The 115,850-nt window shown below is 42.1% G+C and overlaps 2 protein-coding genes across 2 annotated transcripts in view; both read right to left on the bottom strand.

Annotated features, from left to right (window-relative positions):
• Window positions 1–1,574, bottom strand: part of CHRNA1 (cholinergic receptor nicotinic alpha 1 subunit) — a 12,737-nt gene extending 11,163 nt beyond the window's left edge. The window contains 1 exon segment of the mRNA XM_033167788.1: window positions 1,388–1,574. Coding sequence (XP_033023679.1) covers window positions 1,388–1,430 — 43 coding nt within the window. The 5' untranslated portion in view covers window positions 1,431–1,574.
• An 8,043-nt stretch (window positions 1,575–9,617) lies between these two features.
• Window positions 9,618–99,903, bottom strand: CHN1 (chimerin 1). The gene is given in 16 exon segments (XM_033167775.1): window positions 9,618–10,193; window positions 13,898–14,003; window positions 15,554–15,592; window positions 15,595–15,638; window positions 15,640–15,686; window positions 17,334–17,416; window positions 18,746–18,838; window positions 18,841–18,918; window positions 22,570–22,654; window positions 35,359–35,436; window positions 45,126–45,414; window positions 67,608–67,721; window positions 70,473–70,504; window positions 76,210–76,265; window positions 78,095–78,133; window positions 99,863–99,903. Coding segments are annotated over 16 exon segments (1,467 nt in total). The 5' UTR covers window positions 99,882–99,903; the 3' UTR covers window positions 9,618–9,928.
• Window positions 99,904–115,850: the final 15,947 nt, after the last annotated feature.

The raw sequence follows: 115,850 nt of genomic DNA, 5'->3' as shown, positions 1-115,850 counted from the left end.
GAGGGGTGAGCTGAATTTTGAGGCTTTCTATCTGGGGACGTAGAGATGCCACTCTTGGAGAAATAGATGTTCACTGTCAGAGTTTTTAAGCTGTCCTCCTCCACCTATGCCCAATTCACATCTTATCTGACTATATAATAAAATTGTAAGGTTAATACAACAGTTGTTGTCCTCTGGTGGCAGACCACAGGGAAAGAGAAGGAACTGGGGAGGGGCAAGTGAAGCAGGCTGGGGGTAAAGGGGACATTTGAAATCGGAGGAACAAGAGGGAAGGAGGCTTGTGTGACAGTTTTAGGCTGCTAGTGATGTTGGAGGGAGAAAGTTGGAGAGGAGGAGGACTTGAAGAGGGGACAGGTGGTATGGCTGGAGTTAAAGGGGCCATTTGCAGTGATGTGGAGGAACAAGATGAGACACTGGGAGGAAAGAAGGGGACTGTGGGTCAGAGGAAGGTTGTGTCTGTGGTAATTGGTTTAAGAAAGCTTAAAGAAGTAAATCCAACTTCTTAAACCACTGTTTTTCTGTTTTTCTGTTTTGCTTTACAAATGTTGTAGAAAGTCAATGATTAGAAGGAGATAGTGCTATGGTCGTATAAAGATACAGTCCAATCCTATGCATGTTTACCCCATGATAATTCCCATCAAATTTAGTGAGGATTACTCACAGTTAAGTGAGCATTGGGCAGAAGCTGCAGTTTACCGCAAGACCTTTGGTGGAACGTCTACAGATTTTTTTTTGAATGAACTACAGTAGAATCCCAAGGAGTTTCATCATTCATAAGTTGTTCATGCTATTTAAAATAGGGACATGGAGGATCCTATTTATGACTGCCAATGCTGCTCTTAAAGAATGCGGATGTGTGTGTATCTCAGGAAAACAAACCATCTCCTATTTCTTCTGCAGACCGGAAAGGTCTAACATTTCAGAGGGTACGTTTAAGACCCATTAACAGTCTTTTGGCAACACATGGAGCTGTCAATCAGTTCTGCTTCCATATCAAACTTCTGTACAAACAGAGGAAAAACATTCACCATATTATATTGTACTTTAAGCTTTGTTGTATTTATTTCATGTCCCCACATAATTTTAAAAAGCATCCTATTTATTATTATTCTTGTTGTTATTTATTATTTCGTGCCCCCCCCTGAAGCTTATTGTTAGTTTTACCTCTCATATTTCATTCTTTTCTGGTTGCAGTTTGGGGTTGGGGAAAAGATCTCCAATATATATAGAAATCTGTGTTCAGCTAAAGCTCATCATAAAGCTATAGGAAGAATCTTATCTTTGTAAACACATGCTCTTCCGTCTATAACACACACACACACACACACACCATTGCAACGAAGCAGAAGCCAAAACCGAAATTATACTGCTGGTTGAAATGATTTACCTGGTCCAAGGAGCAGGAAGATTGGTAGACCGCGGACGTCCATCCCTTTCCCTCTCGTATATAAACACTGGGACTTTCAGAGAGTCCAAGATCTGTTACCAAGTAAAGCTTCGCCGCTTCCAACTAGGGCGTTTAGGAAATGTGACCACCGAGTTATTGTTCCACAGCACCTGCTTATGGGGATGGCAGCTGAAAGCCGGCAGAACTGTTTGGAAATGGGAACAGGGTCTATTTTTGCAGAGCGCAAGTCCCCATGGCTCACGGTCAGGATTCTTTTTGTCTAAGTTACACATTCCATTGTCGTGTGTGTGTGTGTGTGTAGCAACTAGCAACCCAGGTTGAAGATCATTTGTTCCAGTCCATGGAAGAAAATGAGGCACATTTTCTAGAAACTAGACTTTGTGTCAGATTGAGACCCTGAGGCCAGCTTATACCTATTATATTTCCATAGCTTCGGAGCTAGTACATTTTCTCCCCCAGTCGATACAACATTCATCATCAGAAGCACAACAATCACCGGCCTTTTTGGCTAAGTTCAAGGGTAGAAGCAGAGCAATCAGTTTCTTTCTCTGCAATTTTCTCCAACCCTGCTGCTAAGGTGGAGTTGTTGCCCAAATGGGTTGCTTTTGAGAGCTTCTGTTACATAAGCTTTCTAGCAGTGATTAGTTTCCCCCCTAAAACAACAACAGGAAAGTTGTGATAGCACAAACGCTCAGTGCACTAAAGGCTTTTTCTTCTTACAGTTATATCTAGGGGTTTTGCTCTTTTGCTTTCAAAAATACATTCAGAGTGTTTTTCGCCGCCATGTGTCAGCTAGCTCAGGAATTAAGCTGTTTAGGCGATTCCTTTCTTCACTGTGTCCTTTCCAGCTTAATGAATCAAAAAAGCCTACCGTATTTTCCAGTGTATAAGACGACTGGGCGTATAAGACGACCCCCAACTTTTCTAGTTAAAATATAGAGTTTGAGATATACTTGACCGCAGATTCTCCACCTGGCATATAAGACGACCCCTGACTTTTGAGAAGATTTTCCTGGATTAAAAAGTAGTCTTATACGCCAGAATACAGTAATTTCTTTCCCTCCATTATAGACACAGACAGGTCCATATGGTTTAGCATCTTTGACTAGTGGCAACTCAAACAGGTGTCCTCTGGAAGTTCACAAACAAGTACACCCTGCGCTTTTATTCCCACTATCTACTAATGTGAGTTATGCCACCTTTAATTATGGAAGTTCTTAACTATCCTGGCTAACAGCAGCTAAGCATATTTTCGGGAAGGAAATTAAAGATAAGGCCCAATCTACTGAATGCCCTTTCGAATGAGCCGTTTCTATACTGTGGTCCGCACAGATATTGCTGGGCTACAACTCCCACCATCTCTCATGGCTCTCATGGCGGGTGTTGGAATCTGGCAGCATCTGGAGGGCTACAGGTACTACCCCCCCCCTTCTATGCTGGAAATTGATCATAGAGAACCAGCTCCAAGATTGGGCACTTCAGAGGGTGTAACTGGTGGTGACAGCGCTCACTTAAGGTTGCCTCTATTTTAATTTCCCATTCCTTTGACATGGTTGCCACTCTGGGTAACTGTGGGAAACTTAAAATGGCAGTACCCAGGGCTGGTGTCAGCAGAAAGTGGGTCTTGCGGACAGCAGCCTCAGGATATTATGTGTGGATGCTGGTCATGTGACCAGCATCCTAACTGCGGGCTGCAGTTGATTCATGGATTAGATTACTCTATTAAAAAGAACATTTTAGATCAACTGAAAAGGAGTCACATTAACTAGGGACCTTTAAAAAAAAGTTTGTTTTTTTAAAATATAAACCATGCCAATGTTAGGCCACATGTTCAAAGGGGCCTCCTCCCTGCACATGAATGATAATGGCCAAACACACCACCACCAACACTTATAGCAACATGCCACTCTGGGCAGCTCCCAAAAGAATATTAAAAACATGCTAAAACATCAAACATTAAAAACTTCCCTAAACAGGGCTGCCTTCAGATGTCTTCTAAAATCAGATAGTTGTTTATTTCCTTGACATCTAACGGGAGGGCGTTCCACAGGGCGGGCGCCACTACTGAGAAGGCCCTCTGCCTGGTTCCCTACAACCTCACATCTCGCAGTGAGGGAACCACCAGAAGGCCCTTGGAGCTGGATGTCAGTGTCGGGCTGAATGATGGGGGTGGAGATGCTCCTTCAGGTACCCTGGGCCGAGGCCGTTTAGTGCTTTAAAGGTCAGCACCAACACTTTGAATTGTGCTCGTAAACGTACTGGGGTAGAAACTAAGGTAGAAAACAAGTTCTCCATTTCTTTCATGATCTGGACCTCATGAGAATCTCAAGGTAGGGTTACCAGACGTCCCCGGTTCCTGGGGACTGTCCCCAGATTCACCGATCTGTCCCCGGACAAAATCTCCCAGGAATGTCCCCGGATTTTAATTAATGTCCCCTGATTTATTTCTGAGGACTTCCAGCGAGGCAACATGGCAGGTGCCATGGCAGCGAGCAGGACCAGAGGTCCCGGCCACGTCAAAGTTCCAGCCAGCCAATCCGCTGGCGGGGGGGGGGGGGAGACTATTTAAACTGAGGTGCGAGCCAGAAGGATCAACAATATAATTATGAGGGCCTTCCTTGGTCAACACTGACCCCGAACTCATGCAGAGCCGCCCGCAGCAGAAGCGCTCTTCTGCAGGCTCTGTGTGCCCGAGTTGGGGGGGGGCGGGTGAGCGAGGCACTGAGGCAGTGAAGAAGAGGAGGAGAAGCCTAGAAAAGAACTGTGCCGCGTTGTCAGACAGACAGACAGACAGAGAGAGAGAGACGGAGCCTTGTGTGGTGTTTAATGCGTGTTTTCCCAAGACCAGCGAGCGCCTTTACTCGATCTCTTTCTCTCTCCCCCCCCCTCTTTTTTGGGGGCATTTGTGTGTTTGTTGATGGGCTTCCCCGCCTGCCTTGTGTTGAGGTGCATGCCCGACAACTTTGGGGTTCCCCCCCTTAAAAAGGTCAAGAACCCTGGGCAACACTTTCCTAAAATAACAAAGCATGAAATAATAATTTAAAAAGTGTCCACGGATTCCTTGAAAAAAAATCTGGTAACTGTATCTCAAGGGCAGGGTCATTCCTCCTTCAGACAAACTACTGTATTCTCAGCCATTATGGCCAACTCATTTAAAGCACTCCTTATGCCACCTTAGCAGTTACGGATCCTTCCTTCCCCCAAAGAATCCTGGGAACTGAGCTACAATTCCCCTTTCATAGACTACAGTTCCCAGGATTCTTTGGGGGAACCCACAACTGTTTAAAGTGATATGACACTGCTTTAAATGTATAATGTGGATGGGGACCAGGTTTTGGGTGGTCTGTTGAGTTAGGAGCCTGGAGATGGGTGGGTTGTGTGCAGCTACTGACCTGCATGTCCCATGGGGTCATTGCACACAATTCCAGGCTCATGTCCCAGCAACACCCCCAGCCCCTAACAGCAATAACACGACTTTCTCCAAAATTGTTAGGGACCAAGCTCTAATTTAAAAAAAACACACTTCCCTGCCTAGACGAGCTCCTTTACTCCATCTCCGTTGTGAATAACCCCAAGACAAAATCTGAATATTTGAGTATCGGATGCTATTTCCAAATCGGCTTCAACCACTGACCGAAGTACTGTAAGCCAATGCAAAATGGATACATTTCAAAATGCTTTAAACGATAAACAGGGGGCGAAGCAGTCTTAGCAAACCTTTGTTTGAAAAAGGAAGGAGAGCATTCTGAATATGCAGACGGATCGCAAAAAGAAAACCCACCGTCCATTTCACCATGATTCGGAGAGCAAGCTTTTCTGAGCAACATTTGACCAATTCTGCATTGCGTGAGAAAATGCCACATAGCTCTCTAATTATTAGGAGTTTGCAGTGCATTAATCTACAATTACATCGCCCTAAACAGTAACTCAGAAGGATTTTATCATGCTTGACGTCCCTCATTTATACTCATGATTTGTTGTACCAGGTGGGGGTAAGGGGGGGGGGAGAGGAGGGCGGTGTTTAGCTGAGTGCTTTGCTTGTTATAGAAATGCATAGGGATTGTGGAGCTTGGCAGAGTGGACTCTTACCTACTCATTAGCTAATTGTAAAAGAGGGGAAGGTGTGCAAGGGCCCAGCGCACGGAAGTGAGAATAATGCAGCCCAGCTCCCACTCCTGCGTCTCCCCACACAACTGCTTGCCAGCGAGCTCAGCTTTCAATGCTGACGGGTTCGAAAGTTCCCCATGACTGTGGGTGGCTCTCTCTAAAGCTTGATTGACAAGGCACCCCATGGCTCCTGTGGGTGGTTCTGAGCTCAGTGTGGAAGAGGACTAAATATTGAACCATAAAAGTTTGTTCCTTTTATATACAGGACTCACCTCCTGCTATAAAACAAAAACAAAAGTCCCCGAGGGAGGGGAACTGCCACCTCCGAACCAAAAAGAAAGAGAGAAAAGTCTGGTTTGATTGCTAGTTGGAGTTATGGCTAGAACAAGATAGCACACACTTTGGATAAGGATCTCTGAACAGCTGCCAGCGTTGTTGAGGAAATCATTAATTCTGACAGCTGCTCTTAAAAGTGAACAAGACAGTCCCAACTGAAAGCAACAATCTGTTAAAACACGAGGTTCTTCCGCCGATAGTTTCTAATTTCTAATTGGGAGAGCATAGCTAGAAAGAAGGAATCCAATTATCCTAATTGGGCCTCATTTATAATGCACTATTTACCTTCTGGAATGCAGCCCAACAATTCAGAAGTAAAATCAGGGGGATGTGCTTGTCTGATCTAGTGCAGTTGTTGTATTTTCAAGTAAGATGTATATTCCATATTTAAGTTTTGCAGTAACCCAGGTTAAAGGTATTTGCAAGACTTAACAAGGTTCACCTTAGGTTTTCTTCAGCAAGGAATCTGTTTCTGTCTTCTAAAGACAGGTAGTGAAAAAATCACAAGGTCACTCCTTGGCAGGACCACAGATATTTCTTGGGCCGTTCCTGATGGTGATTGCATGATTTAGTGCTAAACAGAAGTGGGAGAACCACACAATAAAATGTCGATTTTCTTCCAGCAATCCTGCTATAGTTTATATTTTGGACTGAGCCAGCTGCGTCTCTGCTGCTAATTCCTTGGCCTGGAGTTGAGGGGATGGACAAGGGAATTGTGTGGCCTGTTAACAGTCTGTGACTTGAGTCAGTGCACTTGAGAAACTAACCTTCTAGAACTGCAATGACATACCAAAGCCATATTTGTATTTCTTTCTTAGTCCTGAAGGGAGGGTAACCCTCTCTTATAAAGAAAGGCCAAGCAGAAATTGAGGATTTCAGTTTTTGTCTCAATAATGCAGATAAATTTGAACAGTGTGGCATATCTGATTTTGCAAAAAAGAAGGCTTTACAACTTAAGTGTATGAAAGCTGTAGGATTCTAGTGTGGCTACAGAACAATGTGGCCGCATCAACTGTTATCCATTTTACCCAGCCAAACAAAGGCTCTTGTATCTAATAAGCCAGGGACTCTTTGTGTGCAGAGGAGTCCCTTTCTTCAACAGGGACAAATGTAAGGTTGTACACTTAGGCAGGAAGAACAACCTGCACAGGCATAAGATGAGGGGGACACCTGGATTTCCAGTAGTTCATGTGAAAAAGGGAGCTAGGCGTCTTAGAAGACTACAAGTGTAACATGTCAACAGTGTGATGCAGCAGCCAAAAAGCTAATGCTATTCTAGGCTGCATCAACAAAAGTAGTGTGTCCCAATCAAGGGAAGTCAGACCCACTCTACTCTGCCTTAGTCAGACCACATCTGGAATAGTGTGTCCTTTTTTGGTTGCCACAAGGGATATCGATAAGATGGAATGTGTGCAGAGGAGGGCAATCAAGATTATCAAGGGTCTGGAAACCAAGCCTTATGAGGAATGGTTGAAGGAGCTGGTTATGTTTAGCCTGGAAAGGAGACTTGAGAGGGAGCTATGATAGCCCCTTAAAATATATTTCAAAGGCTGTCACATGGAGGATGGAGCAAGTTTGTTTTCTCCTTCTCTGTAGGCAGGACCCAAACCAGTGGATCCAAGTTACAAGAAGGGAGATTCTGACTAAATATCAGGAAGAACTTTCTAACACTCGGAGCTATTTGATAGTGGAAATGACCTCCTGGGAGGTGGTGGACTCTCCTTCCTTGGAGGTTTTTAAGCAGAGGTTGGATGGCCACCAGTCATGTATGTTCTAGTTGAGATTCTTGCATAGCCGGGGGTGACTGCATTGAGATGACCCTTGGGGTCCCTTCCACCTCAACAATTCTGTGATCTACAATATTTAAGTCAAAGAGGAACCACTGGCACTTCTGTGTGGGCAATATGTTCCTCATTCACTTAGCTGGCAGGGACAGTTCTGCAAATAGCTATGCTGTAAACACAGAGCTGTCCTCAAGACTTGGTGAATAGAAATGAAGAATTCAACTTTTATTCTCCTCCTGCTCATTACTGTACTTGCTCCATGGAAAAATACCACCAGATCACACCTTGTTTGCTTCTTTTTCCTTGCCAAGGCCCAACACAATGGAAAGACGGCTCCAAACCAGCCTTGTTCAGTTCTTCTTCTTCATCATCTTCCTTGTGGTGGGAGAAGTCTGGGAGCCCCCCCCCCCAATCACGGACCTCTGACAGTAAGTAGGATTTTTTGTTCATATGGACCAGATGGCATATAAAGAACACAGACAAGGCCTGGAAGTCAGAGCATTGCATTGGTGTTTATTAAAGTTTTGACTAGCAAAATTCGCAATATTATGGCTCTATGTGTAAGGGTGGAGGGAAAGAATGGGACTCTCTAGTACCTTTCTTTGAAATAGGCCATCAAAAGATCTGCACAATTGCCTGCACAATTTGTAAAAGCTTACCAGTTTCTAGAGAATATTATATATGAAACTGTATGTAAGATAGGACGGCTATATTAAGGGACTTGCAGGAATACTGACAGCAACTTATTTGCATGATTTGCTAAACCACACATACCCAAATAAATAATTTGCAACTTTAGTTCATTTCTCCCTGGTTTGAAGGGTAGAGTGCGTGGGGAAGTCACTATCCAACAATTTAAGCTATGGTTTGGATTCATTAAGTTTGGATTGCTGGTTTGCATAAGTAGGCTGGCAGGCATATCATCAGCTGTACATTTAATTAGAAAAATGAACTAGGAATTGGCGGTTAAAAGCACTCCTGATAATTTATTACGTTTAGTCTTTATTCCGCAAGAAAACATGTTTAGCCCCAAGGCCACACTCCACACCGGCTGTGTGCTTCACACCCTCGAGTTTTTTTTTGCTTGCCTTGAATATGTCCTTTGAACTCTTGCTCACCTGGAGGGAGGATAGAGAGAGATATGTGTGCAGAAACCAGCCTACTATGGGGAGGTGAAATTTGCTTTCATTTCTCGGCTCACTTTCTCTTCTGGCTGCACCAGCCACTGGCAAAAGGAAGTGCAGCCTCACACTGAAAATGGTTCCCCAATCCACTAACAGACCAATCTTGTGTTGAGTAAGGCATGTTTAAGAGAAATAGGGTTGTAAAGTTCCAGTCTTGCGCATTTATTATTTCGGAACAGGCTAAACTGAGAAGTCAAGTAGGACTTTTCAAATAAGTGTGTTTTTGTTTGGGCTGGGGGGAATGGGCTGCATGTCTGTGATACTGGGTCAAAAATGCAGCCAGACTTGGTAAGGTTCCAACGCAAAAAACTTTAATAATTAATACGCATGCCCAATAAAAATACAAAATTACCATTTAAAACAACAACAAACCAGTCTTCATTCACTCAGTTTGCCACCTTTAACTGATCTGTACAAAACAAGGCATGACTTAAAAGTGGCAGCCACAACGTAAAAGAAAAATCCACTCATCATTAAAACAAATGTTATAGAACCCAGCTAGAAATTACCGTATTTACTCGAGTCTAATGCACCATTGAATCTAATGCACACCTCAATTTTTTCAGAACCTTGAAATAAAAGTATTTGCTGGCGAATGTAAATGTGCTATCGGATCTAATGTGCACCTTAAATTTCATAACATAATTTGGCAAAAAAGGGCACACATTAGATTCGAGTAAATAAGGTATCTTTCAAAGTAAGCTAAGAATGATGGGTGATGTCAACGAAGAGCTAGGGGTCTTGTTTCACTGCAATCTGCTCCCCCCTGCAACTGAAATATCAGAAACCAATTACGGTAAGAAATCCACAACAGATTTACACTGAGAAACATGCTAAAGTACAATCACAGACTATTCCAGAACACAGAAGCTGTCCTGTCCCTGTTGGTCCTTTGCAGCAGAACCCTCACAAGAGAGGGTAAAACAAGGAGGGGACCTACTTCAGTTTGAATTTCCTGTACTATGATGAAACCCCCAGACCTATTTAGTACTGGAAAGTACAATATATGTTCCCAACATTGTCTGAATGATGCCACACAAGCAACAATAAACAAGCACCTTTCATACATCAAAAAACCTCACAATCAGAATTCCGCTACAGGCTCCATTTCAAAATATTCCTTCATCATCCCCGGATTCTTTCTTTTTCTTTTTTCGCAGTTCGTTTAAAAACATACATGCACACGCACACCCACAAACAAGTTCAAAATAAAATATCTTCGTTTTTATAAGCATCTCCACCACAAGTCTCTGGTAACGGATATCATTCAGGGCAGCCATTGCATCAAGTTCTGGCGCTCGCATCAGCGTTGGTCCAAAAACAATGCCCAGGTTCTCTGCGTTCATCAGATTCTCCTTTTCGTGGAGCGTCACCCTGAAACAAGGAGGGCTACGGTTAAAACGCAAAGCACTGGGAAGACGTTATGGGTAGCTACCAGCTTGATCTCATGAACATGGAACCAGAAACACAAACCACATTGACACTACTAATTAAATGTTTTATTAGCAGTTGTATGTCACCATGGCAGATATTCTCCCCAGCAGCAGAGCAAGCCGATCGGGCGCCTGGGGCGGTGCGTGTGCCCTGTGCCCAGGGGCCAGACGCCCGGGGGGCGGGGCAAACTGGGGCAGGAAGCTCCGCGGGGCCTCCAAGGAGTCTGCCTGCCTCCTCCCACTCAGCTGAGGGGGAGGTGGCGGGCGGACTGTTTGGGGCAGCGGGAAGCCTGCGTGCGTACAAGCCACCGCGTCACTCCCAGGAGAGACATGTGGCTCGGGCACGCTGCAGGCCGTGTGGTGAGTGCCGCCCAGCATTTTGTCACCCCCTCAGTGGTGACACCCGGGGCGGACCACCCCCACCGCACCCCCTTCCTCCACCCCTGATTCTCCCCTCTCTACCCCATTCCCAGACAGTCTGCCTTATGGTCACTGCTTTACAGAAATCCAGTTGGCAAGACTAGGTGGGACACTGCCATGAGTCCCAGCTAAAGGAACCCTGAGAATAACAGTTTTGCAAAGGAGTTATCATTCTCCAACGAACTCTTCTCATGAAAACTAGTTTCTTTTGCTAGTGCAGCAGGGGGTCCAATCCACATATGGCACACAGGGCCCAGAAAACCCTGTAGGCACCCTGATTGTCTTGATAATTCTGTATTCCAAGATCTGACCTTACAACAAATACAATGTGAAATTCGATGTTAAAAGGGGGGGGGGTCCTTGTGACTGTAAACAGTGTTAGAAACTCAGATATCTAAGACAGGCACCAAATGGCTCCTTAAACCCAGGGTTACAGTTACCAAAACAGAATGCCTCTTTGCCATTTTGGGGCCATACGGGATGAAAGTTTTATTTTTTAATAGGACTTTTTGAAATTCATTTTTGGTTGTGCAGATAAAATATAATGGATAGAATATTACAGGATTGTTGCTAGTATGTGAAAACAGGCAAGATCCAAGGATTCCCAGGCATGCGCCTCTAGATGGTGGAGACGTCAGGCACCATCCTGGTATCTGGGCATCTTCACTTGGTCGCAAGTGGCCGATGGCCAGGTGCAAAATGCTCCTGGTGCTTGGCAAATTTTGAACATGTTGGAAATGTTGGAAACTACTGCCCTAAAGGACTACTGTGAGACGGATATCCCCTTATGGGCTCCTTGGAGAAAGGATAAAAGTCTAGAATTTAAAATAGGCCATGTGCTTCCATAGAACCACACACATCCCTTTTCATGTTACAAAGCACCCGAAACATACCATCTAAATGGATTGAATTAAGCATCTACGATACACAATCTATGTAGTAAATGACAGGAAAAGTGATTGCCTCCCTCTCTTAGGACTCCCGTTTGAATGGCGCAGAAAGCAAGTGGCTGCCTTGAGAGGCTACAATACGCTTTATGGTAGTTAATTGCCTCTGAGAACAAATTAATATTTGTAAATTAGCTGGTGAACAGATTCAATTCATATCATAGGATTATAACTCAAAATCCCCATCAAGGGCACACATATATACGGTAACTAAATACCCACTGTTGAGAAGCCTGTGAATGATAAATAAAATATTAGCAGCCCCCTCTCCACCGTGTTCATTCTATATTATAGAGTAAAATAAATTTCAGACACCTATCATGATAGGTAGGAGCTGATAACTGTTTGGCATATTGTTCTGAAGCTGGCCAACCTCTGCAGTTTCTATTTACAGCGACTCCAAATATAGCCAGCAGGCTGACCAACTGAATTTGATAACAAGACTTCATTAGCTGTTCCCTCATCGCAACACGTCTTTGTGAGCATGCCTATAAAAAGTTAGATGCTGCTTATGTACCTATATGAAATGGGTACGGCTGAGTTATTCTTGCATCTATGGTAGTCATAAGAAAATTCTGTGTGGAAGCTTCTTGGCTAGTGCTATAGAAAGAGCTGGTCGGCCTTCACACTAAATAACTACCCTCTTCCTCCTTTCTTGCCTCTTTTGCTGTTTGTATTTGCATTTTTGTACATTTGACTTTTAAAGAGAATTTTGATTGCGAATTATACTTTGCATGAGTGGAGTATATATTTAGAGAATACTTTTTAAAGAATAAACCACGACAAATCATATCTGAAGTGGCAAGTGCAAATTTGTCAACGGATCCCATTAATATCTCGCTGAGCTTCTAAAAGAAAATGGCTTTTAATAAAAGAGAATGAAAAATCGTTTTGGGTGTGATAGAGGGAAATGTACCACTTCATATAGGTACATAAGCAGCATCTAACTTTAGTTAGTCCGGGCACCCCAAACTCGGCCCTCCAGCTGTTTTGGGACTACAATTCCCATCATCCCTGACCACTGGTCCTGTTAGCTAGGGATTATGGGAGTTGTAGTCCCCAAAAATCTGGAAGGCCGAGTTTGGGGGTGCCTGGACTAACTAAAGCATAGAAGAAGAAGAGTTTGGATTTGATATCCTGCTTTATCACTACCCAAGAGTCTCAAAGCGGCTAACATTCTCTTTTCTTTCCTCTCCCACAACAAACACTCTGTGAGGTGAGTGGGGCTGAGAGACTTCAAAGAAGTGTGACTAGCCCAAGGTCATCCAGCAAATGCATGTGGCGGAGCGGAGACGCGAACCCGGTTCACCAGATTACGAGTCTACTGCTCTTAACCACTACACCACACTGGCTTTGGGATGTGCAGAATATTACTTTACATTGTCTTGATGGCCAGAATGCTATTCCCCCAAGGAAACTATATGATCAAAGAAAGTTCCTCAAAATAGGGGAAAATAAGATATATTTTTGGTGGGGGGGGGGAATGTTTTTGCAAAGGAAAACAAAAACCCAAACCAGAGAGGATTAGGATTACACTCTCAGGGAAGTTTAGATTTTTGAACAGTGGCATGCGGTCAGTGCAACTTGCAACCCTGGCGTTGTCAGCACCGCACTCTAACAACTGAGCTATCCAAAGGGACAAATCTCCCCGTTCTTCAGTGGGGGGAGCAAAACAAAGAGACATTTTATTGGGTCTCTATTTTCAGAGGAAATAAATGTGGACGAGGGACTGTGTTGTGTGACCTCACAAGGGCTAAGTAATTCCAAAACCACTCTATGATCATTCCTCTGAATTCCAAGCAGCCTCATTTGACATGGAAACACTCGCATTGTTTCATAGATGGTTACATGAAGGGGGAAATATGGAATTTACACTTCTTGTTGAGAATTTGCTTATCAGGGCTCAACACATGAATAGGGCACAGTAAGGTTGACATTCCAATGCTGTCTCCACTGCCAGAAGGCATTCACCAACAGAATTGGGAAGGAGACAATTTTACAGCAATTCTTCCTTCTGCTGCAGCTCCTTTCCTTCTCTAAATCAGCATTAGAAGTTTGGGGGACCCCCCAGTTCCTGCATTTTTTGGGGGGGGCAGAAGTGACTGTAGGGAGGAGGAGAACTACTGAAAATTGCCACCCCCTATTGATTAATGCCTTCCATCACTGGAGTCCTACCCTTAGGATTTAATGCCTGCAGCAGTTAGCTCAAGAACCAGAGGCAAGAAACACCCAAGAGGTACTAAGAAGAGGACAGGACCATTCATTTCCAATTCATTACCTTTTTAAATGTGCCATGAGATACCGTAGGGTTTCACAGTGAGCAGGGGGCAGCAGTTTCAGGGCTTCGTGAAGTATTTCCAGCTGTTCGTCAGGATCCATTGTTTCTGAAACAAGAAAATCTGATCAAATTGAAGCAAAAATATGTGGGGGTTTCAGGAGTTTGGGTAGTCTTCCCAGATAATTCTAGTTTATTGTAATTAAACAGATGAGGAGGAATGGTTTGTGAAGCGGAGAGTTGCTCCGCAGCTCTCGAGTTTTAAATTAGTTTTAACTCATCTAATCAATATTTTACCAAGTGGAGACCAGAGGACGGAGTCCCAATTTTATCTGCCCTGGGAGTCTGTTTTTAATGAATTTAGACTCATTCACGAAGGGAGTATTGCATGCACAGCGTTTTTCAGATATGGGCAGCTAGCCTGTATCATAAACCTTGAACAGCTGCATTTGTCTGTGTAGTAAAGTATTACTGCTGCTATTTACACTTTGTTCATTTCAGGTAAGAAAGCAGATGGGTGCTGTAACACCTTGCACAAATTTGCTTTGAATGGGGAAAAACCCCCTCAATGGAACCTGTCTTGCCTGAGGTTTAACAATAAAATAAACAGGGGTGATCGATACAATGACTACTGCAATCGACACAAGATAATATCACAAGGCAACCATCTGAAACAAACCAAGTCCACAAGAATGGGAAAAAGTAGTTTCTTTCCCAAATAGGTCTTATCTTAAAAGGTAAAGGGACCCCTGACCATTAGGTCCAGTCGTGTCCGACTCTGGGGTTGTGCGCTATCTTGCGTTACTGGCGAGGGAGCTGGTGTAAGCTTCCGGGTCATGTGCCCAGCATGACTAAGCCACTTCTGCCGAACCAGAGCAGCGCACGGAAACGTTGTTTACATTCCCGCCGGAGCTGGTACTATTTATCTACTTGTACTTTGATGTGCTTTCGAACTGCTAGGTTGGCAGGAGCTGGGACCGAGCAATGGGAGCTCACCCCGTCGCGGGGATTCGAACCACCGACCTTCTGATCAGCAAGCCTAGGCTCTGTGGTTAACCCACAGAGCCACCTGCGTCGGTCTTATCAAACAATAGCAAAAACGAACAAAAGCAGACAAACAATGGAAACTGTCTTGTCTGAAGTTTAGCATCTAGGACAGGACAGGAATGGCTGAAAGGAATTGAAGATGAAAGAATGTACCCTACAGTTAGGTTTTCTTATTTCATCTAATATTTTGAACTTATTGATAGGAGATATGGTGTCACAAGAATGCAAAAAGAAGATTGAAACAAGTTAAGCAAGTCATTAGATATTTGGTGCTTCTGCTGGGGGTGGGTGGGATTGTTGAATTTTACTCTTGCTCTTTGCATAAAGAAGTGAATACAATAAAATATTGGAGGGGTGTGGGGGGGGGGCTACCAAGATATTTCTGATTCTACCGTAACTTCTGAAAAGGTTGTTGACTTCAACTTGCTCTTAAAGGATGACTGTATAATAAAATGTTACTCTAGCTTAAACACACACAAACACAATCCCACAATTTGCTTGACTCTACAAAAACAAAACCTATGGAATCTAGAGATAATAAACAGTAAATAAAAATCACTAAAAGGGGGGTGGTTGTGAAACAAAGTTCACTTGAAAATAGTATAATAAAACTTACTGCAGAATCTATAAACTTTGGATAGGCATCGTATGGATTAGCGGAATTGGCAAATCCCTGAAGTACAGTTTAAGTGACCCTGATAATATTGATATCTTCATACGTATTCACAGAGATGTCTGCTTTTTCCCATCTGTAGGTAAAAACGAGGGAGAAAAGGGGGTGGGGGAGAGGAGAAGCAAACAATGTAGGAGGATTATTTCATACAAAATTGAACTTTTATGGTGTTCACCTTTTGGTGTCCCAGCAAGCCTTTTGTGAACAACTCCAGTACTATATTGGCATAGGTTCCAGCTCTAAGTCAAGTACACTCAAACCGCTTGTTCTTCTCTTCACAAGACGTTATAAATTAATGATTGCTTACACATTAACCAAGTCTTCTTCCTTACCAGCAAATTGGTACAGAGAGTGAGAATGTTAATTTACGTTTACCTCAATTTGCAAGAGCGATTCCTTTACTAAGTGAGATGACAATGGCTGGATAAATCAGCCACAAACTTTACTCTTTCCTCTGCTCAGTAATCAAGGCCAATTCACCAGACCTCATACTGCCAACGTATACAATGGTTGGTATACCAAAACCTACCTTAGGTACAGCAGATCTGCACCTACGTCAACCCATGGTGATTTGCAGTTGACTGGAAAGACTCTTGACACTTGAGTTGTTTAACAGCAGGAGCAATGAATGACTCTAGCCCTAAATTTTACTTCTGAAATGAAGGAAGCTTAGGGTACCTAGGAGTGATTGTTTGGTGTGTTGAATGGCATCAAGTTGTGGAACTTGAAACCAATTCCTGACTTAAGAATTATTTTCATGCTAAGATTTCAGAATGGATGGATCTTGTCATTGCTGCACTAAACCATAGAATCATAGAATTGTAGAGTTGTAAAGGAAGCACTAAGATCATGGCCATGGTCCCATCACCTCCTGGCAAATAGAAGGGGAAGAAATGGAGGCAGTGAGAGATTTCACTTTCTTGGTTCCACGATCACTGCAGATGGTGACAGCAGTCACGAAATTAGAAGACCTGCTTCTTGGGAGAAAAGCAATGACAAACCTAGACAGCATCTTAAAAAGCAAAGACATCACCTTGCCGACAAAGGTCCGTATAGTTAAGCTATGGTTTTCCCGTAGTAATGTACGGAAGTGAGAGCTGGACCATAAAGAAGGCTGATCGCCGAAGAATTGATGCTTTTGAATTATGGTGCTGGAGGAGACTTGAGAGTCCCATGGACTGCAAGAAGATCAAACCTATCCATTCTCAAAGAAATCAGCCCTGAGTGCTCACTAGAAGGACAGATCCTGAAGTTGAGGCTCCAGTACTTTGGCCACCTCATGAGAAGAGAAGACTCCCTAGAAAAGACCCTGATGCTGGGAAAGATGGAGGGCACAAGGAGAAGGGGACGCAGAGGATGAGATGGTTGGACAGTGTTCTCGAAGCTACTAACATGAGTTTGGCCAAACTGCGAGAGGCAGTGAAGGATAGGCGTGCCTGGCGTGCTTGGTCCATGGGGTCACGAGGAGTCGGACACGACTGAACGACTGAACAACAACAACAAAGGAAGCACGGGGGTCATCTAGTCCAACCCCTTGCAATGCAAGAATCTAATGCCCAACCTGGGGCTCGAACCCACAACCCTGAGATTAAGAGTCTCATATCACAAGCTTTGGAAGTCCACTCCATTTAAAAAATGGTCTGCTATCTGGTGTGGGTGCTGCGCTTTGGAGTCTTGGCCATTGTGTTGGATGTAAAAGCTAAAACATCCAGTAAGGAAATTACCTCGGTCAAAAGCCATTTTGACATCTTCAATTAGGTCACTGAATCCAGATACTCTGTAGAGTCCTTCAGAATTGAGACCTGTAAAAAATAATAATCACTCGATTAAACTTAGATATTTATCATTTCTACAGTCACATTTCTTTACTGCTCGCAACGCATAAATCTGAGCTGAGCTTTAAAAGCCTCATCTTCCTTTCTGAGCATAAATTTCACCGCCAGCTCTCAATCCTAAATATGTAACACTGTTGTGATCAGCACCAATATTTTACGCAAACATATTTATGATAATGGTCCCTGGAAGGAGGAAGATGTCATCAAATCACAAAGGAATCTGAAAACAAACCACTCACATTAGAATATCCAAGCTATTTACATAATTTAAATACCATAAGAGCAACATTCAAGCAAAGAATCATTAGCAGGGGTAGACGTTGAGGAGGAAATGTGTAATTATCAGAGTGCCTAGCTATAAATATGTAATTTACCTGTTGTATTCCACATAAATATATTGGGAAGAGAGCATCTGTGCAAGTGAACAAGAGATCACTCAACAGCAGGCATAAATATTAAAGCATGGAAAGAATATTTTTTGTAACTTGTACCATTAAAGAAACAATAACAGGGATTCGGCAGAGACATAACATTACAAAACAACAACCAATGCAAAGTTAAGCACGAATTGCTCAGGGAAATGGGTAGTTATTTGTAAGATGTGTCAAGCAAAACAGTTTCAAACTTAAAATTCAGCTAAACCTCAGCTGACCCAGATCAATCTAAAGCAGAGTTTTCCAAACTTTCATGTCAGTGACACACTTTTTAGACATGCATCATTTCGCGACACAGCAATTCAGTTTTACTAGCAAGGTAAAGGGACCCCTGACAGTTAAGTCCAGTCACAGATGAATCTGGGATTGCGGTGCTCATCTCGCTTTACAGGACGAGGGAGCCAGCATTTGTCCGCAGACAGTTTTCTGGGTCATGTGGCCTGCATGACTAAGCCGCTTCTGGCTCAATGGAACACCGAAACCAGAGCAGCGCACCGAAATGCCATTTACCTTCCTGCCGGAGCAGCACCTATTAATCTACTTGCACTTTTGGGCATGCTTTCAAACTGCTAGGTTGGCAGGAGCAGGGACAGAGAAACGGGAGCTCACCCGTCGCGGGGATTTGAACCGCCAACCTTTGATTGGCAAACCCAAGGCTCAGTGGTTTAGACCACAGCGCCACCCGCGTCCCCCCTTTTTTTTTACTAGCAAACCGGAGGTTCAACTAACCCTTTACCAGCCCCCGGGAGGAGCGTTTGCATGACACACCTACACACTGCTGCCGACATGCTAAATCAGTTTGGAAAGCTCTGATCTAAAGGAATTATAAGCAAGGCAACAATGCCATTTAAAGATGCCTTACCTCTTGATTCAATCTCTCTAATGCACATGTCTACAACCATTGGTCTCTTTGTGAAGTGCGCTTTTACTAGTGTAGTGAGATCACAGCTGTACACTTTTTGACATGTTTCAGGTCTGGCTTGCAGTCGTTTGGGACCATTTTGGAGCATTGCTTATGAACGTTTAAGCCACAATCTGGTGGAAAAAGCATACAAGCAACACAACAACAACAACACAACAACAACAACAACAACAACAAAACGGGTTAGTCCAACTTTTAGTGCTATTAAATTGTAATTGCAAAGCAGAACCCTTCCTAGAGAGTCTGATATTTTAAGATCTCTTAAGTGAGTGCATGCAGTACAGGACTTGTACACAGTTTGAAGAATATCATCACCTTGGTTCTACATGTTTATAACAGGTTATCAGCATATACTTCAATATGACTTCATTGCAAGTGATGCTGCAATGAAGTGATGCTACAGAATGAACCTATTCCACATGTTCTTTCATCAAGCTATGCCCATCTTGCATGTGCACAAAGTGGCCTTGAGTGTTTGAGTTTAGCAGCAACCCCTTTATAGAAACTAATCATCCAAATTCACTGTCCCTTCACAGCTTCTAAAACCACCAGTCTTTCTATCTTATTTTCAGATTATCCAAATGTTTTCTAGCTTCTCAGACCACCAAGGCAGAGATTACACTTATACAGTATGTAATTTCATAAACCGCTAGAAAGCCTAGAAACATGATGAAATAGATTCTCAGATATTGTAAGTTGAAATGTCTCAGATAAGCCGTTCTTCCCTTGCACTTTTCCAGGGCATCAATGGAAAGAATATTTAAGAACAGAAAATATCGATTCTCGGATTCTCCAGTGAAAGCTGTAATAATGTGCTTTCATTAATGCATGAGCAAACACAAGACCTGTAAGCACTGTATATTAAGATTGCCCCACGAGGACCCATTTCAAATATTTGCTGAGAGTACAATAAGCAAAGCTGTCATTTTCTCTTCCACTGCTGATTTGATTTTAGTCAGCTCTAACCTTCTTGCTTCTAATTCACTGGAATATATATAGTTGCTGAATGAGCTTTATAGAAACATCCTCATATGTTAATGCATGGCCATCATATTTTATCAAAGCTACACTGGGGAAGGGTAGGCATTCTGTCACTTTTGAGAACAAATAGAAACAGAAATAATACAGGAAAGGGCTACCTCCGGGTTTCGCCGCTCGTGCATGCGCAGTAGTGCTAAATCGCACAGCACAGATACGGTGCTTCAGGCTGCGCGCTTTTCATGTTGCAAATGGACCTCCGGAACGGATCCTGTTTGCAACCAGAGGTACCACTGTATAAGTTCAGCACAAACAGTTGGACCTGGTGAGCATTTAAGGTCCCCAACCCTAATCTGTGGGTTGCCATCTGATAGGATTTATTCTTATCTGATCTGATTTTAGGATGTATTTTAACTGATTGCCTGATTTTATGTTAATGTGTTATACATTTGATGTTAGCCGCTCTGAGCCCGGTTTTGGCCGGGGTATAATAATAATAATAATAATAATAATAATTCATGAGCACTCCACTTTGTACCATGTCTAGTCACCCTGAAACAAACAAAAAAGAAACCAGTTTACAAAAGGTGAGGGTCAAAATATCTGAGTCTTAACACCAAAGACTTGGGGCTCAGCCTCCCCTCTAAAAACACGCTGGCTGTGAACTGATTTGATGGCCCAAGGTGAGGATGCTTTAAGTTTGAATAGTACAAGCCCCCAAAGCAAATGCAAAGCTCAAGAAAATTTAAAGGCGATAAGGAAGGAAGTTTGTTCTGTGTTTTGTTCAGGGTGAAGCAGGAAGCCACTTTTAATTTTCTTCCTCCCACTCAAGGACTTGGGGGGGGGGGAATCTGGCCCTAAAACATTATTTTAATGTAGATGGCGATGCATGGTGTGTGAAAGAACATTATATAAACTGTAGCCATGCGGGAGGCAAGCCACCCACCTACACGCTGGCTTAGAGAGAAGGTGCAAGCTAGTTGCCATGGTATGTCATGCACTGCTGAAAAGATACTGATTATGAAATTTACTCTGAAGAAAATGGATTGACAAGCTCTCATGCTATAAATTAATCTACGTGCTTACTGGAAAAATCTCCGTGTAGCATTCCAACCCCACCGCCCCTGCCCCATTATTTCTCTCTTTCTGCTGACATGCAACAATGCAAAAGTAATCAGAGTATGCTCTGTTCATTGGACTTGCTCAAAAATACAAACTGCTGGACTCAATTTTCGTCTTCTTGCTTTATAGCTGACATTGCTTTTACATGACTAATAAGCACCCATTCCAATTTTGGTGATCTAAGGATTGGATCCTGACTACAGACTGCCAACAGGACCTTGAAGGAGCAAGTGTAGGCCTATGCTCTTTCGATGTTGCCTTCCAGCAAGCACCTGTTTCTGAGTCTTGATTACATTCTTTGCCCACCTTGATCTCAGACTAGGTAGCTTCACAGCAACTTCATGTACAATAAAAAATCTGCCTGCCTGCCAGTTTTCTTCTCCTTTGCTCTGTAATTTAATATTGGTCTATAAACAATTTTTTAAAAAAAAATTGTGGGCACAACCCAGCCCAAATGAGCACTCTAGGCAAGGCCTACAGATTTCAGTGATAAGAGAAGCGGCATTTAACTCTTTGGTTAAAATGAAAGAGATTTAAAAGTCTTGATTGTGCCCACAATAATTTAACATGATTTACTTTAGAATAACAACCTCAACTAAGAATCCGCCACATGTTTTGATTTCTACGGCTAGAATTTTTTTTAAATAAGAAATATAGACTATTTTTTGCAAGAATTAAAAGAAAGCTTTCTGGGCTTCATCTGGTTTAAGACAGCAGTATATCTAAAGAACAGTGAGTTTATTTCCACAGCAGGCTTCCCTCTGAAGCACTGCACGCCTGTGTATACAGTTAGCATTATTATGCTCCAAGGGAGAAGACACCATTTGGAAGTGGACAGAATGTTTATATACTTTTATTCACAAAAATTGTTTGTGTTTTAATGTTTTCACATTCCCCCACCAACATGGCTCTATGAAAACATATTCATGATGTAGAAACAATTCGGCATTCGTGTAACATTGTACACATGCTGTGTATGATCCTGTGGGACTGCAATGTTTGTTTGGCTTTTAATGCTATTTTAATTATTGCGAGCTGCTTTGAGCTCAACATTTGCTGTTGGAAAAGTGGAATACAAATCAAATCAAATGTGTACTGGACACCCATAAGCTGGCCCATTCATTCATACGGCACTAATTTGTGATAGACGGACAACCACCCTAAGAAGTAAATTCAACCGCATATTGAAAGCTTGGGATTTTCCTTGGAACTGTGTGGTTCACCTATATACATATTTTATTGAATCTGATTTCTTGGACTACATTTTTGTAGCTTAAAGCTTGTTCGCTTTTGCAGAATCTCACAGCCATTTCTCTCTTGGATGCTATCAACACATAATGATATCCAACTGGAGAAACTCTGACTTTCAGAATTTATAATTTATAGTTTTGTGGCAACTACTGCTGTTTTATGATGATTTTAGCATTGTTTCAGCCTCCACTTTATTGCTTTTTATGTTAAAAGGCAGAGTGCCAAATTACCAATATACTTTCTGATTAATATAAGAGGCTGATCCAGTTACTTCTCATGCCAATGGGAGTCATAATATTATTTACAACTGAAGTCAGTCAGTAAAGATTGAGGGAGTGCATTTCATTATGAAACACAAAACCTACTAAACATTCACAGCATCAGAAAAAACAAAAGACCCAAGCGGTTGTTACCTGCGCATTTCACTCCCTGAGCAATGAGGCCCCACATAAAGTTGGCACAATATTCACACCAGTGTGGACCCCTGAAAGTGTGAACCTGAAAAACAAAAGTCAGAAGTCAACAGATGAGCGCAGTGATTTGTAAGTACACCCCCCCCACCAAAGTACACCAACCACACTCCCTCTCTCTCCCGTCTCTCTAGCCAGGCTTCCATGTTGTGCCTACTACCACACAGTACGAGTACCAGAAACACAAACTTTTACAGAGACAGATTCAAACTGAAAAAGACTGATTCAGGCTCCACAGAGACGTTCTTTTCAGCCTCAGGGCAGTTCTGAACAAGGTTGCCCCAAAGGTTTTCCTCTCTGTGTGAAACTGTAGGCTTGAGGTATAAAGAATCTTTGTGGATGATTGTTAGGGATGCTAGACACACGTTTCAAAAATGAGATACTCTGCCAAGCTGCGATACTTGCTCTATGTAGTATACATATGATACATCCATTTTGTACTTCTGTGGAGCTATGAAGTTTTGGAGAAAGATACATTTTTTAATCCTGCCCAACCCTGAAGCTATGGAGGTGGACAAAGCATCCTTGCCCCTTCTTCCAGCTCCAGACTTGGTGAGAAGCCTGGGACTTGACCAAACAGCGCCAACTAGGCAAACCCTGTGCCCCCTTTTCCTGCTCCACCAAGCAACTTGTCAAAGCTAGAATACTCCCTTCCTCCCTTCCCTGAAGCAAAGGGTTGAAATATCAAGTTATCCCCATCCCCTCGCTTTTAAAGAAAAATAATAATAGCCCATCAGATCTGAAATGGGAGCAGGGGACAGAGAGCTTTCCAATCCCTACATGGTTGAAAGCCACCAAGATATTCAGGTAAATCAACAGAGTCACTCTCCCATTGCTTCCCTCCCGGCAAAGGCTGTCCACACGAAGATGAACAAGGTGTCCTCAGTTTCTAAATGGAAGATGAAACTAGACTGAGCACCAAGTCTATCACTATAAGTCATAGCATATAAATGCATACAGTACAATTGCCAGCCATTTTTCTCCATTTAGCACCACCAGCATTGCATGTGGGATCTGAACTGCACGCTCAATCCTTGTCCCATTCATTTTTAATTTTTCTATAGTCTCTTTCCGCAATGCCTATTACTCAAGACAGTGTACAGTGGCAAAAACAACACAACAACAACATAACAGCAGATAATAGCTAGAAATGCAACCTGAGCATTGGAAAGAAAATGGCTGGATCATGGCTTTAATGTTACTACGGTAGCTATTTCTCTGGAAACAGATTGATCGGTTTTTGGTTTGTTGGTTTTTTTAAAATTTAATTTAGCTATTCAGCTAGACACAGTAGAAACCAAACTCAGCTTTTACAGTTTACAGACTTAAAGTCCACACTGGTTAGCAAAACTAATTTATTTTCTATGCTAAGAACATTGTGGTCTAGCGCAAAGCCTATCATAACCAAGTCAGCATTAGCTCATGTGGTTGCAGGAAGAGATTTAAGGAGTTGTTTTTTTTAATCATTAGCCTTGAATCTCTTTGTGCATAGGTAGGCTTCTATTCATTTTTACTTGCTACAGTCCTGAAAAGTTTATAACATCATCCTCATTCTGAAGAAAAAACTACCTCTTTAACAATTGTACCAAAACATGAACTCTGCTGAAAGAAATCTTAAAATTCCCCCTCTCAACTTCTAGGGAAAGTTAGCCACTAAAGGTGAGAAAAGTAGTCACTTCCTTCTCTATGGTTGTGATCTTTTTCCTCTCCAGCCTCCTCCGACTGTCCTGTGGGAGCCTTCAGAAGAACTTTCTCCTTTGATAGGCCTGCTTCCAAACGGTGAATGCATTTATAGCCAAGTCCTTATATGGGGAACTGGAGACGGTTCCACACCTGGGAAATCAGGCCTTCAGAGATGTGATTAATAACTCTATGGTCTAAGCCAGGCTTCCTCAACTCGGCCCTCCAGATGTTTTGAGACTACATTTCCCATCATCCCCTGACCACTGGGTCCTGCTAGCTAGGGATCATGGGAGTTGTAGGCCAAAAACATCTGGAGGGCCGAGGTTGAGGAGCCTAGTCTAAGCTATGAAGTCTAGCTCCCATTGCCACTGGCGGATTTAGCAAGTCAAAGGAACACATACGGTAATTCTAGTCATTTCCATCTTTCATTGGAAACTGCCTTATGCCAGTTTAGACTGCTTTCTCCATCTCAACCAGATCTGTCTACTCTGCTTGGCATCAGCACTTCCATGTCACAGACAGAGGGTCTTCCCCTCATTTGTTTACCTAATAAATTTTAACTGGGGGATGCTGGGATTGATCCTGCTTGCAAAGTAAGCTTCTACCAGTACCTCTTCTGCTCCAGGGTAATATAAAACATGCTGCTTTCTACTTTAATATTGTGTTTTGCTCTTTGAATTTTCCGTGAGTTGCTCAGAGAACATGTTACTGGGCAGACATATATAGTAAAATAAATAAAAAGAAGCTACCGTTTCCAACTATTATCCAACTATTTAAATTTATTTATTTAGAAGACTGCTTTCCATCCGGACGTCGTTACAGGACTCTATACACAAAAACGTCTAGGCACAGGAATGGTTTTTTTCCTTGTGCATCAAACTGTTGAATTTGTAGTTGTGTGCAGAAGGGAGGTCAGTTGGTGGTATGGGGTTCCTTTGTTGTGCTGTTGTAGCGTGAGGGGAATAGTGTTTGTATGAGGCACTTTTTTTTTACATTGCAATGTAGTTGAAGCAAATTCCAAGTATGATTGATACTTGGCCAATAAAATTTCCCATTCCTATTATTTAGAACTGCTTTATAGCTCCAAGGCAGTGCACACCCACACCATAAGAAGAAAGAAGAAGAGTTTGGATTTGATATCCCGCTTTTCACTACCCGAAGGAGTCTCAAAGCGGCTAACATTCTCCTTTCCCTTCCTCCCCCACAACAAACACTCTGTGAGGTGAGTGGGGCTGAGAGACTTCAAAGAAGTGTGAGTAGCCCAAGGTCACCCAGCAGCTGCATGGAGGAGTGGAGACGCGAACCCGGTTCCCCAGATAAACGAGTCTACCGCTCTTAACCACACACCACACTGGCTCTGTGCATAAATTAATAATTAATGTGCATAAATTAATGCACATTTAAAGCACATTGTTCCCCCGAGGAATCCTGGGAACTGTAGTTTGCTAAGGCTGTTGGGTATTGGGGTAAACTACAGTTCACAGAATTCTTTGCGGGAAGTCATATGCCTTAAATGTGCTTACCAAAGATTCACACAATGAAAATTACATTCAGGTCTGGTACCAGGAATAGAAATAACGTTGGGTTGCATCCAACTACGCAATGAAAGAGAAGACATTGAAACCAGTGGGTCTCTCCGAGTATAACTCAATTTGGTCCAGACTGGGTTCCGATGGTGTCAGGATTATTCAGGTGGCATTTCCCACCTGCATCCTTAGTCTTCTCTTGCGTTGCTCTTGGAAATTGCCCACGTCTTGGGCAGAGGTTCTCTGAGCAACAGCCTCTGAGGCAAGGAGGTGGGGATGAGCAGCTGGAACCCACTCAAGGCGAAGCAAGTCTTCCCCTGCTGGCAGTTGCCAGGCAACACCACCACTGATCTCCTCTGATAAACCAAAGAAGGAAGAAGGCAGAGGCAGGGTGCTAGAATGGCTATTAGACTCCACAATTCTAGTTATCTAGAGGACCAAGTTAAGAGGAGATTAACACATGCAAATAAATAAATAAATAAAAAATCTGTATTTTCCGCTAGTGGAGCTTTAGGTGGCCCATCAAAAGCTGCAATCCTGCAAATAAAAGTCCGTAAGTGCAAAAGGATGGTCATAACAATATTATGGGGTGGTTCCCCCCCTCCCCCAGCTTATAAAGCCACCAAAAAACCTGGGCCGTTTTCAACAGCGTATTCTACTCAGTATGTGGCAGAGCAGCACTTGCATTCCTGTGGTACTGACTGACATCACAGGATTACTTTTCTTCTTAAAAAAACCAACACGTGGCAGACAAAAAATTCCATCCAAGATGTTCTAGGAAGATTCACTTCTCAAAACACAGAGGAAACAGCTTGTTTGTTTTGTTTAATGTACATAATGTAAAATGTATAATATATAATGATCAAAACCAGCTGCATATTGGCTAAACTGCTGCACTTTTAAAGTACAGAATGCAGTTTCAAAGCCCTTATTGAGGAGTCCCAGTGAATACAGACTTCTGATACTTTTCAATGTCCCAGTCATAAAGCCTGAGATAAAAGGCATCGAATCCTGCTTCCCATATAGCAAAGAGAGGGAAGTGTTCTTATTAACAGGTCTCAGTAGATCTAGCTCCTAGGAGACGCCTATATTTCTTTTTGCAACTTAAGTTTTCTATAGGTTTTAGAAATAATAGTGTGATTGCTAGAGAGGGCAGCCTCATTAACCCGGAGCTGTGCCCCTTTAACGAGGATTTCCTTTTGCTTCTCCTTGTATTACTTGGCTGTGATTACAGTGAGAGAAACCAACAAATCATACTCCTTCATTGGCTAAAACTGTGAGAATATAAGATGCTAGATTTACAGATAAGACTTGTAATGCCACATTTGGTGGGGAACCATCTAACGAACAGGAAGATCAGAAGGCAGATAAGGGAAATAAATAAATTAAGCCAATACCACACGCTTAATTTAAAAAGAGGAAGGAATAATGGAGTTCAAATGCCTCCCTGAACACATGGCCCTCTGCCATGGAAAGCCCTTTAACCGAAGCCAAAGTTTATGGTTATTCAATATTGAGGAGCGATGTGCAAATCTATCAATTTTCCATTTCTCTCAGTTTCTCATTTTTCCAATCTCAAGTTCAGTTCTGCACATTTCCACATCAGCTTGTGATCTTTTTTAAAAAAAAGTCCTCATGAAAATTCATCAGCATTTGAGTACAATTCCTCCCCAGACAACCTATTAATGTGTGGCACGCTCCAGAGCATGGCGATGAAAATGGGGGCCAGAGACTTCCTCTACATCCCCAATTAAGACTGGGTGAAATCGAAACAAAGAAACTACAAAGAAACTACAAAGAAAGCAGAAGAAACTACTGTACTAGTTCCTCATCCTCCCAAGTGTTTATGCAGACTTTCTAGCATTGTGCTTGCCCAATAATAATAATAATAATAATAATAATAATAACAATAAATCATTAATGCAGAATTTAACAGAGCTACCTCTTAACTCTGATGCAGTAGCTGAAAGAGCAATGTCACAGAGACACTGATTAAAAAAAACAAACCCACTCATACATGGATGGGACAAGTGGGCCCACACCATTTACCCCAATGAGCCGAACAACAGCGCACACTGAATGATAGCACCGAGAGATAAAACTCTAGCATCTGCCTTATGAATGCTGTCAAGAAGCTGCTTTCCCTTCAGCCATTCAGATAAGATTATCACTTTTGAAGGTTTAGTACCTTGTATATCGCAAAAATCAAGAGCAGCAAACCAGGACATGAGATGACAAATTACTTTCATATGTGCGGCAGTACACATAAAGATGATACCAGCCCTATATCTCCTTTGACTGCAGCACCGCCGGAATCCCTGGTTGGGTGGCATTAGGGCTGGGTCAGGTAGTATTACAAGAGGAGCTTTAAAGGGAAAGCTAAATAAAATTTTGTTTCAGCCATTCCGAAACCAATGCTGCCATTTTGGGATCTCCTGGGCTGCCTCAGGTGGGTTAGCTGTGGCATAAACTGCAATTCAGCACAGAGCAGAAGGTGGGTGGGCTGAGATTTCTGCCAGCCTGTTCAAAGCATATTAACATGCTGGGAAGGCTTCCAGAATATTCTGTTCCCTGCCAAGGGTCAGCTGTTTGGTGGGAAGCTCAAGTTCCTCCCAAACTCCACTCCTAACTTTCTTCTGTGCATTTTTAGCATAGAAGCAAATAAATGGAAGGTGGTTTTCTTTATCTTAATGACTCATACTTGTTTTTAAACATTTGCCAATACCTTTGCTCATATAAATATCCCGGAAGTACTGAAAGCATGATATGAACCCATCTAGTTAAAACATTTCACGAGGCAAATGCTGTTTTCGTTTCATGGATGAGAAAAGAGAGGAGGATAAAGATGTAAAGACCAAGGGCACTTGGCAAATTCTTGACAGAAATAGAATTAATGTAGTAATATTGCAGATGATGGCTGGTAAAGTATGAATCTCAATAGGGGAAAAAATATTTGAGTGGCCTGGTGAAGGCATCCAAACCAGTCAGATACATGCATATGAATGGGACCTCTTTGGCTTGTAGAGAAGGAACAAAAGGTATAAAAAGTTGGTCATTCAGGAGATTTAAGCAATCAAGGTTGAAAGCAATGGATGTTCTGCAGTAGCAGTTTCCTTCAACGTGACAAGGTCACTGAGAAGACTTCACGCTCTGCCTGCTGTCTTTCAGACAATGCTGAAGTTGCTCAAGTATTGAGCCTGCCCTGAATTTCAGCCAGCAACTTTGTCCAGGACTTCAGAGGACACTGGGGACATTTTCAACTGGGGCACTCCAGCATCCTTTGCTGCAGCGTATAAATAGCATTGTTTATCAGCAAGGGCAGCGCAGACTCGAATGTCGAGTAGCCAAACATTCTTTACAGCCCTCACTCATTTCCCAGCCAGAGGTTCGGTGGTGACTTGTTTCACTTCCCTGTGGGTATTAAATGTGTCAGCAGGAATGTGAACAAGTGGAAATTGTATTGCAGTGAGGCTACTGCTAAACCGGTACAGGAAGTGGAAGACAATGGAACGCACACTACTTTTCTTTTAGGGATAAAGTGGTGGTTTAAAAATTAGTATCTACTGCACACAGCACAGCCTATATAGATATAAATTCTGCTGTAGGGTACATATTGCTTTTAGCAGTAAAAAAAAAATAAAAAAAATGGCAAGCCCATCAAAAACGGCAGCAAGAGCAAAACTTATTGGCTAGATATAGAGTACAAAGCTGCAAATGAAAGGAACTAGCCTGGCCATGATGCTCTAGCTAATTTGGAGAAAAAGCTGCTGATGATAAGAGGCTGTGACACACCATATCAAGTCCTTGAGGCAAATGCCTAGGCTGCCTCATTAGAGTCCTTCTACACTTCATCACATAGGGGAGCTGCTCAGCTCCTCAGGCCATGCATGTGCCAAGGCGGAAGACTCGCAATACAGCAATGTGTCAAAGCTCGATTTGCCTAGGAAATATACACACACACAAGTTCCTATTAACTGGGCAGGGAGGGGGGCTAGGGAGCCTATTTTCATAGCCTTAAATGTTTTGAAATACAGAGAAAGCAGTGGGGTACGCTACTTCTGCATTATGCATCTAACACTAATGAAATGCTGAAGGTTGGAAACGGTAGGCATAGAGTTTAAGCCCAAATGCAACCAAGTTGCCTTATAGCCACTTCCTAAGATGTAGGTTTTAAAATGGGAACCCTTACCTTTTTATTTCATTTTTTTAAAAAAGAACTGGGACAGGAAGGTGACAGAGATCAGATGTTGCGCTGTAAACGTCTATATCAAAACAAACAACTTCAACTAACCCAGCATTCGTAGAAATGTAGGGAGAGCTGGGGTATAAGTCTTGCTCAGCATTAAAATTGCTTGAACATAAAGCTCACATTTAATGAGTGCATCAAGTTTGTTCCATCGAGAAATTTAAACTTTTGTACCAGCATGTCGTCAGCTAATGACATTATGAGCAGATGGGTCCATTTCATTCATCAATTTACTAGGCAAGCTTCACAGGCGGAAGTTAACAGAATATTGTATTCCAGCCCACCTTAAACACTGTTTTAAATGCAGGAGACAAAGAAAACTAAAACCAAACACCCCCCCCCCCCAAATTGCGTATCTTTTTATAGGAAGTGAACAACAAAATCTGGGCCGAGTCTAGAATGGTTATGTAGCTTTAACGGCACCACTCCTGATCTTAGCATTCAAATCTATTGCTCCAGCTGCTTGATGGTCTGCATTGTGTCTCCTCAGGAGTGGTGATCTAAAAGGACATGCAAACTGCAGAAGTAGCTGGACAGAATTAGATGTTTCCAATACTCAGTGGCTGCGGAGGCTGCAGGTCTGGCCCAGAGCCAACGAGAACTTGGAAAAGGATAACATTCTCTTCACAAAAGAGCGGAGCCCTGAATTACATATAGTTCCGTGATTCTTTTTACAGACATTAGCTTGGAAAAACCCAGCTGCTGAAGCTGCAATTTGAAGGCGAGAAAGGGTCTTCGTGACTGTTATCCCTCAACCTGTTTTCCCACCAAAAACGGGGCTCTCCAAGCAACTTCAAACACAGCAACGGAAGTGACAATGGGTACCTGTATCACTTTTGCTGTAGTAGTAAATGCAGCTCAGGAGCAACTTTTTGCTGGAAAGGGTGAAGAAGGCCCTCTCCTCTACACCAGCCTACCGTTTCAAACTGTGTTAATATTTTTTAAAAAACAGAAACTTAGTTCTGCTACGAAGGTGTTGATCAAGCCAGTATCTCGCTTTCAATCTGTCCCTTTGCAAACATGTCTAATTATTTCAAGTAAAGAAAACACTGTATGGTTTAATTTGTTAGGTAAAGGTAAAGGACCTCTGACAGTTAAGTCCAGATGTGAACGACTCTGGGGTTGCGGCACTCATCTTGCTTTACTGGCCGAGGGAGCCAACGTTTGTCCGCAGACAGTTTTTCTGGGTCATGTGGCCAGCATGACTAAACCGCTTCAGGCGAAACCAGAGCAGCGCATGGAAACACCGTTTACCTTCCCGCCGGAGCGGTACCTATTTATCTACTTGCACTTTGACATGCTTTCGAACTGTTAGGTTGGCAGGAGGTGGGACCGAGCAACGGGAGCTCACCCCGTCGCGGGGATTCGAACCGCCAACCTTCCGATTGGCAAGCCCTAGGCTCAGTGGATTAGATCACAGCGACATAACCTTGAGCCCTAATTTGTGCTTGCATCCAGCTTGTTTCTCTAGCTGGTGCAACCAGTGTTATGCTCTTGGCACGCAATTGGAAGAAATACTTAGCTTTTTGAAAATTCTTCAGGGCCTTTGAAGACTTAAGAAAACGAACAAACCTCAAACTGGAAAACAGATCTCCCCCTTCGCACAATGCCTGCTTCAGTTCCAGTATAACATCAGTGAAATATCTCGCCCCCCCTATTCCCAACCTAGCAAGTCCAGGAGTTGCAGTTCCACAGGTTAAGAACTTCTCTGCACTCTCACACAACTTTTTCTAGTTTGTCATGGAGAAGGGCCATTATAGTTAAACCAGATCGTATCTTTCCAGTGTCTGGTGTGCACACTAGCCACGCCCACTTGAGTCCCACAGCTATGTACTGAATCACGCCAGTCATAGATGATCATTAAATCCAGAGCTGAGGTTCAATGCTTCTAAATGGGAGAATCCAATCACTTTGTATAAACATTGTTGTTTTATCCACTTTGTCAAGGAATCTAATTTAATATAAATTAGGTTTATGTTTTCAGAATGGCATGGAAAATTTGCATTATTTAAGAGGGCATCTCCTGGTTTTATTTATTTATGTTCAAATCCCCCTTGCTATTTGCTTTTAATTCACTGCCTGCTCTTAAAAAAAAAATTATACTCTGGGGGCAAGTTGACTGCATTCTTAAGCTCCAAACCTTAGGGACTGCCTTTTCCTCTATGAGGAATCATAATCTCTGCAGTTAACCTACAGCAGTCTTTTGATAATGCCTCCTGTGTATCAAGTGTGATGGGGGAGGGCACAAAGGGAGGTATTCTGTACTCCTGTTCCCCATCATTCCCCTGAAGATCTGCCAAAGGCAGTATCCTTCAAACTCCTCTTTATTTTATTTTTCAAGTGCAGGCTGCTTGGTTGCCAAGGATACGCTTCTTTTTCTTCTTCTTTGCAATATGTTTCTCCTCTCCCATTTAAATACATTTCTAACCATTTAAAAAAAAAACCACAACTGTTTAAAATGTTATAAGCCAGACCAAGAAGTTAAAGGACAAGGCATAATATGCATTTTAAATATAATGTAAAACGATTGAAGGCTCAACAGAGGCAGCACTAGGAAGGTTTTCCAGTGCTCTGCCAGGACTTAGATTCAGGGTAAACCAGCAAACCGCTGTTTTAGCAAAATGGATTTGGGTTGCTCTTCCCACTTGCAATATAAATGTTTCCTGGAAACTGACAAATATATTAATAGAGATAAGGACATTCTTATAGCATTCATACTGCAATGTATTCCTCTGAAGCAAATGGGACAGTATCAGGGCTTGCTCTGAGGACTGAAGCATGAAATTTATAAAATCTGGCACCAATCTTAACTTATGTTGTGCATACTTTAAATTAATCCAGACTAGATGCAACGGGGCATAGGACTCAAATTACAGGTTTGGAGAGAACTGTATAGCACAAGGGGACATAAAAAGAAATGAAATGTCCTTAATAAAACTGGAGCAATAGGCAGGTAATTATTCCCAAATTAAATCCCGCCCCCGCCCCCGAAATGACATACAGTGATTGCATTTGCATGGCACTTTAAACCATGGTTAAGCAAAACTATGGTTTAAAGTTGAGCGCACAGCCTGCTCATACACCGGGCTAAAATTGGGAGAGTTTCTTTCCTCTTGGTTACAGCTCGCGGTTTGTTTGTTTGGAGAGAAACAAACCACAAACCTGGATTCAGATCCCAAAACAGGAATTAACTCCTGGGAGTGAGGAAGGAGCAAAGCACCCATGATTTTTTTAGGCCTGTGCAGCAGCACACTGTGTTTTCACCTTTAAACCATAGTTTAGCGTGATTATGGTTTACAGCAGCGATGGAGAACCTTGGCCTTCAAGCCAAATTAGTTCCAGCAGAAGGCCTAATTTCACCCAAGGTGAAATTCACGCAAGGCCTTTCACGCAAACCATGTCTACCTGCACTATACCTGACAGCATGTGACTGCAAAGGAACAACCAGGAGCCCTACTGCCTGCTCCCAATTGCTCCTTAGCAGCTGACTGGTGCTGACAGCAAGCCCTGCTTACACACTGCATACACAAATACGGCATGTATATAAAGCCAATTGAGAACTCCATACTTACAGTCAATCCCAAGTATTCAAAGCACATCATATATATGAAAGGCTTGGAATCCCATAAGGCAGGGCTAGGGCTAGCCTATATGGTGCCCTCTAGAAGTTGTTGGCCTGCCAACCTAGCAGTTCGAAAGCATGTCAAAGTGTAAGTAGATAAATAGGTACCGCTTCAGTGGGAAGGTAAATGGCATTTCCATGTGCTGCTCTGGTTTCGCCAGAAGCGGCTTAGTCATGCTGGCCACATGACCCAGAAAAACTGTCTGCGGACAAACGTCAGCTCCCTCGGCCAGTAAAGCGAGATGAGCACCACAACCCCAGAGTCTCCCGCAACTCGACTTAGCTGTCAGGGGACCTTTACCTTTTTAGAAGTTGCTGGACTACAACTCCCAGCATCCCTAACCACTGCTCATGCTGATTGGGGCTGATGGAGTCCAATAACATCCGGGGGCACCATTCTGACTCCACCTGCTGTGAGTCGGTTATTACTACCATCCATATTGCAAATAGGGAGAGTGGCTTGTCTGGAAGCCACTGAGTGAGTTCATGGCAGATGCGAGAACCAGGAACTTGCCAATCTGTAGCTGCTTCTCTGAAACCATTATACCCCACTAGCTCTCTAGATTTCAGCTCAGCTTTACTACAATAAAGCACCACAACAGCGGGGTTCATATGTGTCTCCAGTCCAGAGCTCTGTGTATTTTCAGGTGTGTGCACACAAGTATTCTGATTCATGATGAACACGTGTGCAACGCATTCCCAAAGAGTGAGCTTTGTATATGCAATGGAGCATTCATGCTTAAAACTGATCACTGGATCAGAGCACCTGAGCACTGACTGCTTTCAAAAACAAGGAATACAGATATTTTACTTGGGGAGGTGTGTGGGCCAAATTTTTATTCTGACCCCTAATGGCAACCTCTTTTCTAACATAAAACCTACTGCGGTCTACCAGTTTCTGTTCTTTTGAAATAAGACAACGAGTAAGTGCTCATTCTGTTTACAAGACCTTAATTAAAGCACCCATTTAATCAGAGGGATGTAATGAATCATCTACAACTATCATTAGCTCAGTGTACACATCTCAAGAAGATAATTTTAAGGGTTCCCAAGAAATAGTGAAGAAGACAATTGTATGGTGTTTTTTTAAAAAATTAATAATAATCAGAAGCTACATAAGAAAACTGTGTGGGTCTTTGAGAGTCACGAGCATTAAGAGCCCTATGGTAACAACATGCTCTTTTCATCACAGTCATTTCATTATTGAAGGAGGGGGGGCAGGGAGAGAAATGAGCTAGGAAGCAGGAAAATGCAGACCATCTGCTCTGTCCAGATGCAATAAAAGCATGCTTCTGGCATCTAACACTATTTAATAACAATGCACAGAGATAAGATCAATAAATCCTTTGATCAAAGATCAAGTCTCTCACACACGAAATCTTTATGTACCTCTGAAATAAAAGCCAGAATTTAGCTAAAACATTTCCCCAGACTTTTTTTTACTTGTACATACATGCCCAATTACTGCGTTAAGATTAGGAACCAATCAAATTAATTCTATACACAACATGTTACTTTACTGAAGGGATACTGCTAGGGTGATTTTTGCCTAGCTTCAGAATGGAACACACAGACATACAAACAAACAAACAGCCCCAAACAAATCTGGAATAGCTACCCAGGCATAGGTATAATAAAAGAGTTGAACTTCTTACCTTGAAACTGTGAACCTTTTCATATTTTGGAATGTGTTCGTTTTCTTTCAGAGTTGCTCTTCTGACAAGTGATGTCAGCTGCGAATAAGCAAAGAGTTTAAGAGGTTGCCAGATTGTCACAGACGACTTTTGAAAGCCCAGTCGCATTCCCAAGGCTGCCATCAATAAATCTCTTTGACGGCTCTCCTGTTTGGAGTTGTGAACGGCAGATCTATTAGCTTTTTGCCCTGACCAAGACTCTTTGGATGGCATTTTGGAAGAACTGGCAGGCGAAGACCCGAAACCAAAAAACCAAAAAGCCCAGACACCAAAAAAAATAAAATAAAAAACCAAGAACTTTGCACTGATCTCAATTTGAGTTAAAAGCAAAATGAAAGCAGCATTACTACCCTGAAGCCTAAACTGAGCTGAAGAAGGGCATCATGGATGCAGTTACTATTTTACTTTAAAAGAAAAATCTGGTTTGCCTGTGGTTTCTTCTCTCTCCAGGGCTTTTGTTTTTTAAAAAGCTTTCCAATTCAAGCCTGAAAACTTATGGGTCTGAATGTAAACAAAAGAAATCCCAGAATGTCTTCATCCATTTAGAAACCTATGCAGTGAATGCAGAAGAGGCAGTTTTCTAGACTCTTTTCTTCCCTATTCAACCATACTGATGACCATTTTGTATCAAAAGATGCTCACATACTGCATATAATCAGTTTCTAGTTAACAGACACTCTGCTAACCTCGGTCTAGCAAGGAGAGGGAGGAGGGGGGCGGGCTTTAGCCGGCAGCAATGAATCTGACTGGTTAGATTTAGACGGCATGCAACCAAGGAAGAGCCGGCAATAGAATTTAAGCAGCGTGGTGCTCAAGCTCACTCACCCCCCCTCCCACAGGAGACTTTTTTCTTGCTGGCTCAAGAGAAAAAAAAAATATCAGCAGGAAGATAATGAGCAATGAATGAGTCATGCATCATTGCAAAATGGCATCTCTGCCATTTAAAAACTAAGGAGATTGCTCTTCAGTTTTAATGCCTGGAAATGTAGTGCAAGCAGGAAAGGAAGGAAAGCTGCATATTACATGGATGATTGAGACAGATGAACACTAATCCTATTGCTCATGACTATTCTCACATGCACTTTACCTTTTTACAACAATTTCACAGTAACACAAAATGCCTTTTCTTTTGCACTTGTTGTGTACTTTGCGCAGTCCCTTCCTCTTCACCAACATCTTACATCTTGTGTAATGATTCCCCAAATGCGTTGGGACGATGGTACTGAAATGGGATTAGTGGTTGAGCTGCATGCCCCCAATGTCCTTTTCCAGCAACTGATGGAACTGTGGCAACTGATTGCAAGAATTATATGTACTAGAATGGTCAAACTAGCATGAGTGCTGGAGGTTGCTTTGACAGGCCTGGCAAACTGGACAAAGCAGCCACCCTTTGCTGTGGGGGCAGTTCTCTTTAGTTTTCATGTTCTGGAAGGATCCAACATTAAGGAAAGGGAGCTCACCTTCCGAGTCCTTTCCCCCAGGTGTGGAAATGTGGTATTTCTGTGTGTGAAAGTCAAGATGCCACAGGCTGAGAGTGGAATACACTGCTCACCAGAAACTTAGCAAGGATGGAGTAAGTAAGATGTAAGGGTCCAGTAGTGCTCCTCACGAGTAAAAGGCGATGACGCAGGATCTGTATATTTACATCAGTTTATTATACAGATATGTACAAGTCAGAGCTCAAATTCCATGACCGTCTCAGGTTCCGGAAGTGGCGCTTTGTGAGAGCGCCTCCAACAAAATAACCTGGGGACCCCACGTCTCCTCCTTTCCTCTCTCCGTTTGAGCCCCCTACGTAATTGGGGCGAAGGAACTACCGATTCCCCCTCCGTCCCTGAACTGCTGAGTTGGTGTTGGGACCCTGCAACATCTGACTGCCCTCCCGTCACAAAACTCCCTCCCTGCCTATCGCTCCCACAGGAAGTCTCAGGGCTTCTCTGGCGGTGCTGGGTTCTTTCAATATCAGGGGTGCCTCTCTCCACCTCAGCCTGCTCTCCGCTGCCTCCGGAGGATCCCCTGACATAAGAGAAAAGGTTCTCATATGAATCAGTAACTGGTTAAGAAACAGGAACTAGAGATCAGGAATAAGTGGACATTTCTCTCTCTACTGATGGATCAAGAATAAGAATGAGCAGTGAGGGCTTGAAGATACTAAAAATGTTCAGGGAGGTTGAAACAGAAAGGAATTGCCGGGAGCTCCTCATCACTGTCTCAAAACTGAGCAAATGGGCAGTAGAATGGCAATGTTTTTGTTCTTGTTTTTATTATGCATTTTGTGTGTGTTTTTTATCTTGTATGTTGTGGACTGCTGCAAGATTTACAGCTGAAGAGTGGCATACAAATTTAAAAAATGATAAATAATAATAAATGAAATTGACTGGGCCTGATTTTTATACCTCTGTGCTCACTGCAAGAGGCATAAAAGGCATGTTGTACCTGCCAAGTGCATCGTATGGCATGTAACATGGTATGGCATGTAACATGCTCTCGAATTTAATGCTACAGCTATATTTATAAAGGAAGGGGCGGCATGATTAACACGTGGGGAAGCAATCAGGTGAACAATAAACTGGCAACGTTTAATTTTTCCTTCCCCACTACTGGAATGCACTTTCAAGTTTGTGAAACTCATTATATGTTGTATCCAATTCTCAAGGCTACTTTGCATTTTGTACCTAGTAATTGATACCTGAATGCAAAACGCACACAGCCTGTATCAGCTGAGAAAGGCATTTTTACATCTCAACTGTTCATAGCAAAATACTTGGGAAGTAGGAGTCCAAGTCTTTCCCATTCATTACTTCCCCATTATTCTTTAAGAAAAGCAGTGACTTGAAGTATATATGAACCACTCTCATTTCATGCGCGGTGCACAGATTTTGTACTGTGGTTAATTTGGGTTTGAATAAATCTTAGGGCTGCCATTATTTCAAAAAGTGAAAATCCAGACACAAAAGTTGTTGAGCTTGTTTTAAAGCTCCCCCCCCCAAGGAAATTCACCAAAATATCAACACTTCCGATATAAGCTGCCATATGCCTGGGTTTTCCTGGTCATTTTTTACTGATTTTTGAAAATCCCACCCGGATGCGATTTTCAACAGACGAATCCTGGCTAAGTCTGGGAAATTCTGGACATATGGCACTTTATATTAGGTGTTAACTTTGAGACAATGCAGATGTGTTGTGGCAAGAATCATCTTAGAAAGGCATCTGCATTAGAGTTGGGGAATTTTTTTTAAAGAGAACGCTTGCTATCTGTGGCTTTGATAGTTACTTGTATTAAAACAGTAGTTTTCGCTTTTTAAATCTACTGTCTTGTTAATCAGTGCATGCTTTATTTCATTTTAAAAGAAGTTATTATATCTTGTAGCCCTAGTGAAGAGTTTTCATTTCACACCTGAGTGGGGAATATTTGGTCACAGGAAAAAACCATGGCTGACAGGACAAGCTATTTATGCCGAAATCGGTGGTGGTGGAATAGCTATGAAAGAAGCCTGTTTTCCTGGATCATCATGATCTCCACATAAAATAAATTTTAAAAATGCCACTTGTGCTACAAACTTCCATCAAGCAGCTGTCCCTATGGATCTATTTCTAAGGCAAGGGAATTGAAAAAGTCACTCATGGAGAATAAGGCATGGCTTTGTTTACAGTGGTAAAGCAATGGGTTGTTTCCAAGTAAGTTATACTCAAAAGTAGACCCACTGGAATTAATAGGCACAAGTACCGGTAACATAACTCCATTGATTTCACTTGTTCCCTGAAGCTGCATTGACTGTCTAGGAAAATAAAGTATTTTCCAGTTCAATTACCAGTAGAAATAAGCAAGCTACCAACTTTGCACTTATATAATTAAGACTGCACCTTCCAAGATCCTTGAAACATCATAAATAATTGTAAGTATTAACATAAATCATTTTGATATTTTTCTTCCCTCCCATGGCAAAGAGCATGTTTATATTCTGACATGCTTATTTCTTAGTTGTCAGTTTTCCTTTCCACTGTATTTCTTAAAACCTGATTTATTTTCAATTACACTTTAGGGTCGCATTAGCAGAAAATGATTTCTGGATCCCGGAAAATTAAATCTAGAGAATGCCAATAAAAAGCAGAACAAAAACTACCTGACAGGAAAAGGTCACCCTTTCACTGCTATGATTATGAAAAAGAGATTTTAATCAGAAAAGGTAGTTTTAAACTAATGAATTTCCATTCTCATGTGACTTTCTGCTACAGAAACCAATGGAACACTGTTACAAAGCTTACATAAATTAGTGCCACCTTGATCACTGGCGGGATTTAAAAACAAAACAAAACCCAAAAACAGTCATGCAGACTTAGAAATCACCCACACCTATATCATGCACATGGTTTATGCAGTTATATATTACCCAGGCAAATAACACATCCCAACCAATATGAGATTCAAGTTATTTTGTATGAGAATACTGAATACCTATTCAAATACTGTATATTCGGAACAAAATTTTCCGGGGGAAAGCACTGGGCTACAATTTATATTTGAATATATGGTCTAATCCTACACAGCTGAATTGCCTGTGGACAAGATATACCAGGACAAAGTGTTGCCTGAAAGCCACGAAACCTTATTACACTGTTGTTATGATGATTTTTTTATATTATGCTGTCTATTATGCTTTCTACTGTATTATGTTTTTATTATAGATGCTCCATAAAATGTTTTCTTAATGTTGTACACTGCCCGGGGATGTTTTGATAAAGGGTGTTATACAAACTGAATTGTTGTTGCTTTTAGTAAAATGTCTGTGGTCAATTGCTTCACGTGTACTTCTTTATTTCCTGATGAGACATATTGGGATTCAATTCCATTCTCAACTTATGTTTACAAACTCTCTTGAAGCTGGTCTAGAAAACAACTGGCCTGCCTGAGAGTTAGGTTACAAGGTGTGAACAGGGTTTGGGATGAATGTAAAGTAAGATGACTTTATAGCAGTTCAGAGCTATAATATACTGGGTTGTTTGTATTTCTATTGTGTATTTTGTGTTTTTATATTGTGATTTTCTGTTGTAGCCACCCTCAGACCTGTGGGTATAGGGCGGTATATAAATTTAATTAATAATAATAATAATACAGGACAGTGATATCATGTGGACTTAGGAACTCCAACAAAATAAAGAGCATAGGGAGAACACTGGTATATGTGTAAATGTGAAATAGGGTGTCCTTTTTGTGGAAACTATGGACCAGGGGTCAGCAAACTTTTTCAGCAGGGGGCCGGTCCACTGTCTCTCAGACCTTGTGGGGGGCCGGACTATCTATCTATCTATCTATCTATCTATCTATCTATCTATCTATCTATCTATCTAAATGAACGAATTCCTATGCCCCACAAATAACTCAGAGATGCATTTTAAATAAAAGCACACATTCTATTCAAAACCAGGCAGGCCCCACAAATAACCCAGAGATGCATTTTAAATAAAAGGACACATTCTACTCATGTAAAAATACACTGATTCCCGCACCGTCCGTGGGCCGAATTTAGAAGGCGATTGGGCTGGATCCGGCCCCCGGGCCTTGTTTGCCTACCCATGCTATAGACTCAAGATGCTGCTCCCTAGCTGCACTGGGAAAGCGAAATGGGAGATGCTTATGGGCCTACAAAATAGTAGTATCTAGTCAGATGCAGTAGTTAGTGGTTTATACAGGAATCTGCATAGCAATTCAACCTTGGCCGAATGCCATTCTGGAAAATCAATCTTTTAATTCAAAATGGATTTTTGAAATCCAGCTGCTGTTAAGTAAAACTGCAAATTTAAGACAATCTTCATGAATTTTCAGAAAGCCCAGAAATGCCACAGTGATATATCTCAACACTAATATATATTTACTCATACAATTCTTGATTCTCATACATATAATTTTGTGGATGTCCAGCAAGCAGTACATTAGCCCTTTCTGTGAAAACATCATACCTCCAGCCACAATATTTTGTCGTCTCCATAGGCAATGTGAATGAACTTTTGAGTTTCACTCGATCCTCATGGATGTGAAAGTTAAAAATCTTATCTGACGTATTAATTTTGCAGTTCTTCAGTTCATGTAGCTGATTCAGCTCTGAAGGAATTTGGTGTATTTTGCTACTACAAACATCATTTGTTGCAGATTTAATTGGATGCAAGTTATCCAAACTAGCTGTTCAGAAACTGTAAATGAAAACTGCAGACTGGCCAAAGCGTTTCAAAGTGGCCATTCACCTATCACTAACTAAAATCTCTGCCCAAATAATTTAACACTTTGTCTACTGGAAAATAATTGCAAACCACAATGATATAAATTTTGCTAAAGTCATTCAGTGAAAGATTACACTTGTACTTTGTTAAAATGATTTTGCTGTAGAGCCACTGCCGTTCTAGTGAGTTCACAAAGCTACTTAGCATTTTAAGCTAGAGATATCCTTTTTTTCTTCAGGTAAAAGCACTTTAGAAGCATACATTCTCAGTGTTGTGTGAAATTGAGTCGCTAAACTATCATCTTCCTCCTACAATGACATGACCTAGCCTTGCCAATAGCTATTCCTTTGAAACAATACCTCAAATTGGCAAGAAATCACACGGTGAAATGAAGGATTTTGCCCAATCGTTCTTTTTATAAATAGCAACAGGACAATGAGACACGAGTCAAAGTCCACAATTGCCTTCAAAAGTTAGATCAACGTCCCTCAGTAATGTCAGGGTCCTTCTTTACAAATTCACCTGCAGCAAGGAATTATTGCATGATCTATTATTAAGAGATAGTCATGTCCTAGACTCATGATCCATATGGGTGAAACTGCTTCTGCGGATGATAATTTCCGCCCTGCAATAATCCTGAGACAATGTGGGGGCCAATGTAATGTGTGGGCAGACTCTCACATATTCTCATTACTTACTCACTGCAAGGATGAAAATAACTGACTGATAAGGAGATTTGACAAGTTACCTATGGCTGATGTATCTCCATACTATTCAATGTATATCAGAGGCTAAACCACTGTGTTGCTCTTTTCTCCTGTGGCTTTGTGTTAAGTATTATTTTCCTTTGCTTTCTATTTGTTTTGTCCAATCATTACCTTACAACAATGGTATATGGCTAATTGAGCATACATTGTTCTGGGTCTGTGACTGTATAATAAATGATGCTATTTTATTTTATTTGACTATATATTGTCAAATACTACCTGCAATGAATGTACTACTACAAGAACAGGCTAGCAAATTGCCATTCATATAGGCCAGAATACACACACACACACACACACACACTTGTAACCCCCACAGTGCTTATACTGTACTTTATTTGGAAAAACCCAACTGCGTCATTGCTGGGGATTCTTCAGAAAGGCGTTACTAATGGAATTTATTATTTTGAATGATAACAACAAAAGAATTAGAAGGCACAATATGTCTTGTAGATTTGTAATGATCTTCTGTTTCATTTCAGAGCCTGGGCTGTATTTTTATTTATAATAACCTTTTTCATGTTTTTGGTTATCATAACCATTTTAATATGAGGGGCGGGGGGAGTTTGAAATATCCTTCTAGAGCACCAGGAACCACAGTGCTCTTCAGTAACATTTTAAGTATATATGCCCAGCAAATAGTCATGCTATTTCTGGAGAGTATAAAATTATAGTTTAGCAGGATTGTACTGAAGGCCACAATGCCAAAATATCAAAAGCCCAGGAACAAATTAAGAGTCCAGCTTTAGTAATAGTAATAATAATAATAATAATAACTACTACTCAAAATTCACAAAACTCACAACAGCCTCTTCTGTATTTAATATTTGGACTGTTGCATTAATATTCCTGTTACCATGAAGCTGGCTTCTGTGTTGTGAGCAACACACAGGGGTTTAACAGGATGTTAGTGGCTTTAGGAGTGTCTCCACTCCCATCGTCCAGCCCGGACACTGAGGTCCAGCACGGAAGGCCTTCTGACAGTTCCGTCACTGCGAGAAGTGAGCTTAAAGGGAACCAGGCAGAGGACTTTTCGGTAGTGGCGCCCGCCCTGTGGAATGCCCTCCCATCAGATGTCAAGGAAATACTGTAAAGAACTATCTGACTTTTAGAAGACATCTGAAAGCAGCCCTGATAAGGGATGTTTTTAATGTTGGATGTTTTATCGTGTTTTTAATATTCTGTTGGGAGCCACCCAGAGTGGCTGAGGAAACCCAGCCAGATGGGCGGGGTATAAATAATAAATTATTATTATTATTTAGATGAATAATGAATCAGAAGCCGAAGCAGTGCATTGGATGGATTCTGTTTGTTAGCCAAAGTGGGGGTAAGTACAAGGAGCCCCTATTCCTTGAAACAGATATAGCCCCAAAGATGCCTCTCTCAGTTCCTTGGGAGGCCAAAAATGCTACAGACAGTGTCTGCTAAACATGAAACTAATGTCTCAAGCTTACCATCTATGGGGAGAAGGAGAGCTCCATTGTGACTGACAGGCCAGGCTTGTAATCTGAGGGAATCATATCACCCAAACTCTTCCAATCCCAGAGATTGGGGAAGGAGAGTGAATCCCTTTTAGTTCTCTCTCCTGCTCCCACATAAACTTTAAAAGGTGCCAAGCACAAAACACAACTGGACCAGTCTGTCTGTAATCTGGCAGGCTCCTTACCTAAGAGGGAACTGCCTTTGTGTCTGATATATTTTCAGATCAATTGCCCATAAAACACCAGGAAGGATTAAATAATTCCTTGCTTACCCATCACAAAACTGTAAAGGCTGGTCTTGTGGAAACCACTCTAGTCAGCCTTCTGAAATTTGGCAAGATTAAAATCCTAAGAAGGGGCAGACATGTTTCTAAATTTCATCCAATACTGCCCCCAAACTTTAAAAGTTATCAACTATTTTTTAATTCAAAAACTTTTAAAATGTGCACAAAAATTCCTAAAACCATTTGCCAGTAGTTTGGCAGAGCCAATCCACTCTGGAGGTACTACCAATGCCTGTAAATTTCATCCGCTTCCTTCAAAAGGGGTGGGGTGGGGATTTGTTTTTTTAATTTCTCCGTTGTGAATGTCTTTCCCTGTGAAGTGAATTAGGTCTCTGAGCAAGAGTTGAAGTCTCCAAACTGGGTTGTTTTCCAAAACACCAATTCAGGGTCCAATTCTTCTGATTGTTGCATATCCCTATCCTGTACCCTCTCCTCATTCTCTTTGTTAAAATTTTGTTTAAAATTATAAAAAAAACAAATCAGTGGTTTTTTTTTCATTATAAACAATATTTTTTTTACTGTTAGCATTTACTATATTACAACAAATAGTATATCCTTTGCTCTTAAACTTTCATTACACCCTTGATATAATAATAATAATAATAATAATAATAATAACTATTATTATTAATACCCCATCCATCTGGACTTTCACAGCGAAAAAGTGGAGAAGAATCTTTTTTAAATAACTTATATTTACTGAGTAAGCATACCTTACTTAAGTTACTGAAAGATGGGGGGGGGGGAAGTAATTTGCATTTAAACCCTTGACCAGTAATTTCTCTATTCCTAATACACTGGATGATATACACTTCTCAAATGTTTTTATGCTCTAAAATGCTTATAATTTCTTTAAAAAGTACAGTGTTGTTTCTTTCTTTCATACCCACTATCCTGTACGACAATGTCTTATTTTTCCAAATTGGATTAAGAAATTTGGGAAAGTGTTGGAAGAATAAAATTGTGATTGAGTAACTTACCCTTTTTTCTACTATGTCATTGTCTCCTGAAGACTCTTTGCCATCAAGTGTATCTCTCACAGCCACTGTATGCTTCTTGTTTGTTGGCTCTCTGCTTAAAGTTGTATATCCTATGTGTTCATAAATTGGATTTATGGTCATCTTGGCAATGTATTCGGCTGCCTTGGTTTCAATATAAAGGGTGATCAATCCATCTGTCACCAGGTCGTGGATAGACTCAAAACGTTTCTCTCCAACGAAGTGTTTTCCATCATAGTAAAGTCTGAAGTTTCTGGTTTGATTTCCAAATCTGCCTCAACGGAAGAGAAGAGGTGTATTAGAAAAAACCCAACAACTTCAGCAAGAGAACTTTGCACATAATAAACATTCTCAAACAAACCGAGGCTAGTATATTCTGTGGGTGGTTTGAACGACGAATACAGAATGGTCAGTCTTTGGCTTCAATTTCCAGCTTCAAGGACGGTGTACAAATCAGAACCTCATGGGAGGGGGCAAACCAACCACTGTGGATAGAACACCAAAGATGTGCTTGGCCTTGAAAGACATGCTTTGTCCTCTAGTTACTTAATTATCTTGTGGACAAGCTGAAATTTAAAGCAGCTCAATGCTCAGTTGCTTGCCTATGAAGGAAGAAGTTCTCATCACACAGGATTATCTGTTGCAGAACATTAATACAAAGATCTGATGTCGCTCTGTATCTCTGCACCCTGTTGCCTTTCTGTAGGAAGAGGTCGTTCAGGGCAGTGTCGTGCTCAAGTGCCATCAATGATACCGGGTGGAACTATTGCCAGAAGTATAGCCATGCAGGACGGACTATGCACAAGGCCAAGCATTCTTCATTCGTGGCCAAAGACCAAGGACTAACTTTTCAAGCTTTGCATAAAAGCTGCCTTGTGCCGGGCTTATTAAGTCTGCAGTTCAAGGAAATCTTTGTGGCATAATGGCTCTGCAAGCTGGCGATTGATTCTGCAGCCTAAGTTGGAAATCATGTTCAGAGTAAGCTGAATTCTTGCACTTATGAAACATCCCAACGAAAGAGTGGAATGCAAGGATGCCTGCATTTGAGTCTTAGGTGGATGAAGTCCCTTGGGGACTGTTGTAGGTCTTTAGGCCACAGTCAACACTACTTTTCCTAGAGGATGAAGGCACCCCCACCCAAAACAACAACACATTTGCTGCTGTCAAGTGTCAAGTCACTGACCAGACAGCAGTACCAGCCAGCAGTTTTAGCGGTGTATGAACAAAGTACTTCTTTGGGGGATATAACCTTGAAATGTCCATCAGTCCATATACACTGGAGGTTTTAACCCACAACAGTCAACATCCACCGTAGTGACATGTAGTCCAATTTATGTATTCAGCAGAGGGTGTTCTGGAGAAGACACGCCTGCTTTGACAGATGATGCCTGCTGCTGTCCCAGCAATGAGGGTCAGAACTGGGGATAGCTTATTCATAACACCCCTTAGGTAACTAATGACAAACAAATCTCAAGATGATGATGGCAGCAGTGATGTGTATCTTGTGTAGGACTCCTGTGCCTGTAGCAGTTGGGCAAATAAGTCCTCCTGCAACTGGGCAACAGGAAGCCTTGCCCAAATGAGCGAAATATAGCAAAAGAACACAAAATCTGGCAAAACAAACGGAAGCTGATGAGGAAAGGCAAGAAAAGGAGGGATTCTGAGGAACGTGGTGCTGAAGTTATATTAAACAATACACATTTCTTTAAACCCATTTGAAGCAGAATGACTTTTCAACCCAAATTTCACCATGGTGTGTATCTCTGGCAATACATGGGGAGGGTTAATCCCCCCTTTCAAAAAATGCCATTGAAACCAGTTGAAGGTTTCTCACATATCCAATATTAGGCTTTTATAAAGCCTGGTGATTTTTTTGGAGGGGAGGTGAAGAAGAATGGGTGCTGCTGGCAATATTTGGCTAATATACCCTGTCCTTGCACACTTCCGTTGCATTATAGGAATGGCAATGCTAGCACACCTTACAGGGCTATTATAAGGCTTGAGATACTGCAACGATGTGCTTTGAACACTTGGAATGCATTTTATAAATGCTATAATCCTCCACGGGCAAACAGTCGTCGTTATTAAAATATTGCTTTTCTGTCCTGTGCTTAATGTAACTGTTTTCCACTAGGAAACCTAACCTTTACACATTTTTGCACATCTTGCTAAGTTACACAGAAACACAACGATAACACATACTTTTGTAACAGCTGCTTTTTGTTTATTAAACAGGAAATTGGGTGTATACAATCGCATACTCTCATGTCTTAACAGAGGCTCGCTGGAAATGTTATTCCACGGACGTACAAAATGGGCTTTGACAATGTCATTAGGACACTCTTAATGGAATCCATTGTGCACTTACTTGCAAATAGTAGGCCTAAAATAAATGACTTGGTTGTATTAAAAATGGTTTGGGGTAACTTGTTGGGTCTCTCTCGCTGACCAGCAGCATGCGATCATTTGCACAACCGGGGAGACTGAGCTAAACTGGAAGTACTGTACCGTTCTAGCTTTAAAACCACACAAACATGCACACTTTTGAGAAAGCAGGAGGAGGTCAGGACAATTTTCAAACACTTCTCCAGAGGTTCAGCCACCAGGCTGAGGACCTCTTCTGCCTTTCAGTGTAGTCTGGCAAGAGCATGGGGAAGGGGAAGATGACAGCATATCCTGCCTGCCAGAGCAGCTCCTATTGTCATGCAGCTTGAGTCCCCCCTCCCACCGGTTATTCAGTTTTCACATACCATAACATGAGGGAAGCCTGGGCATCAGAGTGGGGCACTTATTTCCTCAGATTTCCTTTAGAACACTTAGCAGGGACAAATGGTTTTAGTACACAGTGGGCTCTGCTGTGGTGCCACTGAAGGCGTAGTAGGCTGGAGAGGTACAAATCCATGAGTGTTACTTTATAGTACAGCAAGTCTGCAACTTACGTGCATTTAAACTTGTGTGATTCAGGTCCGTTTATACCCCCCACTGTTTAGCCCGGACACTGAGGTCCAGCTCCGAGGGCCTTCTGGCGGTTCCCTCACTGTGAGAAGTGAAGCTGCAGGGAACCAGGCAGAGAGCCTTTTCAGCAGTAGCGCCCTCCCTGTGGAACACCCTTCCATCAGATGTCAAGGAAATAAACAACTATCTGACTTTTAGAACAAAAAAAAAAAAATTCCTTCCAGTAGCACCTTAGAGACCAACTAAGTTTGTTCTTGGTGTGAGCTTTCGTGTGCATGCACACTTTAGAAGACATATGAAGGCAACCCTGCATCAGGAGGTTTTTTAATGTTTTTTTTATATGTGTTGGAAGCAGCCCAGAGTTGCAAAATTATTGTTACTGTTATTGTTATTATTAAGCTTTACACAGGCGGCAAATAGCTGTAGATATAAAACAATTAAAAATGCGGCACGGTTCTGGGATAAAAGAGAATCCCGCCTGCCATAGAACCCAATGTTTGTTTTTGTTTTTTTTTTTACTATATGTGATTTTGACTTTAGGTGTGATTCCCAGAGCGTAATCCCTCATGAATTGTGGGTTTACTGTATTAGATTAAAACAGGGACAAAACAGGTCTCTCTTACACCTGGAGCATTCCTGTCTCTAAAGTTGCATACAGTGGTGCCTTGCAAGACAAAATTAATTTGTTCTGCGAGTGCTGTCGTATAGCGGAAATTTCGTCTTGCGAAGCACAGTCAGAGGAAGCACGGTTTTACGGGATAAAAAACTGCAAAATGTTTTCGTTTTGCAAGTCGCGGCCATAGGGAAATTCGTCTTGCGAGTCACCCTTTCGTTGGCGAATGCCTTTCATCTAGCAAGTTTTTCATCTAGCGAGGCATTCGTCTAGCGAGGCACCACTGTACTTTACAGGAAGCTAGTAAAAAAAGGCACCTCTTTTCCAATGTCACAAGTGACGTTTTGTGGAATTTACAGTATATCATTTTAAAGCACACATTCGTATGATGAATGATAGGGAGCTCAAAATTCAAACAAAACCCTCTTGATGGGATACGGAGCTTCAAAAATTGTTAACCTACCCTGGTCCCAAGTATCTTGTTGAAAGAGCTTCTTGCTTTGCCCACGAGACGCAGCAGACTTTGAACTTATTCTAATTTCAGTGTTGCTTCCAGCAGGAGAGCTGGGAATTTTATTTATTAATCTGAGAGTGGAAAGATTTTGAAAACGTGTAAAACTCTTATTTGAGGTTTAAAGAAGAAAGGCAACTATATGCTAGAGGCTTAGTACCACATGCTCAACTAATGACCACCCGCTTTAGCCTGCTTCATTTTAAGGGGAGTCTTATTTGTGACACAGGTTATGTTCCTTGGGAACATTACAGCAGATGAGGAAAGACATTTAAGAGGGAAGAAAACTGAAGCAAACGTAGTGCCAAACTTGGATTAAGGTTGGACAGGACTCTCTCCATCCCAATGCTTTTCAAGCAGCTTCCTAGCCTAGGAAGGCGGTCACTCCAGTTCATTAAAAATGAGAGTGAATTAGAACATTTTTAAAAAAATGAAACCTCAGTATGATTACTAGTATCAACACTATCTCATTTTCTAATGCAACATTCCCATAGAATTAGGAAGCTGGAATAGGCCCATACCCACCCACATTTCCCCCAACCACAGCCAAGCACCCAAACTTCAGCTATTCAATCCATACCACAGTGTACCAAAAACAGTCTTTGCAGTTGTTTTAAGGCACAGAGATTTGGGGTTTCTACAATTTTGCAAAACAGTGATATGTCCAGTATCACTTCTGAGGACCTCAACTTTTGCAACCCAAATGTTCATAAGGTGAGGTGACTAAAAAAACCACAACAACAAGCAAAATGTAGCCAAGCAACAAATTCAATAGTTACTGGATATTTCTTCAATATGTTGTCCTGTTAGCCCCTTACATTTAAAGTGAAAACAGTGTCTTTATTGCAGAAACAGGTGATCTAAACTACTTTAACATTGTGTGTCAAAGACAGATGATGTTAAGTGTTTGAATGCTGTGAAATTATTTTTGCATGTTAAAGAACTCATAAACAATTACAGAAACACAGTTATCATTTGGGTTTCTGTTTTTGTTTTACTTGAGATGTCCTTGATTTTTTCTTTATCCTTTGTCACATTCGCATAATATACTTCTCCCCAAACACATTAGAAGACCTAATAATGAATAGTTGTAGGTCTGTGACAATTGCTCCCAATTACCAACATATTTCATTGGACTTGAACTCCTGCAGTGGTGGCAAATTATTGGTACTAGTTGTGAACCAATTGTTTTAAATTCCTTTGATAATACCACAAATCCATTGATGGTGCTGGAATTATACGTAGTATAATCTGGGAGACATCATGCAGTGGTACCTTACAAGATACATGCATCTTTTAGAATTGTACATATTGCACATATCAGCACAAGTATGATATAGCAAATTGTGTTAATCTATTTTTCCTTTTCATCATGATTATGGAAAGTCATTTTTTAACACACGCTTCCAGGCTGAGGTCTTGTATCACAAATGAGTCCCCCCCCCCCTTTGTATGCAATTAGTACATCAGCTTCCACTCATTCTGTTTTTTCAGTCAGAGACTCATTGGGATACCCAGCCAGATGGGCAGGGTATAAGTAATAAAATTATTATTATTATCATTATTACCATTTGCTATTCCACACCAATGGGTTAGGCTTGATGGAATATTACTGCGCTGGATTTTATTTATTTATTTGTTTGTTCCTTGATGTCTCTACTTACTCTGTCTAGAGCAGGCACATACGTATTTCTGTACTTACATACTTTTTAAAAAAATGACTCTGACAGCAAATGCTGCCAGCCTCTAATTGTCATGTTTCTAGAAAACATGTGGGGTTTTTTTTGTTAAGGGGGCGATATTCATTTCCAGTCGGTGCCTTAAAAAAAAAAAGAAATAGCAGAGATCTTGAACGAGAGTAATGTTTAGCTATATCAAGCTGCAAAAAATGGCAAAAATGTGATAAATTGGTCTTGCACAAGACCTCCATATTATTTATTTGTTGAGGCTGCAACTCCTGTCTCCAAGGTAATCTGCATTTACTGTGTGGAGATCTTGAGAAAACAACTCCTCCAGACTTGATCATTAAAATATGGCTGTGCTTTCAGCATGAGACAATTAGTTGAAGTAGGTATACTTGCACCATTTGGGATGTAGAAAAGAAAATGGCTAGATTGTGCTCAGGTGAGGAGAGACAGAAGTAGTGACCAAGGGGTGGTGTGTCCTGTTTTGCTGTTTGAGGCAAAACAGGAAGTTTTGCTGCTGCGGCCACCCTCTGTCACCAGCATTGGTGAGATTGCATGAGCTCCACAAAATCTTGCCCCAAATCTGTGTGGAGGCAGTAGGGCAAGCCCTGGAAGGGGGTATTGGTGACCAAGAGTACTAACCAAAATGTGACCACACATGTGACACACCACCCCAAAATATGGATTTTTTTGTGCTAACATGCTTCCATGTGGATATATAATAGGCTCTTTTTATTAACTGGATTTTCCAAGGATGGAAAAATCCAGATTAAACGTAACAAAAGTATGGGCTGCCATTTTGATGACATCAAATGGACCCTGCATAAAACTTGCAAATACCAAACTGCCAAGATTGCATAATAAACTCCCATCTGAAAGCGCCCAGTGTTTTTATTCACTGGCTGTGAGTGCTCAAGTGTCAAAACATTCAAGCGCTGTATACATTAGCTTATCCAAGGAGCCCAGTTGCTTAGGAAGCCGAGCAGTTTGCATATATACTGGCTGCAATTCTTTCTACAAGTTGTAGGAGCAGTACCTGAAAACTCCCGAATGTTCAAAACATGTCAGGGAGATTTCAGCTCCTAAACACTCTCAGATTTGCAAATGACTAAGGGCACAAACCATACAGAAAAGTTTAGTGTGCCACCCACTTCACACATGCAACTGGAAATTACCGGTAGTTAAGGGCAGATTTCCCTTAGTCTTACTTGGAATGGCTAACAACAACAACAACAATAAAATTTTATTATTTATAGCACCACCCATTTGGCTGGGTTTCCCAATTTTTAATTGTTTTATTTTTAGACTGATTGCTTTGATTAAAGGCTCTAATAAAAACTGAGAAGCAATTCTGCTCCTATTGGTGTCACAACAGGGCTTCCTAACCCAGCCGGTGCTGTGAGCCTTCGACATCACTACCTTCCAAACTAACCTAGTAGCAGCAGTGACAAGAGGACCCAGTGGGGCTTTTGGCAGGCCCAAAACACTGTTGGAAGCATGCATGGCAAAGTCCAGAGCCAATTAGGAACCACAAGAAATCAAATTCCCAGGGGGTTCTCGGTGGCAATTAATTTCCCATGGATCCTGGCAAAGGAGGAAGTCATATTTATAGACTATGGGTGGTATTCAACTAACTTTCGGCTCAGGTTATACTCATTGAAATTAATGAAAATGACTAAATTAGATTCATTAATTTCAGTGTTGTTGTTGTTCAGTCGTGTCCGACTCTTCGTGACCCCATGGACCAGAGCACGCCAGGCACGCCTATCCTTCACTGCCTCTCGCAGTTTGGCCAAACTCATGTTAGTAGCTTCGAGAACACTGTCCAACCATCTCATCCTCTGTCGTCCCCTTCTCCTTGTGCCCTCCATCTTTCCCAACATCAGGGTCTTTTCCAGGGAGTCTTAATTTCAGTAGCACTACCCTATATGTGGTATTCCCAAATCTACCCATAAGCCCCAAAAGGTTGAGGACCTCTGGTCTAGAAATATGTCATTAGGAAAAACTAGGACATTATAAGAAAGGAAGGCACAGTATGTAGGGCTCCTAGCAGGGCTGTATTTCATGCCATGTTGACACTGACTCGAGTGTTTCCACAGGGCCAGCCCAATTCAGAAAGGCTAAGAGAGGTCTAAATCCCATAAATTTGCACTTCAATCCCCAAAATGTTGGCATTTGTCACCCATCAGCAGTGAAGAAGTGTGGTAGATTTCCTTCTCCCCAACAGCAGGTTCTTGTGCATGAACTAATAGTTTGTTATCTATATGTGAACCACCACTTCTACATTTGAGTCATGTATGTTATGTTATGTTATGTTATGATCTGATTTGGATTGCTATGCTATTTCTAAAATTTGTCTTCGCTTGCTCATTTTCACATAAGTGATATAGGAAAGGAGCTTTCCATTAGTATTTTTTTTTTAAATACTGCTGAATATTTTAGACAGTAGATGCCTGGCTCTCCTACTGATTAAAACGGTTGACTACTGATTATTTGCATTAATATAGCTATTCCAAATATAATTTTTCTTCCCACACCATCCCCCTAAACTCACAGGGATAAGGGGAGAGAGGGAATGGAAAGTTAAATGAAAGTGAAATAGGATTATATGATCAGTTTTCCAATCAAAATGTTAACTGGAAAACAGAGTCAGTGAAATGTTGTTAGCTTAGAGCTAACAAGAAGTGTTAAACAAGTGTTATGCTGCTAATAAAAATAGGTAGCCTCACCAAATTTATTTACCCCATTAATTCTCTTGACCAGGGTTACATAAACAAAATATGAAGTAGGAGTTTTTAATTACTGCTTCGTGGTATTTGCTCGTAAAATTATTTCAGAGTGTGATGCCCCGTGTGCCATAAACTTTTGAATTTACAGAGAAAGGAAAATAATGTACCAATTAATATTGCTTGTCCGTTCTATATTTTTCTTTTAAACAATACTGAGCAAAACACTGTAAACAAGGGAGATTCCACTTAGTGAGCGTGCAAATAATGGTAATCATCCACATGCACGTATGCCTATAAAATGTTATGTGTGATGTAAAGAGGAAATCCTGTTTTGTTTCTTCAACTTTCAATGTGGTTGCTCCTATTTTGTGGATGTCCACTCTTTGCGCTTTCTGGGAACAACTGAATATGTTTTTGTTTGAACAAGTTTTTCGACTGAATGAAAAGGTCTCTGACTTAGGGGTTCATTCTGAGTTATTTGTAAACGTATCCAGTAGCTTTCTGGAAGTGCTTTTAATAGGATGTTTGCAAATTTGCCTGGGAGACTCATGCAAAGGGCAATAAATCAGCAAAACAGCAGCTACTATTCTCCCAAAGAGAACGGCACACACTTTTTTTTGGTAGCATTTCTGTTTTTTGATTGCCTTTCAAGCCACTGATATTCTATTCAGTTATGCAATCATTCAAAGCACAAATGAAGTACCCCCCCCCAAAAAAATCAAAGTTCAGTTATTTAGTTAAAAAAAAACAGACCTAGTTTTCATTTATGCTAGTATTAGTTTGAAATTTATTCACAGAAATACAAACACCATACTGGAAAGGAAAACTTGCCGAAGGCAATTTCTTTATTTCTCTCTCCACTGACGTCATCCACACATTCAAAATCCTTATTAGGTGTGCAGTTAGGGCAGAAGAATGTAATTGAGTTGCTACTGTAAAAACGACTTCGCTGCTATACCAGTTATTTACTTCATCTTTCATTTATTGCATTTATACTCCACCTCCCCCCCCAAGAGGAACATAGTTCTCCCCCTCCTCCTTTAATCCGCACAACCACCCTGTGAGGTAGGCTAGGCTGAGAGGAAGTGACTGGCCCAAGGTCACACAATGAGCTTCATGGCCAAGGGGGAGGGGTTGAACCCTGGCCTCCCAGGTCCCAGTCCAGCACTCTAACCACTGCGCCGCACTGGCTGTGCTATTATTAGGGCCGTGTGGGGTCAGGTGTCCCAAGTGGTCTGCTGCAAGGGCAAGAGACCAAGTGAATCTGCCAGGTGAGGCCAAAATTCCAGAGTGTTGCATAAATTGCAGAGGGGACAGATGCAGGTGTGTAGTCAGGGCTGGCAGATGGCCAGCCTCAAAAGGGTGGCAGTCCAATGGGAGGCATAGCATAGGAGTCCGTACGGCAAACTCTAGCCAGTTATGTAAGGTCAAACAGTCCCCTGTTACCTTCCCAGCTCATCTGGTCTAGTTGGGCTGATGAGATGAAAGCATCTCATCTCTGTCCATTTTCTGAGTGGCACTACAGCAGAGTAAACAACAAACCTGAGAGCTGCCCCGACGGCACAAAGGGTGAAGTGCTGTGCCTCTGTTGCCAGAGTCTTCCCTATTCAGCTTATCACTGTGGCTCCTTGATGTAATATTTGCCGCAGGGAACTGCTTTTGCCAACACGCTTGCGGCAGCAACAGCTTGTGCTCTGCTTCTAAAGTTATGCAATTTCTGGTACAGTGGTACCTCTAGTTGCGGACACGATCCGTTCCGGGGTGCTGTTCGTACCCCGAAAAGTCCGCAACTAGAGTGGCGCTTCTGCGCAAGCGCGGAGCGCGATAGAGCACTTCTGCGCATGTGCGAAGCGCGCAGAACGCTTCTGGGCATGCGGGTTTGCAAGCTGAAAAGACACAACATGAACCTAACGCAACACGAGGTATGACTGTACTTTGGCTGAATTGAGCACATATACATCTACAGTAAGGTTGTAAAAAAAACAACCCAAATTTCACTGGGAAACAGTGGAAAACCACAACATTGAGAAGATAGGGGGCATTCAAATAAATAATTTTGTGACCAGAACTTCCGCTTCTGCAATGGGACTTCCCCCCTCTCTTCCCTCTGGACATACCCTGTGTCATCACCCTATCTGTTTCAGAGGACTGGGGAAACTGGGAGATCTGATTGGGGGGAGGAGACGGGGAGAACGTTGCTGGGTAGAATGTTCAATTTTTCGCCTTAGTGCTGCATAGATAGATACAAGTTCAGTTGTGGTTTACAGGCAAGAACGGCATAATCACCCTTATGTGAGTGTGGAAAGCATGCAAAAGAAGAATAAAATAGCCAGTTCCCTGTTATCAGATGGCAGCACAGAATGCATTGCTACACATTTAACTCCAGTGAGCTCATTCCTGTAAATGCTTATCAAGATTTAACACTGTGCATTGACAGTGTTTCCCTTTGCAATGCTCCCTGTTCTGCACGGGACAAGAATCTCAGCAGGAATTATTTCCTCAATATTAAAATGCATTACACCCTGCCTCTGAGTATCTTGCCAATAATTGCCGAAGATACAAGAGCAGGTGGAAGTCTGTTGCTAACAGAACAGCTAAGGGTAATCTGGGATTTCTGGCCAAGGGAATACAGAACTGATAATAGAGGACAGATTGTTGGAGGAGGCAGTGGCGGCGGCAAGGAACATAGCAAGAACCATACGGGAAGAAAGAGAGATAACAGTCTGGGGGAGGAAAGAATGGTCCAGGTAATTAATTAACTCTAGGTTATTATGATAAATGCAAGCTAGAGAACTAGCTCCTAGCTAGTTCTCTAGCTTGCATTTATCATAATAACCTAGAGTAAAAGCTGCACTGACAATACAGGATGAAGGAACATTCCCTTCCTCAAGGCCATTTCACAAATTACACAGCAGCAACCCTGGACTTTGTGCACATTCACAGGCAGATGCAGCCTAACAAGTACAGCACTATTCAGGAAAAAGGGTTCATCGTTTTTGCACCTTACATTTGTAGGAGTTTACTTAATGCAGGTGGCACTGTGGATTAAACCACAGAGCCTAGGGCTTGCTGATCAGGTCGGCAGTTTGAATCCCCGCGACGGGGTGAGCTCCCGTTGCTCAGTCCCTGCTCCTGCCCACCTAGCAGTTCGAAAGCATGTCAAAGTGCAAGTAGATAAATAGGCACTGCTCCGGCGGGAAGGTAAGCGGCGTTTCCGTGTGCTGCTCTGGTTCACCAGAAGCGGCTTAGTCATGCTGGCCACATGACCCGGAAGCTGTATGCCGGCTCCATCGGCCAGTAACGCGAGATGAGTGCTGCAACCCCAGAGTCAGACACGACTGGACCTAATGGTCAGGGGTCCCTTTACCTTTACCTTACTTCCAAAATACCATTTTTACACTGGCGTCCTCCCTTTCTTTCATTTCTGTTAGTATTTCATACCTCGGATGCTGCTGATGAGATTGTTGTAAATCACATGTCTGTCTGACTCTTTTGCTGTGTTTTGCCAGAAGATTAAGTGTGCATATACCAGCTGGTATATGTCGCTGAGTACCCTGGAGAAGAAGGGAAATGCCTTTTCCAGTGCTGTGCATACTGGAGGACGCTCAGAGATTCGAGGGCTCGCAGGCACCCCCAGGGTGTTTTTCCGACAATTTCGCGGAGCCACAGGAGCCTCTGCGGCCTACCTGTCTTAGGAGCTAGGAGACAGAAAGGAAAATAAAAGCAGAGGAAGCGGATACAGATAGGAAATGTCTGGGAATCCTAAAGTGTAAACTCAGAGACCCTGGCTTATGTCTCGCAGCAGGACTCAGGATACACCCTGGACCTCAACCGTCCTCTGTTCCCTCCCTGTGTCAAATTAAAGACTGTAAGCCCCCTCGGGGCAGGAACCTCTTTCTCAAGGGTCACACGCAGCGATGGTGCAAAGAAATAACACAAAATAACTCTTGCTACGCTCCTGCCCTGTGCAAGCTGAAGCCTGCTAGAGGCCTTTCCCTTAAAACCAAAGCTGTGTACACACCATCCATTTGGGGCTCCTGCAGCATGAAAAGGGGCTAAGTCTGTAGAGCTGCATTGCTGACAGGCAGGGGCTTGGACCTTAGAAATGCAACTGGCAGAGAGGGCTCATTTTCCCTGCTGTCCTGGAGAGAAAGGAGCATATTGCACTTCATGTTCCCCTCTCTCTTCCTTGGACCCGTGTTGGATGCAGACATGCCTCTTCCGTATGTGTCTGGCATTGGTAATGTAAATGTCAGTTGGTGTCACCCCCAACTTCTGTAACAAAACTGACATTTACATAACCGCCAGGGGGGTGTCCAGGCACTCACCCAGGGTCCGTGTTCCTTGGGAGAACGGAGACACGGTGGAGACAGTCGTAGCTCCAAGAAATAGGCTTTATTCTCCTATTGCCACTTTCTGTCTGCAAGGAGGGAATCTGCATCTGACAGCAGGGTCCTGTCAAGAGGGACTTGTCCTCCACAGCATGGCAGCCCTGGAGTCCAAGGCATCTCTCCCTGGCTCTCCGATGGGCCATCAACCCCTTTTGGCATGTTCCTGTCTCTATTCCAGGTGAGGCCCTGGCTTGGAAAGAAATTGGAGCCTGCACTTTCCCACTGACTTCCAATCTTCCCTTTAATACCAGTACTTCAAATCCTCAAAATCCTACCATTTATTAATCTCCAGGTTTAGGGGTGTCCCCTGCAAATCCAAAACAGTATTTTGCCTGCATAGTTTTTACTGCTGCTGTTGCTGTGAATCAATGTATGGCTTGTTTTTAAATTTCTCAGCTTGCTGCCTGATTCTTTCTGAAGTGGACTTGCTCCAAACAAGGTTTTGCTGCCAAGGAGGGGATTTTAAAACTCTGTTCAGCTCAAATTTTGGGTATCTGGAGGGATAAATTTCAATTAATGTATTTGTTGTTGTTCAGTCGTTCAGTCGTGTCCGACTCTTCGTGACCCCATGGACCAGAGCACGCCAGGCACGCCTATCCTTCACTGCCTCTCGTAGTTTGGCCAAACTCATGTTAGTAGCTTCGAGAACACTGTCCAACCATCTCATCCTCTGTCGTCCCCTTCTCCTTGTGCCCTCCATCTTTCCCAACATCAGGGTCTTTTCTAGGGAGTCTTCTTTTCTCATGAGGTGGCCAAAGTACTGGAGCCTCAACTTCAGGATCTGTCCTTCTAGTGAGCACTCGGGGCCAATTTCCTTGAGAATGGATAGGTTTGATCTTCTTGCAGTCCATGGGACTCTCAAGAGTCTCCTCCAGCACCATAATTCAAAAGCATCAATTCTTCGGCGATCAGCCTTCTTGATGGTCCAGCTCTCACTTCCGTACATTACTACTGGGAAAACCATAGCTTTAACTATACGGACCTTTGTCGGCAAGGTGATGTCTTTGCTTTTTAAGATGCTGTCTAGGTTTGTCATTGCTTTTCTCCCAAGAAGCAGGCGTCTTCTAATTTCGTGACTGCTGTCACCATCTGCAGTGATCATGGAACCCAAGAAAGTGAAATCTCTCACTGTATACTCTCCTTCCTATTAAAACCCATTCCACACAGGGGCAAGATCCTGAAACTTTGGGAAATTCTCTTTTAAAAGATCTAGAACGTGTTTAGGATCAATGAGTGTGTATGTTGCCATTTTCATGGAATGACTCCGTGATTTCAAGGTGTGATGTGAACGCAGCCTTAGAGTAAAGAGAATAGAGGCATGGAAAGGCCATATGGTTCAACCTTGTAAGCAACCAGATATTCACAACAGAAAATATAATCTGGGGACCACAGCTGAGGACCTGCCAAGCTTTCAACATCTGTGGACAAGTCAAGCCAGGGAGCCAAGCCACATGCACCATTGACAGGTAATAATAATAATAATAATAATAATAATAATAATAATAATAATATTTCTATGCCACTCATCTCCTCTGGGCCTCGGAGCTGCTCCTACCTTCAGAGTTCCTTCTCATGGTCACTGATGGGCACACTTGATCCTGCTGCTGGACTACTGATCATAGCTGTCAACCCTCCCTGCTGTTCCCCACTGCTATATACATAGCTGTCAACCCTCCCTGCTGTTTCCCAATGCTATAATAAGGGAATTTCCCGCAAAAAAGGGAAAGGTTGACAGCTATGCTACTGATCCTGAAGAGCTGCCCAGCCCAGCTTCATGTCCCCCACCAAGTGCCCCCCTTCTAGAACCCACCGCTCTCAACCGACTCTCAACAACCTCCCCCCCCCAACATTCACTCTCCCTTTCTAAGCCTCCTCCAACCTTCCGTCTCCGCCAGAATTCCACTCCCTCTCTTCCCCCCTCCCTCCCTGCTTGACATTCACTTGGGAATTCCAATAGAATCACCTTAATTACCTTATTGCAAAAAGAGAGGAAGAGGTTACAGATGGGAAAGGTTGGGGAATCCCAAAGTCTAAACTCACAGACCCTGGCATATGTCTCGCAGCAGGACTCAGGATACACCCTGGACCTCAACCTTCCTCAGTTCCCTCCCTGTGTCAAATTAAAGATTGTAAGCCCCTTGGGGCAGGATGAGACAGACCTTCTTAGTCTGATCCAACAAGGCAGTTTACAAAGGTACGCGTATGTTGCACATGCCCGCCCAAACACTGAACTCCACATCATCCCATTCTAGTAGCTAAGTTGTTTGCTGTAGAATGAGTTTGAACCTGATAATGTGAGCAAGCCTGACTCTTCTGTTTTCATAGCTCACGTAAGCCAGGAATTTTCCATGGGTACTATTGCAGCGCTAAGGCCTAAAAGGATTATCAGAAATCACCTGACGTACAAATCCAAAAGCTGTATCAGCTAGGCTATGTGGTAGCTGCATTAGAAAAAAATATTATATAGATCCCTAGCTGCTTATGATCTCTTCTTCCTTTGGTATCCAATCCACAGGACCCACACATCATCACCATTTCTCCTCTACTACCACCATAGTGTGCAGCAGGCATAGGCAAACTCGGCCCTCCAGATGTTTTGGGACTACAACTCCCATCATCCCTAGCTAACAGGACCAGTGGTCAGGGATGATGGGAATTGTAGTCCCAAAACATCTGGAGAGCCGAGTTTGCCTATACCTGGTGTGCAGCAACTCCTGTTGTCGGACCCAGCATTTCCTCCACATCCTTATCCTCCTTCCCTCAACCTTATGCCTCTTTTTTCTTTCCTAGTCCTCTTTTCCTTCACTTGCTATTTAGCTAGTCTGTAGCTCCTGGGCTCAGATTTCAACCTCAAGTCTTAGTAGCATTTCTGACTCTTGCACCATGCTTGCCAAGAGCACATAGCTCTTGCCAACTTGAATAAAATACTGGGGGTGGGGATGTAAGCCCCGCTTTGCGTAACCGATCACAAGCATACCATTTGAATGGCAGTCCCCATTAACTTTGGGGTGAGGAAGAAGTTCCCAAAAATTAGTTTTGCCATTTCATGTTGCAGGCAGCCTTATTTCCAACCCCCGCCCAGTATTTCTAATAATGCAACAATAGGGTTTGCAGGAAAGGAAACTATGGTAACCAGCTAAACATCATGTAGCAGCATCAGCAGCTATCATCTCAAAGGAACAGAGAGTGTTCCTGCACTTCCAACGCCTACCGCCGGTACAATTCCTCCTCGCTTTCCTTATTATCTTTGTCCTAATTAAACAAGGTTCTCACTACCAAATTGACATGGGGGACGATGTCTTATTATTGTCATCATCTGTTATAGGTCTTGGCGTGAAGCAGGTCCTACTGTTTAGCTGACTTCAAAGGTAGCTTTTGATACCTTCTGGAATTAATTAGGAATTTCCTGTTCCTTTCAGCTGTAAGGAATTTCTAATTCACATTGCAATGTATTCTACTACCCTTATATCCCCTCACCTGCGCTCTGGATAAAAATGCGACAATCTGCTCTGGCCAGAGTCCTCACCCTGCGGCTCTTTAATAAACTTTGCTGCTTCTGGATGCAGAGAACTAAGAACAGTGCTCTTAAACTAATATTAATAAACAGTTTGCATTATTTTCAACGCATCTCCCAAGTTCTATTCTCTTTGACAAAAATCCACTCTCCTTAGTTCCATGGGCATTCACTTTGAAGCCAATAACTCAGTCTATTAAACACTGGATTGAGACCAATGAGCCACAGTGTAAATGCCATCAACACAATATTGTTCCCCTCTGACTGCAACAGAATCCTACCACAGTTGTCCACCCATGCCAGTTAATGCCGATTCCTGAAATACAACCTTGAGCTTATTATTTTGCTTCTAACTGCATGGCGGAACTGCAAAAGGCGGAATTTCTGCCTTGACTGGTTTCAGCTGACCGCTGTATCCCTCTGATCTAGCTCAATGACAATGCCAAGACTCCACTGCACAAATTCAAACCGAACCTTAAATATAAAACAACAATCTATCAAATCAACCATATATCAAAGCAACGCCATACCAGTAACCAAATGCCAGCTCTCAAAAGAAATGACATGCAACATTTCAAGACGATATATATGTGTAAGCTTCGGCTTTTGCAGAAAATCCATAACTGTTGGTCAGCCACTGGGAATGGTGTGAGCACTTCATGTATAGACTAAGCACAGATATAGCGTTGACGGTCTTGCGATGACATGTAAGAGGATGAGGCAGTGACTGGTGTACATATGGCCCAAGCCACCACAGGCTTCATAGACTGAAACAAGCAGATTTACTTGTTTGCCCTGCTTCTTCGCAATGCACAACAATAAACGTCGCTTCTGGAATACAGAGAACAATGCTCCCAATTTAATGTTTTTTTTTGGGGGGGGGGGAGATGTAAAAGCACACTATTCACGTATGAACTAAAAATGCAAAAACACCACTGCAACACACAGCCATTAAAAGAAAGAATAGGAATATAAACCATATACCACCCTGTTGTGCCTGAAGTCCGCAGTAGTCGATGCAAACTTCAGGGAGTTTTGGAGCATGTGTGCTTCATCCCCACCAGGAACTGAATCTTCTGAACAGTCAAGTTGAGGAAGCGCCATGCGCAGCAGCATAATATATCCTGAGGTTATGAAAAGGTATAAATGCTTGCATCCAGGTTTGACACAGCTTTCTTATCTTACGATATGAACCATCCACAAAGAGTGCTTTTTCTGGGTTGCCATGGCATTCTAGACTTCAAACTGCTAACCTAAAAGGCCACTACTAGCACCCAAAAATTATGAGTGGCTGTTGCATTCATGCCCTCCCCAGAGATACACTTAGCGCATACTATTCTTCCATTTCACTCTGGGTCAAGTTGATGGTCTCCTGCATCTAGTTTCCAGCCATGGGAATAGAGGAAACAAGACAGGGAAAAGTTAGGAACGGAACTCTGAAAGACCACAAAAGGAAAAGCACTGTAGAATTCCTTCCTAGTCATATTGTGTTAAAGAGATATCTGAACATCACATATTATTTATTTAGCAGAGTTGCAGCCCACTCTTCATTAAAAATAATACCTGAATAGGGTACAATATAACAAACACAATAAAGCATTAAGTTATAGAAGGCAAATAAAACACCAACACCAGTATTATACAGATAACCCCCCAGCAACACCAAAATATCACCCAACATCTTTCTTTGAATATATATATTTTCACTGGCCGCTGTTAGCTATCTACAACATGTGCTATAAAACAGACAAACCTAACGTGTTAACAAACAATAAGAAGACTGCACTGACAAGTCCAGAGGCTTTAGTAAATCTGTATGTTCCATGCAAACCCCCAACAAAATTAGAAAAAATATATATTTTAATGGCTCAGATGTATGCAGGATTAAGGTATGATCAAGGCCACTGAAAATCAACTGATTTACAACACATTTAACTGCACAGGGTGAGTTGTAAGAAAATGAGACCTTGATGTAGCGCGGAAGGAAAATATTAACATTTACAAAAGCTATTATGTAACAAACTTGACAGAAAAGGTCCAGTGAGAGTCAAAGACAACCTTCCAGTTGCTAAGTTACTCATAACTGATTCACATATGCTTTGAGGGGGGGAAACAAGGGCACCAAAAACTTTTCAAATCTTACTTTCAGGAATCATGTTTTTAAAATGATAGGAGGAGGTACCCCAAATATTTTACGGTTCAGCTTTTTTGCATGCCCCCATTATTTTTTTACCACATAGATTAACTGTCAGCTTATGGTTCTGGTTTTTATATAATATGTGTAGTTTATATGGAAATACCGTATTTTCCGGTGTATAAGACGACTGGGCGTATAAGACGACCCCCAACTTTTCCAGTTAAAATATAGAGTTTGAGATATACTCGACTGCAGACTCTCCAACCGGTGTATATGACGACCCCCGACTTTTGAGAAGATTTTCTTGGATTAAAAAGTAGTCTTATACGCCAGAATATACAGTTAATTAATCAGTGATCTAGTACACCAAGCATGAAAAAAGGGTAGTTAACAACCCCATAATCTTATGAAATGCTGCATTTGGGTGTGTTTTCCTTCGAACCAGGTTTGATCCGGATTGAGAAAAAGAGTGACCTTTTAAGTCGGTTATGTGTGCACAGTGTAAGTGAAGCACATTTGCTGAAACAGGCTGTTGCTTACGCCTGCTCATGACACAATAGCCAGTTTATACAGGGCTTCAAATGCCTGAAATGAGTCAAAAGCTTGGTACTAAGGCCTGTGACTCATTTATTCTGTAACGGTGTGGTAACCTTGCTCAGAAAGGTTCTCCATCTGTCAACGAAGACCTTGTTGAGAAAACTCCAGAACAATTTCTACCGTCGCCATCTACCTGCCTAGAAAGATAAGAGATCTATTTGCCTTATTTTCTTCAAGGTTCTATTTGTCAGTCAACTTTTAAAAAGTACACCATACCAGAATGAACCCTATATACTGGTAAGTATCAATAAAAACCATTGATCTTGCTGGAAGTGAAGATCAGAAACGACCACAACAGTGGTTTCTAAACTTCCTACTCTTAGTGAGCTCTTTCCGCATGAACTTGTCTGCTGAAGAATTCCATGCGCTCTTAACAGTTGCTTCATACAATAGTGGACAGCTATGACATCAAATGATAACATGCCTATATGAATGGACAATCACAGACCTTTCTGTAACCTCAGATGCAATGCTTTCCAGCAGAATCAGTTCATACAACCAGCATCATTAGGCAGAGCCTTCCTCTAATGGTGCGCTGTAGATGTCTGGTAATCCAAAACATTTGAAGTGCACCAGGGCAGTAACCCTGCAGGTGTTGTTGGATTCCAAATTCCATCAGCTCATTGTGCATGATGTGCTACAGAATGCAGAATGAGAGTGCCTCTTCCCAGATGGTTTACACACAACACTGGAAGACCACCCTGATTATGTCTCATTTGTTCACACAGAGGTTGAAACCATTTATGTATTGTCCTGCAATGCACATAAACTCTTCCCCAGTGTTTAATAAGCTCTCCCCCACATGGATCATAATCTGGACACATGGCCAGAATGTCTCTTGACAGAAACACTCTTTGATTTGCTAGTAACTTCATGGAGAGGACAACACATCAGTTAAAACAGGCACAGAGGCTGGGTAAACCAGGGAGCCAAGCCAAACCCGAGAGGCTTCTGCTCAGGGAAATGCAGCTAAGACCAATAGAAAAAACATGACAGTTGCCTTGAACCCAAACACACACCAAATCCCTAATTCCTCAACCTCAGAAAGACAGTAAAAAGAAAAAAAAGAACTATGACCAGGATCCAGAACAATTACCGAAATCCATTTGTGCAGAACATGTTGTCTATTGGACTAGTCTATGTTAGCTGCATTCATGTGTCTGCAGTTGTGTCTCTGGCTGCAAAGATTGTGAGGACAGAAACAGGTCACCCAGTCCTATGCGTCAGAAAGAATGCTGGTTAACACCAGGCACAGCCAGCATGGCGGCCAGCAGACGCTGGACTCCAGCTCCCATCAGCCCCAGCCAGCATGGCCAACAGTCAGGGATACAGTGGTATCTCGGGTTACAGACGCTTCAGGTTAAAGGCTCCGCTAACCCAGAAATAGTACCTCGGGTTCAGAACTTTGCTTCAGGATGAGAACAGAAATCGTGTTGTGGCGGTGCGGCGGCAGCGGGAGGCCCCATTAGCTAAAGTGGTACCTCATGTTAAGAACAGTTTCAGGTTAAGAATGGACCTCCAGAACGAATTAAGTTCTTAACTCGAGGTATCACTGCACTGGGTACTGTAGTCTAACAGTATCTGGAGGGCACCATGATGGCAACCTCTGCATTAGACAAACAACCAAATTAGCCTTGTTTTTTTAAGGGCAGAATACGTACATGAAAGGTTGAGGAGTGTAAGGAAGTTCACATTACTGGGTTTTGAAAAGTTTGAAAATTTGGTTGAGGATAATTTAAGATGGCAGTTCTGTCAGCAAGCAACGGTTTCATCAATTTCAGTCACCAGCAAGTTTCAAGTTGATGGGGTGGGAATGATGACAAAGATGATTTATTCGTAACAGAAGACTATACAAGCCAAGAGCATACAACAGCTAGACTGGTGAACAAGTTGGATAAAGTTAGTTTCTGGCTTCAAATTTTCAAAAATTTGACCAGTTCAGAGGTGTGCGGTGAATATTTTCATATGGGAAAAGAGTGTCATTGAAATGTCCTGTCGTTGCACACATGCAGCATCGTGCCTCCCTTCCTAAGCTTGGCATAAGCTTCCTGGGCTTTGGGAAGGAGGTGCCAAGCTTTGATACTTTAATACTTTACCAGGAGATTGAGGAGACTAGCCTAGTCCCCCTAGTCCACTGACCACACTGGACCAGTTAGAAAGATCGCACTATCTATTCTATAATTGGTTGGTGCTTAAATATATATTTTAATGCACACTGCATTTTGTATAGATAGCACCAGTCCTCATTTGCACTGGCTTCTCACATGTCTGCATCACAGCTGAATAAAACCATGAACTCAATGGGAAGGCTGCTCGCTTGGGAACCTGAACAAGAGTCAGTGTGTGTTCTCCAGGGGTCAGCAAACTTTTTCAGCAGAGGGCTGGTCCACTGTCCCTCAGACCTTGTGGGGGACCGGACTCTATTTTGAAAAAAAAAATGAACAAATTTCTATGCCCCACAAATAACCCAGAGATGCATTTTAAATAAAAGCACACATTCTACTCATGTAAAAACACCAGGCAGGCCCCACAAATAACCCAGAGATGCATTTTAAATAAAAGGACACATTCTACTCATGTAAAAACACACTGATTCCCGGACCGTCTGCGGGCCAGATTGAGAAGGTGATTATCCGGCCCCTGGGCCTTAGTTTGCCTACCCATGTCCCACACTATCTTGTATCTGCTGGTGGTGTTGGCAGTGGGAGTGATGTAAACTCCTGCGCTTCTAGCTTAGTGCTGCAGCGTCAAATGGAAAGTACTATTAAGCTGTTCCATAGACATGCAAGATGGACATGATTTTGTCTAGATATTAAGACTGTATCAAAAAGCCACTGAAAGGCTCTCATACATTGAGAGATGACCCTGATGGACTGAACAGCCTATTTGTTATTCTTCTCTTTAAAAATAACAACCACCACAAATGTGCTTTTTAAAAACCATCACCTACACACACTGTGATCTGCAGAATAATGCAAGAGGGGTGGTGTTAAGGCAGGCCCCTGCTTACAATTGAAGCAGCTTTCAGTTTAAACTTTTGGTAGAGCGAAGGAGATAACAGGAGAGGACAAGTATAGAAAGTAGAACAGGGAGAGAGGTAAAGCGAGAAGATTTAAAATAAGCATTTCTAAGTTTACACTGCCCCAATATTTCAATTGCCTGTTAAGTTAAAGGACTTTGAAGGTAGAACTAGGCCACAAAAATATAATTCAGTTAAACCTTTATTTCAAGAAGATTCATAAATAAAAATGGAAAAGAGCTAATCCTAATATTCCCCTCAAGAGCATTCATAAATATTCTAATAGCCTCAAAATGAAATATTAATTACCAACCTCAAAGCCAAAGTGTACGTTCCAGGTTGCCGTTGGCTTTCACGAATAAGATAACTTCCCTCTGCTACGCTCAATAATTGATCTGCTTCTTCTCTCGATATCCTCCCATGGAACCTGAAAAACAAAGCCCATCTTCATCAGCACAATAAAAGAGTTGTTTCGAGAGAAACGCTCACCAGAAAAACACAAGCCCTCAGCGTTTTTTTCATTTTAAAATACAAAAATAGCATCCTTCCTTTACTTTCAAGAAACACGCAGCATACTCAAAGTCAGCCCTGAATACAGTTATGTTAATTTCTCTACTTAGCATGCAGCTGGCTTGATCATTTTCAGCTGGTAGTTCTTAGTTATCAACTTCTTTTTATATATATAAATAAAGCCTAGGGACACTGCCACCCTACAGGCCAAGTAAATTCTGTTCATAAGGAGCACTTATCAGCTTGAATTACAGAGAGGTGTAAATCTTATCTTACATAGCTTCCCATTTGACATTAAGGTTGCATATCCTTCTCAACAATGAGCCAGACTGACAGCATGCCAAGACCCTAAGGACAGGTCTTAAGTTCGAATAATCATCTCTGTATACATAATTTACACATATTTTTCCCAGTCATCGGCACAATCTATCTGTCCCTCCAACGTATCTGCTTTCTGTCTATTGACCCAATGGAAACACCTCTACCATAAAGTAACATTATTGTCATGGCAAGTTTCCCCCCCCCCCTAAATACATACATCACAGTGAAAGCCACCCTGGCAAACATCAATGCAGCGAATGCTGTATGTGGCAAATGTCAATATTCACATTTGAACACTGACAATCCCAGATGAATATTATGAACATCCAAAGTTTCAGAGACACACCCAGTGAACGCTGACAGTTCCCTCAATGAGATCGTCAGTGTTCACTCATGTATTTCCGGCAAGTAGGAGCATACGGCAGAGTGTGCTGACCATCACAAAATCTGTCTGGGATGTGAATGTTGACATCCAACAAACTGTGTACATACTGCAATGAACTATGGCGTAGATTAGAAAGAGACAATACTGTTATTTTATTGAGATCCGCTTTCCCCCTCAGATACTGCACAAAAGAACACCACTACAGTGGTACCTTGGTTCTCAAATGCTTTGGTTCTCAAACACCAAAAACCCAGAAGTGTTCTGGTTTTCAAAGGTTTTTCGGAAGCCGAAAGTCCAATGCAGCTGTCAGCTATTGTTTCTGGGGTACAGTGCACCAATCAGAAGCTGCGCCTTGGTTTTCAAACATTTTGGAAGTCTAACTTGGAATTTTGGAAGCCTTCAATAGAGACAATTTATGCTACCCGAGTTAGGAAGAGAGCAGAGAGAATTGTAGCAGATCCTTTACATCCCGGTCATCATCTACTTGATTTACTTCCATCTGGACGACGCTACAGGACTTCATATACAAAATCGGCCAGGCACAAGAATAGTTTTTTCCCTTGTGCCATTAAATTGTTAAATTCGTAGTTGTATAGCTGAAGGGGAGGTCAAATATGGGTGGGGTTTCTTTGCTTCTTTGTATTGTGAGAGGAACAGTGTCTGTATGTTTACATTGCAATGTAGCCGAAACAAATTCCAAGTATGTTGGAAAATGTACTTGGCCAATAATAAATTATTCCTCTTCCTATTCCTAACGGACTTCCGGAATGGATTAAGTTCGAAAACCAAGGTACCACTGCAAAAGCCATATAAGAAATGATAATGAAACCCCGAAAGAGAAAATGCCTCTAACATATAACATATAAAGAATGGGAAGTTTGGTATAGCTAGGCCCTGATCCAAACTTTTCCTCTGCCATAATGCACTGCAGGTGATATTTAGCTATGTCAATAGCTCACCTACTGATATACTATGTGTAACAAGTCAATTGTGGGAGTCACAACCAAAGTATGTAGCCTCCTATTTGCACAAGCTGATCTATAACCTGAAAAAAAATCTTTTCAACTTGATTTTACTAATTGTACATACTCGCCCTAAGTTGCTGACATTATAGCTCCATAGTTTTGAATTCCATGTTACTTAGTTTTGTTGACAACTCAAATTATTTTCACTTTCAAATTTACAAGTCCAACAAGAATGTTGAAGTCCATTAATTCACTTTGGCAACTTTAAACTGCTCTGAAGATACTTTATTTCCAGCCAAGGAATTGTAAATTTACTTCAATATAAAGGCATCAAATGGAATACAAAATGGATGACTGTGAACCCATGAATTCCAAGAGGAACAAACTATAAATTTTGAGTTAACAAACAAAAATACCCATGAACAAAATGTGTGAATGAAATAAAAGGTGACTGAAGATTTTTCAACTGCTGAAAAATACATATATCAAAAATTCTCCTATGATGTGATTGCTTGTAATCTACTTCCCAATTTCATTGTATGGGGAAAAGATGAAAATTGGCTATAAATTTCCATAGCCACTCTAAAAGAAAAAGAACAAAGACGAGGGCTCTAGTGTGATTTTGCTCCCTACCCTCCTTAAATAAAAGAAAAAAAAGAAAAATAACTCACATATTTTACTTTATTGCCATCAATTCTGCCAAATGGAGGCAGGAATACGAAGTCAGATTTGCAGAGAAATCTGACCTGACTACTGAAGATGTGCGTGTCAACATTTCTTTTTGTGACCTATTCATGGTCGAGTAAAACTGGCTATGTTGAAACCACCAGTGAATTGCAAAATAATCTCATCTCTGTATCCTCTAAGACAAATTGAGATGTTTTATGAACCCACTGAGAACATGTAGAGTAGCCACTGGGCAAAGTTTTGGTATTTTTGCTCTATTAGACCACCCTTAGCTTAAGGCAAAATTTTCAGAGCACACTGCATTACTTACTCTCGTCCATAGTACTTCGGTCTTTTCTCTACCTATTGAAAAAGAAAAAAAGTAACATCATTTTAGCAGAACAATACAGAAGACGTAAAAATTCGTATTCTCCCTTAATGCACAGTTTATCCTGTAATTAACTGAACAACAGCTAATAGACAAAAGACACAAATACTTTTTATCATTTCTAGATCTTTTTTGCTTACCTAGAACAGGGTTTCCCAAACTTGGGTGTCCAGTTGTTTCTTGAACTACAATTCCCATCATCCCTGACCACTGGTCCTGCTAGCTAGGGATGATGGGAGTTGTAGTACAATAACAACTAAAGACCCAAGTTTGGGAAACCCCGACCTAGAACATACATTTTAAGTTGGATGTCACTACTTTTAGTCATGAAAATCTCTTAGCTTATTAAAAGGGCCACTTCGCAACTTATTTCACGTGGAGATCAGCTGCATATGCGAAATTTCCCCATTTCTACCAGCAAGCCACACCTGAATTATATGCACTAGTCTGGAGACCACAGCTGAATATGGCTATATGGAAGCCACACGGCTCAGGAGGCCTCCACCCAATAGACCAACGCAGAATAGAAAAGCAAATGGGATGGGACCAAAGTTCCCACGAGTAGAACTCAGCTCACAAGACATGGCTGGAGAAAAGTGGGCGATTTTCACTTATTCCTCCTTCTCAATACAACCCCTTCTACCTCTCAAAAATCAGAATAGCGTGGGAACCAGGGTGCTGAAAGAGGAATCGCCAAGAATAGCATCCTGTTGATAACTCTTCTAGGAAATTGACCTCGGTCCTGCCTGCAAAGCGAAGGAGCCCTCTCCCTCCAATGTCACCCATATTAAATAGCTAAGGACATCTGCTGGATCACATAGCCTAACATCCTGTTTCAACCAGATGTCTCCAGGAAGCCCACATGGCGACAATGGTATTCTCTCTCGCTGTTACTCCTTAGCAACTGATATTCACAAACAAGGTGCCTATAATTCTGGAGGCAATGTATGTGCCTGGGTCCCAAATAAGTAAGAATGAAGGAAGGGAACATGGGGGAGGGGGCACATCCATGTGTTGCAATGCAGCTTATATGAGATGTGCGTACGTGTCCCCCCCAAAAAAAAGTGCCTCAAGAGCAGCTAAGCTCCATGCCTCTGGCCTAACATCTTGCTCCATGATAACCCTCTCATTTATGATTCGAAAATGAGAAGCAAATTGGTCTAGCACAGGGGTAAAAAGGTAAACGGAACCCTGACCATTGGGTCCAGTCGCGGACGACTCTGGGGTTGTGGCGCTCATCTCATTTTACTGGCCGAGGGAGCCGGCGTACAGCTTCCAGGTCATGTGGCCAGCATGACTAAGCCGCTTCTGGCGAACCAGAGCAGCACACGGAAACGCTGTTTACCTTCCTGCTGGAGCGGTACCTATTGATCTACTTGCACTTCGTGCTTTCGAACTGCTAGGTTGGCAGGAGCAGGGACCGAGCAACAGGAGCTCACCCCGTCGTGGGGATTCGAACCGCTGACCTTCTGATCGGCAAGCCCTAGGCTCTGTGGTTTAACCCACAGCGCCATCTGCATCCCTAGCACAGGGGTAGGTTGGCACGTAATGCTCATTCTGCTTTTGTAAGAAATCCATCTTGCAGTGTGGACGCTCTCATATTTTGGAACTCCCCGACTCTTTTCTGTATCTGTTAAAACACTTCTGTTTATCCAGACATGTAGAAGCTGCTGCTTTTTAAGCTTATTGTTGGTCTTAAGTATTTTTTAAAAAATACATGTTCTTAACTGTTTTTACTGCTAATTTTATTGCTTTATCCTTTTTGCAAACCGATTTGAGGTTTCCTCACAATTAAGCAGTATATAAACAAACAAACTAGGCTTTTCCTCTAGCTCCTGCAGGCCAATGTGCAGCAACCTACCTACAAGCTGGTGATTCCAGTGAACAAATAGAGGAGATGCAGGGAAAACATTTAAAAAAAAAATGAGTGCAGAGGAAAGGAAAAACCCCTAGGATGCCAAAAATATCTCCAGGAACTTATTTACCAGGAAAAGCACCCAGCTGCAGTATAAAGGGCTGTTTAGGACAAGGTTGTCTGTGGATACTGTTCACTCAGACTTGCTGGTAATTAGGGTTATATTAGCATGAAGCTTTACTATACAACAAGAAGTGGAGGGGGGAGATATTAATTAATTCAATCATCTGGTTCGCTTGATATCTTTTCATTTAAGATTATTTTAACTCCATGGCAAGATGCCAAGCTGTGACAGCAAAGGACATCTTACATGTGTGAGTTTGCCACATGAACAAACATGCAGCAAGGCAACAACAGTAATGAAGAATCAGGCTTTCCCCCCTTAAAAATAATAATAAAAAGCCTTGAAAGAAGTTCATATGACAATTGGGGAGTATTAAACCAGTTGGAGATACTATCAGTAAAAACTCATATCATCTGTTTCCAAGAAAATTATCCCGCTGCTTCAGTGTAAACATAGCGCTGTAAAAAAAACCAACAATGTAATTGGATTGATACTTGAGAGTATTCAGATATATTTTTCAGTTATTTGATTTAAAGCCTCTCTATATTGATGTCGGTGTCGCTCAAGAGAAGGCTCACAGTCTTGACTCCCCTAAGCACAACACTTTCTTTTCCGAATGACCTGGGGAAATATCTGAACACACACTTATAATAAGGTCAAGTAAACAGAAGTGATATTTGTAAAGGCTTACAAATGGCTTAACCCTAGCCAACAGGCAGCCCCGAATAGACAATGCTCCTTGCCACAAGTTAAGTTGTCCTTCTCACATCTCTACTTTTTGGTCTTCTCATCATGTCAGAAATGCTCCTTCATCAATCCCCACCCCCAGTATCAGTATGCTTTTGGGGGGTGGGTTCAACAAATCCCTCTAAATTCCTAGCTGGAAATAAAAGTTACGATTTCTTTCAGAATGATCTCAGTTGAACGGTTACACTAGTCATTGTTATCGGCATGACATTCCAAAAAGCAGTCTAACGGAAAAGGCTATTGAGGGCACATTCCGGAATATGGTTGTTTTGGCGGCCATTTTTTTAGCTTTAATTATTATTTTATCTATGAAAGCATTTCTATGCTGCCCTCTCGCAAAACATCGGGACAGTGTACAGCAACCCAAAAAATACCATGCAAAAGCAATAAACTTGCTTTTCAATTGGACGCGAGATTGCTATGCCCCTTACTACTGTTGCTACTGAAAGAAAAGTTTATGAAATGCTTTTAAGAGGTTAGGAAAGTAGGTGGCACATATATGTGGAGCGGATTTGCTATGTTATGCAGCAATATGCAGGCAGGTTGTCTGTGCGTCATCTCAGGAGCTATGTCTGTGTCTGTGTAATGGCCATCAGAACATCAGTGATAATGCTAAGTGACTGGGCCTCATTTGGAGGAGAACGCAAGACCTTGGTTCAATCCTCTGTGCTCCCCCCTTGATGTTATTGTTGATGAACTGATTAGGGCTATTGCTGTTGACTGGTGCTATTGCTGATTTTATTATACGTTTTTCCGGGAGAGATTTCAAGGTGCATACAGCTTTGGCAAGGATAGGAAACCTGTGGCCATACAGATGATGTTTGACTCTTATGAAACCAACTGGGCTGTTCCAATGAAGTGAAATGTCTGTTAAGAGTGCTACTAAAATCCCAATGTCAGAGAAGGGAAAGGGAACTGTGTTGTACATGTTTGCAACCGTGCAAGAGAAAATTCTTATCAGGGCACTCATTAATAGGCTAGAAAGCAAAACCTTAATATATCCTGATCACTACTTATCTTCATGAACAGGAATCAGCATTAGCTAGATAAATAATTAAAATGCCTGCCAAATCAATATTGGCAGAAACTGTAGTGTTTTCTTTGAAACCTCACGCCCATTAGAGCTTTTTTTTTTCATCCTGGAGCTTTACGGCACATTTGGAAGAATTGCAACTGGCATATGAAAGAGAACAGCACAAAGAAACTCCTATTTAATTCAGTAAATTAATCCTGTTTGTGATCTAAGCGGTATAAGCTATTAAGGCCATGACAGTACTGTGCTCCCCTGTATTTAAGGCTATGTCAAAATGACAAACACATTTCGAAGATTAATTTCCTCTCCCCTTGGGTACATGATGAAAGTGTTGCAATAAAATTTAAAACTTTAATCATTTTCAGCGCCTATTTAGCATGAATGGTGTTTTGTGGCTGCATTATAACAAGTCAAATTTCACGCCGTAGCATATTAAAAATTGAAATTGATGTTGCGCTGTGATCCAGCAGAGCTGGCTGAGGAACAGATAAAACGATTTGCCTAAAAACATTTAAAAAAAAGCTCCTGACATGGTGATTGGAGCTACTAGGTTTGTAACCTTGAATAGGTGGGCAAGTTTAGCTTTGTCCAGTAAGATGAGAGAGAAAACCAGACCAACATATTCTCCCTCTGCCAAAGAGATTAGGCAGCACTGATCATGTCTACTGAAGGCAACCAGGGGAGAGACCTGGACTCAGAGAACAAGAAACCAGGGCTGCCAGGGCTGAAAGCAACGTGTTCATCACCCACTGCACACCCTGACGTACAATGAAAACTAGTCCCTGAGGATGATCCAAGCATGAAACCCTGTTTATGTGCATGGCTCACTCTTGCAGGACATATTTTGGTCATAAGGTAGTACTCCTATGTCTGGGAAGGAAGGTCTGATTGACAAATGGTAGACAACTGGTTTGTTTGTTTGTTTGTTTGTTTGTTTTTATCCAGTGAGTCCTGCGCTCGTTCTCCCTCTCCCTCTCCCTCTCTTTCCTTTCACCCCTTACACACAATTAATTAATGGCTATCAAGCAAATAATAATAATAATAATAATAATAATAATAATAATAATAATAATAATAATAATCCAGCAAATCAGCAGTAAGTGCCTGATGTAACAAGATGGACAGGTCAAGGATGGTCAGGCATGATGATGCAAATCATAACAATGACCATTTCTAGTTTAACTGCACAGCGCTATTTTCATAGAAAAAGAGAGGCTGGAGCTCACCATGAATTTCTCCCTTGTCGTCTTAGAATGGCAATGGCGCCCACCTGAGAGGTGCCAGAGCTGAGCTCCAGCTGAGGAAAAAAGCCCTGACTATAGGACTGCCCTCACCCTAAGTGCAAATGAGGACTAAACAAAACAGGAATAGTAGCAGCTGAGCGGAGGTGATTTTCATGGGTGTCATGGCAGAGGAAGAACGATTTAACCTTCCCCTCCCAGCATGCTGTGGTCCCAGTTGAAAAATGACTTCCTGCTCTTTTCTTGGTATTAAATCCTTCAGAAAACAGATACATGGTTGCTAATAATGCATTGAGAATCACACCTAGTTTGGTCCCTAAGAGGGCTGCAATAAGGTCCCTGTGCTTTTATATAGTAATTGGAATATTAACAGCATGATTTCCTAGCCATGTTAAGGCAGAGAACTGCCTACAAGCCTGGCTCAAAGGAAACCTTCCAGCTTGTAGTGGTGAGACTAGAAAAGAGGGACTAAGGGCAATTGGCTTATAAATTAAAAAAAAGGGTTAGGAACATTGTGGGAAATTTAAATAGTGGCCACAGGGAATATATATTCAAGGAGGTCCAGGAAAGGCAGTGGCGGGCTATGCCTGGATGTGGAGGTTTGCAAGAACTAAACTAAGCAACAATTTTCAGTATTTTAAAAAGCCTTCAATTACATTTAGCTTTCACGGTAAACCCACCTCAGATGTGCAGGTAATCCTTCTAGGGTGTGGAGCTTCTTGTTGCAACTGATACACTAGGAAAAGGCATAGGAAAAATGGATTTCATTTTTATGCTTAAGACTGCAAGGAGGTAAACACTTTAGCATTTCTGTTTGTGTATTAGTGAAATAGGCATATCTGACAATCGGGGATCTGTCTATGCCAATGGTCAGTTGGTTCCTTTGTATGCCACACAGACTATGTTCAAATCGGCATTCAATACATGGGAAAATAAAAGTACCAACTACATGTCAGCAGTAGCTAAACAGCAAAGTGGTAACCTGGAGGCAGGTTTTCATCCATGGAAGACTTTTGATCCAATGGAGGGATTCTGCTGGAAAAGGGAAGGGGAAGGCAATCTTTGCCGATTTCCTCCTCCCACTCCAGCCACCTGTTATCACCTCCCACCTCATTCTCTAAGACTGGTTTGCAATGATATCAGAGTTGATCCAGACAAGAGCATGACTGAGGAGGAGGGAGGCACAAGTTAAAACCATGGCTTAGCTCTGTTATGCTGAAAGCCGTTTCAGATACCCTGTCCTGGACACTATAGGTTAGCACCCAACAAATCTCTCTGGAATCTCAAGAAAAGGTAACCGAGCACATTGGAAACATTCAACAGAATTGCATATTTTGGTTGAACAAAGGACAAAAGCTTCACTTTCCTTGCAAAAGGTTATTTTTCAGCGATTTATTATTGTTATTTGCAACGGGAGACAACACACATGCATTTCACGGTGACAAGTTGCTGGATGTATGTTTGTTTGTTGTGATTAACGATGTTTAATATAAGCGACACAATGAGTGCCAATTTTATCCTTTAATCATCAGCTTGAAGACAAAAAGCCTGCTTCGAGTCACTTTGTGTGTTAATGGTTTTATATTAAGTGACTGGCTTGGCATATGACAAGTGACTGATGTAATAAGTTATGACTCGAAAGCTGCACTGTGGGACACTTAAAAGGCTCTGGAGCAGACAAAGGTTCTGACAATAGCGATTATGCGGCAGCAGCTGTGGGGCAGGGGACTCTTAAAGGTACTACGGTTCCTTCGAGGCTCTGAAGTGAAAGCCTGGGCACAAATGAAATGAAATTAAGGTTGACATTAATTTCAATGCAGGACAGATTTAAATCATGGTGGGACACTGAACATGAAACGCTGATAATGACAGATAAGTCCTGTTGGTCCAGCTACTCAGTAGCAGGGACAGAAGCCCTAGAGTAAAAACACATTACAGATATTATATCAACACAAGAACCTCCTAATTCTCTCTCTCTCTCATATATATATATATAATATATGAGATACTGAGAACTACCATATTTACTCGAGTCTAATGCACCATCGAATCTAATGTGCACCTCAATTTTCAGAACCCTGAAACCAAAAAAGGTACTCGCTGGCGAATGTAAACATGCCATCAAATCTAATGCACACCTTAATTTTCACAACGTAATTTGGCCCCAAAAAGGGCGCTTTTGATTTGAATAAATATGGTAATATGGTGCTATCTCTTGTTTCAACATTGGGTCTTAAAGGAATACACAAACGAACACTAGGCACACGGAACTCTAGCTACAAATAAAGCCAACTTTCCTATCGTAAGCCTGGGATTGTGAAAGGTGATTGTCCAATCCAGCATCTTTTCAGGACCTTGGTTTGTGAAGGTTTTTGTCTTCCCCCGCTTACTTTCTGATGCACACACAAATTTATGTGTAGATTTAAAATGGAGAGCAAACAGTTCAATGAAGTTTCCCCCAATTTCTAAAGCAGACACCGGGTCAGAAGCAGATTTGGGGATTTTAAAAATACTAACAGTACCAGGGGTAGGGACAAAAGTAACAGAATTAAATCAAATACTTACGATAAGATTTCCAAACTGGTGGCCTGTATTCATCAGTATCTGAAAGAATAATGATACTCATTAGTACCCCAGCAGAAAGGGGGGAACCAGTAGAAGATACTTGAGAGAAATGTTTTTAAAAATTGAGAGGTTTCAAATTAACAGCATTGTTAACCCAGTACAGTGGTGCCTCGCGAGACGAAATTAATTCGTTCCGCAAGACTTTTCGTCTTGCAGAAATTTTGTCTTGCGAGGCACTGTTTCCCATAGGAACGCATTAAAATTTAATTAATGCGTTCCTATGGGGGGGAAAGTCTGGGGGCCCCTCCCGACCAGCACCGGAGCCGCGCCGCATTTTAAGGCTGCAGCGAGCGAACAGCAGCACTGCTGTTCGCTCGCTGCAGCCTTAAAACGCGGCGCCGCGCGGCTCCGGTGCCGGCTTACAGTGGTACCTCACCAGACGAATTTGTCTTGCGAAAAACAGCCATAGACGAATTCGTCTCGCGAGTCAACTAAAAACTCGCAAAACCCTTTTGTTTTGCGAGTTTTTCGTTGTGCGAGGCATTCGTCTTGCGGGGTACCTGTATTGGCAACCTCTGGGCCTCAGGTCTAATTAGACCTGCCAACCCTCCTCATTTTGGCCTGTGGTGCTGTTTTGGCCATGCCACATCACCAGCTGGTCAACAGAACCATGAAAACCATGCACAGCACTGGCGATCTACCAGTTGTCACAGTTTCCATGCACAACGCTATGCAAAAAGGGTTACCTGACATCACTGTGATATCAGGTCATTGACAAGAGGGTGGCTCAGTCCATGTGTCAAACTTTGCCTTTGGGGGTGGGTGGGAAAGATAAGGATCCGCCCCCCCCCTCCCCGGCCAGAGTTCAGCTCCAGTTCTATGGCTTTATGACTCTCCACCCCGACTCAGCCATTCCATTTTTCAAACTGTTTATGCATAGACAGACCTTGGAGGGGGGGGGGGGTTCTTTTTGCCCAAATGTATTCAGTTTAAAGGGACTCCCGAATAGAACAGTTAAAAAAACAAGAAAACGGAAAAAGGAAGATACAATGAGGAAGGTACAACTATGACAACAGCTTGAAGCAAAATGATCTTGTTCAATTGTTGCTTGCAAATTAACGAAATATAAGACAAATTTAAGGTTTCATACCTATAAAAGAAGCACTAGTAACTTCATTTTAATCAAAGTAGAGATCGTATGTTGAAGACATTGTGTACAGTTGTTTCTCCTGATCAGGATGTGGGCATGCTCTGCTAGAGAACTCCCAAATGGCATCATTTACAGATGCCTGCAGCTATGGCTGAGCCCAGAGACTCATTATTAAGGTCATCCTAAAGTCACATGATCCATGACAGACACTCACCAGTTCCTACTTTCATAAAGATGGGATTTTGTTCAGATTCTTAAAACATATATTGCAACTTTCCAGTTATTGTTTATATTATTTGTGTTGTGTGGATGCACATTAAGATACTTCAAATCATAGAAACATAGAACTGTGTTGGAAGTGGCCCTGAAAGTCATCTAGTCCAACCCCTTGCTATGCAGGAATCTCAGCTAAAGCATCGATGGCATTAGCTCAGTTGGTAGAGCATGAGATGCTTGATCTCAGGATTGTGGGTTCAAGTCCCACATTGAGTGAAAGATACTTACATTGCAGTGTTTCCCAAACTTGGGTCTCCAGCTGTTTTCGGACAATTCCCACTGTCCCTGACAACTGGTCTTGCCAGCTAGGGACGATGGAAGTTGTAGTCCAAAAATAGCTGGAGACCCAAGCTTGGGAAACACTAGTCTAGATGACCCTTGTGGTCCCTTCCAATTCTAGGATTCTGTGACAACCTCTGCTTAAAAACCTCTGCTTCATTAACCTCCAATGAAGGATAGTCCACCACCTTCTGAGGGAGGGACTAAGATGGATCAACATTCTGGAAACCAAGCCTTATGAGGAATGGTTGTGGGAGCTGGGTATGTTTGGCCTGAGTGGAGATAAGATAGCAATCTTCAAATATCTAAAGGGCTGTCACATGGAAGATGGAGCAAGCTTGTTTTCTCTCACTTTGGAGGCTAGGACACAAACCAGTGGATTCAAGTCTCAATGAGATTCCAACTAAACATCAGGAAGAACTTTCTGACAGTAAGAGTGGAATGGACTCCCACAACAGTTGGTGAACTCTTATTCCTTGGAGGTTTTTAAGCAGAGGTTGGATGGCCATCTGTCATGGATGCTTTAGTTGAGATTCCTGCAATGCATGGGGTTGGATAGGTAACCCTCAAGGTATCTTCTAACTCTACAAATTCTATGATTACATGAATTCATACTGTTTCAGAGGACAGTGGGGGAGGTGGCACGGGGGAATGCAGCGGGAGAGGGAATTATCAAATGATACCTCCTCCTGATCTGGCAGTGAGATTCTTCTGCTAGGTCAAAAGTCTTCCGTGGGCAGGGAAAAAAACCCCCTTGCATCTGCAGATGGTGAAGTCTGGATCCATCCCAATGCTTTTCAGTGGGGAACAGTTCATATTAAGAGTCATCAAGTGAAGTACATTCACATGTGAACAAGCCTTAACTTGGTGAAATTCAAGCAACACTTTAATTAAACTTCTGGAGAAGGCTGCTTTGGCAGTGCTTGGATATTCCTACTTTACTAGCAACATATGCATGGAAATACATTTTACAAGTAAATTATTTAGGTGAGGAACCATGTGTTCGACTGCATAAACAGACAGCAAGACTGCAAATAGCTTTTGGCTGGACTAGCAACACTACGGATACATCTTCATTACGAGAAATAAAGATGACTTAACGGAAAAGACTATTTTTCACCAGAGCCAGAACATCTTGATTAAATCTCAAGCAAGAAGCAAGAAAACTTTGCATATAAGCTAATATTTATAATTCGAAGGCTGAAGGAGTGATTTATGCCATGCAGGTGTTCCAAAATGTTTTTGTATTAAAGTACCGCTCTCATGTTTTTTGTGCAACCTCAACCATCCACGCTGGAGAAAAAAATACCAAAAGTTATCCTATAAACATATTACATCAGTGATAGCTAAGCAGAAGCTTTTTTATAGTATTTTTCTGCGCCTTTTACAGGGTGCTGATATATTATTAACAGATGATTGAAGTTCCACTTCTTCGTTTTTTTTTAAAATGATGAACCTGATGTAATATTCCAAAGCACAGCGACAGCTGGGAGACCACAAGATTGGCACTTGAGGTCTCTCTAATGCTGCGACTCTTCAAACACAAAATGATGGCCTGGCCCTACAGTGCGGTAGCAGCACCTACGTACCACTGCTGGCATGTTGACACTGAAGAAAAGCCCTCCTGAGAGGTGTGAGCGTTAAGACAACAATGGAGACAGGACCATTAGGAACACATGGAGAGGCAGTAGAGTTGCTAAATGGGCAAACACCTGACCAGGTGACCACTAGACCGAATTTATCCTGATAATTTATCTTTAGCCTCCTGGAGTGATTAATCGAAACAAGAGATAATGGAGAGGGTTGCATTTACATATGAACCAAAACAGAATTAAATAAAAGGCAGGAGGATTTTAGGGGCTAGGATGCTGTTCTTGGAGGCACACTGTGCATAAAGGCGTCTTACTTGGCGAATCTGGGACAACCGTTTTCTGCTAAGGACAGCAAAGCACTGGCACACAATATTAGCAGCATTTACAAGACCTTAGCTCAATCCATAGCCATTAGGGAGGTTGAATTATATTAAGGGAGTGCTTGGTATTGCAGCCAAATCAGGAAACAAAGGGCTTTATGATATTTTAACAAAATGTAAAGGTCATTTGGTGTTTTCTTCAACTGCATAGAGTGGGCAGGGAAACAAAGCAAACTTATGTGCCTACTTTTCTCTTTCTCTAGCACATAAAAAAGGCAAATTAATTTCCACAAGTGACATGAGCTTGTGCAAAATTTTAGAGAGGTGTCTTTTGAATAATTTTAAAACAAGGAAGCGTTGGAATGTTCTCTAAGGTTAACGTAAACCTTTTCCTCTTATCTGAATTATTTTGCTTTCCCCTTTAATCTCAGAAGCTGTTTTATGGTTTTGTTAATACAAAAAAAACCTAATCTCCTTTCACTTAGGATTTTCTAATACATTAAGCACTAGAAATATTCATGCAGTGTTAACAATGGGTTTTAACACATGGCAGAAAAGAAATTAAATATTACAGTCTCAAGGAAGCCATAATTCAGGCTCCTGAAGGCATATACAATCATCTGTATTAGTACAATGGGAATAATTAAAAATAAAACATTATTTTGCAAAGAATTTTTTGTTGGAAGAGACCCTGCCACTGATAACTGCAAAAGACAATATATGCAGATTAGTAACCAACATGCAAAATCTTACAGAACCACATTTTTCAAGAGCAGCATAGGCTGCATACTGTTAATATAGCCATTATCTTTTAATAATATAGATAACATCCCTAGATAATTTTATTTCTTTCAGTGTGCAAGTCGGTGAGGTACTATTTTATTATTCTGGAAATCACACTTGTGGTATAACTTTGTAGCAGTGATTTCACACTAAGTCATCCAGTATTGTTATGTATCTTATAAGAACTGCAAATATTCCTGTGTAATTTTATTTCTTATTTGGCTGTTAGATATAATAGACTAATAAACCTCTTTGACAGCTTACACGTTCCTAAGTTGTTCGTCCATCTGCTCTCTATCCATTTGGACACCTCTTGAGATATAGTCACCAAATTTGGCAAAATGGTTCCTGCAACAGAGGAGCAGGTCTTCAACCATGTTTGTTGGGATACCATTGGATGCCATTTTGAATCAAGATTGGCAGACTAAACTTCCCTAAACTGCCACTGACTGAGGCACCTCTGAATATATTGTAGACTAGCTGGCCCGGCCACGCCTTGCTGTGGCTCCCCCCCCTTCTCGCCTGGTTTCCCACAGCTTATACCCACGAACTTCCATGTGGCCCATTTCAGTCCCCCCCCTCGTTCCGGCCACTGCCCCGCCAGCAGCCTATTGGCTGAGCTGACCTCAAGTTCTGCTCCCCCTCCCTCCCGCCCTGTTCTATAGTGTGCTGCGTTTTACGTCCACCTGAAGACGCTTTTTTTTTTGTTCCAATTCGCATTTTAAGGTTTGATAGGTGTGGTTTTTCTTCAATGTAAGTACATCAGATCACTCCCATATTGCCATGGAACATTGTGTCCAAATTTGAAGGTAATCGGTCAAGCGGTTACGGAGCAAGGCTTTCTCCAACAAACACCCAACTTGAACATTTATATATATATAGATGTCATGCCCCCGCTGGAGGAATCCTGTCAAGAGGAACACCTGATTGCTCCCGAAGAGGAGCAGACTGTGTCAGTGGACAGCGAGACAGAACAGAGGGATCCAGGGCCCTGAGGGGGTCATGGCACCCCAACATCTTCTGCAAGGAACAAAACTGGAGGCAGAGGGTGAGCCACCATCCAGTCTGGAGGAGGGCCAGTGCCTAAAGCTGCAGAACCCAATTGCCAGATTTTTTAAAAATAATAATAAACCAAAAACCTGGAAGCCAAGCTTGCCAAGTCTTAAATACATCCAATATAATACCATTTTGACAGAAACTTTACTTATGAACATGATAAATCATGTAGGATCTCCATCTGTTCATTTATAATATTGCTTTTCTGTCCAGTTGTAAATCACCTTCCCAAAATCGGTCTTTAGAATTCAACACAGCTACCGCTCTTCCCTTATTTACCAGCTTTATAAATTAAAGAATTATCCTGAAGGGAAATTAATGTCATACTCCAGCGGTCATCAACCTTCTGGGATCTGCGGACATGTTTACAAACCACAGAAACTGTTCTGTGCATCACACATGCCGCAGCCAAACATACACTGCAGCATGTTCTTATGGACAGCAACAGAACACTGCATTCAAGCCTTGTTTCTCGGCAATGGGAGGGAGGGTGGGATCCTTCAGGAACCAGCAAAACTGTCTGTGGGCCCCTGCAGGATACACATTGGTGGCCCCTGCTCTATTATTATAGAGGAATTATGCCCAAATAAATGAACAATAGTGATATGTTTGTGGGGTTGTTGTTTTGGTTTTGTTTTATTGTGTATTTTCTGTTCCCATTTTGTATTCTGATGTTGTGAACTGCCCTGTGATCTTCAGATGACACACGGTATAGATTTAAAAAATAAGGATAAGAATAAATTCTACTGCGCTCCTTTAAAGGTAAAAGGACCCCTGACCGTTAGGTCCAGTCGCAGACGACTCTGGGGTTTCAGCGCTCATCTCGCTTTACTGGCTGAGGGAGCTGGCATACAGCTTCTAGGTCATGTGGCCAGCATGACTAAGCCACTTCTGGCGAACCAGAGCAATGCACGGAAACGCCATTTACCTTCCCGCCGGAGCAGTACCTATTTATCTACTTGCACTTTGACGTGCTTTCGAACTGCTAGGTGGGCAGGAGCAGGGACCGAGCAACAGGAGCTCACTCCATCACGGGGATTCAAACCGCCAACCTTCTGACCGGCAAGCCCTAGGCGCAGTGGTTTAGACCACTGCGCTCCTTCAGCACCCTTCAAACTAGATCAGAGCTTTCCAAACTTTTCACGTTGGTGACACGCTTTTCAAACATGCATCATTTCGCGACACAGTAATTCGGTTTTGCTAGCAAACAGGAGGTTACACTAACCCCTTTGCAGCCCCGGGACGAGCGCAGGGGAGTGTTTGTGCGACACACCTGCGCATTGCAGCCAACACACTAACATGCTGTGACACATATATGGAAAGCTCTTAAATAGAGGCTAGGAAAAGGAAAACCTGTGTACATACCGTTTATCCTTATCCATCCCTCTCACCCTACTCCCAAGGCTGCGTGAAACAGCGCCTCACATTGCCTTGGGAGTAGGCTGACCTAATACCAAAGGGAAGTAGGGAATAGAAGAAACAGATCTGCATCAAAATGGCATGAGCACAGGGGCAAATATAGAAATGAGTACTATTATTTAAACCAAAATACCTCCTCACCCCTGTGTGTAAAGACATGCTCTGGCAGATTGAGTATGCAAGACCAAGGCGGTTTTTTGCAACACACTGTCGATGAAAGTGAGGGGCAGATGGGGCTCGTCAACCTGGGAAGGTAGTCCATGCAGGAGAAGGAAAACTCTGGTCCTGAACCTCTGCTGACTCCGTGGGTTATCTTTGGGAGAAGAAAAGGCTAAGGAGTAAGCCCCTACACAAATCCGGAGCCCCTAAAACAGTTGGATGGCACCTTGTACGCCTCCTTCCAGCAACTGCTGCAGCAGTCAAGCTGGCGTCAAAACGTATTGCTTTCCTTTCCTTCGGACCACATCAGTGGGTCTGAGAGGGGGGTCTTGTCATCTGGGCAGCCCAGGAACACCATACACACTGCCCAGGCTTGCGCCCCGGAGAGGTCACTTAGGTGCTGCTAACACAGTGGTTTGGCTTCACTCCCGGGGGAACACTCCATTGTCTCTCAAGACGGACAGATGCCAACATCATCTCACTATAGTGGGGAATACTTGTACATTGGTGGTTTTTTCTTTAAAAAGCTCTAGCTAATAGCTCCTCCTTACCAAATAATCTTTTAAATTTACGGATACGTAACAGCAAATGTTTGAATCCCCGCGATGGGGTGAGCTCCCGTTGCTCGGTACCAGCTTCTGCCCACCTAGCAGTTCGAAAGCACATCAAAAGTGCAAGTACCGGTAGATAAATAGGTACCGCTCCGGTGGGAAGGTAAACGGCGTTTCCGTGCGCTGCTGTGGTTCACCAGAAGCTGCTTTGTCATGCTGGCCACATGACCCGGAAGCTGTACGCTGGCTCCCTCGGCCACTAACGCGAGATGAGCGCCGCAACCCCGAGTCAGACACGACTGGACCTAATGGTCAGGGGTCCCTTTACCTTTGTCAGCAAATGACCAGGATCACCTCTTTTGCTGGTGTTTACATTTAGCCCCTGTTCTCATAATCTTGTGCATCTCATATAAACTTTTTTTAAAACTAGAAGTGACTTTTTAGAGCACAATAATTCATCTGTTTTGAATAAAGCATTTCTGGTGAAGATTCTGTAAGTTTAGAAGATGGAAAGCGCCATCTTGTGGCAATTTAAATCTATAGCCCTACGGTATCATATTATGGTCTACAACTAAATCACCATGGCTCAGTTTGGATATAAAAGCAAACCTTCCAAGCATAAGGAAGGTTGAGCCTTAGGTATTCAAGCTATTTCTCCCTTCTGCTACAAGAGGGAGGAGTTTAATATACTCTTATTGTAGGTTTTGCAGCAAACTAGAATTTCAAGCCATGGTTCAGGGTCCTGGTTTGCAAAAAAAAGCATATTTTACTCACTCTTAACATGCTTTATTCACTTCTTTTTCTATCTTCTCATGTTGTCCTCTACACTGTAATTATTTTAATTTTGTTCTTTTAACGTTTCTAAATTTGCATAACAACCAGATTTGTATCATAGCATACAAACCTACAATAAACAAGCAACAGAAACCACTTACAAATAATCATAAAATGCCAATAATCAAATAGTCAATGAATAAAGCAGTTATTTAAAAATATGCCACAATAATATATACATTATTATGAAACTTATAAAAGGTATAATGTAATCATCAACAGATAAAATTAAACTATAGGATAATAAAGTAAGGTCCATGAATCAAGCATCTTCTGTCAATCAATAAACCCCCTTCCTATTTTACTAAGAAAGAATAGGGGAGGCAATTAGGTATACATAGGATTCTTTAACTCAAGCTAGTTGACCAAATATTGGTTGAATATTTTTATTTGAGTTATTGGCTGCTCTTCAGCAAACACATACAGAGTGGCTTACAATAAAACAGCAAAACAGTTAAAACAAATAGATCAAAATAAAAGAAACGCTGAAAAGAAAAAGAGATACAGGTTTGCTATCTGATGCTACCCATAAAAAATGAAATAGAAGCTGTAGTGAAACAAAAAACTTTTTAAAAGTTATCTGAACTATGTATTTTATGTAGTAGGTTAGCATGAAAATGACCACCTAAGTGCTACTACCTATTAGATGAACAAGGATTTGAACTTGGGTCCCAGGCTGACAGTCTGCTCATTTAGCCTTTGCCTTTGCCACTGACCCCTGTTGCCCTTTTGGAAAGCTCTACAGTTATAGCAGGTAGCCAGTAGGAAAATTTTTGCTATGCTGTTCGGTCTGCTCCCTCTGTCCACTGCAGGACTGGGAAGCAAGATGTCCTCACTCTGGTCTTGTTAACAAATAACACTACAATTAATCACTATAGGCAACCTGTTACCTACTGTATAGAACAGGCATCCCCAAACTGCAGCCCTCCAGATGTTTTGGCCTACAACTCCCATGATCCCTAGCTAACAGGACCAGTGGTCAGGGATGATGGGAATTGTAGTCCAAAACATCTGGAGGGCCGAAGTTTGGGGGTGCCTAGTATAGAATGTAGATGTGCAAGGGCTAATTGAAAGACATTCTTGGTTATTATTAGAGTCCTCCCCAACCCATATCCTATGCCTATTTGGTTCAATAGGTTTTTTTATTTTTAAAAACCAAACAAAAAAACAAAGTCTTTTAATAAAATGAATAGATGTAGTTGACAGTTCAAGTTGTATCCTTAAACAAAAATAAGGAAAGCTGTCCTCTAATTCTCACTGCTCCATGCATGGGTGTAGCCAAGGGGGCACAGGGGGACAGCCCCCCCCCCCAAATCCTCAAAGAGTATTGAAAAGCATTAAAAATACTCAATTAACTGAAGTTCTGCCCCCCCCTTAGCAGAAGCCTGCCCCCTAATATCCTCATTTTGAGTTTATTTTTACCCATGATCTCCCCCCAAAAACCTCAACTTTTTTTGGGGGGGGGGCTAACAAAAATCCTGGCTATGCCCATGGCTCCATGTATCAAAACTCTAATTATGTAAGTCTTATGTAGACTTCTAAACAACTGCATCTTTTTGGAAGCTACACTTTGCCCCTTCCTAGGGGCGAATAATACATCTAGGCAAATTTGTGCAGAAGAGGCAAACCGAAGTGTCCCCTCACCACCTGCCCCGAAGTATTCCTTACCTGTCTGTTATGTATTAAAGGAATATTATTCACTCACTTTTTCATGGGACATCTATGTGACACTGTCATCCAATCATCATCACCCCATATATTTTTTCCTGTGCTTTCCTCGAACAACAGAAACCCATTTTTTTAAAAGAAGAAGAAGAGATCAATAGTATAATCTCTGAAAGGCACAGGTGGTTCTTTTACTAGAGACACAGTTTTGATGTGCACAGTAACAAACCGGGCAGGTGAACCTATGGGTTGCTCAGCACATGCTCACGATCACCTTTCACACTGGCATCGTTTTGCCATCCCATTTACTCTAATCCAACTTAATTGGCACCAAAATGTTAAAATACGATACGAAATAATGATCAACTGACTAACAAAAACTCTTTTGAAATTCTTTAATGTGCCTCTAGTAAGTGCCTTTTTTTAGCAACCTTCCCCTGCACCACCAATTGAAACATGTTCACTTTATTTTAAAACGGGTTTTTTTTGCATACCTATTAAAGCTATCGTGCTGAAATAAGTGCCATGAACGAAGTACGCAATTTGATTTTAAACCATATCAGATAATGCCCCACCCCTCTTTAAATAGCTGCTCGTGTTAATTGTACTTCAGAGCCAGTGTGGTGTAGTGGTTAAGAGCGGTAGACTCGTAATCTGGGGAACCAGATTTGTGTCTCCACTCCTCCACATGCAGCTGCTGGGTGACCTTGGGCTAGTCACACTTCTTTGAAGTCTCTCAGCCCCACTCACCTCACAGAGTGTTTGTTGTGGGGGAGGAAGGGAAAGGAGAATGTGAGCCGCTTTGAGACTCCTTCGGGTAGTGAAAAGCGGGATATCAAATCCAAACTCTTCATCCTTTACCCAACTGCATGGTCACATCACGCCCAGTGGTGTGGACAGAATATAACAGGACGTGCACACATAAAAAGCACACTATCCCCAGTAGTGTGGAAAGCCAATAGCAATTCTGCTTATATACAAAAAAAAAAAAAAAAAAAAAACAAAGTGGAGGGGGGGGGATGAGGAGCCCATCTGGAAACAGCCTTGTAGAAGTACCACACAAAGGTTGAAGTGGAAAGGTCTCTATAGTCCCCAGAGGAATGAAGCCATTGTTTGTGTTGCATCACTACTACTAGAGAGTGATGTATTAAGAGACAGGAGCTGATTTTTAGATATAGCCATTGTTCTCCAATATAATATTTACATAGGAAGGCTGAAGTCTAATCTCTCAGTTTAAATCTTCTGGACTGGTTCTTTAAAATCTTTCACTTGCTTCTCATTTCAGTGAAGTGTGTTCTGCTGGGCAGGGCTACTGAAGCACAGGGGTATCTCACTTTCTCCACACTGGGAACCAAGTCTTAAAGAGGCAGCCCCAGAACATGCGCTCGTTAGCGTGGTCAAGTCTGAGTGCGCCGCGGCAGCTACTTCCTTAGCCTCCGAGTAATAAAGTATAAGACTGCAATTGTTTCGATAGCTGCCCCCCCTCCCCTGGCTATGTTAGAAACAAGCAAGCCAATTTCAAATAATGGGATTATACAAAGTAGCCTTACTATGTGCCGCGTTCCCAAGGTCAAATGGAAAAGGAAGGCTCATTTAACGCAGCAAGCATGTTGGAACCTTCTGGCGTGATGGAATCCTAATGGCATTTTTTTTTTCAGGAATTCCCATTAAAAGCTTTATAAAAACTATCGCAAAATACCTCTCTGGAATTTATGGTTCGGCACACATGGGCTAGTTTGCCTTCGGCATCTCCATATTTAAAGCAGACATCCCACAAGAGCTTTTTGTTTTTCAATGGCACACAGCCCCTCTCCCCCACCCCCGGGCTTCCTAATGCTGAGGCACCTGGTAGCTCCCCAAAGGCGACATGCCTCTCATGTGCTCAACACTGTCACAGTGTACTGCGCGGGGAATGGCGAGTTTTAAGAGGCAAGAGGCCAGGTTTTTAAAATGCAGGAGAGCCCTTTGGCGAAAGAAGGACTGAACCCTTGGGAAGTAACAAAACCCTCCTGGGATGTATAGAAACTTCCTTCATGTAACAATCCCCATGACAATATACAGTGGGTCTTATACATAACTCACACGGAGGCAGATGCCATTGGAAACCTGGATCCTTCAAGAATATCATGTAAGAGGGAACCCAGGAAGCTGCCTTAGACCAGGCAAGAGACATTCTTGTTCTTTCTTTTTTTTCTTTCTTTCAAAAAATTAGTTTTCAAACGTTTACATACTTTACCATCAACAATACGTTTAATTTATCCATCGACTTCCCATCCCGCCCTCCATGATGTTTTATGTTTATCTTTTAATGCTCCATATTTTAACTTACAACACTCCATATACGCATCCTAAATTATTAGCTTTAATGTCTTTCTACTGTTGCTCATACTTCAAATCCTGTTTTCATGCAATTATAATAAATTCTTTGGATATTCTTCAAAAGATTTCCAGTCCTCAAAGAATGGTTCATCATTTCGATCTCTATTTCTTTTTGCTGTTAGCTTTGCCAGTTTTGCATTCTCCATCATTTTAATAAGCTATTATTAAATGGCTTTGTTGGCACCTCAAGCTCTCCAGGGTTTCAACTAGGAGTCTTTCCCAGCCTTACCCAGAGGTGGCAGTCATTGAGTCTGTGACTTCCTGTGTGCAAAGTATGAATTACATCATTAAGCTACGGCATTTCCCTGTTATCATGTTTCTGGCGTTTAGGGGTATACATGCAGCACCCCACACTTGATAAGGATCTAGTTTAGTTAAATCATACAGGGGTATTCTCTACTACAAAAAGCAGTACATCCACTGCGAGGCAAGAGGTGTTCATTTCAAAAACAAAAATGTAGCATTTGGCTCTTACACAGCCTTTAAAAATTACACACAGTGCAATATTCAGGAGATGCGTACCCAACAGATGCGTTTGATGCAGGATACAAATGCTCTGCCTGCCCACAAGTCAAGGCTGCCGGCTGCTTTCTCCATTCACTGTAGATTCATTGGCCACAAGGTGGAGCAGCTGCATAACAAATTTCACTATTATGCTGATAACCAGTAAAAATTATGCAATGATTTTTGGGAAGTTTATTTATTTTACTTGTTATTGGTTCCAAAAGGTTTGCAGGCAGGAGTGTATTTTGCAATAAATAAATGCCTATTTCTCATTAGATAGGGTTGATTCAGATTTATTTCTAGATTCCTGAAGATACAGGATTTTAAGGTTGGAATTCTGAAATAGAAGTATGTTTTTAACAAAGGAGTTTTGCTATAGAAGACTGTACAGTCGTACCTTGGAAGTTGAAGGGAATCCGTTTGACTTCCAAAATGTTTGGAAACCAAAGCACGGCTTCTGATTGGCTGCAGGAAGCTCCTGCAGCCAATCAGAAGCCACGGAAACCCAGTCGGATGTTCGGGTTCCAAAGAACGTTCGCAAACCGGAACACTGACTTCCAGGTTTGCGGCGTTCAGGAGGCAAGGTATGACTGTACTGCCCTATACCCAGCGGTTTCGGATGCCAATTCCACCATGTGCCAGTCCTCAGCCTATCTGCATCCTTCATTCATGCCTGGAGGATGTCAGGATGCATGCTGGATGGAGCAGCTTCTGGCAGTCTGATTTCGTCCACTGCATGGTGGAAGTGGTAATGGGACATGCACAAAGTAGGTGCATTTGACTTTTGTTTTTACATTTTCCCAACCCTGCATAAAACCCGGTACAGTTAAAAGTATTGTGGAATGTGACAGACTCTACAAACAGGGTCCACATTGTGGACAGCCTGTTCTGTTGTATGTATTGCAGCCTGTCATACTATTTCCCCTCCGCCATTTCTGCAGCTCTGAACATACAGCTGGCGTGCTTCAGGGTTACAAGACACCTGTCCGCAACACTAAATCACTGCATTTAAGGACATGACTTTTTTTAAAAAGCCCCCCCCCCTAACCTTTCTATGGATCTGCTAATGCAAATGGACTCAACCTATACATAAATTATTTATTTATTTGTTTATTTATTTATACATACCCTGCCCATCTGGCTGGGTTTCCCCAGCCACTCTGGACGGCTTTCAACTGAATATTAAAAACAATACAGCATCAAACATTAAAAACTTCCCTAAACAGGGCCGCCTTCAGTTGTCTTTTAAAAGTAAAATAGTTGAATAATACATCTGCTTGCAATATCTAAAACGCTAATGGACTCAGCATTTAGCAGAACCTAGAGGTTAAATTTTAGGGGAAACGTATTTGAAATGGGGAGACAGCCCCCTGGAAGCAAAATGGAACAGAAAACAGGAAGGTAGGGGAAGGGTTAATGATTCCCTCTCTGCTCTCAAGCACCTTTTCCAGAAGCAACTTTTTTGTCATCAAAAAGATCTGTTGGGCTACAGTTCCATACAGCTTGCCTCTCCAATTCCAACAAAGCCTTAGCCTGCATATCTCATCCTAAGCTATTTGTGTCATATTGCTCCCTTAAAAATAAAAATAAAAAGCACCCATCAGGACCAATAAGATCCTAAGTTTGGTTACCAGATTAAATCCAAACTCTTCACTGGTTCTGAAACTGCTCTTTGCTTTGAGTGAACATTCCCAATCCTATCAATGCAAATAGCATTTTTTCCCACAGGGTTGCAACAGGCAACAAAATGGCTAAAGCCCCCTTGTCTGATGGGAGCCTGAAATTTATCAGCAACCTCCTCTCCAGCCAGTTGCATTTATGTTTTTTTAAAACCCTGCACATTAAATGCCACACTTTAACGCTACATTTAATTTGCTCCTGCATTAAATAAAAGGAATTAACCAAGGGAGCGAAAGGGGCATTTCTGGAATATGTCAAGCTGTTCAGCCCAATGTGCAGTTTTCGTCTTCCTTTGCCACTTCAAGGCTGAACCTCTTGTGGGTTAGAACTGTGGTTACACAGAAACATTCCGGCCCAGAGAAGCAAACACAGACTCTTCCTTCGGAAATCACAAAAGCCATTTGTGATTTAAGGGTGTCGCTTCTTTAGCAAGCTGTGGCCACAGAAGCTTGATTCACAAGGAGACTCTCTGGTTGTGCGCATGTTTACAATTCCTCAGTCCGTAAGAAAGCTGACACAGTGTCTGCGGCCAACAGGTTAACCCAAAATGATGAGCACCCAGTGCTTCAGTTTACTCTTCCAAGGGAGAATGGATGAAGTAGCCAGAGTAAGGGCCAAAGATGACCTGTCTCTTTAAATGTGGGTGTGGCAATAATATCATGCACAAAAGTGCGAAACGTGGGGCCTACACTACCAGTCATCCAACACAGGACATTCTTCTACCAGCAGGCTTGATTCTAGTGTCAGACCCCTGGGTAAGGGAAGGTGACATCTGGGGACAGTTTGTAGAGAAAATTGCAGACAATGAGAGATTAGCATATGCTCCAATATGCTTAGCACTCTCTTATCCTGACCTCAGCAACTCTGTTTACTACTTTCCCCAAGGCACCAAATTGATCAAGCAAGTCCTGAAATTTTTCATCATCGGGTTTGAACCTCAGCCTCAAGATACTCAAATTATTTTATCTGCTGAAACCAATTTACCAGCTAAAAGGTCCATTTCGTTTCCTGAGTTTCCAAGCAGGCTTCCTCTTCAATTTTAGTCAAGAGAATGCACTGTCAGCAAAAAGAATAAGATCCTCTCAAGGTTACTGTCTTTATTTGCTTCATTAGATTTTTCAAATTAGATAAAGAGTTTCACTGCACCAGGTGAAGAGAGCCATTTGATTCTCAAGGCCAGAAACACTTTTCAAATGGCACAGACCTTACGGCGCCCTGGGGCAAGAGGCTGGAGCAGGGTGGGGTGAGGGCAGAGAAAAGAGGAAGATTTCTTGCTTTGCCTGTAATGCACTCATATTTTTGTTCATTTTTATTGCTAAAAAAAAAAATCAAAATATCCAGCTATCCAGCACACACAGGTTTTAATTACATAGCTGCATACATTGACTTGCTGGTGATGGGTTCACAAGACCACTGGCGGAGGAAAAGGGGTGCGGGGGGGGGCCTACCGCCCCTGGCAGCGCGATCGGGCAGAAGATACAGGATAATGAAAACTCGAACCACACGCCTTCTGAATAGTTTCTATCCAAGAGCTTTGATTGCACTTAATAATGATCTCAGGGTCAGCAGTAAGTAATAGTAAGCAGTGAGTAGTAAGGAATGAGACAGGCTTTTAGGTTATGCTATGCTTTTAATAGGTTATGTTATACTCTGGATTATGTTATGTTTTAATAGATTATGTTTTAATAAGGATGAGAGTGTTGGAGATATGTGCAAATGTGTATGGTAAATCCGGTCTTTGGGTGTTTGATTTTCGTTGTTGTGTATACTGTGTATATACGGACAATGACAATAAATAAATCTATCTATCTATCCCGGCGGGGTGCTATCTCGGCTGCCCCCGCCCGCACTGGGCGCCACGCCCCCAGGACAAGTGCCAGCCACACCCCCGCCTGCTCTCCGCCTCCCTCCCGGTGCCGCAGCATGAAGCTCCGCCACTGCAGAAGACCATTTTAACTGATAGCTCAGACTCTCATAACTTTTTTTTTTAGTTGCCCACAGTTTCACTCAAAAGAGCAAGTGGAATTCTTTAATTTTGTACAGTGGTACATCACTAGACGAATGCCTCGCTAGACAAAGGGCATTCGCTAACGAAAGGGTGACTCGCAAGACGAATTTCCCTATGGCCGTGACTCGCAAAACTAAAACGTTTTGCGGTTTCCCCCCCGTAAAACCGCGCTTCCGCCGGCCGTGCTTCGCAAGACGAAATTTCCGCTATACGACAGCACTCGCGGAACGAATTAATTTCGTCTTGCGAGGCACCACTGTATTAGCAATACTCCACAGCTAAAGTTTACATGTTAAAATAAAAAATCCAAGAGAGAAATATATGCACCGTGTTAAAACTTGCACATACTTGTAAAGAAAGTCATGTGCTACAAAACGGAAGGCTTTACTAATAGCTGGCACAAATTTCATTGTGTAGTGGCTACCTGGACAGACGTGAATTTGTGCAACAAAATAAAGTGGGGTACTTATTAGGTATCAGAGCGGTTGCCAACAGTACAGAAGTTGGACATGTCTGTACTCTTCCTAACTTCCTAGCATTTTGATAAAAGATGTAAGAAAGCATTTGTGCCATCTTTTTGTACTATCTCCATAGAGTTTGTAGGCTTTTGAAACACAACAAAACCCACAGTTTGCAGTGGATAATAGTGGGATGAAGTATGCACACTAGGTGTACAACACCCTGTCATACAACTTGTCTGATTATTCTAAAATAATGACTGGCATTTTGTTGCTTTTTGTTGACCCTTCCTAGCATCAGCTGAAATGGATATAGCACCAGCAAATTACCAAAATAAAGTATACAATTTTACTGTATGTTTAAATGAGAAATCACTGTACACATTATTGTTTACTTGGCTCCTGTGTACTCCTACAACTGGTGATTGAAGCCATGTACACATGAAGGTAACCACTATCTATATCTATCCTGTGGTTCCTTGAAAAATACTGTTGGTTGATGCATTTTCACTCAAAACAGCTTCTACCCGACTTGAAAACCTAGGCCATATTCACTCCACAGTTGAGCTGAGGTTTGTATGCTTCAGACAGCCGTTGTACATGGAGATGGCAGCTTCATGAATATGAGTTGGGATATGTTGCAGGCATGCAAAAACAAAACAGGTAATATGCATTCCTGCCCCTCTCAGGTGCAAATGCAACTTGAAATGCAGCAGAGGGGAATTGCCTTTTTTGCATTTTAAGCTGTTAACGTGTACAAAGCCGGGATTCTAAAGTCTGATGGTAGCATAATGGACTGTTTCACCTAAGACTGCAGATGCAGGATCACAATTTTTTGATGTTCTTTTGCTCCCCTATGGAAAAAAGGGCATGAGGGATGTTACTGTCCTTGCAAGTTACAGGAAAGCAATTGTGCTGGGCAACGGCCTCCTTGATGGACTAGTTAGGGGTGGGGGCTTCTTGACATGGAGAAACCTTCAAAAATGATATCCTCCCACTTGCAGCTTGAAATGGTGCAGATCGCTATACCATATTAGTTTCATAACCTAAATGTGCAATAATTTAATTAAGATATTAGTCTGGCCTACCTACAAAAGCAGCACAATCCTGAGAAGGGAAGGTGGAGTATACTACAGTCACACCTCGGGCTGCGAACGCTGCAGGTTGTGTGTTTTCGGGTTGCGGACTGCGCCGAACCCGGAAGTATCGGAACAGGTTACTCCCGGGTTTTGGCGTTCACGCAGAAGCGCAAAAATGACGTCAAACGCATGCGCAGAAGTGCCGAATTGTGTCGTGCGTGCACAGACAAAGCACTGTGGGTTGCGAAGGTGCCTGTAGCACGGATCATGCTCGCAACCCAAGATATGACTGTATTGTAGATAGGCAGAAACATGTCTGAAAGCTCCCTTGCATTAATAAAAAAAATAATCTGCAAAAAAAAAACAAGCGTAAGAAGGACAATCTACATGCATGCAGCATGCTGTCCTGCTGCAAAAATGCCTCCCAACACAGGGAAAGCCTTGCAAAGGGGCCTGTACAGAGTGAACCTGCATTGTCCCTCCTCCCTCCCGTGATTTGGTTATGACTGACTAAAGAGAAACTCTTCTGATCATGTGCTGCTAACTCATAGATCTTGCACAATAGTTTCTTCAAGGGACAATAGTCTCTCTTTGGCAATGCTTCTGTTCATTTGTTTAGTGCTCATCACAGGACTGATGCAGAACACAGCTGGTGTTTAACAACAGAATATTACATTAAACATAGGGATGCGGGTGGCGCTGTGGGTTAAACCACAGAGCCTAGGACTTGCCGATCAGAAGGTTGGCAATTCGAATCCCCACGATGGGGTGAGCTGCCATTGCACGGTCCTAGCTCTTGCCCACCTAGCAGTTCAAAAGCACGCCAGTACAAGTAGATAAATAGGTACCGCTCCGGCAGGAAGGTAAACGGCGTTTACGTGTGCTGCTCTGGTTTGCCAGAAGTGGCTTAGTCATGCTGGCCACATGACCCGGAAGCTGTATGCCAGCTCCCTTGGCCAATAAAGCGAGATGAGTGCCGCAACCCGAGTCGTTTGCGACTGGACCTCATGGTCAGGGGTCCCTTTACCTTTACTATTACATTAAAAGGGCACTAAATGCAAGGAATACACACACACACACACACACACACACACAGAGTGGATGCTCGGGTTGCGAACGTGATCCGTGAGGGAGGCACATTTGCAACCCACAGCGCCGTGTCTGCGCATGCGCGGGTCGCAATTCGGCACTTCTATGCATGCAAAAAGTGTGATTTAGCGCTTCTGCGCATGCACTGAAACTCAGAAGTAACCCGTTCCGGTATTTCTGGGTTCGGCGCGGTGCGCAACCCAAAATCACGCAACCTGAAGTGTGTGTAACCCGAGGTATGACTGTATAGGGAGAGAGAGGGAGAGGAAGAGAGAAGCAACATCTGCTAACCACACAAATAATTTTACCAACTACTCAGAAATATGCTTTAAAAGTAACAATAGAACATCCAAGAGATCAATAACACATCAATAAGAGGTTTGTAGCTGTCTCTGATGTCTGGAGAACGTAGAATTGTATATTATTATTATTATTACACAAATTAGTACCAGGATGTTATAAGAGTTGCTGTAAGTGACTGGGCTTTTTGAGTGTGTCTGTGATTTGCTCATTAAGATTAAATCCCCAAAGCTGGTAATTTACAAAACTACGATCCAGGTTTGAAACAGTGTTTTACACACCTGCAAAGCTTAGGTGTTTCGCAGCCTTTTATACTGGCTGTCTTCTGGTTTCTGCAGAGCTGCAGAGACTATGAACTAATCTTGATATTTTCATTGTGCTGGTGACCCCTCAGCTGCTGCCGCCACTTCACCTGCACTCCTGGGTTGAGAAGAGGCAGCAATTATCAGGAGAATGGAGAGGGGAAGAAAGAGAAAAATGATGGGCAACTGGTCTCTCACTAGCTATGCAAGGCTTTCATAAGATTTCTTCAGCCACTAGTAATCTCATTTTAGTCATTAATCAGCACAGATGGAGGATCAATGAAAGACCTAAGGGAGAACTGCAATGTGAGTAATTTGGCTGGATAGTTTTCCATTATGGGTAGACTTGAGTAACCTAAAGTATAATTTCATAAGTTCTGTACATATCAAGAAATAGCTCTGTAGATAAATAAATTAGGAATCCACCAAGTCTCCCCTGAATAACTTTCACAAAATATAAAGAACACACTAAATTGTAGGGATAAAAATGCAGCAGCTATAATAACATGAGAGAAGCCTGAGAAAGCAATGCTGAGTCTTAACAAACTTTGCATTACCAGAAGTGTCAGACACTCAGCAAAAATCTGATTCTAAATATGAGAAGTAAACACCATCTCTATAAGATTATGTGGAAACACATTATGCATAAATTCTAATTATGCAAAATTAGTCAGTAGAAAGCACTTCTCAAGTTAAGTAGCAGCTATGAGTTATTTATGTAATGAAATTTGCTTCCACAAATGATATGTTAATATCAAGATTATATTTTGCTTCCTTCACTGTAGCAAAGTCATTTTTAATTATTACATTAGGAATGTGCATAATTAAGTTTAATAATCAGTTTAAATATATTAATATGCCAGCATATAAAACTATGCCATTTTATTGCTTTATTTTCCAGAAACAGCGCTTACAGCTAACATCAAAATCAACTGAAAGCTTTTTTTTAAAAGGACATTTCATTTCTTGGATGTATAGCCTCTTTTGAAATTGTTCAGCGAATTCTATGAAGATGCTCACAGCTTTTGCTGTGATATATATATATATATATATATATATATATATATATATATATATAATATCTGTTTAGGAGGAAATGCAAATATGTTCTGTTCTGTTCTGTTCAAAAAACAACAACCCAGTCCCTCTTGGTAAGAACTTCTTTCTCTGATTCCACAGAGAAGCTAAAACAAAAAATAAATCACAAATAAATCACAAATCCATATAGAGCAATATCCTTATTAGACCACCCAAAAGTACAGATTTTGGATTTCTTTTTAATATTTCCATGCCTTTAGATAGATAGATAGATAGATAGATAGATAGACAGACAGACAGACAGGCAGATAGATACTCATTCATTCACACACACACACACACACACACACACATGAGTGCCTTGCAAACCAGACGGCTGACAGGGGCGGGGAAGCGATTTCAACACTTCTTTTGGGGAACCCTCACTTACCATTGTTTCAAATGCAAACTCTACAGCAAAAGCTAGTGTTATTGTATGAACACACAGATGATGGGTTTTTTGTTTTTTTTAAAAGAGATCATTTGGAAAGTCTGGAACTTAATACTCCGAGATGCCAATCAACTCCAAACCCCCGAAATTGGCTGGGGGGCCAAGCACACGCCCATAAGATGTGCCTCGAGCGGAGACAATGGGAGAAAGAGAGCAGCCTTATTTTTTCTAGCCAGGAATTAAGTGAATAAGGAATGCCAGAGGCAGAGAGAAAGAGAGCGAGAGAGGGGGGAGGGGGGCAACCAGGGGGCTCACACCTCTTAAATCCGGGAACGCAAACTCCCTATTGCATGCTGTATAACTGACAAGGGGGTGGGGTGGAGAGGAGTTGGATGCCGAACGAGAGATCTTACTCACCAAACAAGGTAAGAGCCATTGCGAAGGTGCCGCAAGTCGCAGGATCACGTCGGGGCTGCTCAGGAGGGCTGGGCTGGACATTGGGCTCTGCAAGCTCTCCCGTCCGCGGCGGCGCGCACAAAATGCAGACGGTGTGGGGACACACACACAAAGAGCGGCGAGGCTGCAATAAAAGTTATTGCATTGCTGCCCAAGGAGCCACTTGCCCCAGAGAGGAATGCATTTCTCTCTCAACCCTGGAGAGGAATGGCTGGTGAGAGTTGGTGTGTGGCGGGCAGCGCCAGAAAACTTAAGGAGCCCCGCCGAGGAAGGACTCTTGGCTCCTTTTGCAGAAAGAAGCGCGCGCGCCGCCCGCTCTGGCCACCTCAGGCTGCAGCCCTTCAGGCTCCGGTAGCCATCTTGTTTCGCCACATGACCAGCTCCTTCCCCTCCCCTCCTGCCTCCTCCGCGGCGTTGCCGAGCCCGGCGTGAGTTCCCATGGCAACGGGAGGTTCACGCGCCGCCACCTCCCGTCCCCTGGGCCCCTCCATCTCCACCCGGCGAGAGGCAAGGCCTTGACAAGACGGGGCATGGGAGGAAGGGGTCAGAGGAGCAGCACCCCTCTAGAAACGAGGGTGGAGGTGCTTTGAGAAAGGGCTGTGGAGGAAGGGGGTCTGCTCCTTCTCCAAATAAATACGCAGACATCCCGTCTCCAAAAGCGCATCCTTAAAAAGGGGGAGCGCGGTTTGCCTCGTTTCTGAGCGCAGGTGAGAATTCTAAGGTCACCTGCGGCTGTGGACCATTCCTCAAAGATGCCTATATATATATACACACGCATACACACACACACACACACACAAATATACACATATACACACACATATATATATATATACACATACACACACACACACACACACACATATATATATAGAGGCATCTTTGAGGAATGGTCCACAGCCGCAGGTGACCTTAGAATTCTCACCTGCATATATATAATGCTTCAGGCATGGGGGTAGGCAGAGAGGGTGGCTGCCCCCCCCCAATGAAGTAAAGAATAAAAATACTTAACTAACTGAGCCCCCCCCCCCCAATGCTGGCTACTAAAAACAAACAGCTCTACATGATTATCATTATCGTTTAATAAATTTGTACGCCACCCTTCATCCGAAGACCCTAAGGCAGTTCGCAACAGGAAAAAATGCAAAACAAGAATACAAAATACATAATCAAACGAAAACTAACCGATTGCCCCACCTCATCCCACAAACACATTGAAAGAAACCATGGAATGCTTATCAGCCAAAAGGCAAGGGCGAAACTAGGCTTTATTTTACCCAGGTCAAAGACCCAGTTTGACACCCACCCACAAACAGCTGTGCATAAACAGGCAGGGAAACCTCAATGGCACCCCTCTGGAGGCTTCACCTGGGACGCAACCCCCCCCCTCCAAAAAAAAACCCCAGCTAGCTCCTCTGTAGCCATGGCACTGCCAAAGGCCTGGTTGAACGTTTTTGCCTGCTGTTGAAAGATATGTAGTGAAGGCACCAGGTAAGCACTCTGCAAATGCGGAGCCAACGCAGAAAAGGCCTGTTCTCAAGTTGCCGCTCTCCAGGCGGCACATGAAGAAGGTGATGATTGCGGGGTTTAGGGTTGCCATATTTCAAAATGTAAAAACCAAAACATCCCAAAAGATTGTTGAGCTTTTTAAAGAAAAACCTCAAAACTGATCTTTTTCTAAAAGGAAAAGCACCGCCTTTCGGAAATTCCCCTCGGACGTATGGCAGCCCTAATCTACGGAGCGGGTAGGGAGAGGACAAGTGATCCTTTAGATATTGCAGTCCTGAGCTTTATAGGTCAGACCCACACTTTGATTTGGGCCCAGAAACTAATTGCCAATCAGTGCAATAGGGTAAGGATTGGTGCAATATGGTCAAACCATCTTGCCCCGGTGAGCAACCTGACCACCAAATTCTGAAGGCTGAAGTTTCTGATCGTTATTAGGGTGAACTCTTTGCGGCTTTTAATTTTTGATCTGGCAGCTCTTGGGGGGAAAACACACTGAATTCCTGATCTTTGACATGCATATAGGGAATCTTGCATTCTTTCAAAATTGTGCAATCAAGCTGTCCTGGCCACAGTTGTGAATAATATTCTTATGTGTTTAAGAAGAGAGGTCGGAATAGGCCTACATACACCCACCCACCCCGTATTTTCCTGTCTATAAGATGTCCCCATGTATAAGATGCCCCCTATTTTGGGGGACTATGATTTAAGAAAATGAGGGGAGATGTATCCATGTATAAGGCCCCCCCAATTTTTGACATTGTTTTCTAGGGAAAAAACCTAGTCTTATACATGAAAAATACAGTATGTGGACTGTCCCTGGATCAAGTGACTTTTCTTCTTTAAGTTCTCAAAGTTCTTAACCTAGTTCAAGGTTGTCATCTGAACTAGCCAGATGTTTAAATGATAACCAATCACAGTCCATCATTTGAAAAACAAGACTTTCGAGCTGTCTGGGCCAGAAATGGCAACTAGACATTCTGTGTTTTTTAAAATTATTATTATTATTATTATTATTATTATTATTATTATTATTATTATTTTATTATTATTATTAAAATAAACTTTACTGGGTTTAAAGAATTACACAATTTATACAAATCATCATTTGACAAAAGAAGAAGGGGGAAAGAAAAAAGGAAGAAAAAACATGAAATATATTTGACATACAAAACTTAAATATCGACAAGAAATACAAATAAATATAAACAAAAAAGGAATACTGTGTGTGTGTGTGAAAAATGTAGACATTCTGTTTTGGTGACTGCAACCTTGGTTTAAGGAGTCATCTAGCTCCTAGCTTATATACCTGAGTTTCTAGCAGTGTGTAACCTGGGTCTGATGAAAGTTGGAGTCCAACAACCTCTGAAGGGCCAAAGGTTCCTCTTCCATGGTGTAAACAGTTTGGCACTAAACTGGGAGAGAACTTTGCTAATTCTTTCCTTGGTGTCATACCAAGGGAGGTCAGTCTGGGTGGAGATACTCTAGGAAGGGATCTCAGAAGTGTAGAAAGAGCACTGTCGACCCCAGAAGAGTCATTTGTGCATTTCCTGTAGAGTGCTATCTGAAACTGGTTGTTCTTGTTGTTGCACATTCCAGACTTGGAAATGAGTTTTGCATACGGTTATGCCATAGTTATATCTTTAATGGGATCTCCTTAGAGAAGCTGATTAGTCATTATAGGCATACCTCGATTTATTGCACTTCACAGACATTGTTCCTTGTGAGGATGTGGGTGCGGCTACAGGCAGGCCCATTGCTTCCAGGGGAAGGAAGCCCACGGCTGCCACTGTCCCTCTTCTGGCCGAAGGAGTGGAGCTGGCTTGGGCTGGAGCCAGGTTTCCCCCCTGCCCCTCCTGCAGCCAAGAGGTCCTGGCTTAATAGACTACTTTACAGTATAGTGTAAACATAACTTTTATATATACTGGGAAACATTTTTGTGTGTGTGACTTGCTTTATGGCGATACTCGCTTTATTGCGGTTTTCTGGAACCGAACCCACAATATCTCTGAGGTATGCCTGCACTTTATCAGCTGCTGGGGGTGGGAAAGGAGAGTGGTTGAATCTGCTGAAAAGAAACCACTGCTTTTGCCCTAATTTACTTTTCCTCTTCAGCTGTGCCCCAAACGCTTCCCTAAATCACAGCAAGCATAATCAGCACCCTGAAGGCTACGTTCATAAATTCCTCTAAAAACCGGAAACATGCACACAGAAATGTCAAGAGATTGTCAAGGTTTTCTACAATTCCGTTACATAGTATTGTGTCATTCAGACTACCATAGGTCTTCAGCTGGCCTATCTAGGTTTTAATGCCCAGACCCATACACACACACACACACACACACACATCTCAACATGTGAATAAATTTGCAAGAAGTCTCTGTGGTTTTTAAGCAAATAAAGTTGTCCTGAAATTGTAGGCTACCTTAAGTAAGCTCTGCTGCACTACAGGCAGATTTGACTGTCCCCTACACAATGATAGAGGTGTAGCTCCCAACAGGGGACAGAGGCAATTGCACACCCTCCAAAAATTTCTCTGATGAAAACAGGGACTTCCTATTTAATTATTATTATTGTTGTTGTTGTTGTTGTTATTTATATCCTGCGCATCTGACTGGGTTGCGCCAGCCAGTCTAGGGGCTTCCAACATACATAAAAACATAACAAAACATTAAACATTACAAAACTTACCCATACAGGGCTGCCTTCAAATGTCTTCTAAAGGTTGTATAGTTAGTCATCTCCTTAGCTCAGGGGTTGCATAATTCCATACTCTCCAACATTTCTTTGATGAAAATAGGGACACCCTAAGGAAAAGCAGGACATTCCTGGATCAGATCTGAAACCGGGACAGCTACTGTAAATCCAGCACTGTCCCTGGGAAATAAGGACACTTGGGAGGGTCTGCAATTGCCCCTTCCTCCTGCAGGGGCCCTACAAGCAGCGGTTTGAGAAAAAGCATACCTCCAGGAAGAAGATATGAAAGACATACAGTACTGGAACAATCAAGATTCTCACAGCAAGGATCATGGCCTGAACTGAACATTCCCCCACTCCCCTCTATTACTACACATTGCTTAATTAAATCACCTTTTTTGCAATTTTGATTTTCTTAGATTCTATGTTCTGAACACTTAATAAAAATTAGTTGTAATAAAGTACTTGATACAACTTAACTCTGTGTAATAGTTTATACTTTGATTGTTATACTGAGTAACAGTAGTCTTCAGTGCTTTTTTTCCTTAAAAAAATGTTAAGGGGTACTGTCATTTTGACTCAAGAAAATCACCATTTTATAGTTCAAATCGGGGAAAATAAATACAGTAAATGGACAAAAGTGCAAAGAACATGCATTACCTCATATTACACACAGTAACTTCCACGTTGGCTTGAGGTTTCATCAGTAAAATGCCACACATCCACATTCCACACTGCTTCACACATTAAACGCTCGCTTCTGTCTGAGACTCGGGAAACACCGGGAAAGGAAACAAAGCTGACATTGAGGGTAGCAACGGAACTGACGATTTACCGTGCTAGAGAAGAAACTAAAATTTGTAATTTTTTAAGTTTCTTCTCCTGTTAAATTCACAAAATGTTTGGGGGTATGTGTACACCAGCGTCCTCCCCAGAAAAAAGCACTGATAGTATAAAAACTAATTATATATTTCTACATATATCAAATCAGGATTGGACCCTGAGTTACTTGCTCCAATACAATGATTGTCTCAAGTGCTTGGGCAGGGTGTTTTATATTCAAAATAGATGTTTTGTTGACATGACCCTCAGAAAACATCTTAGATACTAAGAAAGTAACAGATGAACCACCTTCAGTGCACAGAAACGCAGCATCCCACTTCACATGGGCAACAAGGTAAGTCATGCAAGTTAGAGAAAATTATTTTCAGATCCATTTCCATGTGTGCAGAGTATTGCCCAGGCAGGCAGATCTGCAGTTTAATGCGAATGTATATCTCTGTCTTAACAAACACATCCTTCCATGTCTGCTGCTCTTGGCTCAAGCCCCCTATCTAAATGTGGATTTCCCCCAAAAAACGTCAGTTGTGGTTCTTGGGTATGCAGTAAAATTAGGGTGTTATAGTACTATAATAAGGAGTTGGACCCATGATCACCACCACAGTTTTGTATTCAGCAATGCCATCTTCTGCTGGCGGTTCCCTCACTGCGAGAAGCAAGGTTACAAGGAACCAGGCAGAGGGCCTTCTCTGTAGTGGTGCCCTCCCTGTGGAGCGCGCTCCCTTCAGATGTCAAGGAAATAAAGAACTATACAAATTTTGGAAGACATCGGAAGGCAGCCCTGTTTAGGGAAGTTTTTAATGTTCGATGTTTCATTATGTTTTATATGTTCTGTAAGCCGCCCAGAGTGTCTGGAAAAGCCCAGCCAGATAGATGAGCAGGGTATAAATAATGAAATAATAATAATAATAATAATAATAATAATAATAATAATAATAATAATTAGGGCTACACTTTGGAGCAGAAGTCCAGGGAAACAGCAGGAAGGCCACCAATCACAGCAGGGCTGGCTTACCACATTTTTTAGGTAAAGGAAGTAATCTAAAGAGGAAGCCCTCTTAAGACCATTAAGCCTAGAGACTAAGATCACCTATCCATAACACTACTTGTATTGGTATGTTTATTATCGTTTATATTAAAAAAAGGATGTTGAAGGATGACACATAAATCCCATAACACATATGTATACATAGCATTTTCAGTTCTTTCAAAAAACTGAAAAATAGCACTGGGGAAATGTTGCCGAAATAGTCTCCCAAATGAGATAGGAGATAAGTGATTTGGAAATATGCAAAACAACACTTTGAGTGGCGTAAGTAAGAAAAATTATAAGAGAAGAATGTACTATTTGTTTTGACCTGAGTTAAGAGCAATTTGCAATTAACACACTAGGGCTGCTTGATTATTAAAGTTTCATTCTTAGATTCCATGGAGAATTGTAACCACAGCCATGCGCTTGCTCTGTCAGGTCCATTTAGGACAACATTACACGATCGTTTGAGAAAGTTAAATGAAGCCGATGAAGAATTTGGGATACTGCCTCGGTGACCACATGTATTGAAACCGCTTGCCCATTAAGATCAAAGGCCTATCCAGCTCAGTTTTGTATCTTCAAGAACCAACAATTCTGGCTGTTACAGAAATCTGTTATGACTGCACAATGAACATTCCATTCTGTGCTACTTACCTCAAGGTTCCAGAAATCTAGAATATGGAAATACCCACACATTAAAAAGTAATTATAGTGGTACCTTGGAAGTCGAACGGAATCCATTCCGGAAGTCAGTTCGACTTCCAAAACATTCCGAAACCAAACATTCGGAAACCAAAACGTTCGGAAACCAAATCACAGTTTCCGATTGGCTGCAGGAAGCTCCTGCAGCCAATTGGAAGCCGTGGAACCCGCGTCGGACATTTAGGTTCCAAAGAACATTCGCAAAACGGAACACTCACTTCCGGGTTTGCGGCATTCGGGAGCCAAAACGTTCGACTTGCAAGGCATTCTTCAACCAAGGTACAACTGTATTTCAGCACTGAAATTTCACCATTGCTATTATAGATGGATTCATGCACCTGCTATACCTTAAGATATAACAGCAACAATTTTATTAAGATCAGTAAGGAGCAAATGACAGCTCTTAATTAATTCTGCAACATTGTAGAAGGGCCAGATCAGAATACCAGATGCATGGGTAAGAAGACAAATCTAAACGTTTGGTAGTTCCAGTTCAGACTTAGGCCCCATCCATGCGATACATTGAAAATAGTATCATACCACGGTAAATAGTAATGCCTTTTCCCACAAAGAATCATGGGAATTGTAGTTTGTTAGGACTGCTGAGAGTTGTTAGGGAAACCCTATTTCCCCTCACAGAATGACAATTCCCAGAGTGGTTTAATTCTCTCTGGGAAGTCATGGAAAACCCACCCTCAGCTCATTGGTCTGTGACAACCACTACCCAGTCACAAATAACCTGCTTTTTAGGGAAGGCGATTGAGAGAGTTGTGGTGTAACAATTGCAGGTACACTTGGATGAAGCAAATTGTCCTGACCAATTTCAATCTGGATTCAGGCCTCATCCTGACTGGTGACCTTTGACAGGAGAAGGAAGCGGGGAAGTGTGTGACCATGTTATTCTTGATCTCTCAGAAGCTTTTGATACCATTGACAATGCTGTCCCAATGAGTATTGCTATTGGGAGACCCAGCCAGATGGGCGGGGTACAAATAAATTATTATTATTATTATTATTGGAGAGCACTATTTTATAGTGGTTCTGATCCTATCTCCAGGTTCAGTTTCAAAGAAATAGAATTGAGCGATTGTCTGACAGTTGTGCTGTGGTACCATCTTGTTCCCCATGCTGTTTAAAATCTAGCAGTTTTTATTTATTTATACCCCACCTTTTTCCCTGACAGGGACTCAAGGCGGCTTACAGGTAAAATAAGAACAGCTAAGAACATACAGGGAAAACAACCATTAAAAGCAATCAAATATTAATAGAATTAAAACTATATATAAATGTGATCTATTAAAAACATGTAGTCACAAAAAAACCCCATGGCATCAGCCTCCTCATTAAAAGCAGTCAGTTCCCAAAAGCCTTTTGGAACAAGAAGGTTTTTACCTGTCAGCAGAAGGACAACAAGGAGGGAGCCAGTCTAACTTCTCTAGGGAGGGCATTCCAAAGTCTGGGAGCGGCCACGGAGAAGGCCTTTTCCCATGTCCCTACCAAGCATGCCAGTGAGGGTGGCAGGACTGAGAGAAAGGGTCTCTCCTAAAGATCTCACAACCCAGGCAGGTTCATATGAGGAAATACAGTTTTTCAACTAGCTTGGACCTAAGCCTTATAGGAAATTTGGGGTGAGGTGTCATTAGTACACTGATCATACACAGCTTTACTTCTCTGTAACATCTGAATCCGGAAAGGTGGTACAAGTCTTGGACTAGTGATGGGCTGTAGGAGGGCCAAAAAAAGACTCTGAATCCTGGCAACATGAATAGCTAAAGGCAAGTGGGATAATGACGGACAAGATCTTGGAGAGTCTCCCCTATTACACCAGAAACACAGAGCTTTCTAAAGAATGTGTAATTAACTATGATTTCAGAGACAAGGTTACATGCTTCGTATCACTTATCAGAAACATTAGCCTCCATTAAGAGGCTTAAAATTAATAATCCCCTGGGCCAGACTGTTTATATGCAGAACTAAAAAATGTTTCTGTTTATATTTTTTAAAAAACTTTTTACTTGCAGAAACTTGGAGGCAAGCAATGAGAATAAACAGATTCTCTCTCTCTCTTGGAACAGAGAGAAATTGGTAGTCATACATAAAGAGGACTAAGATCTGGAATATCCTGTTATTTTAAAACAGAGCAATATTAATACTGAACACTGACTATAAAATCTCAGCTAGAGTTCTCACTTTACAATTAAACAAAATTGTACATCATTACATACACGCTGATCAAAACAGGGTTCATTATAGGAAAATTGCTCCCAGATAACACAGACATGATTTAATTGTAAAAGTAAATATTTACTGAAAAATATATACCTGTTTTCTGTTCCTAAATATGTATACTGCAATGTTTCAGATTGTTTGTATTTAAATATTTTGATAAGGTGATGAATAGGTTTGTGCTCTTTGCATTTTTAAGCTAGAACTGATGATAAACAGAATACTCAGATTGTTTCTCAGTTCAAAGACAAAACGTGATATTCACCTTCCACCGATTATTTTTTTGCCCTGGGTACTGAATCTTTGAGCTACAATTAATAATGTGGTTATAATCTCAAGGATAACAAAATAGGGTTGTTGACAATCTTACTTTTATGAGTTACTCAGAAACAATGCATTGGCTACATGAGAATACTTGTGGGAAACTCAAGTTTTTTCTATTAACTTCAATGAGCAAATGCAGAATTATCAATTATTATTATTGTTGTTGTTTTGCGAACATGAGGTTTTTCTATGGTCAGATAGGAAGAGAAAGCTGCTTCTTAATCTCCAGATTTTAGTCATCAGGCCCACTTTGTGAGACCACTTGGCTATTTGCTCCCTGTTAATGGGCGATGTCTACCTGCAGACTTAAGTACTCATTATTTTGTACAAAGTATCCTAGATTTTTGTAGTAGCCTACATCCTGTGACGTGCTCTGGTCCATGGGGTCACGAAGAGTCGGACACGACCAAACAACTGAACAACAACAACATCCTGTGGAAACTTTAAATGTAGACAACTACAAAATAAGTTTATTTTTATTTTGGTGCTGATGTACAAGAACACATGCTAAGGGTTCATATTATCTTAATAATGAGCCTGCTGTGGAAGTTAACAGATTGCATGATTTTGAGTGTGTGACTATATTTCTGCAGCTGAATTCTTTTAACCAGCTTGCTCACACTTAAGGCTATGGAAATGTTTGCACCGCTTACAAAAAAAAAAAAAGTCTTTGCCTTGTAACAACTGTGTTTACTTTTTTTTTTTTTTGCAGATCTCTGAATAAAGGTTAATAATGTCAATCAGGGGAAATGCCTTACATTTCAAAAGTATTTTCCCAACATTATTTTCACTCGCCACTAGATGGTGCTTTATTTCAAAGTATGATGGAACAGTAGAAAACCAAGGTTTTGAAAGAAAGCAAACGACTGATAGAGAAGAATAGAGTTATCTAAGGGAAGTTATCTAGTTGACTGATTTGATTGATGTGGCAGTGTCTGTTCTTCAGGTTATCTGACTTCTGTTTTGCATAGTTTTTGGTCACATTGCTTCCACTGAGATCTATGGATGAAGGGTGGTATAAAAATTTTAAGAAGAAGAAGAATAAAGGAGCAGAAAGGTAGTGGTCTCTCTCTCTCTCTCTCTCTCTCTCTCTCTCTCACACACACACACACACACAGAGAGAGAGAGAGAGAGAGAGAGAGAGAGAGAGAGAGAGAGAGAGAGAGCCATCAAAAAGTTCTCATTCCCTAATGGAAGAAATTCAAAGGATGACTCCAGTGTCAAACCACTGAATTAGAATCAAATCTGTTGGCAAATGCTCTTTGTTGGGTATGAGTAAAAGCAAGGCCGGCTCAAGACATTTTGCTGCCTGAGGCAAAGGACAAAATGGTACTCTTCCTCCAAGTACACATACAATGGTACCTTGGTTCTCAAACTTAATCCATTCCAGAAGTCCATTCCCAAACCAAAGCGTTCTAAAACCAAGGCACACTTTCCCATAGAAAGTCATGCAAAACAGATTAGTCCGTTCCAGACTTTTAAAAACAACCCCTAAAACAGCAATTTAACATGAATTTTCTTCTATCTAACAAGACCATTGATCCGCAAAATGAAAGCAATAATCAATGTTTTGTGCTATAAAAAGTAAGACAGTATTGTAGATGATAAAAATTAAAATTGTTGTTCGGGAACTAAGCTGTTCGAAAACTGAGGTGCCACTGTACAGGGGGACCATTGGACTGGTAGTTGAATCTTATTCCAATACTGGCAAAAGGGATGTGTCTTCCACTGCACTGGAGGGCAGCAGGCTATAGGGCAGGCCATGTGATGCTCATAGTTCTGGCCACTTCCCCCACCTCAGCATCTGGTGCCTGAAGCAGCTGCCTCATCGTAGGGCCGGCTCAGAATAAAGGCAAAGGTTTCCTGGCCCACTAGACTTGCTAGGACAATTGTAGCCCCTATTCTGGCACGATAAGCCCAACACATGAGCAAATCAGCTCTGCCCTCATCGCTGCATGTAATTATCCCCTCAGCGTTTTTGCGTACAGTTGGAACATCTGCGAGGCTGTATGCACAAATGCAAGGGGAAGGGGCCATTTGGCCCATTCAGTGTCAAGGATGAGCATGCTCAGTAAAGCGCCACTCCCTGTGTTGGACTTGTATCTGAATAGGGTTACTACTGCTAATGAAATACAAGGAGTGCAGTCTGTGACAGTTCAACTGCCCTTTAATAATAATAATAATAATAATAATAATAATAATTTATTTATATGCCACCTATCTGACGGAGTTGCCTCAGCCACTCTGGGCAGCTTCCAACAAATTAAAACCCAGTAAGATATTTTAATGTATCCTAATATCTGTTGGAAGCCGCCCAGCGTGGCTGGGGAAACCCAGCCAGATGGGCAGGGTATAAATAAATAAATAATAAAACATTTAAAAAACTTCCACATTCAGAGCTGCCTTCAGTTGTGTTCTAAAAGTCAATAGTTGATTATTTCCTTGACATCTGATGGGAGGGCATTCCATAGGGCAGGCACAACTACCTAGAAGGCCCTCTGCCTGGTTCCCTGTAACTTCACTTCTCATAGTGAGGGAACCACCAGAAGTTCCTCGGAGCTGGACCTAATTGTCCAGGCTGAACGATGGGGGTGGAGATGCTCCTTCAGGTATGCAGAGCCAAAGCCATCCATGTTTGTATTCCCTATATACCCATATGAATATATACCTGCCTGCAGAGCAGAACACCTTGTATATCTTAACAGTAGTGGACTCTAGTTTTTTTTTTTTTTAAGGCTTATGCCACCATACTTTTGTTGTTACTGTTAAACTTCAAAGCCACTAGTAGCAAACCACTGAGATTACTCAGATAACTGGCAGTACAAACAACTCTGTTCCCATAAAACTGCCTGTAGTTCATGGTCAAATCCTACTGCAGACAAGTCCCTAAGTCACTCCTGGTCAACCCCAGCATGCATGCCTAGCTGAAATAAAGCACTCAAGGTTTAACTCAAATTTAATCCCATTTGCTTCAGTCATATTAAACTGGCTCTCTGTCCAGGTACTTTGGATGTGGGTTGGAGGCTGGTAGTATTGATTTCTTGCTCTAAATGAGAGCTGTTTAAAGAATGCTTATTACTAGCATATTCACAAGCGCTCGCTCGCACACAACCTCACCATATTTTCTTTAAAATATAAACTCTCAGAGGGCAGATTATGGTGCATCAAACACAATGTCAGATATCTTGGAACACAACTTTCTATTTTGTAACTTATCCTGGAGTGAAAAGATTTATGGCAGTTATAAGTATATAGGAAGCTTGCCTTACAATCTTGCCCTTTTTGCTTCTGCTACACCAGCAGGTAAGTAATGAAGAGGATTTACCTTTACCACCCTAAAGATAATCACATCTCCCCCCCCCCACATCTATTCCCTCATCTATTGACACCTTGTTCCTCACTCCCATTTCCAGTTGCTCATCCGCTGTGCTCACCACCCTTTGTGTGCTAGTATTTAATGCCAGATCAGTAGACAGTTAATGATGGTGCTGATCTGATGTGTATTATTGAGACCTGAGTGGGTTAGCTGGGAGGAACTGCCATGGTGCTTCAACCCGTACCCACTTGACTTATTAATGCATAATGGGTGGTCTAGAAGAAGAAGAGAAGAGTTTGGATTTGATATCCCGCTTTTCACTACCCGAAGGAGTCTCAAAGCGGCTAACATTCTCCTTTCCCTTCCTCCCCCACAACAAACACTCTGTGAGGTGAGTGGGGCTGAGAGACTTCAAAGAAGTGTGACTAGCCCAAGGTCACCCAGCAGCTGCATGTGGAGGAGTGCAGACACGAACCCGGTTCCCCAGATTACAAGTCTGCCGCTCTTAACCACTACACCAAACTGGCTCTCTAGAGTGTAGTCAATCCATCTTTGCATGAACAAGTAGTCCTGTTCATCTTAAAAGAGGTAGCAATTCAACAACTCATGAAAAAGCTCACCTTGCCTCCATTGGCTTGAGAATTTTTTGAAGAGTTCCAGGACGGTTAAGTCAGTTCAGATGGCTCTGTATAACAATGCAGGAACCTCCAGTGATATATCTTAATATGTACAGTATGTGGAAACACATCTGATGGAGACCTCAGTCAGATGTATGGAGGTAAGACATCTCGCTCCTTCACTGCTGACATTGTAACTTGTTGTCATCGCTGGTTTCCCACTTTTCTATTTGGAATTGTCAGGAGAACAATACGATCTGTACAAGGCTGTATCCAACCAAGTTAAAGAGTAGACCTGGTGAAACCAATGGACATGATTAACTGAAGCTCCTTGATTTCAACAGGTTGATGCGGAGTAGAATTTAGTTGAATACAATCCTCTAAGTCAGGGGTGGCCAAACCTGGCCCTCCAGCTGATTTGGGACTACAATTCCATCATCTCTGACCACTGGTCCTGTTACCTAGGGATGATGGGAGTTGTAGTCCCAAAACAGCTGGAGGGCCAAGTTTGGCCATCACTGCTCTAAGTATAGAGCTGTTTCGGTAGCCCAGATCTGAAGGTGGTGCCCTGTAGGAGCCTGAGGCTTGTGAAAATATGGATCTGGAAGCAAACAAAAATCAGGTAACCATAACCATTTCTTGCATTCTGTAGAATCTAATGATCTGATGTTACTCTCTTCCACGTAGACATTGAATGCTAGAAAGTGCTCCTTCCCAAGTATGGTGCAGGGAGCTTCCCTAACATAAAATTGTTAATAAAACTTTTCCTGCCACTGCTCTGTAATTTAATGGAGGGGATTGCAGTACATTGTTTTCTAAAAGTCTGACAATATCCACTAGAATGGTTAGATTGGAGTCTTTGGGTCTGGAAAAATGGCTCCACTTAGCTGTTTCATTAACTTTCTTTAGAAGACACAAGACCTTCTCTTCATTGGGTGTAATGCAGAAGGGACCCAGGACCTAACAGAAACAGTTTGGATTCTGAGAAGGGGAATGCAGCCAGGTTATTATTGAATACATGGACACAATTACGGTCATTGGAGCCCTTACTTCCAGCTGGTTGTCAATTCCGATGGTTGCTGTGATAAGCACACTCAAGTGAATAGCCATATAAGGGGAGAGATTCAACCCAGACATCTGTTTTTGGAACTGCCCAGAAACTCCCCAAGCTGGTAACTTGCAAATTAAGTTTTTAAACTTGGGGGTAAGATTTTAATATAACAGGATGTGCACCTATTACTCTTGCATTGGCTGGAGATTGTTCAAAAGCCACCATCACAATGTGGCATCACTCTGCTTTCACCCTTCCTAGGCTTTTCTAGTCTAGATTTCATGGAAAATTCCAGATGCATCCAAGCACTCCCTCTTGGGACAGATGTTTTGTACAACTCCCAGCATCCCTGATCATTGGCCTTATGTTCTGGGAATGATGGTAGTCCAGAACATCTGGAAGGCACTAGATTGGAGAAGACTGTGGTACAGGAAAGCTAATCCAAAGATGTTTCACATCAGATAAAAGGAAGTCCTGCATACAGGGTTTTGTCAGTAGGGAAATAGAATATATACCAGATTGGTACACATGTGATCATAATGGGTATCATACCAGTTCAGTGTCTCTGGCACATGTTGGAGCAAGTCTCCAAGCCTGTAGCCACTAGCAGAAGTTGAGTGTTTAGGCATGCATTAATCTCTGGCTTCCTGTTTATCTTTTTTTGGAGTAGGGATGGGAGAGGAAGAACCCTTTTGCCTAATGGTCAATTCTTGCTATTGTGTTCTCTCTGTCATTAGTAACTGGTCAAGTAGTGCTCAAGCTGAAATCTCCCATCTTCATAATGGCAGGCAAGGAGAGTCACTGCTTGTTGCTACAGTCTGTTGTCCCTGACAAGGGGGGACAACATTCCCACTAATTCAGAATGTCCTCCTGAGCCTGCCTGATAAATTTTCGTGCTTTATTTTCAACACATGGGTAAGTAGGACATAGCTTGCCAACTTTTTTAATTCATAGAGCCAATGAGTGCAGCTAACAAATGTTTCTATCACTCAATGACAAATACACAGCATCTGTTCTTCATTTAGCCACATTATCTACTTTTTCCACAAAAATAATTAGCCCTTCAGCACGGTTGCTCAGTTTGTTAATCGAATGGGACAATAAAAGCTATGGCAAAGAAATCAAAACATCCTCTTTGTTATAAATCACAGAGGACGCACACATTAATCACTTCAATGCTCGATGACCTGGTAGTGGCAAGAACAGCTTTATGCAACTGTGGAACTCAATTCACCTACAAAAAATGTTCTACCTCCAGAACACACAACCCCAACAGAAGACCTGCTTATGAGCAATCATTCTAATTTGTTTGCAGGGAGCTAGACAACATTGTGTCAAACAAGTGTTGTCTCACCCTTTCTAATGTGTTTTCCTGTCTTTTTCCTTATAGCAAAAAGTCTGATCTTTGTGGAATTGGGTGCACATGCCCTCAGGGTTAGGGTGTCAGTCCCAGGAAGTATAAGCCTTTCATCCAAGGACTCGCCAACATGGGTTGAAGGTGCAGTGCAGTTGCAGAAAGTAAGTTCAAGCATGGAGAATCAGTCTTGGTCCAAACATGATCTGGAAACAAGAACCGGCAACAGTTGAAGGTCAACCTCACAGGGAGTTCAGAAAAGATATAACACAGCAAGGCAAGG

Source organism: Lacerta agilis, chromosome 1 (assembly GCF_009819535.1).
Source record: "Lacerta agilis isolate rLacAgi1 chromosome 1, rLacAgi1.pri, whole genome shotgun sequence".
Lineage (NCBI taxonomy): Eukaryota > Metazoa > Chordata > Lepidosauria > Squamata > Lacertidae > Lacerta > Lacerta agilis.
Note: the sequence above shows the minus strand (reverse complement) of the source record. Positions and strands in the feature narration are given on the sequence as shown.